Source organism: Diceros bicornis, chromosome 27 (genome assembly GCF_020826845.1).
Source record: "Diceros bicornis minor isolate mBicDic1 chromosome 27, mDicBic1.mat.cur, whole genome shotgun sequence".
Lineage (NCBI taxonomy): Eukaryota > Metazoa > Chordata > Mammalia > Perissodactyla > Rhinocerotidae > Diceros > Diceros bicornis.
This window is the reverse complement of record NC_080766.1, coordinates 42033570-42163158: the sequence shown is the minus strand read 5'-3', so window position 1 is coordinate 42163158 and position 129589 is coordinate 42033570. Positions and strand designations below refer to the sequence as shown.

Here is a 129589-nt window from a genome sequence, read left to right as displayed (position 1 = left end):
ACGAAGCAGGGTCCCTCATCATCTCTCTGTGCCCTCTCTGATTTCTTCTTCTTCATCTCCTTGTGCACGTGACACTATATATTTACTTCCAGGCAAACGGCCCTTCTCCGCGTTCACGTGGACGCAAACCCTCTGGGGACTGTACTAAAATGCAGCTTCTGACCCAGCAGGTCGGGGAGGGGCCTGAGACTCTGCATTTCTAACAAGCTCCCAGGAGATGCCCATCGGGCCACATGTTTGAGAAGCAAGATGGTAAATGACTTATTCAGGTTCCTTGCCTTTCCTCAATGGTTGGTTATGTTTCTCCAGACAATAAGCTCTGGGTTCCCCCAGTTTTTGACAATGTTGCAGTGAACCAGGGCGCAGAGTCAGCCCTTTCTACCAGGACCCAGAGCAAGGGGAAGAAAATGGTTCAATGGATGACTGAGGGCAAATAAAACCTGTAATTTTCCAGAAATCAATCACTGAAATAAACTGTGCTGCCTTTCTGGGAGGCGTTTGTGGGGAGGGTCCACCTGCTGCCAGCTCATTCACAGGCATTCTCCTCTGGGATTCACGTTGCTTTTGTGCTGTAGTTTCTTTGAAAAATACTTTGGCTTATTGCGTTAGCAGATTTTCATCTCATTATGAATGGGACACGAAGGATAATGAGTTAATAGTGGAAAGAAATATACTTTCTGAGAGAGAAGGAGAAATCTGACATGTCCAGATCATTTATTTTTTGAATAGCATCTTGGAGACCCTCTTTGCCTGCAGACTTCCCTAAGAAGATTGTGCGTGTGTGTGTGGCTGATTCTTAGTTTATTTTTGTGGGCTCCAGGCCTAGGATCAAATGGTACTCAACAGCTTGGAGTGGCATTTGCTTGGAACCAAACAGGGATGAAAAGCTAATGATTCTGGAAATTTTCTGTGGCAACTTGCAAAGACCTTTCAGCACAGCTGGATTCCTACTCCACTTTGTGATGGAGCATCCTGTAAAATCCATTAAGTCTCTAAAGATCAAGTTCAACTTGGTACTTTGCCCCCCTCCCCAAACATTACTCTCAGAGTGTAGAGTGTGCTGGCTTTGTCTTGCTTGGAGGAAGTGTATGGCTTCCTAGTGTGGCTGAGGCAATGGGGCTGGGAAAGGGCAGAAGGGGAGGCATCCAGTTGAACAGGGAGGCTGGGTAGAGCAAGGAGTGGGGCTCCCTCCAGGCATAGTCTAGGCACCAGAGTCACTGGGTGGACTGGGAACCCAGAGGAGACACAATCTTGGAGGGATCTGAGGACCCAACTGTCTGTCCAGTGCCCAGCTGGGCAGCACACAGCATTTTACGCAATACTCACTGGCTCAGCTCTTCTTCCAAGTCTTCCCTCCCAGCTTCTGACCCAGCCCAAGCACAGATCTCAGCCCCTCCACCTCCTCTCCCCTCTTTGTTGGAGACACTGTTGTTTTCTTTGGCAGGAAGTGGACACCAGCCTGGAGTGCATGGCTGTGATGATCCCCAATGGGCCTATTGACACATCTTCTCACTAGAGCTGACCTCTGCCCGCTAAGCAGTGTTCATGCCCACTGCCAGTAGTGGGCTGAAGCTAGCTCATACCAGCTTATCTTAAAGTTTATTTTTAAACTTTCATTTTGTAAATCATTGTTAAAACATTGGTGACTCAGAATCAGCCATGATGGGATCATTTACACCACGGAAATTGGCAAACCCCACAAACACTCTAGATCAACCCACCACTGGTCACCGTGAAGAAGGTAACACTTTAGAATAGAGGGGTAGGATGCCACAACGGACTCGCCCTGCTGACAGTCTGCACCATGTTACAGAGGTGAAGCCAAGATACACAGAGGTCCTTTCTGAGGTCAACTCAAGGCACTGTAACAAGGTCAAAATTGAGGCTCAAACTCAGGTCTCCTGAATCTTAACTTAATTCTTTTGAACAATGCTGTTGTTGTTGTTCATATATGTTGAATAATTAACGTCTCCTTCATTACTGGGAACTATTTCCTGGAATCCCATGAATTTGTGTGCACCCACTGTCTGCTGGTTCTTGGGAACATGGGCAGGGGGAAGTGTGGGATGGGGATTGAAGAGAAGATTCCTCTGCTGTAGTATTATATGGTCCTGGGATCATGCACTGGGTCCAAGGACTCTACAGTGTTCACAGCACACGTTCACATTCTAGAACTTGGGCGAGGGGCTCAGTCAAATGGACTAAAAGACCAGAAACGAGGCTTGATGGTCCTCAGGACCCAGCCCCCATGCCACAATGGCCTCCTTCACAGAGCCTGTCAGAGCTGCCCTTGTCGCTTTGCATGCAGCTCCCCCATCCGGGCTCACACGTCTTCACAGGCATGTTCCCACAAGTTCCGGCTCATTCCTGGACTCCCTCTGTCCTCTCACTCACAGAACCTGCCCTTCAGCATCACAGCCTGCTCAGCTCCAGATAGGGACAGACTGTCTTCTGACATTCGTCTGCATAGTAGTATGTGTCCTCAGCAGGGGTGTGAAATAGTTACTCAAGGTTCACGGGCACACCTGTGCCAGTCGTGGTGTGCGGAGTGCCCCGACATGTCACCTGGGGCCAGGGCTCTCGGCATCTCTACGACGGGAATACACCAGTGGTTCTCAACTGGGGGCGATTTTGCCCGCCCTGAGCACACTGGCAGTGTCTGGAGGCATCTTTGGTTATCGTTACTGTCGAGGAGAGGAGCTGCTGGCGTCTCATTGAGTCCAGGCCAGGGATGCTGCTGAGCGTCCCACAGTGCACAGAACAGCCCCACAACAAAGTGTTATTCATCCCCAAATGTCAGCAGTGCGAGGCTGAGAAACCTGGACCACACGAATGGAGCAGGTGTGCAGGTGAATCACTACCATCGATCTTACTGGTCCCGGGGCTCCCAGTGAACATGGCACACAGTCATTATCACAACCCATTGAAAGAAGTGACAGCAAACAGCAGAACAAGGCAGAACGTGGCTAATGGCACCGGGGTCCTGCAGACGCCTGCCCTGGGGGCTCAGAAGAGACGGCTCCATGGGCTGGACAGCCGGCCAGGAGAGCTTCCCGGAGGAGGCAGGCTGGACTGGGTGGAGGAGTGGCACAGAGCTTTTCCAGCTCACGTTTACTTTTTAATTTTGTTTATGGTGCTTTTTAAAAAGTGACAAAATTTTTTTTAGTTGAATTTATCTATTTTTCCATTTATAGTTCTGAATTTTTTTCATGCTTACAAAAGCCTTACCCCTACTCTAAGATAATTTTTTGAAATTCTCACATCGTGTCTTCTAGTAGTTTCACAATTTCATTTTTCACATTTAAATCTTTGATTTTTTTTTTTTTGTGAGAAAGATTGGCCCTGAGCTAACATCTGTGCCAATCTTCCTCTATTTTTTTTGTATGTGGGACACCGCCACAGGATGGCTTGATGAGCAGTGCTTAGGTACGTGCCTGGGATCTGAACCCATGAACCCCAGGTGCGTGAACTTAACCACTACACCACTGGGCTGGCCCCTGATGTTTGTGTGTGTGTGTGCGCGTGTGCATGCACACACAATGATTCCAGTCTTCTTTTCCCCAGACGGTGTCCCAACATTGTTGACATAATCTTCCAACTGCCCCAGTCATTCCATCACCCGCTTTCCCATATGTAAGCACCCAGACTTTTTAGGGCTGATTCCTAGTCTTACCATTTACACTTTCAATCTCTGTCTAAAATCCCGTGCTGCCACCTCTCTGTTTTCGTGATGGTAGCTCTCTAATAGGTTACAATCCCATTACTCTTTTTGGATTTTGTTAGTTATTCCTGAATGTTTGTTTTTTCTCATGAATTTTAGAATTCACTCACCTTTTCCTAAACAAGCCTTTTCATGATTTTAATGAGACTGTGATCACTTTGTGGATTAATTTAGGGGGGTTGGCATCTTCCCGACATTGACTCTTTCCACACAAGGATATGGCTCACCTTTCCACCCCTTCCAGCCTCCTTCAGTGCCCCTCGACGGTGTGGTCAAGTTCTCGTGAGTGAACTCCGGGGCGTTTTATGTTTTGTCCTCATTGCCTTGGAAATGGGACGTTTCCTGTCACCATAGCTCAGTGATGTTGGCAAAAACGAAAGCAACTGATGGCTGAACTTTGTCCTTGAGCTCAGCCACTTTGCTGAATCCCGTTCTTGTGGTACTAGGCTTTCGACTGAGCTTCTTGGGGTTCCAGGTTTGTGGTCCTGACATCTGCAAATACTGATGACAGGCTTTCGGTGTTGGGCTTGAGGCAGAGGAGTGAGTGTGGGTGCGAAGGGATGCCTCTATGCCCCACCTCTGTCTTCCACAGCTCCTTGGGCTGATTTGGGGACCTGAAGGAGGAGGAGTGAGCAGTTAGGGCTGTTTGTCGGACTTTGTGAGCCCCCAAGACCAGGTGACAGAGTGGCTCAGAGTGCAGAAGACCCCCCAGCCTGGCTCTGCGTTGGGAGCACTAGAGGCTCTTGGAGCACTGCTCAGTGACCCCAGGTGGGTGCCTGGCCTTCCTCCTGATGGCAGATTGGCAAAGCCACCAATCTGTGGGTGTGAAGGGCAGTGGCTCTGCGAGGAAGCTCGGTGGCTTTGCCGAGAGACTCCTTCTGGAGCACCTGGAGCTCCCCCGGGACTCCCCGAATACCGGGAGGAGGGGAGAGAGGAGGTCGGCAGTCCAGCAGTGGACGTCAGTGGACCTCGCTCCTCACTGGGGCGGGGAGCCACCTGTGTTCTTCCCTCCACTCCTCACACAAACCTGCATGCAGGGAGTCGGAGTTTCACGTTTAACATTTGAAAGTAAGCAGAAAAAACCTCAGGAGAGGTAGTGGGGAGATGTGGGCCCTTTTTACAGCCTCAGTTGATGGTGACACTTATTGAGAGTCTTGTACTGAGCTGCACGACCTCACCAATATTCAGCCTTGCAGAGGGATGCATTTCTTGGTGTTTGTATCAATGTTTTTTATGCACTGCCTTAGTGTCCTGTGGCTGCTGTGACAAAGTACCACACACACAGTGGTGTAAACAACAGAAATCGATTCTCTCACTGTCTGGAGGCTGGGAGTCCATGATCCAGGTGTCAGCAGGTTTGGTTCCTCTGAAGCCCCTCTCCTTGGCTTGTAGACGCAGTCTTCTCCCTGTGTCCTCACCTGGCCATCCCTCTGTGTCTGTGTCCCAATCTCTTCTTATAAGGACATCAGTCCTTATAAGGGCTGGAGATTGGAGTAGGACCCACTCATATGACCTCATTTTACCTCAATCATCTCTTTAAAGACTCTGTCTCCAAATAGGGCCGCATTCTGAGGTGCTGGGCGTTAGGACTTCAACACATGAATTTTGGGGAGACACAATTCAGCCCATAAAATTCGTCAACATGACTCATACCTAAAATATATCAAATTTGGTTCTAAAATAAGATTTGCTTCAGTGGACAATTACGATGGCTCCTTCTTCTCAGATAAACACAGCAGAGTGTATACCGGGGATTGGTGGCCCCAGACCTGTTGCTAAGCACTGCCCCATCAGAGGCTGCCAGCTGAGACCAAGCGCCACTCAGACTCCTCAATTCCCTTGCTGCCCAGCCCAGAGACCAGCTCCCCTTCCCCGTTGTCACCACCTTCCATCTTCAGAAAGAGCCAAGGACAGGGAGGGAAGAATGCCAGCCCATCATTGTGCCACAGGATCACGGACAACTTTGACTTCTGCCATGTCAGGGGGTTGCAAGCAGAACACGGTGGAGAGTTCCTTTCCAGGTTTCTTTTTTCCAGCCCACAGGTGAGGAAAGCAAACAGACGATGTAGGTGGAGTGGAAGTCCATGGAACAGGACGTCCATTTCCAGATGACATCAGCAGGGGTCAGCCTAGGCTCATAAACGCCCAGGGACTCGCACGGGGACAGGAAAGAAGAGAGAGGAGCGTGCTCAGGAATCTTTCTTTCTTTCTTTTTCGGTTTCTTATTAGTTCGTAGAGCTGAAAACTTACACCAAATAATGATAAACTTCCAGAAGGCGTTTCCATCTCTGCCCTTCTCCAGCACAATTCTGTTCCCCACGACTCAGTCCTTATAATGAGGTTCATTCTGGAAGCTAAAAATGACAGAACTGGACTTTTCTGCCATTGCAGCAGGATGGGGGTCTAGTCAGAACCAGAATTATAGAATATAAAGAAGATGGTGTTTCTTGCACACTTGACCTTGAGATCTGAGAGTCAAACCCATCTCAGTGTCCCTTGCAGACCTCCATCAGCAGCCTAGTAAGGAGGAAGGTCATTATCTGCCCCCTCATCACCCAGGGGCATCAGACCCAGAAGCCTCACCCCCGAGAGGGTGAATCCAGACTTCTTGTGGACCACCCTAAAAAGGTGACCACTCTTTAAATTCCATTTGATTTGCAAAGTTTTTATTCATCACTGTGGTTAATAAGGTCATTGTGGCGCCGGGGTATCCAGGAGAGAAAACAGAGGGAAGACCTCTGTCCAACCAGGTACTTGCTGAAGAGAAAGAAAAAGTCATCCAAGTGCTCAGGGGTAGGGCACGGTCACCGTTGGAGGTGCTGCCTGCCCCCTAATCCCAATGGATCCATTTGTTTTCTAGTCAGTAACTGTCAGGATGCAGGTAGGATTATTTCCCTAAAGATTTCATCGTGATGCAGACCAGATATAGGAACAGGCTGAGAGTGGGCTGTGCTCTCTGCTCTGTTGCTGTGTCAACTTTAAACTTCTTTATTTTGGAGAGAGGAAAGTCATGTCATGAATACAATAAAACAAGGGACAAACGTATTATCTTTCTCTCAGGAGAAAGAGTTGGACTAAAAAAGAGAGGAGCCTTCTGTCAGGTATGGCCTTTTTGCTTGTTTTCCATGATGTGGCTGGTCCTTTCTCGAGGTTCCGGGTGTACCATCTCTGTTCCACAGGAGCACCCTTTATTGTCTGCTCCCAGGAGACAACAGAGGAAGTGCTGGTACTGCCCTCCAGCCTCCGTGTTTCCCCTCTAAAAGGCCACTTACTGGTCAGCCACAGTCCCCAGCTGTGATAGTGAGATAATATCAGAACTGGAACGGGGGTGGGAAAGAAGAAAGGTCAATCAAGTTTTACCGCGCCATCATGGGGTGCAGTTTAATGCATTGACTGTGGGAACGGGTGTGACCTGTAGGAGCATGGGGTGAGAGGACACCATTGGGGAACCCCCCTTCCACTGCCTGGACCAACTTCTTAAAGTTAGAGGCACCACTGGATTTACACCATCTCAGACAGACTTCACTGAGCTGGTGGGTTCCTCTGTCATTTACTCTTTCCTGCTAGTCAGGGCAGGACCCGCTCCCTGCATTTGCAAAGCTCACCTCCCCTCTCCACTTGACCAAAAGGAAGAAAAGGAGAAGCTAAAACGGACTTGTACCAAGGGGGATGTCTTAAATCCTTCCCCCTGGGCTCCTGTATAAGCAGCTCCAATGTGTGGGGATGTGGTGGGCCGAAGAGTGGCCCCAAAGATGTCCACATCCTAGTCTCTAGACCTGAGAATATGTCCCCTTACATGACAAGGGGGACTTTGCAGATGGGATTAAGTTAAGGATTTTGAGATGGGGAGGTTATCCTGGATTATCAGGTGGGCCCAATGTCATCACGGGGCCTTCACAGAAGGGAGACAGGAGGGTGGGATGCAGAAGGCAATGTGACGGTGGAAGCACAGGGACGCAGAGAGATTTGAAGACTTGACACCGCTGTGTTTGAAGATGGAGGAAGGTGCTGTGAGTCAGGAATGTGGGCGCCTCTAAAAGCTGGAGAAGGCAAGGGAACAGATTCTCTCCTAGAGCTTCTGGAAGCGATGTAGCCTGCTGACCCATTCTAGAACTTCTGACCTCCAGAACTGCAACAGAATAAATCTGTGTGTGTGTGTTTACATTTTGTGTTGTTTTTAATGAGCACGCTGTTTGTGGTCATTTGTGACAGCAGCAACAGGAGACTAACACCTGGGCTGCGGACACCAAGCAGCAGTTCCCTGGTTTCCATCTGGTAGATGGTTTTCTGTTTCCGTTTTATTGAATATTCCACCTCTTTCGGCCTGTGTAGACATAGCCAAAGAGTGACTGAAACAGAAAAAGGAAAAAAGGTTGGGGACTTGACAAATAAGAACGTATAAAATAAAGTGGAGATATCCTTTTGGTGCACGTGTGGTGGGTCTTTAATTCCCGGAAGTTAGAGTCACAGTTCCTCAGTCCCCTGCAAGCCACACGGCAGAGACACACGTTTCAAGGTGGCATCCTCGCAGCCGAGCTCGCAGGACGAGAATCCACAGTTACAAAGAGGAAATCGGTGGCAAACATTCTGAAATCTAAAAGTGCATTTTGTGCTTCTACAAATGATATTAGGCGAAGCGAAGATACCTTCAAAATAACAGTATCTTAACGCCTCTGCGGAGAGTTTTGCTTCTTCATTATGAAGTTACGAAAACGTACAGGGGGTTCTCAGTTACCCAGGATCCAGTTCCTCCAATTAAATGCTGAGTTCGAGCCGTGGGTCAGAGTCTTCACGGGAGGGTTCACCAACTCCCATTTTCCTTCCTCTTTATTTTCTTCGCAGAAGCACATACCCAGAGAAGGGATCTAGAACAGAGTTACATCACTCATTAATATTTTATATCAGGTCAATCAGACTTGAGACTTGTTCTAAAGCCAACTGAGAGGTATTCACGTGCCTTGGAGGTGGACATGATGTGCCCACACTGGCATTGCTGCCCTAACACCGAACCCAGCAGTTCTCAGTGCGGGACGGCTCCCTCGCCATGGGACAATGGGACATGTCTGCAGATGTTATTGTTTGTCACAACAGGATGCTATTTCCAATGGGTAGAGGCCAGGGATGCTGCTAAACATCCTGCAGAAAGAATTACCCTGCCGGAATGTCAGCAGTGCTGAGGCTGAGAACCCCAGTCGACCCTGCTGCCTGAAGAGTGGCTCGCATTCTCGAACTCAGCATCACAAAAGAAATACAGGTATTGAGTTTTCAGCCCCAAGAAAAAAGTACAGAGTGAAACTTTAGACCCCAATTCCTTCATCTGTTAAATGAATGTGTTAGAGTAGATCTTGATTTTTAAGGTTTTTTTTGTTTACATGTTCTGCTTTCCCTTTTTCCTCTCTCTTTTTAATGCCTAGCAATTCCTTGGTTCAAGGAAGTTCAAAGAAATTCAAGGCTGGAATCCCAAGAGAGGAGGCAAAGGGTCAGGGGAGGGGTGGCGATTTGGCTACAAAGACTAATGAGTTTCTGGAACAGCATCGACATGCAGTTCTCAGTCAGCATCTGGCGTGAGCAGCACTGCTGTCTGAGTGGATGATGAGGAACCCCAGGGGAGCCCGGGGCTGTGGGAAGGGGCACAGGAACGGGACATATGGTAACATTTGCAGGAGCAAGAGAACTCTTAGGGAGCACTTGGCGCTGCGGCCGACCAGGAGAGTGCCCCCCCAAAATCTGTATGGACGTTTCACAGTGTGACCTGGGGGGCTCGAGCTGTGTATTTGGACGATGGTCAACCAGTGGCCTAGGAATTCCAGAGTGCTCAGGAATATCTGGGTCAAAATTGGGAAACATCACCTTGGAGACACTTTGGAGGGGACACTTGTTTCTAACCCTAACCCCCTAGATCCCCAGAGCCAGCTAGCCCAGCACATGTCCTTTCTCTTCTTATCTAAATTGCTTACTCTTTCCTGGACCATTTATTCAACTATTGGAGTTGCAAGGAATCATGTGAGCTGACTGTAAAGAAAGTCCTGTGTCTTGTTTTTTGTTGTCTTGGCAGCAATTGGCCAAAGTTGCCATAATGATGATGAAGAAGACAAACCTCTTCTGTCAGCCCCCTGCCCAAGGCTGCCCTTTGCACGTGAACAGGTGGCACGTTCTCAGGGGACAGGTGGGTCCCTGCTGCCCTACGTTGGCTGGACACTTGTTTTCTTTCTGAGAAGGGCGTGTGATGACCCTGCATCCTCGGGGTGCTTGACTTTGTGGTCCAAAGAGAAAAGAACCGGCACGTACCTTTCTCACCAGCTGGGCGAAGTCTCCGCAGTCCCGGGGCGGCAGCCCGAGGAGCGGGCGTGTGCAGGAGTCCAGCGCCGAGCCGTGGCCCACGATCAGGATGACACCCACTGCAGAAAAAAGAACACCTCACGGTCAAAGCAGGTACAGAGAGTGCCTTTTATTAGTCCCCAAAGTTGTCGGGTGAAACTACCCCGTGGTGCCCCAAAGCCTGGAGAGACCCCGGGGTGGGAAGCAGGTGTGACTGGTGATAGCTTAGTAGGACTCGCTGGTCTGCTCTCATTTGTATATAGTTCTCAGAGCGCATCACATCCTCATGCAGGGTCTGGGGGTGGCAGCACCTGCCTGCCAGCTTCAGGGATGGGGCAGTGCATGATCTGAGCTGCCAGCTGTGATGAGAGCCACTGCTCCACTGTGGGATGTAGTGGTGGCTGCCGCCCAGGCCTGATCCATGAGCTTATCAGCCAGTTGATCACAATGAGCCTGCTGATGACTCTCACTTTAGATAAGACATCCAGAGTCCGGCTGAGTGAGTCTCCCTCAGGTGACACGACTAGGGAGCCAAGGCTAGGACAAAGCAGAGCTGCGGAGAGTTAGACCAGCTGGCGAGTCAGGCAGGTGCCTGTGGCTGGACCCACCAGCTCTACCTGGAGGAGGGAATCAGAACGGAGAGCTTCCTTTGAAAGCTATGGCTGACATAGAGCATCCATTCATATTGCCTCCTAACGTGACAATACTTTCTCCAATGTGACACCTAGACCAAAGCCCCGATCCACTTTTCCTGTTAATTTCACTCTTATATTTTAGGCCTCCAAAATCATGGCGCAGTTGCCAGGATGCTGCTCTAGGCTGACCCTTGGCCTGTGCTCTCCGGCGGGGTGACCTGGACACGCAGACTCTGAGCCTCTCTGAGCTTCAAAGTCACTCGATGTAAATGGAGATGATCGCTCAGACCACACAGGAAGGTGAGGAGTTCACAGAGAATGTGTGTGAAGGGCCCACCCAGGTCTAGGGAGCGGGAGGTGTTAGCTTTTACCCTCCAGCCTGGCGGGATTATTCGTTGCTCTGTCACACCTCTGGCCTTCCTGCCTTACTCACGGTCTCCTCTTGGGGCGTCCTTTGCCTTCCAAATCCTCCTCATTCTACAGCTCAAGTGCTGCATCCTGAGAGCCTCCACCACATGCGCCACAACCACGGAGGGACGAGTGTGGTCCCTGCAGTGGGCAGCACAAGATGGTGTTCAGTAGACACCAGCATCAAGGACGCAATGGTCTGCACCGCATTCTGGAAGACCTCAGGACTGTAGGGAGGTCCTTGGAAGGGAGGGTCATCCATGGACACTGACATTCAGCCCGAGGTGGAGGCTTGAAATGGGACATCCGGAGAGGGGCGGGCTGAGGTGGTGCCCGGAAAACGCAGTGAAGGCTCTAATTTCACTTTCTGTCCTCTAATGTCCTGAGGCAATGACTGTGAGTAAGGTCAGGTTGGTGATTAATCAGATGCCACCGAGGCGTGGTTTCCAAAAGTACCTTCCCCAGGGCACCCATCAGTTAAAACCAGCCATGTAAACCAGCCTGGTGGCCGAGTGTGTTGGGAGTGCTGGATACAGCGAGGTTTGCAGTCTCTTCCTGAAGGATGTCAAGGATCGCATGCCCTCTGGTGCTCAGCTCCTGCCCGAATCCTCCTCTGCAGAGTTCTCTATTCCCGAGCCTCTCTGGGACCAGAGATGGAAAGAACACAGGTGGGGGCAGTGGGCCTGGGGGTCTTTTATTGATTCTTTGAGATTCTTCTTTGTCTTATTTAATATTCCTAATATTCCAGATGTCTGTGCCCCTTCCCCAACAATATTCAAACTCCTTGAAGGTAGAGCTTGTGCCTTCTTCACTTCAGTTTTCCCATGATGTTTTATTTGGTGCCTGACACATCGCTGATGTTCACTACATACTTGCCAACTTAAATTTTTATACCATTGATTTTAACTTTTTACTAGGACATTTTCAAATATACCCCAGGAAGGGTCTGGTGATCCCTGTGGACCCATCTTGAGTTCTGACAGTTATCGACATTTGCCTGTCAGGCAGCAACCCTCCTCTGCCCCAGCACCCGCTCCCTGCAGTATTATTGTAAAGTATATCTCAACATCACGCCCGGTCACAGACTATCCCTCAGTTTGCATCTCCAAATGAGAAGGACTTTTCATTCTTACATAACCACCATGCCGTTATCACACCTAACAAAGTTAACAAAGTTTTTAAACTATTTCCATATTCAGATTTCTCAAATGGTCTCAATCTTCTACTTATATAGATGTTTTCTTCCCACTTTCATTCAAACATGACCCGACATTTGGTTCTTCTGTTCTTATTCTCTCTCTTTTTTTTTTTTTAGTTTTTGCAACTTTTATTTTATTAGCTAATAACATTGTGTAAATTTCAGGTGTACATTATTACATTTTGGCTTCTGTAGACTGCATCATGCTCACCACGTCTAGTGTGAACACCTAGTTTTACATGTCGTCATACATATGTGCCCCTTTATCCCTTCCCTTCTGGTAACCACTAATCTATTCTCCATATCTATATGTTTGTTTGCTTGTTTATCTTCCACATATGAGTGAAATCGTACGGTGTTTGTCTTTCCCTGTCTGACTTTGTTCAGCATGACACCCTCAAGGTCCATCCATGTTGTCGCAAAGGGCACAATTTGGTCTTTTTTTTTTTTATGGTGGAGTAGTATTCTATTGTATATATATATATACCATGTCTTCTTTATCCATTCATCTGTTGATGGGCACTTGAGTTGCTTCCACATCTTGGCTATTGTGAATAATGTTGCAATGAACACAGGGGTGCATATGTCTTTTTGAATTGTTGATTTCATGTTCTTTGGATAAATATCCAGTAGTAGAATAGCTAGATCATATGTTATTTCTATTTTTAATTTTTTGAGAAATCTCCATATGTTTTCCATAACTGCTACATTCCCACCAGGCTTCCCTTTCCTCCAAATCCTCTCTAACACTTGTTACTTCTTGTCTTGTTAATTATAGCCATCCTGACAGGTGTGAGATGATATCTCATTGTAGTTTTGATTTGCATTTCCCTAATAATTAGTGATGCTGAACGTCTTGTCATGTGCCTGTTAGCCATCCGTATATCTTCTTTGGAAAAATGTCTGTTCACGTGTCTATCAGACTAAAAAGCTTCTGCATGGTAAAGGAAATGATCAACAAAACTAAAAGACAACCCACCAACTGGGAGAAAATATTTGCAAATCATATATCTGATAAGGGGTTAATTTCCAAAATATATAAAGAACTCACGCAACTCAACAACAACAAAATGAATAACTTGATCAAAAAATGGGCAGAATATATGGACAGACACTCTTATTTTTTTTTAGGAAGCAGCTCGGGCAGTTTGTGTTGACCCTGCTGTCCTGGATCCTATCGGCTCTCAGTCCCAGGATTGGGGGCCCACGGCCTGTGAGTTGGGGAGTATGTGACTATGCTCCCTGTTACCATAGAGACAGCACTAAAACACTCTGCTGGCTGGGGAGTGGGGGTGGGGGAGGTTGAAGCATTAAGAGGTTCGAAAGATTGGCCAGTTTTCATCCTGGAGGTAGGACCCCAGCCCCGGGGGCTGCTCACACCCGAGGACGGTGGAGGCACTCACCATCCTCTGGGCAGGCGCTGACGATCCGCTCCACGCTCACCGCACACCTGTCAACGTACTCGTTGTAGCTCTCAGCGGGCATGAGGGAGGCGAGGGGGAACGCAGGCCTAAAAGAAGAGAGAGGGGAAGATTTGGCTGCCACTCTGGCTGCTTGCCTGTGGTCAGCTGGAGAAGGGAACCTTCTCCAAGATGGCTCTGCCTCGAGGCCTCGACAGTGAGGCTCCAGTTTTGTGCTCAGAACTGGCAGAGGGCTGGCGTTCAGTCTCCAGCCTGCATTCTTACCGAACACCAGACGAGTTTGTGATGGCCAAGAGTCTGCCACGGAGAGAGAATGGCAAAGATTCTCTCCTTGACCAAACTCTAGGCTCCTCTGAACCCTCTTCTCAACTAGCCTGACCTTTGGGCTTCAGTGTCTGCCCTTGGAGAGTCAGTTTTCGCAAGAATCCTGCCAAGTCAGTGTAGCCAGAATTCCCCACTCTCAATATCTGAGCAAACATCTCCCACTACTGCCCCAGTAGAGTCTGACCACTCTGGCCTGCCTTCAGCAAGAATCTTGTTAGGTCAGTTAAGCAAGAATTACCCTTCCTTCTTAGTAATTTTCCATCCACCCACCCCTACCCTGCTCCTCAGCTAAAAATCCCCACTTGTCCTTATTATATCCAGAATTGAGTCCAATCTCTTTCCCCTACTGCAAACGCCCACTGCAGTGGTCCCTCCTCAATAAAGTCTTCCCTACCGTCTCTTACAAGTGTCGTGAATAGCTTTTCCTTAATGAGAACTAGATAAACCCCAGCAGGAGACAACGTGAGAGGGCATACCTATAATCCATGCTGACGTTGAAATTCGCCTCTTTCAGCTCCTCCAGGCTCATGAGGGTCGGGGGGGTTTTGCCGGCCTCCCATTTTGTCCATTCAAAGATTCCGGGTTCCACTCTTATTTTAATTTTTTTCTCCAGTTTGAGCTCTGGATTCAACAGAATACAAATGTTTGTCATCTTCAGTGTCCCTTTCGGCTTTATGTAAATAAGTCTCCTCCTAAGTCTAAATAATAACTTTCAAACAATGTGATCTCTTTTTTTTCTTGGCAAATATTGTTCTGTGATTAAGCACAGTCGTGCTATTTCTGAGACAAAAACCACCAGATAGTTGGAAGGTATCAGAGGAGGATGACCCTCCGTCCATCAGGAAGGGTTAGGGTCTCCCAGGAGCCACCACCAGCAGCAGGCCCACCCTGTGCTCATCCTGATCACCCAATAATGCAACTCTACAGCCAGACGACACTGGGGCCTCGGCTTTGGATCGAGAAGGAGAGTGCACCTAAAGAACTTGGCCAATTCAACGATCTGTGGAAAAGATGAGGCCAGTCCCAGAGCATATTAGTTGCACTGAAGCGCCATCCTGATAAACACTTAGACCAGACTGAGCAAAAGGTGAAGGGTGGAAGGGAGCCATCTTCTGGAACATTCTGACTTCTCACAACTCACCCTTCCTAAGCATTTTATACCTGACTAAAAGACCTATAATCTAAGACCATCTCTTTTTGAGTGGGGGAAAAAAATCTTAATGTTTTTGTATGAAATGGAGCAAGTGTCATTAAAGTCAGATGCTGGAAATAAAACCAGTTTCCCAAATGTATTCCAGGTCCATGGAGTGGGTTCCTTTGTCAAACACATTTAGAAAACAGAGTTAAACTGGGCTAACCAGGTTCCTGAGCTCTCCCCGGAGCCTGTGAAGGGCTCATGTCCATTGTGAATAGATCATACAAAGGGACAGTTGGAGAGTTTCCCAAATGAGGTTGGCCACTCTTCCTTTGAGGACATTGTGTAGCCACTGTTGTGTGGGTCACACTTTGGGAAACGGTCCATCTGGACATTCATTGACATGGCATTGAAATAAAGTTTAGCCTATCAGCGTCTCAGATGTCAGCCTGAAAAGTAGGTGGGTCATGTTTGAGGACCTATGAAGAAGGCTGGGTATCCTTGTTTTTCTGGATTAGCACAGGATTTATAAATGTGTGCTCTTTAAACAGCCTTCATCATCATCATTATCATCATCATCTGCATACAGAGTAAAAGCCAAGGAGAGATCATGTTAAAGACGTTGACATTATCATCGTCAGAAAACATTTTTGAGAACTTTTTATTTTTTATGCAAGAGAGACAAACAATAGAGGTCAAAAATATTTACAAAAAATTGGAACAAATACGTTAATAACGAGGAAACATGAACAATGACAAAAAAGGGATAAAGTTATGAAAAATGTTTTTGAAGCTCTCAGTCATATTCTTTTATTAGGAAAGCTGGCCAAAAGAATATTCTTTATCTTCTTATTCGTATGTTGTTACCATCGTGAGACAGGTTGGGCAGGAAAGGAAGATTAAGATCATCCTTAGAAAAGAACCTTCGACTTGGGAGGAAATCATTATCACTGATGTTCAAGTGCTGGTCTGGCTGGACACAGGTGGTCTGCAAGGTTTCACACCAGCTCGTCAGTGGGCTGCCAGCCAAAGATGGAAACTGGTGGTTTTGAAAGTTAGTTGAAAAGGAGCAGCCTCTTGGATGGGTTAGAACACAGTAAGCTCATTAAATGGCCCATATAAAGGGCTGGGACGAGGGGAGATGGGAGATTCAGGGACCAGTCCGTCACTTTTATCATGTATTTGCATGTGTTTCTTGCTTTGTTCACATCTGATTATTATAGTTGTTGGATTAATAGAGATATTCATCCTAAACAATCCAGGGATGAGATTACTTCGTATCTATTTAGCTTTATTCCATCATATTTAAGAATTATTCTCAAATTGAAAAGCTTAGAACAAATACAGCCAGAAAGGGATTACCCAGCTATTAGGGGAACCTCATGCCTTTGCGTTGCCATTTCTGCTCTCCCCCATTCTCCTCTGGAAAAGGCAGTACTGGAGGAACCGCTTCTCATTTCTTATTCCTTCCTGAATGGAGGGAGTGGGGTGGGGCAATCTACGGATCTGAACACAGAAATAGGGAGCCTGACATCATGGGGTCCATGTTTCCTGGGTGGGAGTCACTGCTCTGAAAAAGCAGCAGGGTGACCATCTCCTTCTCCCAATCTCTGTCCCCCCAACACTGGAGTCTATGATTCTGTAGCTGAATGAAACCTCAAGGTATGTGTGTGCATGCGTGTGTGTGTGTGAGTGTGTGTGTGTTGGCAGGGAGGGGATGAGTTGTGTTAGGAAGCTTCGTTTTAGCCTCAGGGCCAGGCCACATCTCTCAAAGTGCCACAGTAGAAGTCACATGTTTGGGGGGTCCTGCCCTCACCCGGTTTGTTTAGAAACCTGACATCGTTCTTTAACCTGCATCTGGCTCAACTAGTTGAGAGCCCAGAAGGGCAGAGGAGCAACACAATTAACATGGAGCCCTCCACAGTAAGGCAAAACAAATTGGCATTCTAAATCTTAGTGACTTGAAATACCAAGCAGGGGAGCTTGGGGGTCCGCTGTCATGCTCGGGTGAGAAACAACAAATGAGGGATGGCTGCAGGCTACAGATATACAGATGCTGCCTCTGAGTTTTAAATATGTGGAAGGTGGACTGTGGACACTCCCTGCTGATAAAACGGATTTTTGTCCCTCAGGAATTAGAGACTAGATTATGAAACAGCAAGTTTATGAGAACATAGGAAAGGAATGGATTGTGCCAAGTGCCTGCACAGGTCCAGCTCACAGATCAGTTCCACTCCTGGGAGGGATTCTGACTGGGCTTCCAGACTTGGGATGGCACCTGTCAGAGCTTCTCTGATGTAAGTATAGGAGAAGGGAGAAGACTCGGGAGCCAGTGGTGGTGCACGTGCTGTGTTGATCCACCATCATTTCAACAGCTCCTCCCATGAACATTTCAGCCCTGGCTAGCTGCCCTCTCTCTGACGCTACTCCAGGTACAAGGCTTGGTGATACCATTACCTGCAAGATGGCTCACCCAGCATTAGCCTCTTGGCTCCGTGTCCCCCTCCTCCAGTTATGTGCCTTCCTCCTTGCCTGAGCAGCCCACTCCCTTCACCTTGATCTTGTCGTTACCAACAACTGCAACCCTTCCCTAAGCTCAGAGTCTGACTTTTCTCTGTCTCCAACCAGTGCTCCTTTCTTTGCAGCCTCCTTTCTCTCATCCTCTAACTCCAACCATTCAGCCATCCACCCAGGGTTTTACTCCACTGAGCTCACCACTTTTTCTCTACCATTCACCTCCCTAAAGCTCTAACTTCCCATATGACCCAGCTTAAAATCTACTGTCAGTAGTCATTGCCCCTGGGGTGCACCCTCAGTTCCTCATGCCCTCTCTTGCTTCCTCGTACTCACTTCTCAAACCCGCCCATGGTTTGATCCAGCGCTCCATCTGCTGCCCCATGTCCACGCCTGGAGGAAAGCCCCACTCCCAGTTGGTGGTCTCAATGTAAAGTTGTGCTCACCGACCTCAGATGGGCTTTTCGTGAGGCCCAGTGGCCATCCTATATTTTCCTATGACCGGGCCCCTCTCCCTCAGAAGCGTTTCAGACCTTCGGCGCTCCTCAAACATCAGCAGGCCCTCCCCTTTCTCACTCTCAGCTGGTGACCTGACTTCCTACGTCTCTGAGAAAGTTGAGGCAAGCCCCTTCTCCACATTTACACACCTGCTGCACCTGTGTCCATGCACTCTGCCCTCCGTCCTATCCCTGTGGGGGACCGGCCTGTGCCCTGCACTGTGAATTACATCACGTGCCCTCTTCCCCACTCAGGGTGGGCACAGCAGGGATCCAGAGGGAGAAGCAGCACCGAAGCCTCCTGAACAGGCTGCCCTTTTCCTGCAGGTGGAGGCTGCAGGCCTGCCCGTGGCTTCCTAACACACCTCAGCCTTTGACGGTGCCGGACAGCTCCCAGCAGCCCATCCTCTTGCCCCTGGAAGAGTCATGCATTTTGGACTTAAAAGGGACCACAGCAGTTCCCAGCTCTCTGGGTTTCTGAATGCCTCTCCCCAGATTTTTTTTTTTTTTAAACACACGACAGAAGCAGGCCAATCTTGGCTTTCCAGAAACGTTAATGGGTTCAGTGCCTGCTCACAGTTCTTGGAGGGCTGGTTCCTAACTGTCTTATGACTTAGGTGGCCATTCACTACCACTCATCCAATTCTCCCCTCCGCTCACTTCTCTCCCTGCTTGGAGAATAACCATGAGATTAAGGCAACATGAGAAGCTCCCTCCAGTTCTCACCGACCTTCCAGGATGTGTTTGGCTGTCTGCACACAGCGGAGGGCTGGGGAGGTGAAGACGGAGGTGATTCTGATGCCACTGTCCAGTAGTGCTTCCCCTGGAAAACAGCAGGAGGAAAACGCCTCTTCGTAACTGTAGCCTCCCATGGCGGCCTCTCTGATGGGTGCCTTACTACCTGTGGTAGGCGGAACCTCAAGTAGCCCCAAGATTTCCACTCCCGGGTATACACATCCTGTATCCCCTTGAGTGCGGGTGGAAGCTGTGACTATGGTGAGATAGCACTCCGTGACTACGTTATGTCATATGGCAGAAGGGACCTTATTGCAGGTGGGCCTGATCCATTCAGCTGAGCCCATTAAAAGCAGAGATTTTCTGGGCTGGCCTGGTGGTGTGGTGGTTGGGTCCGCAAACTCCACTTTGGCGGCCCAGATTTCGAGAGTTTGGATCCTGGGCACGGACCCTCGCACCGCTCGTCGGCCCATGCTGTGGCGGCATTCCACATGCAAAATAGAGGAAGATGGGCATGGATGTTGGCTCTGGGCTAATCTTCCTCAGCAAAAAGAGGAAGATTGGCAATGGATGTTAGCTGAAGGCCAATCTTCCTCGCACACACACACACAGAAAGCAGAGATATCCTTTGGCTGATCACAGAAAAGAAGTCAGAAAGATTCAAAGGCAGAGGGATTTGACATGCAAGAAATACTCTATTGCTGCCTTCAAAGATGGAGGCAGCCATGTGGCAAGGGATGTGGGTGGTCTCTAGGAACTGAGACCAGCCCTTTGCTGACAGCCAGCAAGGAAAGGAAGACTTCAGTCCTACAACTACAACGAACTGAATTCTCCCAACAGCCTTGGGGAGAAACTGAAACTGCTTCCAAGATGCTCCAGGTGGGAAACAGACTGTTTCAGGCTTTGAGACCTGAGCAGAGAACCCAGCCATGCTGTGCCTGCATTTCTAACCTACAGAGCTGTGAGCCGACAAGTGGGTGCTGTTTGCAGTTCACAGTAATTTGTTCTGCAGTGATGGGAAACTCAAGACTACCCGAGGCTCATGGAAGGACAAGTCTGTAAACCACACTTTCTCTTGCAAAATTAGAGGACCTGATCTTTGGGAAAGCAGGGGATCTCTTCAGTACAAAGTCTACACAGTACCAAAGCCAGTGAGGTTGTAGTGGGTGCTGCCATGGGCTGAATTGTGTCCCCCAAATTCATATGTTGGAGTCCCAACTCCCATTACCTCAGAGGGTGACCTTCTTTTGACATAGGGTCTTTACAGTGGTGATCAAGCTAAGATGGGGTCATTAGGGTGGGCACTACTCCAATCTGACTGGTGTCCTTATGAAAAGGGGAAATTTGGACACAGAGACAGCATAGAGGGAAGATGATGTGAGGACACAGGGAGAAGATGGCCATCTACGAGCCAAGGAGAGGCGGCTGGAACAATCCTTCCCTCACAGCCCTCCAAAGAAACAACCCTGCTGGCTCCTTGATCTCAGACTTCTGGCTTCTAGAACTGCGAGATAATAAATCTCTGTCCGTTTAGTGACTCCGTCTGTGGGACTTTGTTATGGCAGCCACAGGAAACGAATACAGAGGCCAGCGATTGCCCAGGCAGATACCCATTCACAGATACTCCCAAACACACACATGGCACACGGAGAGCTGTGCAAACATCTAGGGGAGGATTTACCCATGAGACACAGAGCTGCAGAGGTACGTTACAGAGGGGGCACATGTACCAGCACACACGCGCGCGCACACACACACACACAGGCCACAGTGCACTGCAGAAGAAGGAGCCCAGAAGGGCCATGTGAGGCAGGTCACATCTAATCGTGGGAGGGCTGACTGTGTCACCTCTCCCAACTCCACGTTCAGGGACCTTAGATCAGTAGCTTGAAACCAGCCGTGGCACGAACACAGTATTTAAACCACGGAAATCAGCAAACGCTAGAAATCAGGGCTTCCCCGCCCTGCCCAGAGAGCCGGGGACCCAGCGTTTACCGCACACCACTGAGCGAGGAGCCAGCAGCACCGGCTCCCAGCACGTCCCTTCAGTTAACCCACTGTGCGACTTGGGAAGCCCACGCAGCTTCCCGGTTCTTGATTCGAGTTTCTTAAGTCATAAAATGAGCTCCAGATAAACTCAACATCTAAAAAGTCAATCACGTGGAACCAGAACCCCAGACATAAAGCAAGATCCCCAAAGGGACAGACTTTGAAATAAAATCAAAGAGAAGATGTGGTTTTTTATATTTAAATGCCATCCTTGATTTTTCCTCCCCTCTCTGATTCTTTCCATGCCTGTCTTTCATTCCTCCCGACTTCCGCAACCAGCCATTCCTGAGTGAAATCTCTGCACTTCCATTTACTAGCTGTGTGACCTTGGGCAACTTGCTTAACCTCCCTGTGCCCCAGCTTCCTCGTCAGCCAAGTGGGGATAATGCTGACACTGACCTCACTGGGCATGTAGCAAGGGCTCAATGTACATTAGCTGTAATCATTGCTATGATTATTGCTACTATTCCTACTAGAATGACACTCAAACATACCTGTCATTCGGGACTGGAAAATTCCACAAGACGATAACGGTGGATCGTTTTCAAAGTCTTTGATACCATTGCTCCGTCTGGGCAGACTGCAAGGGAAGTTCAGGTCTGGCCGGTAGTATTTCCCTAGAGCATAAATAAGCACCGGATGTTCAGATCCACCAAGTTAGTGTGTATTCGTCCCGCAAAACTCTCGAGATCAAGACCCACGTTAGAAGCATGATTATTATTTAAATTGTTGTCAACCGTGTTTTTTCCTCCAATGTGCTCTGTGATGTGGATTCAACCTGTGGTGAAACTGCTGCTCTACAGTGCGCACACTTCCTCAAATATGGAAAACTCAGCTTTCAGCCCCGGGAATCACGCGACCCGCTTTGCCCTCTTGTAATCCGTCGTGAGGATTCACATATACAATTTTCCTGATTAAGAACCAAGTGTCTCCATTACCGATTTAGTTTAACTTGGTAAGGATCTCAAGTTGGTGTTAATTACTTATGTGAAATTGGAGCCATTCCTATAGCTTTAAGTGTGTCATATGGCCCATGGAGACAGAATACTTACAGCCAGAGATGCTCCTGTATTGTGCATTATTCAGTCAATTGCTTGAGGCCGGACTGGAAATCAGGTGGATTCATTGGGATCCCCCACCCACCCATCCAGAGGCTCAAAGCACCCGCCCATTCAGAGGCTGTCAAAGCTCTAAGATCTGACAGTCTGGTGCAAATCCTGGCACTACCTTTACCAGTTGTGTGATTAGAGGCAACTGACTTAATCTCCCTTATCAGTAAAAAGGGGGAAACGATAGAGATGTTGCAATGAATCAGTGAGATAAAGCCCCCAGCTCAGAGCCTGGCTCAGAGTAAGTGGCCAAGAAGTGGTGGGTCCGATCTCACTATCAAATTATCGATTACCCCTGCAGAGGACACTACGCCACTCCAAGCCCTCACATCCTCCCAAGTGACCCCCAGATCTCCTGGCTGCCAACAGGTTCTAGCAGCCAAGCCGCCTTTCCTGAGACCTGCTACACCTCACATGGCAGGCCCTGTCTTTTGCACCTGCCTAAATGCTCTATGCCAGCCCTCCTCCCAGCATTTCACAAACGCAGAGGGAGACAGCTGGTTATTTTGCTTGCTTTACTTTTTAGGTTCCATGCAGGATTTTTCTGAAAGCTCCTTTCCTGGAATTTCCATTGGCAGAGACTTTATTTGAACTATCAGTTTTAAAGGCCTCTATTAAATGCTAAAGTATATGCTGTGTTTGCTGGGAAAGGTGGTATTTGTTTCTTTTTCAGAAAAAAGGTCCCTCAACTGTGTCGTATTCTCAAAGGCATCTGTGATCCCCCAAATTTTACTACTCCATTTAGGACTTTTGCCCTCATTGGCGCTTTATCTGTGGTCACCGTGAGAGGCAGAGAGCAGAGCTCAGAAGAAGACGAGGGTATAGGGTAGGGTTAGGTTCTGACGGGAGTAGAATCAGTACAGAATAGGGGGTGCCCTGGGCCAGCACCGCTGGGAAGTGAGGGGCCATGTGAGGGTGTGAAGGCTCGGGCCAGAAGAGAGCAGAAATGAGGAGGAAAACTGGAATCAGAGGAGAGGATAGCAGAATCCCCAAATACCCCATTATCGTGGATGAAACAGTGCAATACGCAAAATTCAGACAAATTAGACTGTCAGTATTCCCTTTATCAAGGGCTTCTTTACTTTGTAAAAAGATCCACCAGGAGTTTCCTTTAAGCTGGGAATTTCCAGTGCCTTTAAAATATTTTCCCTTATAGGTGTCTTGATCTTTTGTCTACATGACCAATGTTCTTCCTCTTTCCGTGAAGTGCAATAATTGTTTTTGGTGTTGGTTGTTTTGTATTGGTTCTCGCACCACCATCACCACGCACACACTGGCGTGGTGTGCCATGTCCTCTGTAGTTTCGATAATTGTTTTCTTACAAGAAAGTTTCTTATAATTCTATGTTTGAATGTCAATTCATCCCCACGTCCACCTATCGTCCTATTGTTTCTTTCCTGAGCCTTTGTGTCTCTACTTGATTTTGTTTGGTAGAGACAACCACTTCTGTGCATTCTTGGAGATACGTTTGGTCATGATGGGATTTGCTCAGAATTTTCTAGTGTGTGCTGGTCATCTGCCAATGATTTCCCTATTCATTTCCCCCTTTCTTGGTTTGCTGGGCTCCTGGAGGGATCCCAAAGGGCGCAGCTAGTCCAGTTACTGTGAATGAATTTTATCACTATGTTCTTTCAATATCTTCATTTATGTGATTATCCATGGCGTGAAAATTGTGGCAAGCTGGGCTTTCCATTTGGGGATGTGCATTGATACAGACGTGGATCATCAGTACAGAGACTGGCCTGTGGGTAGGCTGTGTTTACAAGCACTGTCGTTAGTTCTTGGCATCCAGAGGGGTAAAATTGGGGTAAGCAAGATACACGTTCAAAAATACGTCTACCAGTAGAGCAGCAGAGCCAAGCATTGCAGAGAAATGACCACTGCACTGAAGATTAGCTTGGAGAGATAGAGCGATGAGACTGCGAGATAGGGAATGTGCCAGTAGCCAAGGGTTCAGAGACCACAGGTCAAGGTGACTTGCTCTCAAGTCACTGCTGCCTTCACTAACCAAAGACCATATGTGTGCTGCTAGAGTCAACAGGACCATCCATGTGTCACACCAGCAGACTGGATTACTGTCGACAACCATTCCTCCACCTTCTACAAAGCGTTTGAGGTAAGATCCTTGTAGACCACATACACACCCCAATGCACACATATAATGCTTGTGGGGAAAGATGTAGCAAGTATCCATCTCAGATATACAATCTGTACATAGTCATTCTAAAGAACGGTGCCATAGGGGGTCTGGCTAACACTAAGAAAATCAAGAAGCTGATCTCATTTGTTAGATCTATCTCATGTCTGTGTTTAGATTCTTTCAGCACTTTACCTACCATCAGGAGTGGAACACTGCTGCAGCCACGACTTCCCGAATATTTGATCCACTCTTTCCCCGTGGCGCACCACCAAAACGCTTTTCCTCACTATCGTGGCCTGAGATGGTGGAGAGAAAGGCACGTGCAGTTGAACATCCACATTATTAGACTTGTTCAAACAGCATTTCTCCTAGTCACCCAACAGCTGGCCCAGAAATGGACTTCCTTCCTCATGCGGTAGCTACAGCCCACTTTACCAAAGTCATTGCAAGGAAAGAAGACTAGGAATTGCGAGCGGAAGTCTCTTTAATTTCTTGCATTGTAACACTATACAGGAAATGAAAAGCAACAGGAATAGCCCCACCACAGCACAGCAACTTTCCTGCATTTCTGTCTATTCCAAGTCTGTGTCCCTTGTCTTTATCCCCTCGGGCTGCTATAACAGAGTGCTCAGACTGTGGGCTTATAAACAACAGACAGTTATTTCTCATGGTTCGGGAGGCTGGACACCTCGGGTGCCAGAGATCAGGGTGCCAGCTCGGTCAGGTGAGGGCCCTCTACTAGGCTGACTTCTCACTGTGTTCTCACGTGGCAGGGTGGGCCAGGGAGCTCTGGGGTCTCTTTGATAAGGGCACTAATCCCATCATGGGGGTTCCACCCTCATGACCTAAGCACCTCCCAAAGGCCCCATCTCCAAAAACCATCACATTGGGCATTAGGATTTCAACATACGAATTTGGGAGAACACAGATATTCAGTCCATAGTTTCCCTCCATAGTGACTTCTTAGGGCATTATCTGTATCTATACATATATATATTATAATATATACAGCTATTAAGATATAATAGATATTATATATTATATGTATGTAATACATATATATAGATTTTACATCTATCTATCTATCTATCTATCTATCTATCTATCTATCTATCTATCATCTATCAAGTCTCCTCTGTTGTTGGCACTCCTCCTCTTCCAAGAGGCCCTCCAGGACCACCTTGGTGTTGGCATGGTACAGGTGGTTCTCTGCTTGGTAAAGGTGGTAAAGGTGTTCAGCCTCTGAGCTCCCAGTGGAGAAGCCCCTCACCCATCCCTCTTGCTTATTCCCCATACTGGCCATTCTCCGCTTGGCTGAGCGTTGGAGGGAAAGAGAAGTTTATTTTCCTTTCTTTATTTTTGGCGAAAGAAAGGCATCAACAGGCGGTGAGCAGCTTCCAGCTGTGGAAACAGCAGATGTCTCTGGAGCACTCTCCTCTGCTTTGGCCAGGGGCTCAGATGTCCTTTGACCCCACGTTTGCAGGGCGCATGTCCACCTCTGTTCTTGGGGGGGCCAGTGCTTCGGTGAAGTAACCCAAGTGCCCCATTCCAGGCAGTCATGTGGGGAGTCTTTTAGGAGGGGCCCCCGTGTGTAGGGTGGTGTGGGGACTTGGTCCTCAGGGGAGCTGGGGCTGCCCTTTCTCTTCTCCATCCGTGGAGGAAGTGTAGGAGGGAGGGGTGGGCCTTGAGGGGAAGGCTGAGCACACCTTCTGTGAAAGGGCTGCAGAGAGTGAGCGAGAGCCGAGGATGCCAGAGAGGTGGGGAGCGACACACAGAGTGCTAAGGACTGAGCCAACGTGAGGCCACCAGGACAGCTGTGTGGAGCACAGCCCTCCTCCAGGAACCCCAGAAATAGCAGGGAACCCCTTGAGAGACGCACTGACTCTGGGCTGTACCCTGGAGGGCACTATGGAGCCAGCTGACGCTTACCTCCCCAGTTCCAGAGGGGTGCCGCCCAGCGCCAAACCAAGGCTGTTCTAGAGCAGGATGGGGAACCTCTGCATCAACACAGACCCAGTGGTGCTGCCTGCTGGTTACTGGGACTCTTGCCATCAGTATCCCTGGGGCTGGCGTTTTGGGAGCATGCATGCCAAATGCTGGGACACAAGCTGCAGCCCACAGGTTCCCCACTTAGGGGGCTTCAGATCACACTGGGACTGAGGGACAAACATGAAAAGATGAGTCATAGATGGAAGAGGATCAGGGGCAGAGTGACAGTGCCTGTCACAGGAGGTGGGCTGGGGGGACGTCAGGGAGGACACAGGACTTGGTGGTGCCTGGAACCATGGTCACCAGGGATGGATGGGCTAAGATCCCCAGGGATGAATGGGCCAGGGTCTCCAGGCACGGACAGGCCAAAGTCACCAGGATGGACAGGCCAAGGTCACCAAGATGGATGGGCCAAGTTCAGAGAACTCCAGGGATGGAGAGATCTAAGTCACCAGGATGGAGAGCCAAGGTCACCAGGATGGACAGGCCAAGTCTCCGGGGATGGCCAGAATGGGGAGGAAATCCGAGCAGGAGGCAGCTCTAGCTGGTGGTCTGCTTTGCCCTGCCCAGCTCCTTTTCCTCAGGTGGACCCTTTGCTCCCCCTCCTGATCTTGGCCTCACAGCTGTCTGAGGTCGGGCTTCGGGGTGAAAATGAGAGAGCTGATATTTTGTGTGTTTTTGCTACTGAGCGGGGTAAGGAAGGGAAGTGACTAGAAGTGGCCCTCTTCAGTGTAAACCCCCATGCACTAGCTCCAGGATCACTCTGATTTCCCCCAAATCCTAGGGAGGAAATGCAGATACCTTAACACGCAACCCCCCTGGAGGGGCAGCGCTCAGCTGAAACGTAACTGGTGCTACTGACCATTCCCTTTCCAATTTGATTCTGCAAACAGGGTGGGGCCTGGAGGTCTGCGCATCTGACTGCTTCCTCCCGCACTTCTTTGAGTTCATCGGGGAGGAGAAAGAGTGCCTCCCAGCGGTGTCCCTGCTTGCTGGGAAGTGGTTAGGAACTGCTGAGAAGGAGGGGACACCAGAAAGTAGGGTCTCACCCGCGTCCCAGACGTTCTCGGTGCCAGCACCACGGGCAGCTCCTCTAGACCCTCACAACCCCTCACCAAGTCCACACCCATCTGGGTGACGCAGAACCTCCAGGTGCTTAACGCACCGGGCTGTTCTCGGTGGATCCGACTGCATTCTGCTGAGTGCATGAATTGTGGTATTTGTGAGCCAATGGAACGAGGAACGTTCGAAGTCTCCATACATGCAGTTTCTCAGACTCGGGGCTGAGTCTTCAAATGGACATACGGTCAAGGCAAAGCAGATATGACAACTCTCTCTTGATGGAGTGTGCAGACATCTGCTTTGGGTGCAAACATCCACCTAGGGCAGAGCTCAGAGGGGAAGGTTGTCTTGTTGTCTTGCAATTTTGAAGTATGGTTGTGCAGGCATTGCCTCTACTGACACCGGGATGCCCTTTCCCCATGACAATGAATATTACGACAATGACAATATTATGACAATGAATATATTCCCAATAACAATTAAATAGCCCATCCTACTCCCCTGTCAAGGGCTGATCTGCAAGTATGTTGCAAGACACACACGTGCTCCCCAGCCTTGGTCAGCTTACTGACAATCCAAAAGTATGACAATGCATTGGGTTGAGGTTGTGGATTTGGAGCATTTTCTTCCCTGGAAGAGCTCAGGGCATTTGGACTTTGAAATGCAGGGCTCTGCAGCAGGAATATGATAAAGTGAAGGGTCCATTGGGGGTGGAATGGACTAACCCCTGGAGTCTACAGAACACCAGGGCTGCATTGCATCTTTAGACATAAGGTACTGCATGTGTTTCCTGTGGCTGCCGTAACAAAGTACCACCCACTAGGCGGCTTCAAACAAAAGAAAATTATTCTCTCACAGTTCTGAAGGCTGGAAGTCTGAAATCAAGGTGTCCGCAAGGCCATGCCCCCTTGGAGGCTCTAGGGGAGGATCCTTCCTCACCTTGTCCAGCTCCTGGTGGCCCCAGCAATCCTTGGCTTGTGGCCCCATTGCTCTAATCTCTGCCCCCGTGGTCGCCCAGCCTCCTCCTTGTGTGTCTCTGTCTTCTCCTCTTCTGTGGTATCAAACCCCGCTCTGTTTCCCTCTCAGAAGGAGAGTTGTGATTAGATTTAGGGTCCATCGGATAATCCAGGATAATCTCCCCATCTAGATCCTTAACTCAGTCCCATACGCAAAGACCCTTTTTCCTTGTAACATTCACAGCTTCCAGAGATTAGGATCTCATATCCTTAGGGGCCATTATTCAGCCTACTACACGTCCATTTTACCAAACCCGATGCCACAGTTTTCTTTTCTTACTGTCTGGAAGGGGCGAACTCAGACCAGGCAAGGAGCGTTCTGTTCACAGGGAGGCACATGCTAGGTTTTCATCCATTTAAGGTACCAGCGAGTTTAGACACAGGCTGAGCTACGGCCTGAGCCTTTCATTCCCGCTTCTCCCCCTCATTCAATCTGAAAAGGGGACACAGCCTTCCCTCCCCCCACTCAGTCCATGTGGGGAGCCCCGTTTTTGTCTGTTTGGTGCTGGCAGGTCTCTGGCTCCCAGTCAGTGGCTCCTCTGCCCGGGCCATTCTCTCTGACTGAAGACCTGGTGAAAAGGGGATGGCCCGCGGCCTTCCCAGTGGGGGCCCAGCACCCTGTGCTCAGCTCTTGTCTGGATGGAGCCCACCCAGCCTGGAGGCAGCCTCTGTGGGGCTGATGGATTCTTCAGGAAGGAGGGTGAACTTTGGATTTAGGGCCATCCAATCCCGAGTCCTGATCAGGGCCTTCATTAGGTTACTCCGTGGTTCATCCAGTGAGATTTACAGGCCAGGCCCCAAGCAAGTTCTGGGGACACAGGAATGAGCCAGACAGCCACGGCCCTGCCCGCTGGGCAATAACAGTCTCTGGGCACCGAACCTAGCCTGCAGTGGGCACTGGACACCCCGTCTCATGTAATCCTCATGACAACCCAATGCAGGGGGGGCACTTAGGTGTCTGTGTGCTCCCCACCAAGCTTCCCAGCCTCCGTTAGCTTCAGTCTTCAGATCTGTGAAATGGGGACAGGGAGCGACTAACATCTCCTCTGCCGTGTGGGGGTGGCTGGGATGAAATACTAATGTAACTTGTATGGTACAGGTATAGGGACTGTTTTGGAAACCACACAGGCCAGAGAGGCATTTCCATGGACGTGGGAACCAGCCAAGGGTAGGCTGTAGGTACTGCCCTGCCCCCTGGGGTTTCCTCTGTAAGAAAGGGCTTCAGAGCAGAGGGCCAGCCTGCCCACCCCAAGATAGCATCAGGGGATGCTTGTTGGCCTTCGGGGAGGGGCTGCCTGCTCCTTGGGACCCCTGCTGGCAGCCTTCACTCCTGGACGTGCCTTATGTGGTGGCAGGGCTCAGGTGCCCCTGCTGTGCCCCAGACCCTGGTCCTGAGGCTGCCGTCCCTCCAGGTTACTGAGCATGAGCCTCCTCATCTGTCCAGCCCTGACTCGAAAGATTAGAAGCTCCATCTTTGGAGGCCCAAGGGGGAGGCCATGCCTACTGTGGAGTTAATATAAAGTGTGGTTTCACTTAGTTCACTTAAAAAAAAAAAGGATTGTGTTACCTGCAAAGCCTGCATGCTGCTCAGGTTCCTTGCTGTCTGTGGAGGATGAAGTTCCCCGTTTCGTCTGCTGCTGGCTTCACCATCCTTTTTGGAGTTCAGGTCCATGGCTAGACTGAAGGTGTACGTCCTGGGGAAGAGACGAGATGCCATGTCATGAGACATTGGGAATTTCTGTTTGCATCTGGTCATTCATGTGCTTGAGAATGTGCACAAGATGGCCAGGTAAGGTCATCGTGGGGACGAAACAACACCATGTGTTCAAAGGGCTCAGCCCTCATATCAGAAATCCTGAGGACATGGCAGTTGTTCATTATCACCATCACCACCTGTTATGGGCTGAACTGAATCCCCTCAAAGTTTATAGTTCTAACCCCACCACCTCAGAGTGTGACGTTTTTGGAGATGAGGGTCTTGAAAGAGGTGATTAAGGTAAACTTAAGTCGCTAGGGTAGGCCCTAATCTAATCTGACTTGCACCCCTATAGGAAGAGGAGATCAGGACACAGACACACAGAGGGATGACCGGGTGAGGACACAGGAGAAGGAGCCGTCTATAAGCCAAGGAGGGAGGCCTCAGGAGGAACCAGCCCTGCCCATACCACGATCTTGGACTTCTAGGCTCCAGGACTGTGAGAGAATAAATCTCTGTTGTTTAGGTGGCCCCGTTTGTGGCATCTTATTGTGGCAGCCCTAGTAAACTAGTACACCATCCTCTTAGATTCACCTTCTAAAATAGCCAAAGGTGTGAAGACAGACGTGTTGGGGTGCAGGAACGAACAAGCAGTGAGCAGACACATTAAGCACCGTGGAGACACATAGGAAAAGGCAGGTGCGTGTAGCAGGAGAGTGGGTAACAAGAGCACCCAGCGAGTTGCAGGCAATGAGGAAATTGCTGCCTGTCCAGTAAGTCAAGAAAGGTGCCAGGGGGTGGGCAGGCGCTCAGAGCTCTGGGGATGACTGAGGGGAAAGATCACAGCAAATCAAGTAGGGAGCACTCCAGAACACGACGGGGTGACTGTGGGGCGCCATAAGAGTGTGTCTGGAAGGAATGGGGAGGTGCCAGAGGAGAGTGAGCGAGGGATGAAGAGCGAAGGTCCCATACGTCCCCCAAGAGCAGGCAAGTGGACAGGTTCCCAGGGGGAAATCATTTTATAAAAGGAAAGGTCATCTTTATAGACTCCATTTGAAAATAATCTACGGTCAAAGCAGAGAAATGGGGCAGTCGCTGGAGAGGGAAATGGGAAAAAAGAAATTGTGTTTGAATTTGTTGTTAAGATGACAGCACGTTTCTTTGCTGGTAAGAATGATGGAGAGGGCCCCGGGAACAGTAGATGATGCTGGCGAGATGCTGAGGAAGGATGGGATGCCCAGGAGGGATGGGATGCAAGGTGCCATGGGTGGGTGCACTTGGCGAGGAGTTTGGACTGAGCATCACTGTCTGATGGAGAGAGAAGGGCACATGGGCACACAGGCTGCAGGTGGGAGGCACGAGCTGGTGGCGAGAGCTGATGGACACTCTTCTGATTGTTCACATGTCACGGTGGATAGGGATGAAGAGTATAGTAGATGTGCTCTCGGTTAAATGAAAAAGTCAGACATAAATCACCTGGCGGGTAGAAGTGCCCAAGGGCTGAGTGTCACGGGCGCCCGGGCCCCGGTTGGGGTGAATTACAGAGGAAGAGAAGCAGGCAGGTACTCCGCTCACCTGGGTGACTGGTGGGGGAGCATCGTCTTTATTATGGTTTTCTGAAAACTGTTGATCTCATCTTGCATTTTGGATTACAGCATTCTTTATGATTTTTAACACATAGAAACCTTAAATTTTAAGCATTTAATAACCATTATTAAAGACAGATTTGTTAAGTCTCACTTTAAGATCCCTTCCACTCCTTCTATGCTTTCAAAGCTCTCCCCAGTCCAGAAATCAGAAATACATTCCTTTAAACTGCCTTCTATTTTTTCTTTTTCTGTTTTATTCTAGGCTTTGTCAGGAATTGATTTCAGTCTATGATGTGAGGTCATATAAAATACTACTTATCTTATACCCACTTCTTTCCCTATTGCTGATGCATCCATCAGATGTGAATTTCCCAATACGTCAGGTCTCCTGCTCTGTTGTCTATTCTGTTCCCCTGATCTGTTCTTTCTCTTTCCCTTGAGCCAGTACCATTTACAGATTTACAATATGTTTTTAACATCTGGAAGGGTAACTATCTCCTCTCATCATTTTTATTTTTCTAAGTTTTCTCAGCTCTTCTCTCCTGTTTACTCTTCCAGATAAACTTTTCAATCATAAGTTCCAACAAATGACCCCACTGAGATTTTTCCTGGGATTTCTTTAAACCTGGAAATGATTCCGAGAGGAATTGGTATATTCACATGATTCATTTTTCTCAATCACGAATGTGGTGTGTTTCTATTTATTCAGTCCATTTGTAAACGTTTGTATTTCTCTCATAGAGGCTTAAGTCCCCAAATTCTCCTAAAACCAGCAATAGCTCCCTAACTCTCCATCCTGAGACCCTACTGAGGTCCAGAGCCAGGAGCAGCATCATTTCTCCTGCATCTCAGCTGCCCACAGCCTCAGGTCACCTGCCTTTCGCCATCACAGCCAAACGCCCTGGACCATTCGCTGCTCACATGGTGTGTGATTTAGTTAATGTATTTCTTAAAATGTCTACAAGTTGCACCTTCTCTTTTCACGTTGTTACTTCTCCTGTCTTGAGCTGTAAACTCCTATCAGCGGGATCCAGGTCAAATAGATTTGCTTTGTTCGTATATTCTCACATGTCAGATGCCAACACATACGAAATGCGGGCTTTTGTTGATTGTAAGTAGACCCAGAACATCGATATTCATATTTGAACATTGACATTTCCCTCTTCAAACGAACACGCTCACAGGAGTGGAGGCACTTTTCAGAGTCTCATATTGACACAGGAAGCGGTGGTTGGTTTTCTCTTCCTGAAGACGAGGCGGGGGCACCCGCACCCTGCTTGTGGCTCACGGTGCAGATAGCAATGCCTCGTTATCTATAAATAACATCTGTGAAGTCTACAGTTGGAGAGAAAAATTGAATTTTTTTTGATGATCTTTCAAATGAAATACAGTCTAGATTATGACAGGACCTTGGTGATGAGAGGAGAAAGGAAAGAACGTGGCATTTCAATATTTCTGTTTTCCTCTTGAACTTAAGAGAACCATTTAGGTTAACTTACAGCATAGAAAAAGATGTGTTTACCTTCTCCTTGGCTTTTAAAAGGGGCATAGCTGCAGTCTGTGGGGTTGTATGGATGACGTCCCAGTGTTAGCCTGCTCAGGCTGCCATAACAAGGAACCTCAGGCAGGGCGGCTTGAACAACAGACGTTTATTCTCTCACAGTCTGGAGGCTGGGAGTCCAAGATCCAGGTATGGACAGCGTTGATTTCTCCTGAGGCCTCTCTCCTTGGTGTGTAGACTCTGCCTTCTCCTTGTGTCTTCACATGGCCGGCCCTCTGTGTGTGTCTGTGTCCTCATCTCCTCTTCTCATAAGGACACCAGTCAGATTGGATTAGGACCCACACCAATGACCTCGTTTTACCTTAATCACCCCTTTAAAGACCCTATCTCCAAATATAGTCACGTTCTGAGGTTCTGGGGGTCAGGGCTTCAATGTATGAGTTTTGGGGGGACACAACTCAGCCCATAACGATTTCTTTATTACATCTGAGCTACTTGCCATCAACTTGCTCTGTGGTTTTGGAAACTTACTAGGCACGTATGGCTTCAGCGTGGAAAACTCCTCTTGGCTAGAAGATGACAAAACGTTCTCTAAGCTCTAACATTCATGGCCCCTCTGCTCTTTGTTCTACGATTTTGTTCCATACATTCTTCTGTGTGGAGAGCTGAAAGCTGCTGTGATTCACGAATACTCTCCTCCGTCACTATCACTCTGACCACCTCTGATCTCTGTCTTCACAGTAATGGACAAATATTGTAGCATGATCTTGTTGTCGAGTCAGTCCAAAGACTCCCGGAACCATCAGCGTAAAGGCTGACGTTGTTGTATTGGGAATGAGTGACTGATGGATTAATTGCCAAATAATGAGCATCACAGTTGCAAGCTCATTCCTACGGCAGGTTGGGGACTCCTCCCGGTGTATTTCCCCGTCCTTCCTCGGGCACTGGAAGGCCAGCAATTCTTGCTGCGTGGGTTGCATATGCCAAGCGTGAGGCCTGCGGCTGATGCTGTAGGAGGTATTTATCTGTCTGTCCATGGCTAAGGTAGCCTTTGGACAGTCAGATGGCACATCTCCCACTGCCCAATAGATTAGTGATGTGTGGGGACATCCAAGGACCATTTTCTGATTTAAAAGGCTTTCCATGTTTCATAAAGTACACTTTAGGCAGTTTTATGAGACTCAGCCAGGACCACTGAGTGGGATGACAATGCTGGGTATAGCCATTCTTGCCACAGCTGCATGTCACCGTTTGTCTTGCTGGTCCTCCAGTGAGGATGGGGGTGCTTCCAAAACATGGCCAGTAGATACCTGACAGCCTAGCCCAGTGCTTATTTTTCTCTCCTTTTGTTGCAATTCTTGTTAATATTTATTATCTCCAAGGGAAACTTGTTTTTAGGAAGAATAGTCCCAGGAATGCCAGGCTGGAAGGCTGGAGTGGTGATGCTGGTGACAGGTGACTGACAGATTAATTGTGAGGCGAAAAATGTGATAGCCACAAACTCATCTTCTACAGAGGCTTCGCTGCATGGTTCTAGAAACATCCGTGTTTGCCGATTCCCTGGTGACAGTGAAGCTCTTCCGTCCTGTGCAGGGAGTGGAGGACTTGCTACAGGACAGGGGGCCGTAGGCGACCTCCACGCCTCCTGAAACAGACGGTCACTTAGGGTGGAGCTGGCATCTCCTCTCTTGCTATTCCTCAAACGGTTTATTGGGCCTGGTGATGGACTGAGTTGGTTCTAAAGGAAACAATTATGTGACATCATCCAGCCTCTCCACCTCCCTGGGCCGGAGTGTTCTCAGCTCTCAAGGAGGAAGCAAGTATGTGATTATCTCTTCAGTCCCTGTGGCACCAACATCCTTTGATTTTGTTGTGGCCCATGGGACCCATGGCCATGTCTACACCCGCAAAATTGTCCTTCTCCTGAACGACTGGTCTACCTGCATCTGGGGTGGCCGTGATCATTTGGTAGAAGCCGTGGCCCGTTTGCATTGGGTGTGGGAAAGCTTGGAGCTGGGGACCTTGCAGTCTGCCCTGTGTGTGCAAACCTCAGCCCTGGGTTTGTCTGACTTCTCTCCCTTTACTCTCCCTTTGACCCCCAATTTCCTTACATTCTTTTCTTTACGTTTGAAAATTGATTAACTTATTAATTTTGAATAAATAATGCATTCCTATGGTTCAAAAATTTTTAAATGATGGAATGGTAGAGAGTGAAAAATCTCCCTCCCATTCCTGTTCCATTCTCTCAGCTCCCACCCCCAACCCCCACAGGCGACCACTGTTAGAAGTTTCTAGAGATTCTCCCTTCCGGGGAACTTTTAGGCACAGACGTGAATATAAATAATATCATGCATATATACGTTCAGTTACATTTTTCTTCATCCTTTCCCCACAAATAGTACTATACTGCACATACTGTTCTGCAACTCATCTTGGATATTTTTCATATCAGTACACAAAATGCATCCTCATGATCATTTTTAAGAACTGCAAGTATTCTATTGTATGGATGCATCGTAATTTATTTCACTGACTTATTTTTAGTTTAATTATCTCTTCTATAGGCAATTTAGGTAACAGTTGAAAGCCCGAGCTTGGGATCAGGATGGGTTAGAATTCTGCTTCCTCTACTCACTAGCTGTGTGAACTTGGGAAAGTCGTTTGATCTCTCTCTGCCTCAGTTTCGTCAACTATAAAATGGAGCAATAACAGTGCCCACCTCAGGGCTTTTGGGGGGATTAAAGGAGTTAATAAAGGTAAACTTATGGAACAGAGCCTGGCACAGGGCAAGTGTGACGTTAGTGTTAAAAGCTATCATGCATTACCTAAGCTGCCTTAAAATTGTTTGAATTAAGTGGATTATGACTTAATACAGCAATAAATAAAACCATGTGACCACTGCTACATTTTCTTTCCTAATTTATATTTGATGGGCTTCAGGGTTTATCAATTAGGGTAAGAAGTTAAATGGCCTCAAGTTAAGATAAGGTGGAACATCACGCTGTTTGCTGAGCTGCCAGACCCTGGCTGGAATCCACTTTTATTGAGTGTCGAGTTGCCATTATGTTGGTGGAGAAGTTCAGGGACACAAATGCTGTCCCTGGCTTGTGATACACACCTCAGTGTATGAACAATTAGCGGGAAGGATCGTAATATCTAGAGAAACCAGCCGTAGTCACCCGATCTCTCATTAATATTTTCAGAAAACACTTCCAATTTTTGGCTACTATTTCTTGCAGAATCTAGTCATCTTCTCCAAGAACTTCTATTAGGCACTGTTAAACCACTTTTTTTTTTTTTTTTTGGTTTGGGTGAAAATGATCAACCAACAATCATTAATTTCAGCTCTTCAAAATACATTGTTTCTTAATTTACTCAAAACGCTAATTCCTGTGGTTATGCATAAATTCTATGACAATTTTTAAGTAGCTTCCAATGGCAACTCAAATAAAATGGCATGATTTTCATAGCTTTGCCTTGTGTATGAACACTGACAGGAAAAAGTTCCCTGGATATATAGGTCCTGGAAAGTATTTGTCCTCAGCAAATGTCTAGCACCAATCTGAAAATTTGTAGATGGAGCAGATTGCTAATACATCTGTGCTCAACATAACGATTTGTCCATTTGTAGGGGAAAACCATCTAGGGGAGGCTGTGGAGATTTTTAGAAGAGAATAAGCATGTGAGTGAAATAGTGAGATAGTTTTAATGCATCTGTCCTGAAGACAGAGGGACAGCCATGTCGCTGCTTTTCCAGCTCTCTTCCCCAGCCTCTGAAGGCACCAGGAAGCCCTGGACTACAACACAGGGGTTTTCTGTGTCTTTTTCCTTGCTCTTCGCACTCTCATCATTTAGTTGTTCCAACCATCGGTCTCATCAAAACCTTCTGCCGTGAGCCCCACTCCAACATGTGCACCCGGAGACGGTGCAGCCTCAGCCTCTCCTGACCCTGTGTTCCCTCGCCTCTGCGTGTTACCGTGCACATGTGAGAGGAGCGAGTGAAAGAGATCTCGAGAGGGCTACTTTAACGCCTTGCCATGTCTTCAGGGCGAGGCAACTCGGCTAGACTGAATGACGGCCCCAGATTCCCTTTCTAGGAGGTGTCTGGTCGGGGCGGCTACCAGGGATGTTCTCAGTAGAGCTAGAGGAGGGCCGGAGGCAGCAGTCACTTTGAGCATACACACACCTTTTCCCAGTTTTCCAATCAAATGCTAATCTAAAGTGCCTAATCAGTTGACTTTAAGTTAATCAAAAGGGAGATTATCCTGGGCAGGTCTGGTTTATTCAGTTGGAAGTTCTTTAAAAAAGGCTTGGTCTCCCCTGAGTTCAGAGCTTCCAAATAGCAGCTGCGTCTGCAATTGCTCTCCCACCTGCTTGGGTGGTCCTTCCCGATTGTCACCTGTAGACGACGAGCTTCAGCTCACCCACAGGCTCCAGCCTGCTGTGGTCCCCTTCCCTTCTGTCTTGCCTGCCCTTGCTTAGGTATCCCCCACAATCACATAAGGCAATTCGCTGTAACAAATCCATATATGCATACACGGTGTGTAAGGTAAGTATATATTATAATAATATAAATAATATAAAATAAAATATCCAAATTATTATATTATTAATAAATAATTATATCAAATATGAAACAATATAAATTACATATTTTATATATGTATTTGCATTTTGTATATATATAATATAAAAATTATTGGTTCTGCTTCTCTGGTTAAACCTTTTCTGACACTAAATTTTGTATCAGGAGTGGAGTGCTACTGGAACAAATACCTAAAATTCGGGAGCGGCTTTGGGACCGAGCAGCGGGTGGAGCCTGGAAGGATTTTGAGAAGCACGATAAGAAAGTCTAAATAACCTTGCACAGACTGTTAATTGAAGTATGTACATTAAAGGCATCACTGGTGAGGACTTAGAGGGAGTGAGATTCATGTTGTAGGAAATTGGGGGAGGGGGATCCTTATTATGTAGTGGCAAGAGGTTTAGTGCAGTTGTCCACAGAAAACAAAACTTACAAGCAATGAAGTTGGTTACATAGCTAGGGACATTTCCAAGCAAAGTGTTAAAGGTATCGTCCGGTTTCTTCTTGTGGCTTATAGTAAAATGTGTGAAGAGAGAGATGAATTGAAGGAAAACACATTAAACAAAAGGAACCGGTACCTGATGATTGTGAAAATCCTCAGCCTCTCCAGAGGATGCTAAAGATACTAAAATGAAGAGATTCTTCATCTGAATATGAAGAAGCAAGCCACCAGGAGTCCTACAGTTCAAGGAAATGAATTCTGCCGACATCCATGTGAGCTTGGGGGAGGACCACCAGCCTCAGATAAGACCCCAGCCCCAGCTGAAGCCCAATCACAGCCTTCAGAGACCCCGAGCAGATGACCCAGCTAGGACATGCCCAGACTCCTGACCCATGAAAACTTCGAGATAATAAATGTCTACTGTTTTAACTGTTAAGTTCGTGGTCATCTGTTATATAGCAATAGTAAACTAATAATGCACCTTAGGACTCAACAGTTTACACACTGAGCAGAAGGATAAATAAGCCCAAGCTTAGGATATCTGACTATAATTTATTACGGTCATACTAAGGAAGTGGTATTCTGCAATTGTTTTGGGATTACTATGTCAGAAAAGTCATATGGAGTAATTCATGTTTTCTGAATGTTATCAGCAGAAAAGCACAAATCAACCAAGATATTCACTGTATACCTGCAGAGATAATGTTGCCAGCACAGAGAAGGCAATTTTTACCAATGGTGGAATGTTCTAGAAGCATACGAACACTGCGACCACTGTTTTCAGACGCACGCTGTCAAACGCTAACTCAGAGAGAGATGTTTGGGCTGCCGCCGGAGGCTAGAGGGGCCACTCACCTGTGCTTCACCCAGGTGTCACACTCACTGGCTCGCTCCGTGTAGTTTTCCGGCAGGAAGCCCCGGCAGCCCGTCCGATGGGAGATGCCGATCACCCAGCCCTCGCTGGCTTCCTCCTGCTGAGTGGGGTCCACAAAGATGTAGTCGTCGGGCCTTAGCGTCAGCTCGTCCACATTCTGGGGTTTGTACTGGAATAGGGCCCTCAGGGTCTAGAAAAGAGGCAAGTGTTGTCACGCCCCAAGCAAGGACTTGTGCTGGGAAAGATGGCAATAGGAGGCCTATTACTTCAGCCTCTTGCTTTGAAGCTCCCTGATGGTTTCTACACCTCCAAGACACTATCCAAGGCTTTGTCTAATGACAGATAATGTAGAATATAACGAAATACAGCACACAATTCTTTGGATAGATTTAGAAATGAATTTTGGTATCTATGTATCTATCTATATCTATCTATCTATCTATCTTTTTTTTTTTTTTTGTGAGGAAGATCAGCCCTGAGCTAACATCCGTGCTAATCCTCCTCTTTTTGCTGAGGAAGACCGGCTCTGAGCTAACATCTATTGCCAATCCTCCTCCTTTTTTTTTTTCCCCCCCAAAGCCCCAGTAGATGGTTGTGTGTCATAGTTGCACATCCTTCTAGTTGCTGTATGTGGGATGCGGCCTCAGCATGGCAGGCAAAGCGGTGCGTCGGTGCACACCCGGGATCCGAACCCGGGCCGCCAGTAGTGGAGCATGCGCACTTAACTGCTAAGCCATGGGGCCGGCCCTATATCTATCTATCTATCATTTATCTATCATCTCTATCTATTGATCTATCTATCTATCATCTATATCTATTTATATCGATCTATCAATCTATCATATCTATCCATTTATCCATCCATCTATCATCAATCTATCTATCTATATCAATCTATCGATCTATCGATCTATCATATCTATCGATCTATCGAGCTATCATCTATCATAACTATCTATTGATCTATTGATCTGTCGATCATTTGTCCGTCTGTCTCTCTACCTATCTCTATTTACTTATTTCTTATATAAAGATCTTAAAGCATAACCACACTTTTGCACCTACTTTCCTTGGCATGAGGTTGTTTATAGCTTCTCCTACAACACGAAACATGGTGAATTCACCCACACTTATTCCTTGGGTCTGAAAGGAGCTCTGCCGGCTTTCTATCTAAACCAATCAATTCAGGGGGGAGGAAGTCCTGGAATGAGGCTTCACCTAAATCATTATTTAAACAAATTAATAAGCAACACAATGTATTCATTAGTCTTTGCAACAGTCTACTTTTTAATACCAGCAGTGCTTCCATTTTTTTTAAATTTCTGTATGTCTGCACCTCATATATAAACGTTAGTTCCAAATTGTACAAAAAAGGCAATGATTTTAGAGAAGGAATAGAAATTCTCCCTTCTACTGAAATACCTCCAGCAGAGTGCTCCTGGGGGTAAGTGCTCTGTCATTCATTCATTCGTTTCCTACGGGGAGGATCAGTCCAACCGCCCAACTCGGGCCGCTCGGGCTGAGGCCCCGGGCCTGGCTTGCTCACCTGGTAGTGCACGAAGCGCATGTCTCGAGAGTAGAGGGCTGCAGTCCACTGGCAGCTGGGGCTCGGGTGGATGGCTCTGGCCAGCTGCTCCAGTGTTCTCTGGTGGTGGGGGTAGAACTTGTGGGCCAGGGTCATATGCAGCTGCTTGGTGCAAGGCCTCACGGTGCAGTCTACGAAATCGGGTGAACACAGGCACACGGGGCACCTTTACCCAAACCGTCAGCACTACCACCCAGGGTGCTACACGCCCAGGACCGGTGGTGCAAACTCCGTTATTTACTTATTTATTTATTTATATAATTTTATTTATTTTTTTCCCCCAAAGCCCCAGTAGATAGTTGTATGTCATAGTTGCACATCCTTCTAGTTGCTGTATGTGGGATGTGACCTCAGCATGGCCGGAGAAGTGGTGCGTCGGTGCGCGCCCGGGATCCGAACCCGGGCCGCCAGCAGCCCAGCGCACGCACTTAACCGCTAAGCCACGGGGCCGGCCAGCAAACTCCATTATATGTGGCACGTCCTGCCGCTGCTGGCTCCTCCCCACTCTGTACTGGGGCTTCCCTGACAAGGCAAGGACGCTGCCAGACTGTGCCATCTAGCAGTTCACCATATAAAGGAGATGGTTGACTATCTGCAGATTTTACCAGGAAGTAGGAAAGAGGAGGGTGTAGAGATGCGGGTTTTGAGGGGTGTTTGGGGCCTAAATTTGCAAGCTAGGTGCCCAAACAGTTGATTAGAATGTCCAAAGTGGACAGCTTCTCCTCATTCCCTGGGGTGTGCACGTTACTCAGCGGCCTGGCCTGGTTGGCTCAAATTCCAGGTCAATGGCTTTTATTCAATTGCGGAGTTTTGGGAAGAAAACACCATAAGCAGTGGAACTCTGTCAAACATGACAGCATCTCTCACATCTGGCCCACTTTGACGAAGCAGGAAGCCCAGGGAGCGGCCAGCCCCCGGTCTTTTTGGGTGGCATCTGCCCTCGGGGCCCAGTCCTTCTGGTTCTCAGGCCAGTGCGCTCAGGTCAGCCGGGATCTGCTTTCAGCCGCGCCACAGAGCAGTTTACGTTCCAGGGAGGCGGCGATGGACGAGAGCAGCGCAGACTTTGGTATCAGATAAACCTGGCTTTAGACTCCGTTCTGTCCCTTTTGGCAGGGTGACCTTGAGGAGCATCTGGGCCCAACGCAGCTTCCGTTTCAACAGCAGCAACTTGAGGGTGGTGACGGCTGACTGCTGGGGCTGCTGTGGAATCCAGTCTCTTAACTCACAGTCTCTTTCAGTAAATATTGGTTACCTGCCACCTCTCCCATGGGCAGCACATCCAACAAACAGGATCTGCTCTCCCCCTGAACATTGTCGAGGACGATGCACGTGCTTCCTGGGGCCCAGACTTGGAGGCCCCATCGATGCCTTCCAGCCTCTACCTGAGCCTTTAGTAGCAAAGGAGGAGCCGTCAAGATCATGCCCTGAGCTGCGGGGGTGAGAAGCCTAAAGTGAGAGTGTGTGGGTGGCCGGGAAATTCCTTTTCTTAGGTGTTTCAGCACTGGGGGGAGGACGGCCTTGCCACATGAGTCAGCGAGGCCAGGGAAAGACCCACGGCTGGCTGTCACTGGAGTGATCACTGAGTCACGCCTGACTTCTGAATGGGCCCTTGTCTTTCTTCTCCCCCTGGCCCGATGCCCCTGAGGATATATATATATATTTTTTGTGTGTGTGTGTGTGTGAGGAAGATCAGCCTTGAGCTAACACCCATTGCCAATCCTCCTCTTTTTGCTGAGGAAGAGTGGCCCTGGGCTAACATCTGTGTCCACCTTGCTTTACTTTATATGTGGGACGCCGCCACAGCATGGCTTGATAAGCATGCATATCTGATCTGAACCTGCAAACCCCAGGCTGCCGAAGCTGAGTGCACGACCTTAACCACTATGCCACTGGGAGGGCCCACCCCTGAGGATATTTTACTGCCAGGGACACACTTGCCCTGAGAGGGACCCAGGACATGCCACAGCTGTGACTGGCCTCTCCTAACCCCTCAGGTCGACCCCAGGGCACAGGTGTGGAGGAGCTGGGTGGAGCCTACTCAGGGTTGGGTGATGGACAGTAGGGCAAAGGTGATCTCTCAGGAGGCAGAGCCAGTCAGTATGAAATGCGGGCGGTGTGGAGCAAAACTGGGCTTGACGCAAGTTCCAGTTTCAACCCCAACTGGTTAGGGGACTCTGTTGGTTTCCCGGGGCTGTCGTCACAAATTGCCACAAACTGGGTGAAAACAACAGAAATTTGTTCTCTCACAGTTCTGGAGAATAGAAGTCTAAAACCAAGGTGTCAGCAGGGCCGTGCTCTCTCTGAAGCTCTGGGGGAGGATCCTTCTCTGCTTCTTCCAGCGTCTGGTGGCTCCTAACGTTCCTTGGCTTGTGGCTGCATGGGTTCAGTCTCCGCCTCGATCTTCACGTGGCTTCTCTCTGAGTCTCTGTGTGTCCTCTCCTCTTCTTATAAGGACACCAGTCCTTGGATTTAGAGCCCGATCTACTCCAATATGACCTCATTTTAACTACTTACATCTGCAAAGACCCTATTTCCGAATAGGGTCCTTTTCCGAGGTCCTGGGTGGAATTGAATTTTAGGGGACAGCATTCAACCCACGACAGTGAACTCGGGCAAGCACTTTACACTTCACAGCCCTCAGTTGCTCCATTTTTGAGATGAGGCAATTAGATCCACTTTTTTCAGAGACGTGAAGAGTAAGTGAGGTGCCGTGCCTGCTCTGAGGCAAGAGGCTGACGCATCAATACAACAAGAACCTCATTGTCCTTTTAGAGGCAAGGAGATTGAAGAGCCGTCCTCTGAGCTCACGTTTACAGCAAGGAGACTAATCCACAAAGACACGGGGGAGGTTTATAATTATTCGGCAAATACGGTCCCCAGACAAGCCAGGCTCCACATGGAAATCCGGGATTCATGGACTTCCTTATGTGGCCGGGATCTGCGTTCACACACGTCTGAGGACAGATGCCTGTGCAGGGGCAGGGAGGGTCTTCCCGCCAGGGCACTGCCACCTCTTTGAGTTTCAGACTCAGCAAATCACAACAATATTGAGCAGCTCCTGTGTGCCAGGAACTATGGTAGAATTTCCGCGAAAACAGGCTGAATTGTTTGAAGAGCGAGAGCCCTCGTCATTTGGCAGAGAAAGAATGACTCAGGGAGTTGAGATGACTTGATTAAGGTCACCCCACTAACCAGAGACTTGGGAGAAATTCATATCTTCTGAGGTCAAGTCCAGAATTCCTCCCACTAACCCTAGCTGGAGCCCCAGTCTCCAGACCAGAGCTGGCATTTGGAGCAAAGGGAATTTTGCTGATTCTCACAGTTAGTCTAGATAATCTTTCCCCCAAGAGGCCACGGAGAGAAGACTAGGCTCACACCTAAAAAATTAAAATAAATCAACTAGGACTTGTGTTTTATATACAGCACTGACTGGGGAGGCCCCAATCCCCGTGCATGCGCACCAGCCTACAATTCCCTGTCAACACGGAGCCACATAACGTCCCCTCCTGGGGCAATCTCCTAGGCAGCTGGAATACGGCAAGCATTTTGAAAAACCACATCAATGCAAACAATGCTATTCCCACTTAGAGAAAAAACTAGTGCTGTTTCTCGGAATCTTTTTGCTTACCTTTTAAGAGCATCCTGGCTCATTAGGGAGGCTCTAGTTAAATCATCCAGCCTCAGGTTAAGGCCATGTCAGAGTAGCTGACTGAAGAGGGGGAAATGGGAATGGACATGGCCTGGGTAGGGGTGCCTGCACCCTTGAGCCCAGACCAGCCTGACCAGCCAGCGTCTGATCACTGCTGCATCAGGGAACAGTCTACATTGTGCTCCCCTGGGACCCACCCATCGCATCCAAGTGTGGCAACCACAGCCCCAGACACAAAGCGGTCCCTTTCCATTAAGCGGGCCCTGCGTGTGCATCCGGCGGGCTGCCTACCTGCTAAGACAGACGCTTCCGTGGCGAAGGTCGCGGCGAATTCCCGGATGACGTCTGCAGGGCCGTTGTCCAGGAAGAAGCCCAGGTAGCTGACGGAAGAATGGAGAACCAGAGGGACAACCGAGGGGAAGGAACCCAGCATCCTGTCCCCGGCTCTCTTTAGAGCCTCGTACAGACATTCCACCTTCTGGTCTTCACACTACAGGAAAAGAGACAGAGGTCATCTGTTAATTTAATTAATAAAGATTACGCAGCCAAATGAACCTCTTTCCTGTTTACATTGCTGTAACATAATTTATCTAGTCCACGTGCTTGGGGCTATTGGTTTGTTCTTTTCCTGGTCCTCAGTTTCTTAGAGATTTCAGGTAAAATTCTTTTTGGAATGGAATGTCCTTTAAATGCCAGGTTGGAAATCCCTTGTCACTTAAACTACAACCTGTCCCCCCGGCTCACGTTGGCTTGACACCTGCCTTTCGTCCTGAGCCAGTCTCCCCTCCGTAGCTGTGCTCACAGTGCCTTAGTCAGCCATTAGATGTTACCCGTAGACTCTGAGGCAGCCACGCGGTCGGGGGGCACTGCTCAGAACCTACAGCGAGGAGGGTAGTGGCCTACGCGTGGGTCTGCTGACCTTCAGAGACGCCCCGCTCTTGCGATGACGGAGCCAGTCATTGCCCCCACGGGGTCTCCTCTGGGGCAGTCTTGGCTCTCAGGCTCCCTGGCCGCCCCGCCGTCTTTCTTGGGCTGCGCTGGGCGGGAGCTCTGCCGTCCGGTCCTCCTCCCCTCTCCCTCACAGCCGTCAGACGTACACGCCGTCTGAAGGCTCGCGCTGCCCACTGCTTTTTTCTCCTCTACCTTTCACAGGTGTTTCTCCCAAATAAATCTCTTGCATATCTAACTCTGCCTCGGGGTCTGCTTCTTGGAGGACCCTGAACCAACACAGACTCTGACCTGGTCCCTCTCTGCCCCCCAGTTTGCTGCACACAGTCTGACCATCTTCCTAATGCCACACCTCTGCCATGCCACTGTCCACCCCGAAGCGGCAGGTGCTCCCCCGTCACCTGGAGAGTTCCATCTAAACTGCTCAGCCAGACCGCCAAGGCTCGTGGGGCTGGCTAGCACCCTTGCTCCACTTTGACACTCACACACCGCCCTCTGGCCGGCCGAGCACCTCCTGGCTCCCGGGCTTAGCACTGCCCAAGCCACGTCTGGGCTTGAAGATGTTTCTCCATGTGGAAGACTCCACGTGGCCATGTGGGACCACAGTGAAACCCAGACACACGTCCGCCGGCAGGAAATAAACCCACTCCCTTTTCTTCCTGGCAGTTGGCTCCCTCTGAATTTCCCACAGTATTTGTTATTCTCTGAAGTATGAACCACATTATCATCTTAAATGTGCATTTCAGCTCCCCTTCTAGTCCAGGTGCCCCGAAATTCATCCCTGTCTGTTTTATCTTTGAAGTCTTTGCAGGGCCTAGGAAAGGGCACTATGCGTGGAGGTCACTCAACACATAACGCTGAATGAATATCTGTCCACAGATGTGTGGACAGATGTGTGATCTCAGATGTGTGGTCTCAGATGAGTGATCTGGAAGCAGAGTCATTATAAACAGCTGGAATCAACATCACATTTAGTGGCTGAATGTTTTCATTTGACAGTATCAAAGGGGAAGTGTGAATCTCTATTACACTCTTCTGCCTGAAAGGGGCGCTCAGCCAACTAAGGCAGGGTCAGATGTGGGGTGCGGGAGAGAGGGAGGCTAATGAAAGAGAAGGGAGCTGTGTGTGTCTGGTGCGTTCGTACCTATGTGTGTCTGTGTGTGTCCATATGTTTGTTTATCTCTGTTTATCTCTGTGGTGTGTGTCTGTGTGGTGTGTGTGTGATGTGGTGTGTGTGTGATGTGTGTCTCTGTGTATAGTGTGTGTGTACATATCCGTGTGCATATAGCTGTGTGTAGTGTGTGTGTACGTACCTGTGTGTGGTGTGTGTGCCGGGTTGGGGGTAGGACCTGAGGCCCGGGTCTGCTCTCTCTGCCATCACCCAGGGTGTCATTTCTAAGGTCACTGCTGGCTTTGGCTCCTTTCCTTTCCCTGATGAGCCCCAAGGACAAGCCGGACAGGAGCCTGACTGTGACAAACGCCATTGCTGGCAAAGTGGGGTGACCAATCAGCTTTCCCTGGTTTGCCTGGGACTTTCCTGGTTTTAGCCCAAGTCCTGTGTCCCAGGAAACCCCCCGATGCCCTGGCACATTGGGATGACTGTCAAAGGCTCTGGAAGGCGCTGCTTCCCCTGGGGTATCTTCTGGAAACCTTCCCCATGGAAGTTTGCTTCTCCTCCCCACACCGTGCCGTGGAGCCTGGAATGGAGAGTTCCTTGGGCCCTAGTGGGACCCGAGAAATGGGTGGAACCCTTTGAGTTTGCTGACAGCAGAGGCGGGCCGGGCCTGGGTCCCTTTTCCAGATTCCTCTGGTGGGGAGCTCGGAGGAAGCCACATCTGCCCCTCCCTCCCCCATTCCCATGCCTCCTTGTCTTTTGCGCAGCCTCCGTCCCTCTCACCTTCCCAGGGCCCCAGGGAGCTGCCCATCTGACCAGTTTCTAAGTCAGAGGGCTGGTACCCGAGGCAGGGAAAAGTCTTGCATTTGTGACTGGCCCACAATCCCCCATTCTCCAGTTGATCCATCACATGTTTCTAAAGCACCTTCTCTGTTTTAGGCACTGTGCTGGCCTCTGGGGTTACAAAGATGAGGGAGGCATCCACCCTCCCTTGAGGGATTCAGTCCAGTGAGGGATACAAAGCTATACTAGACACATTGTCGCTGTCATCCAACACGGAAAGTGACACTAAAGATACAAATGAAAAGCTGACGGGAGCACAAAGGGCAGCAACCCCTTCTCCTTGGGGAGCTGAGGAAGACTTAAAAAAGGGAGTGGACAAATGAGTTGGGTTCTGAAGAATGAATAGGAGTTGACCAGATGAAGGTGAGGATGAAAGTAAAGGATATCTTACAAAGAGAGGCCAGGTAACAATACAGTTGTGGACCACCCCATGAAAACAAATCATGTGGCTTGGCTGCCCTCAATTGTGTCCCATCACTGCCTAGTTCTCACAGAAAATGACCTCAGCTTCCATGTTAATGAGCATTAAAGGTACCTTGGGGCCAACTCACCGTGAAGAAGTCACAGAGCGTTATGTGAGGGAAGACCTCGTGGGCTCTGTTCTTTGCGCACTGACGCTTGCTCTCTCTCCAGAACTCTTGAAGCTTTTCCAGCAGGGACCCCATGGGACAGAGGAAAAGGGCATACTCCTGGGGGATGGGGTCATCCAGAGAAGGGTCATTGCAATGACAGTGTAGCCTGCAATGGAGAACAGGCCACATTCACCTGGCGTCATGACAAAGATTCTTTCCCCGTGGAGGACATACAATAACAACAACAGAATAACTGGCCAAAATCACTGGGAGAGACACACCCAGAAAGGGGCTTTGTGTGGCCACAGAGAAGGCTGGTGTCTACCCAGCTCTCAGACTCAGGTCAGTGTGATCCCCAAGCCAAAGACCAAGAAAATGAGAGACAGGCGACAGTAAAACTCAAGACTGGTCTTCACGTAATCTTTGTGGTCCAGCCATCTGCTTAGCGTTGAAAAGTTTGTCGAAAAAATTAACATTTTTATTTTATCTCAAACTTCAAATTAAACGTTAAAATCAAAACCACAAAAAACTAGACAAAATTTAGGTAGCTATTATATTTTCTTTTGATTCAGAATGTTATTTTAGAACACAAGGAAAAATGATATACAACCCAAAATACAAGTTCATTTCTCTAATAATAAAAATGAAAATTGAGACAACTGTGAGACACCGTTTTTCTCATCTGTCAGATTAACAAAATGTCTTTCAAAGGATAACTGTTATCTCAATTGTGTCAAAGGTGCAGCGAGACTTAAGGATGAATTTGTGCAAACTTTATATAAAGCAATTTGCCAAAATGTATCAAGAGCCTTAAAACACCCATTCCATCTGAACTAATAATTCTACTTCCAGAAATTTATCCAAAGGAAAAAGTAAAAAGTATAGGTAAAACTGCATATACAGAGTATTTATTGTAGTGTTATTTATAACCGGAAAGAAGGAAAAACTAGATAAATGATAGTAAATTTATTTATCATCTGTTCATTGGAAGTTATGAGTTTAAATAATTGCTGGTGACTCAGGAACGTGCTCGTGGTGTAATTTTAGGAGCATACAACCACTTGGGAAAACATCAGGTTTATGCAAATACATTCTCCTTAATAATGAAAAAATACCAGTGGAGGAAGCTATCCCCTGTTCATCCTGGCTCTCTTCCCCTTTTCTAGAAGCAACTCCAGTTGTTACTCTGCTTTGTTTTCTTCTAGACATTTAAGTAACAAATCTGTAGATAGCACTTGTGTGTGTTTTATACACATCATAAACTACTATTCAAATTATTCTGCAAGTCACATTTTTTTACTCAGCAATATGTTTCGCAATTTCTCCATGTTGATACATATACATCTAGTTAAGTTTGTCACAGTGAACTTTCCACCATCTGCATATGTAATATTTCATTCATCCATTCAATTCATGCACATTTAAATTGTTTCCTTTTTAAAAATTTCGTAACACTGTAATCAAGATCTTTGTACATTTTTTTAGACCCTCTGTATTTCTCCAGGAAATGTGCTTAGACGTGGAACTGCTGGGCAGGTGGCTACGCACATTTTCAATGTTGACAGTCATCCCAGATTGTAGCCAGAAAAGTAAGAGAGCACACCTCCCCTCCCCCCACCAGCATTTGAAGCTGCCCTTTGTTTTCAGTGGCATCTTAATTTGCACCTTCCTGGTTGGTAGAGAGGTTGGGCTCCTTCTTGGCTGAGCCTGAGGTCTCACTGTTCCTTGGTGGGTCTGCTAGTCTTACTGGCTGAGTGGTAACTAGCAAGGACCAACCCTGCCCACACAGCAGTGCGGTTTTGGTTTTCAATTCAAATTTGGCAACTGGCTTTAGAGTTTGCTTAGCCCAGAGGGTCCCAGGTGTCTCCTTCGTCCTGTAGACAGGTTACTTATTTTACCCTCAGCCTAGGGTTTCTGGAGGAGGAAGGGGGTTCCCACTGAGGACGTGCTGGACACCCGGAGACCCACGGGCAGCATTTCCACCCGCTCTGGGGAGGGCACCCCAGCCTGGCGGGACCCGGTTTTTTTGTTTGATTTTCACTGCGGCTTTTCAGGGGCAGAGTGTTAGGGGACTTCCCACCTGAGGACAGAACGATGGCATCATGGCACATTCAGGCGGGACTGGGTTTTAGAAAAGGGGGTGCCCTCTCTTTGATTTCCAGAGCAGAAAGCCGCAGTCCATAGCAGTGGGCGGCTTGTAGAGTCGAGTAGCTGGTGGATGGAGGGGCCACCCTGAGCTCAGAGCCCCTTACCCCGTCCCCCCAACCACCCGGCACCCGCTCCGGTGCACCATGCCGATGCCTTTGGGGGCATTCACAACCACCGGTAAATTCTCTTCCTGTCAGACATAACCTGAGAGTGGTGACCTCTCTTTCACATCAGCAAAAAATGGCTCTGCCCTCTGTACTCAACAAATCACATGCATTTTTTTCTTCTTTGACAGTCACATTTGAATTAAATCAGATTTTTAAGTGAAGAAAGCCTTGTGCACGGTTGTCTCTTTTTCATTTTACATTTTAAATGTGAGCTCTTTATTCCCTTCCCTTGGTGCTGGGTGGGTAGGCGTGGAGGTGGCCCCTGCCCCGCCCAGAGCGCACTGGGCACTTCCCAGTGTCCATCCCGCAGAGTCCTCAAAGCACGGGCACCTCAATCCAAACGCTCCACGTCTGCAAAGCCAGCCCCACTCACCAGTCCGATGCCTCTTCCACTGTCTTTCTTCCGGTCGCTGCCAATGCCTTTAGCCTGTAGGGAAGCAGAAGGCAAGGAGCATTCAGAAGCCTGCCTTGCATTCTCAGGGAAGGGATGAGAGAAGCAGGGGCAGCCCTACAACTTGTCGGACCTTCGTATCGGACATATCAGGACCTGGAGGGGCTGGACTGCTAGACTCTGCAGCTGGCAGCTTGAGTGTCCAGGCCTCTGTCCTCCGAGAGGCATCACTGTGGTTTTTGAAAATGCAGACCTGCTCACACCACCCCTGCTCATTTTCCTTCTGGGGATCCCTCCCTGCAGTCCTTGGCACCGAGACCAAGGGCTCATGCCCTGAGGTCCACCCATGCCTGCAACCCCATCTGCTCCACCCTCCCCCATGCACCCTGCACCCAAGCCAGGTGGACCCACTGGCTATGATGGGTCATATCCTCGGCTTGCACACGTGCCTCCCTGCCAAAATGCGGCCCTGTGCTGACATGCCCTCAAAGACATGGCCCTGGGTCTTCTATGATTGTTTACACGTCCCTCCACCAGGAAGTCCTCCCCGAACCGCCCAAGCAGGGTGGACGTGCAGCCCCTCCTGTGTTTCCCCACCACACGTGTGGTCACCTTGCTTCTCATCTCATTGAACTCGTGTCCGTTTGCCTCCCCTACCAGACCATGATGTCCCTAGGCCTAACGATGTCTTACTTATCATTGTAACTGGATGTAAATATATTGAATTGAATTGAACTGAACCTCCAAATTGTACAGAGTGAAACCCGGCTAAGGTAATGCATTCAGGGAGTCGGCCCGGAAGTGGCTGGAATTGTTGAGGAACCCAGTACGGTGCCGCCCAATACCGACGGGATGTGGCCACCTGGATGGGTTTTAACAGGGAGGCCTTGGCTCCAGGCTTCCCTGGGGTGCTCCAGCCTAAGGGAGAAGTTTAAACATGTTTCTCTACCCCCAGCATACGGCTAAGGTTTAAACTAGAAGGAATTTTGGGTATGCGTCCACACTACAGCTTCATTGATGTAATAAAGCCTGGGCTCTAGAGGCACCGAGAATAGGGTTCCTGTCCTGCTCTCTCTGGCCTCAGTGTCCCCATCTGCACCTGTTGGACGATGCCCAGGACGGTGCCCAGCACACGGCAGGCACTCTGCTCGTGCTTGCTTCCATTCCCACTGCACAGACCCCCGGATTATTATGAACATAGTGGTGACGACCGAGTCCTGAATTGGATTGGAGGTGCAAGGGGTCTAGCTTCAAAGTTATTTCATCCACTTGGGTCAGGATTTTTGTTACAATGTTTAAGGAAGGTTTGCCCCGCTCTCAAATCCAAGGTTACCTAAGGGGACTTCTGATGTATTTTCCCATATGAATAAGCATGTGAAAAGGACCAGAACTAAGCAATCAATTTCCCGTGGAAGCTGTAACCCAGGGTCAGGATCATAGTCATTGATTTTGGGGATTTCTCCACTCTCTGAGAGGGGTAACTCCTAAGGTTAAAATCTTCCGTGTGGACGTTTTTCCTGGGTGAGTAGGATTGTGCTGACACTCTTCCGGTAGTTTCTTCATCATTTTGTTTCGTTTTCAGACATTCAAGAGATTTTCCCTAAGCACTAATGGTTTTCCTGCACTGTTTAGAAACACAGTCCCATCTCAACAGGTCCCAGCAATAGAGACTCACTGGGCTCTGGGATCTTTCAAATTAGAGTTTGAAATGTCGTCTCAGAGTCGCCGAGCTGCTCACAGAGACGGTACAACCAGGCCCCAAGCTCCTCCAAACTCTGAAAAATGGGGCTGCCATGGTAATACTTGGTTTCTAATTTTCACAAATTTCAGTGTCCCCCCCATCAACCAGCTGAGTTTGTCTTTAAAAAGAAAGATCAAGTTATTTATAAAAAGCAGAAAAGGGTCTTATTTTGAGACAGTGTCTCATCCTGCGTGGTGTACCCCTTCGACAGGAAGCTGGTGCTCGGAGCTGCCTGCAGTTTCACAGAGGAGCCACGGAAGGGTCAGGCTCGGGGGTCGCAGGCTCCCCTAGCCAGGGCAGTACTCACGCGGTGTGTGCCGGGAAGCCCATCCCCAGGAGGGAGTCCAGGAGGGCGGGGGTGCTGCGGCCCTTGAGCTTGTTGGAGATCTTGGCGTAGAGCTGAGTCTCCCCGGCTGCCATGTCTTCCTGCCTGCAGGCTGAAATGAGTAGATAAAGCCAGAGAGGGAGAGGCAAGAGAGTCTGAAGCTGTGAAGAAAAACCTCAAGCCTTTTTTGATCTTTCTAACAAAAGCTAATATCCTGTTTGCATGAGATACTGGTTTTCAAAAATCTCTTTGTGGGGTGCTGGGGTGCAATATCCACCAAGCCTCTTTCCACAGCGCGGTTTGGGATCCGGAGGTCCAACCAAGCCTTTGCACTGACGTGGGCTGCATTGGGGAGCAAGTCTGCAAGAGAGGGAGAGCGAGGGGGCAGGACGAGGGAGTGGAACCAGGGGCAAGTGTTCTCTACCAGGTCCCACTGACTGTAGAACCCCAAGCGACCCTGGATCTAGTCTCCTTATCTGCAAGCAAGACATTAAACTACGCTGTATCTATTTTCCCTGCTAGCTCTGAAATTTTGGGTTTCTTTAGTTATTCATTGACGTTTTTTTTGATTTTAAAAACTTTTAAAGTTTAATATGCGTGCAGAAAAGTTGACAAATCATATGTGTACAGCTCAATGAATCTTCATAAAGTGAGCACACACACCTAACCTTCCCAGGACCAGCAATTAAACAGTGGTCCTCAACCAGAGGATATTGGCCTCCATCCCCGGGGACCGCTGGCAGTGTCTGGAGACATTTTTGGTTGTCACAACTGGAGGGGATGCTTGCTACTGGCATCTAGCAGATTGAACCCAGGAATGTTGCAGTGCACACGAGAGCAAAGAAGGATCCAGCCCAAAATGTCAATAGCATCAGGGTTGAGAAACTCTGCTTGAGAACATTACCAGAACCTCAGAAGCACCCCTGCTCTCAGCCCCCACCCAGCTTCCTAGTTGTCTCCTCTCTCACCCCAAAAGGTAACCGCTGTACACACTTGCACATTAATTTTGCGTATTTTTGAAACTTATATAAATAGAACCGTACAGCATGTACTCTTTCGTGTCTGGTTTCTTTTGCCTAAAATCACGTGTGTGAAATTTATCCACATTGTTGCTTGTAGCTGTAGTTAGTTCCCTGTATTGCTGTGTAACATTCTATCAGATAAATGCACCATACTTTATTTCTCCATTTCTCTGTTGATGTACATTTGGGTGTGTTTCAGTTATTTTGCTGCTGTGGATGTTCTTGTATACATCTTTTAATGCCCAATGTATGCATTTCTGCTGGGTACACACCTCGGAGTGGGATTTGGGGGTCATAGGATATGTGCAGACTTCATTAAAAACTGCCAAGCAGTTTTACAAAGCAGTCGTTCCAATTTGCCCTCTCGCCAGCAGTGGATGCGAGTTTCACCTGCTCTGCATCCTTATCCATACTTGATACTGTCAGTCTTTTTAGTTTTAGCCAATCTAGGTGTGTGTAGTGGTATCTCACTGTGGTTCTAATTTGCGTTTCCCTGAATGGCAATGACATTGAGCACCACGAGACAGCCTATTGGCCATTTGAAGAACCTCTTTGGGGAAGGGCCTGTTCAAAGCATCTGCCTTTTAAAAAATTGGGTTGTTTGCTTTTTCTTATCAATTTGTGGGAACTCTGGAGATAAGTCTTTTGTTGGATGCATTTAATGGTAATAACTTCTTCCAGGCTGTGGTTTGCTTTTTTAATCTCTTAATAATGTCTTTGAGTGAAACGAAATTTCTTAATTTGAATGAAAACTAATTTATCAATCTTTTCTTTTATGGTTTGAACTTTCTGCATCTTGTTCAAGAAATCATTGTTAACCCAACATTGATGAAGATTGTCTCCTACATTTTCTTTTTGAGGCTTTACTACTTTTACTGTTCATATTTAGCTCTATGGTCCATTTGAATTAATTCTTTGTATGGGGTGAGGTAGGGGTTTATGTTCATTTCTTTCCCCATACCTGTGTTCAATGAAAAGACCATTCTTTGCCCAGTGAATACAGTAGAATGTTCATTATAAATCAGGTGACTGTATATGTATTAGTCTGTTTCTGACTCCATTATGTTCTCTTATTGGATTTGTCCATTTTTGTGCCCATACTACACTGTTTTAATTACTATAGCGTTAAGTCCTCTGATTTTGTCTTCTTCTTCAAGATTGTCTTGGCTCCTCTATGCTCTTTGCTTTTTCATATAAATTTAAAAATCAGGTTGCCATAGTGTGCCATTGGAGAGCACAGAAAGACCCCCATATGTGGTCATTTGATTCCCAACAAAGGGACCAATGTAACTTAATAGAGGAAAGGATAATATTTTCAACAAACGGTGCTGGAAAACTGCATATCGTTATGGGAAAAATATAAATTTCAACCCTTACTTCACATCATGCACAAAAACTAACTCAAATTTATGATGGACCTAAATGTAAAAGCTAAAACTATAAAACTTCCAACAAAAATGTAGGAGAAAATTTTTTGCTACGCTGGAGTTTGAAAGCTTTGTTATGACACAAAAAAATATGAATCATAAAAGAAGAAAATTAAGATGGACTTCATCAAAATTGAAAACTTCTGCTCTTTGACAGACACCATAAAGAAAATAAAAATGTAAGCCACAGACTGGGAGAAAATATCACCGTAGATACCTGACAAAGGACTTGTATCCAGAATATACAGAATATAACATAATGTATTTCTGCATCTATTATATATGTATATTCTCATAATCAATAATAAGAAAAGGAGCAATCTGGTTAAAAAATGGGTTAAGTGGTTAAAGATATGCAAATGGCTAATGAAGACGTGAAAAGATATTCAACATCATTAGTCATCAGGGAAATGTAAATTAAAACCACAATGTGATACCACAACACAGTTAGTAGAAGAGCTAAAATTGAAAAGACTGACAATATCAAGTTTTGACCAACCGTGGAATAATTGGAACTTTCACACATTGTCCAACCACTTCCAGAAAACATAGTCTTATAAAGTTAAACATATTCTTACTATACGACCAATCCACTCTTAGCTATCTCCCTAGGAGAAATGAAAATGCATGACCACACAAAGACTTGTATGTGAAATGTCTGTAGTGGGTTCATTCACAGTAGACCCAAATTGAAAAGAATCCAAAAACATACAACTGTTATAGACTGGTGAATGGATACAAAAATTATGGTACAGTCATGTGTTGCTCAGTGTTGGGTATACGTTCTGAGAAATGCATCGTTAGGCAATTTCAGCATTGTGCAAACATCATAAATCGTACTTACACAAACCTAGATGGTATAGCTTACTACACACTTAGGCTATATGGTGCTAATCTTATGGGACCACCATCGTAAACGTGGTCTGTCATTGACTGAAATGTCGTTATGCAGTGCATGACTGTGTATTCAATCAGTGGGATAACATATATCAATAAAAAGGAAGACATCACTGATTCATAGAAGAACATGGATGAATTTAAAAGAACATTGTTGACTGAAGGAAGCCAAACACAAGATATAGATACTGTACGATTTTATTTAAATGAAATTCTAAAAAAGGTAAAACTGACCTATGAAGACAGAAAGCAGATGAGTGGTTGTCAGGCCAGGGTCAGAGGGAGTTTTTGGGGGTGATGGAAACGTTCCACATCCTGATTTGGTGGTGACCAAATGGATGCATAGATCTTCAAGACTGACTGAATTGAGCACTTAGAATGGGTACAGTTGATAGTGTGTAAATTAAACCTCAATAAAATTGATTTTAAAAAAGGAAAGGGAAGGGGCCAGCCCTGGTGGCCTAGTGGTTAAGTTCCATGCGCTCTGCTTTGGCGGCCGGGGTTTGGTTCCCAGGTGTGAACCTACACCACTCGCCTGTCAGTGGCCATGCTATGGGGGTGGCTGACATACAAAAAAGGGCAAAAAGAGAAGGGTTGGAAGCAGATGTTAGCTCAGGGCTAATCTTCCACAGCAACAACAACAACAAAAAAGTAGATTTTGGGTCTGAAGTGACGGCCTCTACTCAAATATATTTATCTCTTCTAAATAGTAAACTACCTTTTCAGCAATTGTGCTTATAACATATTAAAATGTAAATTTCTCTTTAAAAAAAATCTTACTTGTGTAAGCCAGGAAACGCCCTATCTAGCTTAATCCCTTTTTCTTAGCTTGAAAAGTTATCTTCCAAGGCCAACAGCAAAAAGACTAAAGCTTCCTGACGCAGAATTTCCCCTGTGGCTGACCCCCAAGCCTCCCATCACTCGCTAAAGAGATCAAGGTGGAGACTGAGACTGTGCCTAGAACGAAGCTGTGTGCAAGTGCTTATGAAAGCTTCACAGGTCCTAGGGGAGCCCTCAGGGTAGGATGCCCCTTCTCATACCTCCAAACCAAGACTACTTAAGACTCCGGCTTGGTGAACATCAGATGCCAGCCCTAGGTGTGCTGATTTCTTTTTCCTTAAAATTGTATACTGAGCTTGATGGAACTGATCTGTAGGTTTTTCTGAGAAGCTACTTTATAGTGGTGGAAGTTCAGCCACCCTCATGGGTCTTTTCCCTACTATCCCTTGGTAAACTGGCTCGACTTATGACCTCATCTGACTCACATGCCAGCATGTTAACACATGTTAATATGACCTCGTGTTGCTTTCAGTTTTCTGCATGTCTACTCAGTATTGTTTGTCCACCTTGGTTTACAGTCAGCTCATCGATGTACAAGGATCCCCATCACACACTCATCACTGTGCTGGGCACCATGAGAGTACATTCTAGACTCTGTCCTCCAAGAGTTGTACTCCAGTTGAGAGCACCACCTACCACTCAGGTAGAAGCAAAGGAATAATCAAATTCTAAGTTTCCTATCACTATCTTTAAGGGCAAATGTTGGTTCAGGGACTGGTGAGAGTAGTTAGGAAGATGGAAAGGAGGGATGTACGAGCTCGACGAATACCTGGTGTTATATCCAAAAGACATTGGTAGGTGCGTGGGCAGGTGCTGGGAGGCAGGGAGACAAGACTGAATTAAACACGATTGGCCAAATATCTCTCTTTGGCTACTGTTGCCATCGGCAAATCTTGCCAACTCCACCTTCAAAATAAATCCCTAATCTAGCCTTGATCTGCATCTGCACCACCAGCGCCCTGGTCCAAGCCGCGGCCATGGTGGCCTGGGTTTTCAGCAGCCTCCTCTCAGCTCTCTGTGCCTCCACCCTGCCCCTACACTCTGTGCACACGTGTAGATCCCGACTTTGCTCAGCTCAGCTCCTCGGTGGTTTTCCCTCACGTGGAAACCAAACCAGAGTCCTCCCAATGGCCCGGGCCCTCCATGATCTGCCCATTGGCCTCTCCAGGTGCACAGGCTTTCTTGGAGTCCTCAAACACCCCCAGCTCATCTCCTCCTCCGGGCTTTTGGTGCTGATGGTACCATGCTTGGAACAACCTCTCCTCTTAGCTCATGAGACCCACTTTAGCTCATCATCGAGGTCTCAACTAAAATGTCACTTCTTCCTGGAGGCCTTCCTCCACCACCCTGTCCCATCATTCTCCAAGCCTCTCCCAGCCTCATCTTTTCCTAGCCTTTGTCGTCACCTGAGACAACAGGTGAGTGTTTCGTCCCCTCTGCCGTCTGCTCTGAGTCTAGATGCTTGGCTCATGGCAGATGGCCCGTAAATATTTGCTGAATAAACGAATGCAGGATTCACATCTAGCTCTGCTCCACCGGCCTTCCAAAGGGCCTCTTAGCCCCTGTGCCCACAGCAGCAGAGATGTTCTCTCCTGATTAAACATCTTTAGGCTGCATTGTGTGCAGAAACCTCTTGGGATGCAGAGGCCCCTGCAGCACGGAGTGTGACGTGTCTCTCTCCAGCGCTCTCTGTGAGAACACGTCAGGTTCTCTGTCTTTTGTCCGCAGAGCAGCTGCAAGTGTAAACGTGGGCTCAGTCACATGGAGGGCTAGAAACCCCCAGCAAAGCGTTTCACCTGCCCCTCTTGGTGCTCTTGCTCAGCACTGGGCAGGACCTCTCTGTTCTTTTAAATGAAAGGAACGCCTGTGTTTCAAAGACTCTCTTCTGTGAAGTTTCTGAAAAGGTTTGCTTACCTTACTTACTAATTAAAGGCAAGCCACATTTTTTCCCTCCCTGGTCTCTGTAGTCATACTGCCAAGGCCACTTGATAGCCACAACCAGATTCGGTTACATGGATGCCTGCGATAATGCCATTTGCTGCGATGATTGAGTGGACAAGGCTGAGTGACTTGGTGGAAATATTTCCCGATTGGACTAACCTGTTGGCGGCCTGCTCACCACCACACTGGCTTTTATAATGAAAAAGGAAATTATTTCTGCTTTATATGATGGCGGCTCCAGAAACGGTGAGTAAAGTGGGTGGGGGAAGAGAAGACGCTTCTAAAAGACAACTTCTCAGCATTTCTCTATGTTGTGAAACCTACCAACCACGGCCTGTTTGGGAAAGGGGCTTCCTTATCGAGGTTCAATGTTTCAGAAAGCATTTTACCATGTCTTCTTATTCTTGTTATAAAGTTAAGCTGCGTAATTTGCCACATGCTGATAGTAAGCAGCAAGTATCGGCAAGAATCGAAGTCAAAAATGCTGAATGTGAATTTATTAGTTTTCTAAGATATTCTTCAAAACTACTCTTGTGATGGAAATGAAATAAACATTTTTAGTGCGTAACTCTTGCTTAGATTTTCCACGTGAAACAGCATGAGGACAAAGTTTGTTTTAAGCGACTTAATAGTTCCCTTTTGAATTTCAAACATTGCAACAAGCAAACAGAGAGAAAATAAAAATGAGGGATCTAAGTATCTATGTTTCTATGCCTGTGGGAACCTCTAGATTTTAGCGCTTTGCAGCAGCAGGTTCCTAGAGAACTCATGCCTGATCCCTGGGAGAGTGAAGTGGAATATAGTAGGGAACGTTCAGCCGTTTCTTGCTCCCTCCGCCCCTCCTAGAGTGACAGGGAATGACTTCGAAAGGCTTCAGACCTCTTTGGTGTCGCGATAGTGGAATTCTCTTGGAGGAAACAGAGCGTCAGTGTAGCTTTGGTGCAAGCCAGCAGCTCCCAACCACCTCTCCCTTTGCCTTCTAGTGGGGGCTGGGCACCCAGAGGGCGCGGATACTTTCATCCTTAATTAGGTCATGCCTGTGTGAGCCAGGAAAGGGTTGTGTTTATGGGAGGCTACAAATACTGTGGGCAAGAGTCCGGGCGCTGGCGCCATCTACATTTTTGGGGCACCGACATTATGTGAGTATTAAAACTTCTTGTGTGTATGGTAGGGGTACCACATGCGTGGGCAAAGGGTCGAGTTTACATGGGAAAAAGAACAATGACAGAAAAGAGAAGGAAAATGCTTTAAAAGCAATTTATCTTCCAAAAATTAAGGATACAGTAACTTCTCAACGGTCAAAGGGCATATCTCTAAAGACATGCTATTTGACTGATTTTAAGATTGATCAAACAACAATGGGAAAGTCATTATTTTAGCAGAATTAAGTTCACGTTTTTTCGCTAACTCTAGAAGTTTCTCTGTTATCTGTTGTGGCTCAGAAAAAAACGCGTTCCCACTGGACAGATAGTTTTGATTAATCGGTACTGAATGCGCTTTACGTGGATTGTCGAATTTCAAAGATTTAACGTGATAAAGATGCGTTTGATGCTGTAACTATAAACCGAGAAGCAAACACCTTCTGTTCTCCCTGGCGAAGGAAGTGGAGGTAGAGGTGGGGCCGCATCTCAGAGGTCCTGAAATAGTCACCATGGGGGAGAACGACCCGCCTGCAGCTGAAGCCCCCTTCTCCTTCAGATCGCTTTTTGGCCTGGACGATTTGAAAATCAGTCCTGTTGCGCCAGGTAAGTGGAACCAGGTGTGATTTCTGTCCCCCCCGACCCCGCCCCAATCTAGATGACAAACGTGGCTGAGTGTCCCTCCGAGGAAGTATCTCCCCAGGAGTCCTTGCACACACAGCCGGACACATGTGCTTCCTCGGGGTTACAGAATCCCAGAAAGAAGGAGCATTCGAGAGGGCATCACTTGCCAGCTCCCTAGAGACAGGCCTTTGCATTCTCTGGATGGAGGTTTTCAAAATTGAGGCTCCAACTGCCCCCGGGAGTTGGGGGTCAGATCCTGGCCAGGAAATCTCTGAGCTTTCCGGGAAGTCCTGAGAGTCAGTGCTCACCGGCCCTTCCAGAAAAGTTAAAATAAGTTGGACATCACTGAAGATATTGGAAGCCTAGATTAAAATCCGACAGGGAGTGTCAGAGTTGCTCCTAGCCATAAAGGAAGGCAAGCTGATTTTGTAAATGGGTTACAGACGCTTGGAGAAGCAGTGGACTCCATAATGCCTTTCCAGCTGGGATCTTTCAGGCAAGACCCTATCAGGACTCGTCCTGATGAGCTGTGGCTTGTTGGTCCCGGATGCAGTCAGGAAGACTGACCTCTGGGGCTGGGAAGGGGAACACCTGGGGGCTCTGGCTGAGGTTCCAGAAAGCATGGAGGGGGGGGCTCCCCAAACTATTCCTTTTAAACTGCCTGGAGGATTGATGTGGGAGGGGTGGTAGAGAGGATGGGAGAGGGGAGGAGAGGTTTCAAGTAAGGGAAAAGATACCCAATTTAAAAATACAGCTCAAAAAATTAGCATAAATGTAAATTTAAACAATACTCCATAATCACCTGATCCCCAAAACTTACCTGGATTTTATGTCTGCATTCATTCTCTTCTGGTCCTTGCCCATAGGTACACACTCTTGCACAGTGCAGATAGAGACAGATGTTTTTCCATGTGCTATTTGGTTTTTATAAATGCCTTTGTTTTTTTGGTGAGGAAGATTAGCCCTGAGCTAACATCTGTTGCCAATCCTCCTCTTTTTGCTGAGGAAGATTGGCCCTGGGCTGACATCCGTGCCCATCTTCCTCTACTTTATATGTGAGATGCCTGCCACAGCATGGCTTGATAAGATGTGCATAGGTCTGCGCTGGGGATCTGAACCTTCGAACCCCGGGCTGCCGAATCAGAGCATGCCAACTCAACCACTACGCCACTGGACTGGCCTCATAAATGCCCTTTTTTTTTTAATAGCATCACAACATTCCATCAAATAGATGTAGTAATTTACATAGTCATTTTATCATCATTTGACATACAGTTGTTTCTAATTTTTTTTTTTATCAGGAGGACTAGCCCTGAGCTAACATCCGATACCAATCTTCTCCTTTTTTCTTGAGGAAGATTGGGCCTGGGCTGACATCTGTGCCCATCTTCCTCTACTTTATGTGGGATGCTGCCACAGCAGGGCTTGACAAGCGGTGCGTTGGTGTGCGCCTGAGATCCCAACCTGCGAACCCCGGGCCACCACAGCAGAGGGCGAGCACTTAACCACTGTGCCACCAGGCCGGCCCCTGTTTCTAATATTTTTATAAGATAAATAATATGAATGTGAATAGCGCTATATATATTCCTCTCTGCTAATTTTTTATTATTTCATCATGATTAACTCCTTTAGTGGGAAAGAAAAAAACTTTTTTAAACTTTTCTTTTTAAATAAAGCAATGTATTGTTCATTATAAAATTTAGAAAATACAGTTAATACAAAACGATTTTTTAAAGTTACCCACAATTTTACCATTACTCACAGATAACCCTATTAGCACTTCATCGTTGGATTTCTTGCCTTTTTCCTATCAATATATTGCTATTTCCCTTTGGAAATGACATATACTATTTGTACCATTTTGAAGTTTTTTTTTTAACTCAACAATCTCACATTCATTTTTCCATGATGTTAAATAATTAAATATTCTTCAGGGGTTGGCAAAACTATGGCCCAGGGGCCAAATCTGGCCCACTGCCTGTTTTTATAAATAAAGTTTTATTGGAACATAGACACATCCATTTAGTCACATATTGTCTGTGGCTGCTTTCACACCATAGTAGAGTTGAGTAGTAGTGATGGAGACCACGGGGCCCATAAAGTTTAAAATATTTACTATCTGGTCCTTTACAGAAAAGTTTTGCCAACTCCCTTTCTCTGTCATTTAAGTATCTCTATACCATTTGTTATTTCACCGGTTCCTTCCGTCCGTCATTAAGCTGCATGCATGCAGTATTATAACATGCATCAATGTTATAAATACCACTCCTCTAAGTGTCCTCGTAGGCAGAAATTTGTGTACATCTATGATGACATCTTAGGATAAATTCTTAGAAGTGGAATTACTAGGTCAAGAATTCCATCCATTTTTAAGCTTTTTGGTACTATGTCCAATTTGACTCTCAAAAAGTTTATACAATGTATACTCCTATTGGCTGTAAGTGGAGGTCCATTTCCCTTTGCTTTGAACTGCATTGGGTATAATAATAATAATAATAATAATAATAATAATATTATAGCCAAGTTGACATGTAGTTATGTCTAATTTGCATTTTTTTCATTTCCAGAGAGGTCGAAGTTTCCTTGTGTTTGTTTACTGTTTGCCTTCCTTCTTTGGAGAGATGCTATGCATTTGGCTTTTTATTCCAGAACAAGGAGAGGGTGGGGCCCCAGGAGGGCCCACAGGGCCCCGTGGAGGAGGAGCTGTAAAGGGTCAAAGGTGAACTGATACAAAGGTTCTGACTGGACAACAATTGAATCAACAATTTGGACTCATTTCCTCAATCTAACTCTTAGATACAGAACAACTGGAACGATAAGAGGTCATTCTTGGGGTCATTTGAAGTGTAAATGGAGAGTAGGCGTCTCAGTGGGGTGAGGTATTAGTTTGGTGCAGCCTTCTGGGGGTGGGGAGGGTGGAGAAGAGAAGTCTGCTCTGCTAACTCAAGACCACGAGTTGGTTGCCCTGAAAGGATTGGTCCTTGACCCTGAGATGAGACAGCCTTCATCATCACGCTGTCATTCATTCATTCACTCATCCATTCACTTGACTAACATTTATCGAGGAATACCGCATGCTGGGTGCTGTTAGGTGCTGAGAACACAGCCACCACAAACACTTGCTCATCCAACCAAAGCAGAGACTTGCCCTTTGTCTCTCTTTGTTTCTGTATCCACGTTGTCACTGGGTGTGCGATGCGTCGTCTTATTTCCCTGCGCTCTTTCCCTTTTCTCTCTACCCTTTTCCTTCCATTACGCCTTTCTCCTTTTCCTCACACTACACCTCTTTTTTTCCATTTTTATCTTCAAATTCTCTTCCTTTTTAGGAGGCCTCAAACTATATTGACCATTTTGTAATCACGCTATTGCCAGAGGGTGGAGTTGTGGGTCTCCACAGACAGGCAGGGAGAGGTCTTTTTGGCTCTTCCGTGGGAGGCCTCTGGGCTCAACGTCTCCAAGACCAGGAGAGGAGAGGCAGGGGCTGTCTCTGTCCTGCGTGATCGTGTGACGCCTGGAAGCCTTTCTCCCCTTCCTGCATTCCAACCTTTCTAATTTGAAGTGGAGACAACTTTGGCATAGGTGTGTTTTCAGGATGGGTGAGATAATTTGCATGAAATGGCCTATTCTCCCTAAAAGTAAAGGGTGCGAATGGAAATTCTCCTGGTTGCCCAGAAAGTCTTGTACTTGTGGGTATCTTAATGCTCTGTGCATCTTCTTTGCTGCCCAGTCGGATGGGTTCTTTAGGCAAGAACTGGGAAGGGTCTGGAGTTTTACCTTACCTGCAAGCTAACAAGTCAGCCTGCCACAGTGCCCTGGATGCTGGCAGAAGACATGAGACTCCAGGGTCAGACACAAAGGACTGTGTTAGTTACAGCACAAGTAGCACACGCATCCTGTTTGAGTTGGCTATCCTTGCCCCCAAGTCCCATGGAGGCAATATGGAGGAGACCAGGTGTATGTTGCACAGACAGTGGGTCTGCATCATAGTTAAGGAACTCAGAGCTATGGGAACCCAAATCTTTTATAATGCGCTGCAAGCAGACCTACGCAAACTTTCGCCCTAAGGAAGACCTTATATTTAATAAGCTGGACTGTTCTGGAGAGAGACACTCTCTGTATCTTCTAAGGCTGTTTGCTCTGCCAACATTCTTGAAGAGTTGGTCTGGAACAAAGACCATTAGTGTCCTTGTGCACAAGACTCATGGAGAATGGTCTACTGCATCATCTGGTGACCTTCTCAGAGGTCCCAGCTCTCCCTCTCCTGAAAGTGCCCTGTTTCGGTTTTGCTTGTCACCCTCCTCTGTAGGGAAATGTCCTTGGGAGTTGAGGCTCTATATCCCCTCTGTTAGTTTCCTAGGGCCGCTGAAACAAAGCACCACAAACCAGGTAGCTTAAAACAACAGAAATCTTGTCTCACCACTCTGGAGGTTAGAAGTCTGAAATCAAGGTGTTGACAGGGCCATGTTCCCTCTGAAAGCTGCAGGGGAAGACTTCCTTGCCTCTTTCTAGCTTCTGGTGGTTTGCTGATAATCTTTGGTGTTCCTTGGCTTGTAGATGCATCACCACAATCTCTGCCTTCATCTTCACACAGTCTGTCTGTGTCTCTTCATACTGTCTTCCCTTTGTGGCTGTCTGTCTTTGTGTCCGAATTTCCCCTTTGTATAAGGACACCAGTCCTATTAGATTAGGGCCCACCCTAATGACCTCATTTTAACTGGATTACCTCTACAAAGACTCTATTTCCAAATAAGATGCTATTCTGAAGTACTAGGGGTTTGAACTTCAACATGTCTTTTTTGGGGGCCACAACTCAACCCCCAACACCATCCCCTAACCCGGGACAGACAGAACTGGGTCAGATTCGGAGAGCGTGGGGCCGAACTTCTAGAGAGTGTTCCCCCTGGAAGGTGGCACTTTTTCTAATTAAGGCTACTTTCTTTGGGCTGGAACATTCTCTGCATTGAGGGCAGTGGGAATGAATAGCTAAATTTTAAGTTTTATTTTATTCAAATGCGCTGTTCAGCGGCTTTTTGCCCTTTCATCTGCCCTTGGTTTACAGATGCAGATGCGGTTGCTGCACAGATTTTGTCGCTGCTGCCACTGAAGTTCTTTCCCATCATCGTCATTGGGATAATTGCGTTGATATTAGCACTGGCCATTGGTCTGGGCAGTGAGTACGATTCATTATTTAGTAGGTTCTCAGATGCCTACTAGGCATTAAACTTTCATGAGCTCCCCCCTCACAGCAGCGCAGCGCTCCCACCCAGCCTTAATTACTGGAGGCTAGCGTCCTCGGGGTTTGCTGACTTTGGGTTTTCTGTGCCTGCATGAGTGTAAAGCCAACCTGGGGCCCAGCAGGGGCTGTTGGCCATGCTCGGGGCTTTGTCACCAAGGAAGCTGCCCAGTTAGAAGTGTCCAAAGGCAGCTGATGAAACAGAATCCCGAGGGCGGGGGGCTGGTGCGGAGCTGAGTGGAGGAGACAAGGAGGTCGTTCATGCAAGGCCGCGCACGCCTGCCGTTCTTAAAATAAGATGTTTGTGGCTTTTGAGAAACGGAGTCATTTGAACGGCATCTCATAGCGAACAATTTGTCATTTTCTCTTTCAAGTGACTCGATCACAGATCAGTTTAATTCTCCACCTGCTTACCTGCGTCGTCGTCCACAGTTCCTTCACTTCTGGCCCCGAGTCAGAGAGAACAGGAGGTGGATTGGGGGGGCGAGTCCTCACTCAGAGCTCCTTGCTCAGCCGGCTCAGCCGGTCAGTCCGCAGCCGCCGTGCGCTTTCTCTCTTGACCTTGAGCCCTCCGGAGTCTAAATTCGCCTCAAGCCGTGGCTCCAGGCCACTTAGTGAGACCCCCGGGAATTTGGAACAGGAACTGGGCTGAGGGAAACCGGCTGCTGACAGAGGCGTAATTTCAACGCAGGTTTCATTATTAACGCGCAAGCTCAAGGCCATGTGGCAGGTGGGCAGTTGTTAGTGCTGTACACTGAAGGAGCCCTTCCTTAACACTCCCTTCTGCCCCTTCCCTCAGTCCACTTCGACTGCTCCGGAAAGTACAGGTGCCGGTCGTCTTTTAAGTGTATTGAACTGACAGCTCGCTGCAACGGGGTCTCAGACTGCAAAGACGCGGAGGATGAGTACCGATGTGGTGAGGGCATCCCTTTTCACTGCAAAAGCAGGAGGAAGTCAGCACAGCCCTACCCTGACTTTCCCATCTGTGAAATGGGTCCAAGTCGGTGCCATTGTCAAGTCATGTCCTCAACTGGGATCCATTCGCCCCAGGAGATACTGGGCTGGGTGTAAAGGGAAGGCCGGAGCTTAAATTCAGTTCAGGAGACTACACAAGCAATAAGAAGAGACCTCTAAGAGAGCTCAGGGGGTCCAGACAGTAAGAACTGCCACTGTCCTGAGAGGGTGGGGGGCGCTGTGGGTGAGGAGCAGGTCAGGTTCAGCAGAGCAGGGATCTGAGCTGGCTGCAGAGAAATCTCTGCCTGTGGTCTCAGGGCCCTGCCGGCCACTAATGGACTGTTCTTCCTGCGCATCGGCCAGTCCGCGTGAGCGGGCGGAACGCCGTGCTCCAGGTCTTCACAGCTGCTGCCTGGAGGACCGTGTGCTCTGACGACTGGAAAGGTCACCATGCTAATGTCGCCTGTGCCCAGCTGGGGTTTCCAAGGTAATTTAAGGAGTCTTTCCAGCTCATGGGTAAAACATTAATAGGGATAATGTGATCAAGAGAGAGACACCCATCGTTTAGTGGGGCACTTACAGGTGCTTGTTATCATACTGCGTCATCATGGCAACCCTATAATGCTGACATCATCCTCGCTCTACAGGTGTGCAAACCGGGGCCCAGACGCGATAAGTGACCTGCTCAAGGTAGCTCAGGAAATGGCACATTTAGGGGTGTCTCAGGGCCAGGACAGGACCCTCCATACAAACATACAAGAAAGAGCTTTGGAGCTGAAAACTAACCCCCTAGTTCCCAGGCTGCAGCTGTAGGGCAGCTTCCCGGGCACCCCCACCTGGTAGTGGGCAACATGTGGCCGTTCATACACACTTCCCAAGGACCCCTAAAAATCCAAGTCTGAAAAGTCGGCAATTTAGTGAAAGCACAATCATTCAAAACAGTTGTTTAGCAACATGTAGAGGAAAGGACTGTGGTAGCGGATTCTTCACTTTCAGCGTTTGGCCTGTACTGGGATCAACTGGATTGCCTCTGTAAAGGCTCTATTTCCAAATAAGGCGGTATTCTGAAGTACTAGGGGTTTGGACTTCAGGATGTCTTTTCTGTCTACGTGACATTTTGCACTGAGGCGACACACTTTCGCCCTGACATGGGCCCCCTCCCTCTCCGGCCCCTTCCTCTGACTCCGACAACGGCTGTCTTCCATGGCGCCCACAACTTCACTTCTGCTCCTCTTTGCTCTCCGTTCTCAGAGTTCAGAGCAGGCAGGCTGAGGTCCCATGCTCCTCTCAGGAGGTCAGCATCCCTCTCTGCGCCCAAGGGAGCCGCGCGCTCAGAATCCACGGAGTCTCCCTCTCCAGTGCGATGCTTCATATTCTCAGCCCCTTTCTCCATAACCAGTGAAGCCCCAAATGTCCTCCAGCCCACATCCCTGGACCTGCCTCCTTCTCACTTCGCAACAACCCGGATCCAGAAATCAGCTAGATTTCCACACACCACACCACGCCACTTACACATACATCACATCACACACATACCCCCCACCCTACCTACACACACACACATCACACAGACACACACACTGCATCATGCACACACACGTCACGTCATGCACAAACACACACGTGCACACGCATCACACACATGCACCCCCCCCCCATCACTCAAAGAGCTGAAAGCTTCCCCATTCGGTGTTCCTGTTCCCTGCATAGGCCCTTCCTTGGACTTACAGGGGGGCGTCCTTTCCTCTTCCTGTCTCTCCTCCTCCTCCCTGCTGGGGCATCACTCCTTCCTCGAATCCCAGGCCTCCTCTCTATTATATGCAGAAGGACCCAGCTGACCCCTTTCCCTCTCCACCCCACTCTTCTGGGCAGCCCGCTCTGTCCACCCCAGCCACTTGGTGAGATAGCCCTTCCTGCCCTAGTGTTCCCTCCAAGGGCAGGTCTGGAGAGCGCAATTTTTCCAGTCTGTCTCCTCCACATTGTCCGTTTCCTTTACTCTAAACTTGTTCTTTTCTTTCCTGTCTTTGCTTCAACTCTAAAATTTTCTTCTGTATTCTTATTTGTTTATTCTTCCTACTTCTCTCTTTAAAGCCCTTCTTTGATCTTCTCTGCTCTACTATATCCTATGTCAGACATCTATGATTAAAAAAATGATAGACCGTCAAGTCAGATCGCCTGGGTTCAAGTCCCAGTGCATGCTCAGCCCTGTTACATAACTCGTGCCTCAAAAATAGGGATCGTAATAGATGGGCTCCAAAGGGTCATCATGAGAGTCAAAGGACCTGAAGTGATTGGAAGTGAGCCCGCGCATAGGGACGCCCTGTGAGTTTGTGGTTGTGGTTGTTACTACCACTTGAAGGCTTTGGCAATTTAGAGGGCTCCAGTTTCAGCATTTGGGGTCCCCTTGCATTTCACACTTCCCCCTCCTTGCAGCCCAGCCCACCTGTCTTGGGGTCTCCATCCCAGCAGCAATCCGATCTTTCACCCAGCGCCCACACTATCAGCAGGTTGAGCAATGCCTGGGAGGGCTGGGAAGGTCCTTGCTGCTGCCTTGATTATATTTTACTCAGAACTCAACTTGTCTGAACTTTGCATTCCACATGCGCTCCTCTCCACAGCACACACAGTAATCTGATGAAGGCCTGTTTCATAGGCTGGTGTCTGAGTGCGTGAAGCAAGCCAGCTGTGTTTTGTTTTGTTCATTCCACGAAGAAAGGGGAAAATGGCCATTCATTCGCCACGGCCCATCTCATAACTCTTCAAACACTTGATTTTTTAAAAAAGGGTGCCTTCTTTACCATTGTTCTCCAGAAGACCTGTTTCCTGAAACTTTAAACATTGACTTGCTTCTGGTGTCCCCTGATTCCCTTCCTTCTACGTGTTCATCTCTCTCCAACGGGAGCCCACGCCCACTCTGGGCAGACTGGGAAAGTCCTTCATCCTCCCCCATCTGTTGTTCTTGGGGCGCTCGGTACCCACTTTGGTGCCCACCTGAAAAGGCCCCTCCTAGTTCTGTGTTCTGTTCCCTTGGGGGCTTGCTTCAGGCCACGCAAAGCCCAGTTCAGTGGAATGTGTCAAGGGGGCCCACCAGCTACACCAGGAAGAGGTCTTCCCTCCTATGTGCCTGGAGCCCATGGAGGGTGGGTGGGGCTGTGGGGTGGGGGCCAGAAGGTCCACCATCCCAGACTATGCCAGGTCTGCAATGCCTTGCTAAATTGGTGAAAGGAAGCCCTTGACAGTTTGGGGGGACAAAATGACATCCCTCCAGTGTGATCCTTGTGCTGTTGTGACTCAAGCACAGGTTGATTTGAAGCATAGAGTCAATTTCACACATCGAGTCTGCGTTTCTAATGTGTTTGCAGTTATGTAAGTTCAGATGCCCTCCGAGTGGACTCGCTTGAGGAGCAGTTCCGAGAGGACTTTGCTTCCATCAATCACCTCTTGCCGGATGACAAAGTGACCGCGTTGCACCACTCGGTGTACGTGAGGTAAGTGGCTGGGCAGTGCTGCTGTCCGCACTGGGGTCAAGCATCTGCTAGGTTTGCAAAGCTGTGTGCAGCTCCACAAGGACTCAAGAGGTGTGAGGGTGTTTTCTCCAAGAGCACGGTGGGGGTTTGGCCACCTTGGTTAGACTGGGTTCACGCACCAGGCTGGGGTGCAAGAACTTAACCCCAAACTGGGCAAATAAGGACCGACAGAGAAAGGGAGGAAGGATGGTAAAGGAGAAATAGCGATGTGTACGTCATAAATGCGCCTCTCACACAGTGGGCGCTCTGGATATGTTTGGGGGAAGGAAGGAAGGGAAGGAGGGAAGGAGGGAGATGGGGAGAAAAGAAAGGAGGGAGAGAGGGAGGAAGAGAAAAAGAAATTAAGAAAGAAATGTTTCCTTCTTTGTTCACCATTTATATTCCCTGCTTCCCTCAACACCTCATGGGGGAGGTAAAATGAGGTGTCCTTAAATGACAGTCAGGTACCTGAGGCTCAGAGGGGTCACCTGCCAGGTGAGTGGAGATACAGTCAAATATTCTGAACCCAAGTTCCATATGCTTTTCTGACACCTTGGACCAAACCCCAAGAGGAGGGTATTCTCTGCTCTGGGAGACAGCAGCCTGTCAGCCTGTCCATCACATCATTAACACTCACCTCTGGACCCACAGGCGATCTGTAGGGACAGCTCATCTCTTGGGTTCTAAACCTCAGTCTGGTGACACTAGCTTTTGCTTGCATGATTGCATGACAGGACTGGGGCTCTGAAGCGGGAAAAGTTACAAAGGGATCCTGGGTGGATTGTGAGCAAGCACGCGCCCCAGATCCCAGCCCTGCAGGGGGAGCGGTGTCCTTTCCGGGGCAATCATATCTCTCCTCCAGGGAGGAGTCCTCTCTGAGGTGTGTGTGCCCCAGGCTGTGAGGACTTCATGCCAGGAGAGCTGCCACGCCGTCCAATGTGCACTCCGTCACCCCCAGGGGCCAGTGAGGAACATCGGGGTAAAACCGACGTGCAAATGACACCAGTATACGTTTATATAATATAGCTCATTGTGCATCTGTTATCATTAGCTGCACAGGGCTTAGAAACGCTCAACAGCCTCTCACATACACAATACTTGTCTGTAGTCCAGGGTTTTATAATGAATTGGGAGACCTCACTCTCCTGGTATTTTTATATACACTAAAATTGTAATCTGTATTTAAGAGCAGGGGAATAGGGTATATTTTTCTTTTACTCCAAGATTAAGTAAAAACAAAAGTGTTCATTTCACAAGCCTTGGGTATTTAACATTAAGCCCACTCTTTTCCCTCTTTAGGGAGGGGTGTGCCTCGGGCCACGTGGTCACCTTGAAGTGCACAGGTAAGTCAGAGACGCAGAGATGAGTGGAATGCAGCGCTCGCTCACAGACTCCTGTGTCCCTGTCCCCTCCTCAGACTGCTGGGAGTCCCTTCCTCCTCGGTGCCAGGTGGGAACTCTGTGGACCCCACCTGATGGAGGAGGGGAGCAGAGTCAGCCTGGTCTCACCTGTCAGGTGCGGGGAGGCAGCCCAGAGTGACTCCTCAGCAGCAGACAGGACCATGGTCCATGATGTCCTGTCACTCCGTGGTGGCCCCTGTAGCCTGACTCACCAGTCACTTTATCCTCCCCCCTCCCCCAGCAGAAAAGTGTGCACAGGCTGCTTAGTGCCCCAGGCCACCTCCTCCCGGGACAGGCGCCCCTCGTTCCTGGCAGGGCGGAGGGTTCTTGTGCAGGTTAGGGGCTGAAGAGGTCAGGCACATGCTCGCCAGCCCCTGTGTCAGTGAGGAGGGGGCTGTGGAAGGTCCCATGCTCCTGGCGTGTTGGCATCATCCTGGGGATATGGGCATCACGAGAAGGGGTGCTGCCAGCACCAGGTTCTTTGCTCTGGCAGGCTCTTCCCACTGCACCCCCACAATAGCCCACTCGTCCCACGTCTCCGGGGACCTGCCCCCACCCCTCACACTGTGCTCCCCCTACAGCGCTCTTTCCCGGGCTGCAAGCTCTGTGAGGGAGGCAGGATGTGAGGGGGGGAGAGGTCTGTGGCTGCGACACCACTTTCCCCAGAAAGGTCTGTGGGACCGACCCCCAAACCCTCGTTCTCCCTTGGCAGCCTGCGGTCTGAGACTGGGTTATAGCTCGCGCATCGTGGGTGGAAACATGTCCTCGCTGGCGCAGTGGCCCTGGCAGGCCAGCCTTCAGTTTCAGGGCTACCACTTGTGCGGGGGCTCCGTCATCACCTCCGTGTGGATTGTCACCGCTGCCCACTGTGTGTATGAGTGAGTCTCCCGACCTCCTGGGTGTGGGTCCTTGTCCTCTGCAGCCCCCTGTCCAGTCTGGGCCACGTGGGAATGGGGCTGAATTGGGTGATCAGCAGCAGGTCCACAGAGCAGGCAAACAGATCAAATTGTCATGAAGTAATGTCCACATGGAGGAACCCCTCCTCCTCACCATGGACTTGTCACCATTGGCTGGGTGTGATTGGTGACCCTGAGCTCATTTTAAAGATTTCAGGCCTGCAGCTCTTACAGAAAAGATAGAAAGAGGAGGAAAGAAGCTCTCTTGCAGGAGGAAACCCACCAACATAAAGGCCCTAGATCTCCCTGTAGTTAATTATGGTGGACCATGTTGTGGTCTGGAGATGGTGCAGGGTGTTGGTGGGTATCTAGTCTCCCCAGAGCAGTCTCTCTCAAGGGAGGTTAGCATAGAAGAAAACCACAGAAAATACTTCCAAACACGGAGGTTAATTCTCCCTGTTATTTTTACCTGCCACTATTTTGGTTGCTGTCTGATCGAGAAGAGGCCTTGATGGACCCCTCACAGTCAGCAAAGTTGAGCTCAGTCCTCCAATGTTGAGAAGATGCACTCAGAGGTGTAGGGAGCAAGATCTATCTAGGAAATGCATGGGGTGCGTCTGAGCTTCTGCAGGGGGTGGGAGCCGAGGTCAGATCCAGGCATAAGCAAGCAGGGCAGTGGGAAGTCTCTTGCCATCTCCCTGGCACTGGCTCACGGGACACCTGATGTCCGTGTGTTAAAGTGCTTGGGTTTTTCCTGTTTACCTCTCAGTCTTCTCATTGCAGCCTGTACCTCCCCAAGAAATGGACCATCCAGGTGGGCCTAGTTTCCCTACTGGACAGCCCAGCCTCCTCCCATCTGGTGGAAAAAATCATCTACCACAGCAAGTACAAGCCAAAGAGGTTGGGCAATGACATCGCCCTCATGAAGCTGGCTGGGCCACTCACCTTCAACGGTACGTCTGGCTTTCTTTGTTGTTCTGTTGTTTTCATTTGTTTCCAGAGAAATTTGTAATTGCTTGTTGAAGCACTTTTATGATGGCTGCTTTACAAGCCTTGTCAGATAATTTCAACATTTGATTCGTTTCAGTGTTGGCATCAGTTGATTGTCTTTTCTCGTTAAAGTTGTGATTTTCCTGGTTCTTGGTATGATGAGTAACTTTCAATCATAATCTGGACATTTGGGCTATTATATTAGGAGATGCTGGGTCCTACACGCATCCTCAATTTTAGCAGGTGGTCACCCTGTTCAGGTTCACTGTGCAGGTCTTGATCTACTATTGTGGGCTGTGGTTTTGGATGATAATTTGATTTCAGAGCCTTTGAGGTTCTACTTTGGTCAACTTGGTTTGTCTGATGCCCCTGGTGTTCCCATTGGTGCCACTTTCTCTCTGCTGGTGCCAGCTGGAGATGAAATGAGCTTCCCCAGGCCAGGCTACCTGGTGCCTTTAGGTGGTGGAAGGGCATCTCCGGCCCATGGGGACAAAGAGCTTTGTCCTATCTGGGGATTGTTGTGGTGTGGTCCCCCAGCCAGTGCCACCTGCTTGCCCAGTGTCTCTAGATGGAGGATGAGAGTCTCTATCTTATCTAAGAAAGAGAGCACCTCCCAGGGCAGCCAGCTGGTTGTGGGGAGATCCTTTTTGCAGCCATTTCTTTACCACCTAGAAGATCCCGGGCATCCTCAGCTCCCTAAAGTACTCAGAAACATTCTCTCCCAACCAGCTGCTGAGTTCAGCAGGCTCTGTTTCTCCACGGGAAAAGTCAAGTCCTGGCCTCTGGAGGTTATGAAAACACCACAAAAGCCACACAGGATCAAATTTTCAAACATTCTGCAGATGCAAACAAAGCATTAGGAGCCTCCTCCTAAGTAAATTAAAGCCCCCCCTTCTCCTTTCCAAGGAATACGGCAGCTTGGGCTGTGGGCAGAGTGTAAGAAATGAGGCCCCTTATCGGAGCAGAATCCTGGCGCAAGACTAGCCGCAGGTTTGACCTGGCAGAATGCTCGGCATGTTTATCACGTGGCACATGTACACTCTAAAACAAATCTTTCTAGGGAAACAAAGAGAAATTGTAATGTAGTGTTCATTTGTTAATCATTATTAATGATACTTGGTTATTCAAAATGAGGTGCCAACACTTGCACTTTGACGAAAATTAAAATGAACCCTCCCCTTATTCCTTCTGTGCCTGTCCACTAGTGTCATACCCAGGGAAGCTTAGCGCATCTCAGAGTGTATTCACGTAAAAGCCTCACGACAGCCATGACTCTGTCTTTGGTGGAGGACTATGTGACACAGCCCACAGGGACAGGCAAGCTTGTTGCCTCTAGATGTGACAGGAGGCATAGGAATATTCATGGAGTGACGTTCTGTAAGGCAACCTCCCCATGGTCTACACCAGGAGTGGGCGAACTATGGCCCACGGACCAAATCTGACCTTTTCTTGTTTTTGTAAGTAAAGTTTTATTGGAACACTGCCAAACCCATTTCTTTACTCTTGGCCATGGCTGCTTTCACACTACTGTGGCAGAGTTGAGGGGTTGTGACAGAGACCACTTGGCCTGCAAAACCTAAGAGATTTACTATTCAGCCCTTTACAGAAAGAGTTTGCTGGCCCGTGGTCTAGACTCGCTCGTGTTGCCACAGTCTAGGGCTTTTTTTAAGGCTTTAGGGCTCTGGTTGGTGGTAGGGGGTGGGGTCCCTGCTCTGAGCTTTCAAACAACCAAGGACTTGACCTTTCTTTGGGAGATCTTTGCGCTCCCCAGAGAGGTAAGCCCTGATGAGATTGTTTCCTCAGACTACTGCTTCAATTGAGTTGAGAGTGGTTGTTTCCCCTTTAAACAGAGATGATCCAGCCAGTTTGTCTGCCCAACTCCGAAGAGAACTTTCCTGATGGAAAAATGTGCTGGACGTCAGGATGGGGTGCCACAGAGGACGGAGGTCAGTGGTCTGAAATCAAGATTCTGAGTCCAGGGAGCCCAGGACTGAGATGGCTGGGGTACATGCCCACAATGACATGCTCCCTTCCAGTGCCCCAATGTACTGTTCCTGTGGGATGCCCATACGTCCCGGTCAGGGAGTGTGAGTCCACTGCGGGAAACACGCAGTTGGCCGAGTAGCTGTGGGTCATGAGTCATGGTCCCCCTTATCTTGTGACAACATGAAACTGTACTCTCTCAAGAGAGAAATAAAACACAAAGGACAACCGTGGACACTCCTTAGTGGAGACACCTTTGCCAACACAGCAGGTGGTTCTCCCTCTTCCTCCTCCCCACCGTGTTAACTAAGTACATAAGGAGCCCGGATGGAGAACTCCTCCCAAGGTTTATTCAGAAGACAGAGATTTGTAATCGGTGAGGAAATTTGTCTTGTGAGACTTCAGAAGATGTGTTATTTCATCTGACAAAGGTCAAGTAGAAAAAGCAAACAAGACCTTATTGCTGTAGTCATAATAGAAGAAGTAATGTCAATGAGAACAACCCGTGTGGAGGAAACCTAGGCCGTCCTTTCGTCAGTAGGGGCCACAAATGCGCTCACAATTCTTGGATTTCCCATCCGTTGCTTTCCTCGTTGGTAGAAAGAGTAGTAGTTTCCTGGCGCTGTCGTAACAAAGAAACAGGGTGGCTTAAAACAACAGAGATCTATTTTCTCACAGTTCAGGAGGCCAGAGGTCTGAAATCAAGATGTGGGCAGGGTTGGTTCCTTCTGGAGCTCTGAGGGAGAATCTGTTGCAGGCTTCTCCTGGTTTCTTGCAGCTCCCGCTCTCCTGGGCTTGTAGACACATCACCTTAATCTCTGCTTCTGTCTTCACACGGTCTCCTCCCTGTATCTCTGTCCCCAGCCTCCCTCTCCTTTCTCTTATAAGGACACTAGTCTTTGGATTTAAAGCCCACCCTAAATCCAGAAGGATCTCATCTTGAGATTCCTACCTTAATTACGTTTGCAAAGACTCTGTTCCAAATAAGGTCACATTCTAAGGTTGTAGGTGGACATATTTGCGGGGGGGCGGGGGTGCACATTTCAACCCGATATAGAAAGTTCAGTATTTTCCTCTTGAGACTTATCAACTGAGCACACTGCCTCTTGAATGTCCAAGGTACACAGGGGCTTACCCAGATCCAGAGGGTCTATGTGGACTTGCTTGGCCACACTCCCACCAGCACCTGCACTGGTGTCCACCTTGGCTCAGGGGAATTACAGCTATTTGTAATTTCATGCTCACCCACTTGCCCAAACCCTGCTCTGTGCCGACATGGCTGGTCGAGGGGCTTCCGGTTTTGTCAGAACCAGCGGCCCCGCGACCTCTGCTTTGTGGTGGGGAGCAGGGACACCCCTCTACCCTCCCCTTCCTCTCATGGTGAGTTCTCATTTGGACCACCAGACTACCAGAGTGGTTCTTATTGTGTGGGACTCTGAAGATGAAGCGCTGGATCACTAGGCAGATTCGCCACACGCCAGGCTCTAAGCTGAATGTCTCAACGAGGTACCTCCTGCTTCTCATGGAAACCCTGAGGGGGTGTTATTTTCATGCTCATCTTGAGGGCAAGGAGACTGGGGCTGAGGGGCTCTGAGCATCTTGCTCAGGCTCACATAGCCGCGTGGTGGAAGATCTGGGATTCTACATTCATGCTCCTCCGCCCATGTGCCTATTCGTGTTGTTATTCATGAACTTGAAGTGCCTGGGGATGATTATTCCATCGTCTTCTTCGAATCCTTATGGGATGATAGGGACAGGCACCACTCTCAGCGCAACCTCATGGCCAGGTGGTGCCCACTGCAAGGACAGTGGGTGTGTGGGTGGACTGGGGAAGCCCATGCAGAAACCATGGTGTAACCCACACTCAGAGAACACTTACAGTGTGGGTTTCGAGGCGCTCAGACCCACATGCCACCAGCTGACACACGCTGAAGGAATGGGAATAAGGGTGTGCCCTGCTGTAAGCCTATAGAGCATAAAGATAACTGGGTTTATGAGTAGGTTGAGTTAGAGGGTGTTGATCCCTTCAGGTCAGTGGTGAGGCTGATCCACCACAGGTGTGTTGCTTTCCTGTTGCTGCTGCAACAAATGACCCCAAGCTTAGTGGCTTAAAACAACACAAATGGATCATCATCTTACGGTTATAGAGATCAGAAGTCCTAAATCAGTCCCGGTGGGCTGGAATCAATATGTCAGAAGGGATGCATTCCTTCTGGAGGCTCTGAGGGAGCATCCATTTCTTGCCTTTTCCAGTTTCTAGAGTTGGCCCACTCCCCTTGACTCGTGGCCCTTCCTCCACCTTCACAGCCAGCAGCGCAGCATCCTCAATCTTTCCCCTCGAACCTCTGCTCCCTTCATCACATCTCCTTCTCGGACCCTTTTGAAAACCCTTGTGATTTCATTTAGGGTCTACCTAGATAGCCCAGGATCGTGTCCCCATCTCAAGGTCTTATCACATCTGAAAAGTCCCTTCTGCCACATGAGAATTGGGACATGGACTTCTTTGGGAGGACATTTTTCTGCCGACCACCCCAGGGTTCCACCAAGAAGCTGTGTGTGTGAGACCTTCTTGGGCCTCCATTTCCCTTCTGTAACCTGTTGTTCTGGGAACTGATTAGGCTGGTGAGGGTCACGTGCTTGGCCCAGGACGGGCCCTGGGGAGGTCCATGTTGGCCACTGTTGCCCTTATGTCCTCTTGCATTGGTCCCTTTAGGGAGGTGAGCGGCCCTGACATGAACCATCTGTAGGGAGCAAACCCTGAGGGCTCGCCGGTGCTTGCAACAGACCACGCGCCGTGCACCTGCAGGCGTGGCCTTTGCCACCATCACAGCATCTGGTGGCGTGCCCCCTGCTCCCCCCCCCCGCCCTGGATGCATGCCCTCTGAAATCCGAGTGGGGCCCCCCTCACTGCACGTACCCCCATCTCTGACACAGGCGATGCCTCCCCGGTCCTCAACCATGCAGCTGTGCCTTTAATCTCCAACAAGCTCTGCAACCACAGGGATGTGTACGGGGGCATGATCTCCCCCTCCATGCTCTGTGCCGGCTACCTGAGAGGCGGTGTGGACAGCTGCCAGGTAGGGGCCCTCGGTGACCTCTGGGAGCCACGCAGCGGGCGAGGCGAGGCTCTGGTGCCGTGACCCAGCCCGTGAGACAGGCCCCCGCCAGCATTTCCCTGTGACTGACTGAAAAGCAAATTTACAGGGCGTGGGGAAGAAGTTTGCTTAAGATATCTCTCCCTTTCCTGGCCCGGGCCTGTGTTTACCCAACGCTCCCACTCTGCCTGGGGGCTGGGTGGCCAGAGCGGTCTCGAGGATGCTTCCCTCTCCAGCCGGCTCGCAAAGTTTGCAGGGGGACAGAAGGGGTGGAAGGCAGTGGGACGGTGAATCTGGGCCTCCAAGGCCAGAGTGGGTGAGGCTCCAGCACTGCCGGGGTCCAGCTGAAGACCCCTGGCCAGGCAGACCCTCCTTCTGACAGCGCTCCCTCAGCTGCACACAGCTGCCCTGACCATCTTGGGTTCAGTGTATCTAGAATCTGGCAGGGAGACAGCTGGGGGATAAAGGAGACAGTCCCCGAGGGATAAAGGATCCCACTATTGGGAATTCGAGTCAGTTCTAGAAGGGCTGGTGTGAACGCAGAGCCATCCCCGAGAAGTATTTTGTGATATGGTGGAAGGGGGAATCCTGCCACTATGACGAGGAACACCCCTTGACAGTGCCTGTTCTGTCACTGTTAGTCTCTTTCCTTGCCATCTAGGGAGACAGCGGGGGACCCCTGGTGTGTCAAGAGAGGAGGGTATGGAAGTTGGTGGGAGCGACCAGCTTTGGCATCGGCTGTGCCGATGTGAACAAGCCCGGGGTCTATACCCGCATCACCTCCTTCCTGGACTGGATTCACGAGCAGATGGAGGTGGGTGCAGCTTCCTCCCCTGCTCACGCCGCTTCTCCTCATTCCACCACTAGCATCCGTTACGTGGGACCTCAGTCCTGCTGTACAGAGCCAGGGAGTGACCAGTGAGTTGTCTATTTGGCAAACAGGGACTTTGCGGCTCCTGGGTGTCTGACGTGAGCACAGCTAATCCCATGGGCAAGGCTCTGTGTGGGTGGGGCCCTGGTGGGGTGGGCACACAAGAGGGAGACCCTGGCTGGGACAACATGCCAAATGGGGAAAGGAAGAGGGGCAGCTGAAGGAGAGCCCTTGGGGATGGGGATGAGGCGAGTGGGCAAGGGTGTGCACAGAGGAGAGAGTGGACGAAGTGGAGAGAGGTGGAGGAAGGCTGAATACAGAGGACTCCCCAACGCCCACTGACGAGTGTGGACCTTGCTGGGAGCCAGGGATGGGATGAAGAGTCTCCAATCAGGAGGGGGCCTGGGCAGCTCTGTTCTTTGGGGGCCCTCCCTGGAGGGGGGACGTGGAGGAGGGAGACAGGTCAGTGAGGATGGCTTGGCAGGACCAGGACGGCAGGGGGCGCCCTGGAGATGGCGGGGAGGAGGAATGGGATATCCAGGGAAAGGGAGTGCCACTGCCGATTCCAGGCCCCAGCGCAGTGGTCTGATGGTCCAAAGGACGCGTGGTGACACCCAACCGGGGAGCAGGGGGAAAGGCTGCAGGGAGGTGAGGCCGCCATGCAGGAGCCTCGACAGCATGACTCCTTCCACCTTGTGGGCCCTCAGCAAATATTTGCTGACTTGATCTCTGACTCTGAGCCCCACATCATGCCTTGGACCAGTTTCAAGGACTTTTTTTTTTTTAATTGAGGCAAATTTACGTAACATAAAATTAACCATTTTAAAATGAACAACCCAGTGGCATTTAGCACATTCACAATGTTGCACAGCCACCACCTCCATCTAGTTCCAAACATTTCCGTGGCCCTGAAATGAAACCTTGTAGAGTTAGACGGGCACCCTGCCCCCCCAGCCTCTGGCCACCAGTAATCTGTTTTCTGTCCTTGTGCATCAAAGACCTTTATAAACGCTCCTTTTATCTGAAACAGCTGGCTAAGAAGGACGTCAAACTCCTAATGTGGCACGGGCATTCATTTCCACTTCTTCCTCCTTGAATTTTTGCTTTAAATGAGAAGCTACGTAGTGGCTCCCATTGTGCAAGGCTGAGACCCGGGGCTGGGCCTTAGCCTGGTTTGAATTCCAGCCCTGCTGCTGTGTAGCTGAGTGTCCTCTGCAGGTATGAATAGCTCCTACCCTCAGTGTCCTGCTCATTGCAAGGCAGCCAGTGTCAGGAGACAGGCCATCAGGAAGCACCGGTTAATAGCCGGCAGACTGGCCCAGTGCTCAGACTGAGGGGCGTGTAACGCTCTTCAGACAAAATTCAACCAAAATTGTCAACCTCTCAGAGAACAGACTCAGAAAGAGCAGCCTCCTTGCTGCAGTGGCCGAGGATGGCCTGTGAGCGGAAGCCTAGGGTGCGGATGGCCACACTGATGGCCGTGTGGGCTTGGCCATGTGGGGGATGGAGGGTGGGATAGGAGGAGCAGGCCCTCCACATTTGCCATGAAGCCACAGAGGTGCGCCTTCCAAGTGGCTGCACGCAGGGGCAGAGGGTCTGTGTGACCAGGCTGGTAATCGTGAAAGTGGAGCTTGCAAGTCGAGCAAGTTGAAGAAGCAAACTCCCAGTCTTCACGCTATCGAGAAGTGCTAGGGACTGGGTGGGGAGCAAGGTTCCATAATCACTCCTGGAACCTTCTAACCATGATGTTGCGTGATGTCTTAGCCCATTTCCCCTCAGCACCGTCCTGGGTAGCGATGCTAGGGCAGTCCCCTTATTACAGGTGAGGGGACATGCTTAAGGCCCCCCAGGCTAATAAGAGCAGAGCGTGAGTCTCACCACATCCGTGACTCCAACCCCAGCACACTCAGCAGCAGAATTGACAGCTCTCCACCCTGGGGCACATAGCACTCTCCCTGGCTGTGTGTTAACACTGAAGATCCCCAGGACCCTTCTCCAGGGGGTCTGATCAGGGAGCGTGGGATGAGGGCCCTGGCGATTTTGTACATGGGGTCTTGAGGGCACTTTGAGAAACACTGGTGTGGACCATGTGGCTCCCTGGGAGGGTTTCAGGAAGGGCTTCCACTCTTCCCCCGAGGCTGGAGGAGCAGTGTTGTCTGTGATGGCTGGCTGGCTCCCTTGATGCCTGGGAGAGCATCTTAGTCATCAGCTGCCTTGGGCCCACTGAGGGCCTGTGTGAGACCCGCCCTTTTGCGAGTCTCTCTTCAAATGTCCTGGAAGATGACCCAGAAGAGGCTTCCCTTCCCAGGAGAGGTTTTCAGGCAGGTCTGCATTTTTAGTTGTTTTTTTGAACATCGATGTGAGGGCCTTCCAAGAGCTCACACATCATGAGGAGAATTGCCCGTTCAGCTGACAAGACTGCCTGTCACATCATCTTCATTCTCATCCAGTGGTTTTCTCTATCTAGTTGGGGCCTTCAACAAAATTTTCTGACTCAAACCAGTACTTAGCAACACTGACGCTAAGAGCTGGAAACTTCACGTGGAAACTATGGAAAAAATCCCAGGTCTGCAATAAAAAACGCCGGGGCGTGGCTGGTTGGGAGGTGCATACGGGTAGGAAAGCTATTTCACGTTTATCTGAGATCCGCATGGAGCTGGCAGCCTCGTCTGGCGGAGGCGAACCTTGTCCTCAGGAATTGTGAACAGCCAATGCTTCACTCAGGCTGCAGCGCCGATGCCCAACTCAAGTTTAATGTTGGAGACATGGCTTGAAGTGCTAAGAAAGATAACACCTATGTTTTCATTTCTAGAGGGACCTGAAAACTTGAAGAGAAAGGAGAGACACCACCACCTCGAGTTCCTGCCACCGTGGAGACATTCCCGTCCATCCATGGATTCCTGTGTGGACACTTCCAACAGCAGAGCCAAAGAAGGAGCATCTTTCTGTTCCTCTGCATCCAGAACAATTCCTTGTAATGCCTCTAACAAGGCACAGGGGCATGGACTAAAATGACCTTGAAGCTCCTTTCTGACCTTCACAAAGCACAGAAGCAGGAACCCCTCCAAAGTGCTACCTTTTCCCACTTGCCCATCTGGTTTTCTGTACAGGGGTCATTCCACATCACTGAGAAGATGGGCACATCTCACGTACAAAGCGATTGACAGCCACTGCCTGGACCTGTGGGAGCACAGCCATTGTAGATGGAGCTATCTGCACGCTTTTCTCCCTAGGCACCAGAACCAGACCAAAATTTTCTACTCTAAGATCTCTTTTCGCATGTGGCAACATAATCTATGAGTGGTTAGCTTTAAGGTTTATTTCTATTATTTATTTGTAGCATTTGGTGCTTTATGTATTATTGTCCCTTGCTTCTGAAGGGTGTGTGCTCTCCTAATGCAATCATCAGTCAGAGCTTGTCTGAATGAACACTGACTGCTCGTGTAAATCGAAATCATAAGCTTGATTCGAGAGGATGGATTACTTTGATCTCTTCTGTATACATTGTGGGTTTTGCATTTTTCTGTTAGAACAGGCTTCTCAGCATATCAGCTTTATCTTGTATTATATCACAAGACTCAGAGCAGAGTAAGAAAAGAAAGCACTGAGACCACATAGGACTACCTAACCGCATGCAGCGGGTACCGAAGGCAAATAGAGTTGTTGGTCCCGTGTCATCAAGACCAAAGGCTTCCCTCCTGCTTCACATGGGCCCTTTAATCTTCCACACACCTGCAGGATTAGAGACCCACCGGTTACCCAAACACCTTCTGTAGTATAGTCCCCATAGCACACACATAACAGAGGAAGGCTACTTGGTAAGTATCATTGTCCAGTGGCACTTTATTACAAATGAGTTCATCAGAATACGAATCCATCGCTTTGCTTTGAGGCAACAGTGGGAAGATAGGTGAGTTTCAGAGAGATCCAAGGTGGGTCCAGGTGCCCCCGGAAGGGAACGGCTCTGGGGAGCCTCCCAGGATGTGGCTGAGATGGGGATGGAGGAAGAGAGGGAGAGAACACTAAAGGCAAATGGCCATTTAGTAATCATCTTTGGGTGTAATCGTATTTGGTCCTACACAGATCTCTGTATATGTCGGAAAGTGGCAAGACCATTTCTATTTTAAGCATTTTCCCAGCTCTCTCTGAAAGTAGTGGTAGCTCATGTACTGAAGATCCAAGCTGTGAAAAGATAAAAGATTTCATATGTGATCACCTCAGCTGAGAAAACTGGACCGTGGGGTCAGCAGACGTGTATTTCTAGCCTGTTATGGTTTCATTTTTCTTTGATTACTACTGAGTTTTGTTGGAAAATATTTGTCTTCTCACAGCCTTTCAAAAGGTCTTGGTAATGCTATTAGTGGGCAATTAACCAGCGTGTACCATGTGCCTGGCTCCATTCTACGAATGTTTCATGTGTTTCCTTGTTTTCTCATTACAACAACACTGTGAGAAAGGGATTATCACAGTCCCATTTCATAGACTAGGTAACGGAGGCATGAAAGTGAAGAGACGCATCGGGCCAGTGGGGCATCCAGGATTTGCGCCAGGCGTCAGATCAGCAGGAATTAAAGCAAATAACCAATTGCAAAGCTACACTCTTTGCATTTGAGTCTAAAGGCACGTTTGCACCACCAGCTTGGACCCATTTGAGACATAGTAGTCATTCAAAGTCGTGATCACCTTCTCCCTCCTCTGAAAATGTCTGGACCCAATGGAGATGTTTGCTGGCTCGAGCTGCAGGCTCATGGGTGGAGCTGTCTCTCTCTTGTTTCTTTTTTCCGTGGATACAGCTTAGCACCTACCTCACGCCTGACAGCCGGGCCAGAGTGGGAGCCAGGAGAGAAAGCCGTGGCTGGAGCACTCCTAACCTGCAACCAGAAGAACAGCTGGAAGAATGTGCTGCCAGAAGAGGTGAGGTGGGCTGCCTCCCCTGGTGGCTTGGACCTGAAGAACTGTGGGGCATCCATGTCCTGAGTTAGTGAATGAGGGGAGCCCCACCCGCACCCAGACGTCCAGGACCATACCATGGGAAGCAGCCCCTTTCTCTCTCTCTCTAGTACTTTAGTACTTGATATGGCTGTATTTAAACATTTTTAAAAAAATTAAAAATTTAGAAATTTAAAAAGACCTAACAATATTATAGAAAGTTTGGAAAAAAGAGTGTCACAAATTGGTCAACAGCTTAAATACTACAGTTGCCCCCAGAAACTGTGAACACTTGCCTCCATCTTCTGAGAGGAGAGTGTCTGGCTGGGATCCAAGGACACCTGCTCATATCCCTTTCCTCGCTTCTCACGCCGAGACACTGCCTGGAGTGGGGCAGGAGCATGCACGGAAGGTCTGGGTGTGCCGACCTGTCACCCTGTCACAGAGACCAGTGCAGGAGCCACCGGGAGTTGAAGACGTTCCAGCTGTGGGCGTGGTTGTACTGGTCTCAATGTCCTAAGGCATTGAGCTCAAGAATTGCCGATATAGCAACACTGGGTTTGGGAGGAGTAAGAACGACGCTGTATTCAAACGGGCGGATGCAACTTCCCGGTGACTAGGCCTCCAGCAACTGGGAGGCAAAGGGACCTGACCAGTGACGTAGAAATAGAGTAGTAACCAAGAAGAATAAAGTTTTTGTGGCATAATCTTAAACAACATCGGCTTCAAATCAATGAATTTAGACAAATTTACTCATTGGGCCACGTTTTCCCCCACAGTGTGAAAAAGAGCCTCCCTAAGCTGGCTGCTATCTTGGTGACTGAGGACACAGTGTTCTCTGTGTCTGCACGGCTGGGCTGGCGGGCTGAGCATGACGAACCATGGCCTGTGTGTCCACTCATGAGTGACTCCTGGAAACGTGTTGTATTCCAGGTCACTCGTCTCTCCTGGGTTGCCTAAATGGTCTGAATTTTCCCCCCAATTCATGGACCCGTGGAGAGAATTCATTCTTCAGGCTCCCAGAATACTAGTGTGTGTATGTGTACGTGTGTGTGTGCACGCTAGTTTTTGTGTGTGATTACACATACATAGTGACGCTAAGATGGCAATGAAATCATTTGTTTCTGAGCCTGTCTTCCTTTCTAAGCTGAGAGCTCCCCGAGAATGGGGTCACACTCCATTCACCTGTGCATACCCAGCACCCAGCCTGGGATCCGGGACCCAGAGCTGCTCATGAACACAGGTGGAATGAACGAATGATGACGATAACATAAACGTGTCACCTAAATGGACTTCATCTGAATCCCATTGCTTCATAAACCAGCACATATTTGGTTTGGAAATAGGTGAAAATCAACCTAAAGGTAACGTTTATAATTTAAAGCCATGATGTACAAAAAAAGTCTCCACATTTCTTTTCTTAAAATTACAAAAACAACTCCTCAGTATTGCATCCTGTTCCATCACCACGTCTACACTGGATTCTGGTCTGCCTTAGCAGCGTCAAAATCAGTAAAAAAAAAAAAAACATGACTCAAAGTCTAGTTCACAGAAAAATGGTGAAAGTGATATCACCAAAGGTGAGAAATTTCCAAAGGGAGGATTTTTTTGAGAATGAAAAGAAAACAGTAGAGATGGTCTTTAAAATCATCCACTAAGAACTGATGTCATATTTTCAGTGTTAGGGAGAAGGACTTTTAAGACGCATTTCCTCTAACAGGGTCTTTTCTGACTTTTTCTCTCTTTCTTTCCTTTTCATCTTAGGTGCAAACTCGTAGCTTCCACGCTCCCTCCACCCTTGTGAAGTGTGCACCTGCACCCTTTCCTCTTCTCTCTCATCAGCCCCGGGGGTGGCCCGGCAGAGGTGGGTCGCCTCCAGCAGGGACATTGTGCAGGAGGCGGGTACATTATAATTTGTATAATATGAACGATTCCCAACACAGTATTAAAACTTTGTGCTCATTTCCTGGAGGCACCGGAGGGCCACTGGGTTATCACACCCACCCTCAGACAGCCTTCTTCAAAGGAAACCTAGAAACTTCCTGGGCCTGGCCGCCAGGTGGAGCTCTGGGGAAGGCAGCCACTCTCATCCACCCCTCCCGGTCACTGGGAAATTCCAGATCGTTTCCCAGACCTGGGGTCATCAGCCTCCTGGGCCTGTAACCTTGGTGCCTCACCTCACCGTCCTCCTGGCTTGTTAGGGCCCTCCATGGGAAGAACAAGTGGGAACTTTGGAGGGCTATGGGCTGCCAGATGAGAGCCAGTGCTGCTTCCTGCAGCCGTAGCTGGAGGTGTCCAGTGTGAATCAGAGCAGCCACAGGAAATAGGTGAGACTGCGGGCGGGCACAGGTCCCCAGGAGGATTCTAGAGTCTGCACTCCATATCATCCCAGGCCTTTTCATCACCAGGCCTCCGGCCCTGAATTGTGAGAAGGCTTCTGCAGCCCCAGGGCTTCCCCAAGGCTCAGGCAAGAGCTCCTCAGTGGGCCCTTTGTAAGGGGAGGTTGGGGGGCTGTTACCTTCCCAGTACAGTCAGGCCCTGGAGGAGGGGCGGCAGGGCTGAGGATTCAGTTTAACCACATCCGGGGCACATTCCCATGCCCCTAGGAGGAGCCATCGCAGACCACACAGAGGGTTGTGGAGAAAAATAACCATAAGAATGGTTCTTTAAGGTTATGTTTGGTTTATGTTCTTGTAATCACAAGAACTGTGATTTCAGAAACATTCTTATTGGACTAATATTTTTTCGAATTGAAATTTTTATTGAGATAATTGTAGAGTCACATGCAGTCATAAGGAACAATACGTAGAGAGGTCTCTTGTAAACTATGCCTGGTTTTACCCAATGATAATGTTTTGCAAAACTATAGTCCAATGTCACAAGCAGGATACAGACAATGGTAAGGTCCACTGATCTCACTGAGATGTCTCCAGTTCTACCTGTACTCGTGCGTGTGTTCTTGGGTTTGTTTTTTTTTTTTTTTTGTGGGGAAGATCAGCCCTGAGCTAACATCCATGCCAATCCTCCTGTTTTTGCTGAGGAAGACCGGCCCTGAGCTAACATCTATTGCCAATCCTCCTCCTTTTTTGTTTTTTTCCTTCTTCTCCCCAAAGCCCCGGTAGATAGTTGTACATCATAGTTGCACATCCCTCTAGTTGCTGTACATGCAACACTGCCTCAGCATGGCCGGACAAACAGTGCGTAGGTGCGCGCCCGGGATCTGAACCCGGGCCACCAGTAGCAGAGCGCGAGTACTTAACCGCTAAGCCACGGGGCCGGCGCCCTTCTTTTTTTTTTTGAGGAACAAAAATGAGCTGTTTATTTATTAATGACAAGGGAAATAGCTACAATTCATAAAAAAGAAAACAGCCAAAAGATATGAATGGACATTTCACCAAGAAGATATACAGATGGCAAATAAACACATGAAAAAAATGCTCAATATCATGAATCCTCAGGGAAATGCAACTAAAACTACTGCTTGCTGATTAAAAGGGTACATTCAAAAGATTGACAACACCATTGGCAAGAATACGGAAGAACTGGGAGTATCATGCACTCCTGCTGGGTATGCAAAAGTGAGCAACTATTTTAGATCACAGTTTGGCAGTTTCTTAATAAGTTAAATATTCACCTATCCTACGACTCTCCCATGTGTGTCTGTGTGATTATGTGTGTCTGTATGTCTATGTATGTATGTGTGTCTTTGTGGGTCTGTGTGTATGTGTCTGAGTGTGTGTGTGTCTGTGTTTATGTGGTATGTGTCTGTGTTTGTGTGTATGTGCCTAAGTGTGCATGTGTGTGTGTCTCTGTGTGTGTCTGTGTGGGCCTGAGGGTATGTGTGTCTGTATGTGTAGGTGGTGTGAGTGTGTGTTTAGCCCTGTACACTATGTAAAACCTGTGTAGCTTCATGTATCCAGCACCACAGTGAAGATACTGAACAGTTGCATCCCCACAAGCAAGCCTCCTGTTGCCCTTTCTAAAACCAGCCCTAAGCCCCTCAAGAATTCACCACCCCCAAGCCCCGTCTCCACCCCCTGGCAACCACTAATCTGTTCTCCGTTGCTAAAATAGGGTCCTTTCCAAAAGGTTATATAAAGGAACCACAGCTTTCATTTCTCTCAGATAAATGCCCAGGGGTGCGATTGCTAGGTGGTATGACAGCTGCATTAGATTTTTAAGAAACTACCACACTCTTTCCAGAGTGGCTCCGCCATTTTGCCTTCCCACCAGAAATGTATGCGAGCTCCAGTTTTCCGAATCCTTGTCAGCATCTGCTGTTGTCACTGTTTGTTATTTCAACCATCTCATTACGGTTGTAATTTGTATTTCCCTAATGGCTGAGGATGTTGACCAGCCTTTCCACGTGCTCATTTGCTGTCTGTAGCTCCTCTTGGTGGAATGTCTCTTCATCTGTTTTGCCCATTTTCTAATTGGATTGTTTTCTACTGGCGAGTTTTGAGAATTCTTTATATATTCTAGATACAAGTAGGATTTGTAGTTTGTAAATATTTTCTCCCAGTCTGTAGCTTGTCTTTTCATCCTCCTTACATGGGCATTCACAGAGCCAAAGGTTTTAATTTTGGTGAGGTCCAATTTATCAATTTTCCCTTTTATGTGTCGTGTTCATGGTGTCAAGTTGAAGAACTCCTTGCCTAGTTCTAGGTCCCAAGGATTTTTCGCCTATTTTTGTTTTCTAAAAGATTTATAGTTTTATATTTTACAATTAATTCTATGATTTTGAGTTAATTTTTGTATAAGTTGTGACGGTTAGTTTGAAGTTTAACTTATTTCCTATGCTCTGGCACTATTTGTTGAAAAGGCTGTCTTTCCTCCATTGAATTGCTTTTACACTTTTGCCAAAAATCAGTTGGATGTATTTGTGTGGGTCTATTTCTGGGTCATCTGTTCTGTTCTATTGATCTACATGTCTATCCTTCTGCCAATACAGTCACGTGTAAAGACATTTCAGTCAACAACAGACCGCATACAGCACAGTGGCTCCATAAGATTAGCACCATAGAGCCTAGGTGTGTAGTAGGCTATACCATCTAGGTTTGTGTAAGTACACTTTATGATGTTCGCACAACGATGAAATCACCTAACGATACATTTCTCAGAACACATCCCTGTTATTAAGCAGCGCACGGACTATGCCACACTGTCTTGATTACTGTAGCAATACAATAAGTCTTAATATCAGGTACAGTGATTCCTCTCACTTTACTCTTCTCTTTCAAGATGGCTTTAGCTATTCTAGGGCTTGTGCCTTCCCATATATGTTTTAAAATAAGCTTGTCTACGTCTACAAAAATCCTTGCTGGAATTTTGATAGAAATTACATAGAACTGACATCTTTACTATGTTGAGTCTTTCAATCCATGAACATGGTATGTCTATTCATTTATTGGGCTCTCTTTGATTTCTTTGATCAGAGTTTTGTAATTTCCAGCATACAGATCCTCAACATGGTTTGTTAGGTGTATAGCTAAGTATTCCACTTTTTGAGTGATTTAAATGCTGTTGCGTTTTCCATTTCAGTTTCTGCAAGTTTGCTGATAGTATGTGTAAATACAATTGATTTTTGTCTGCTGCTCTTGTATCCCGTGACTTTGCTGAATTCTTTTATTATCTCTGAGTTTTTTTTTTTTGTTTGTAGATGCCTTGGAATTTTATACATAAGTGATCATGCCATCTGCAAACAGGTAGTTTTATTGCTTTCCTTTTCGCCTATATTCTTTTTATTTCTCTTTCTTCTCTCATTTCAGTGACTAGAACTCCTAGGACTATGTTGAATAAGAGTGGTGAGGGCGGATATCCTTGCCCTGTTCCCAATCTTAGGGGAAAGCATTCAGTCTTTATTAAGTATGACATTAGCTGTAGGTGTTTTGTAGATGTTCTTTTTCAAGTGGAGGTAATCCCCCACTATTACCAACTTGCTAAGAGTTTTTATCAAGAATGGGTGTTGGATTTTGTCAATATTTTTTCCATGTCAGTTGACATGATCAAATGATTTTTCTTCTTTAACTTGTTGATATGATGGATTACATTGAGTGTTTTCTAATGTTGAACCAGTCTTGCATAGCTGGAATAAACCCTACTTGGCCATGGTTTGTAATTCTTGTTGATACATTGTTGAATTAGGTTTACTAATGTTTTGTTGAGGAATTTTACATCTAAGTTCATGAGAGATATTGACCAGTAGTTTGTGTGTGTGTGTGTGTTGTCTTTATCTGGTTTTGGTATCAGATACTGAACTTATAAAATGAGTTGGGAAATGTTGATTCCTCTTCTATTTTTTGGAAGAGATTGTTTAAAATTGGTGTTAATTCTTCTTTAAGAACTAGGTGGAAATTTCTTTGGAGATTTAAAATTATGAATTCAAGAGGCCAGCCCCATGGCGCAAGCGGTTAAGTGAGCATGCTCCACTGTGGTGGCCAGGGGTTTGCCGGTTCAGATCCCGGGCACGCACCGATGCACCGCTTGTTGAGTCATGCTGTGGTGGTGTCCCATATATAGTAGGGGAAGATGGGCATGGATGTTAGCCCAAAGCCAGTCTTCCTCAGCAAAAAAAGAGGAGGATTGGCAGATGTTAGCACAGGGCTGATCTTCCTCACACACACACAAAAATTATGAACTCAAATTCTTTGATGTTTACAGGGCTATTCAGACTATCTATTCCATCTTAGTTGAGTTTGGCAGTTTGTGATTTTTGAGGAATTAGTCCATATCTTATAAATTGTCAAATTTATGACCATAACATTCTTTTTTTTTTTTTTTGTGAGGAAGATCAGCCCTGAGCTAACATCCATGCTAATCCTCCTCTTTTTGCTGAGGAAGACCGGCTCTGAGCTAACATCTATTGCCAATCCTCCTCCTTCCCCCTGCCCCAAAGCCCCAGTAGATAGTTGTACGTCATAGTTGCATGTCCTTCTAGTTGCTGTATGTGGGACACGGCCTCAGCATGGCCTGAGAAGCGGTGCCTCGGTGCACGCCTGGGATCCGAACCCGGGCCGCCAGCAGTGGAGCGCGCGCACTTAACCGTGAAGCCACGGAGCCGGCCCAATGACCATAACATTCTTCATAGTATTCCCTTATTATCATTTAGGTGTCTGCAGGGACTGTAGTGATATTCCCTGTTTCATTTCTGATATTATTTGTGCCTTCTCCCTTTTTATTTTTGTCCGTTTTGCTATAGATTTGTCAATTTTATTGATTTTTCCCAAGAACTAGCCTTTTCTTTTCAATGATTTTTTCCTATTGTTTTCATATTTTCAATTTCATTGATTTCTCCTCTTATCTTTATTATTTCCTTCCTTCTCATTGCTTTGGCTTTACTTGGCTCTTATTTTTCTAATTTTTTGAGGTAAGAACTTAAGTTTTTGATTTGAGAACCGTCCTAGTGTAAGTTAATGCAATTATTTAGAAGTGTGTTATTTAATTTCATTATGTTTAGAGATTTTCCTGTTGTCTGTTATTGATTTCTCATTTGATTCCACTTTGGTCAGAGAACATGCTCTGTATGATTTTGATTCTCTTAGATTTGTTGTGATTTACTTTATAGCCCAGCGTATGGTTGATGTTGGTGACTTTACATGGGCACTTAGGAAGAAAGGCATATTCCACTATTGTTGGGGGGAATGTCCTATAAATACCAGTTAGATCCCATTGGTTGGAGTGTAGTTCAGATCTTCTATATCCTTGCTGATTTTCTGTCTAGTAGTTCTATCGGTTGCTGGGGGAGTGGGGTCTTGATGTCTCCAACTATAATTGTGAGCTTATCTATTTCTCCTTCCAGCTCTATCAGTTTTTGTTTCATGTATTTTGAGCCTTCATTGTTTGGTGAGGAGTAATACTTTTGAAATTTTTAAATGCAAAATAATTTTTTTGAAAGCCATGCAACTGTTATAAAAATTTGAGAATACGCACACCACCTTTTTTACTCTGAGCCACGTTCAGCTTCCTCATCACACTGTCCTCAGTGTAGACTGTGGTAGGAAAGGCCAGGTCCACGGAGGTCTGGGGCTCAGAAACTAACTTTCCCCATCAACTTTTTTTTTGAAATCTTTTTTTTAATGTGGAAAAATGAAAAAGATTGGGGGTAGACCTGCAAAGCAACATTCTAAACATTCCATTAAAACACTTAAGAACCATGATGTCCCTTTTTTAAAGCAGGGATTTAAAAAGAGAATGTGACAGACTGAGGAGTGGACCTGACGCTGTTCCCTGCCACGTGCATTGAGGATGGATTTCACACGAGGATCCTGGACGGTGCGACCCTGAGCTTGATAATTTCACAGCCCCCTCTTTCTCCCCCACTGAAGAAAGCACGTGAGAATGCAAGGGAGAGAGAATAATTTTATAGGGAGAACCTTGAATCTCTTCTAATTTATATGCTAACAGTGAAGTCACTCATTTTAACATGGCTGGTGACACGATGGAGAAGGCTGCTGAATGGCGCAAGCTGGCTCTTGTTTTATGTGGCTACATCTTGGGTGTGTGCTTAGCACCTATGACATTAGGATGGATGCTTTCGTGAGATGCCTAAGTGGTTTTCACCCAGAAGTGAGGCAACGCCGTCCTGGAATAAGCGAGGAATGAGGAGAGGGGTCGGGGAAATTGGATTGCAGGCCTTACCCCCCGCTGAGTAACCAAGGGCTCAGGAATTTTTCTTAACCTCACCCCCGCCCCCCCCAGAGCCCTCCCTTATAACCTGCCTCAGTTAAATTTTAGAGTTGTTAGGAAGAGAAAACAGGATCTTTGTTAGGGGGGATGACTTCTGCCATTTGTTTCTGCATAAAACTTCCAGGAGCAACTTTCATGATAAAAGTGGTACAAACGTTGTTGCTTTTGTCTCCAGCAGGAGTGAAGTTTACATAGAAGCTGGAACGATGACAACAATTAACTCAGAGAGGTGGCCCACTCCACACCCCTCTGACAGTGCCCTACCTGTTGTCAGGGCCTCTGTCCTCCAGAAGGAACTGCACAGCAGGGCCACAAAGACCAGATAAGGGCACAACCAGCGACATAGGACTTGGCCCAAGAATCACAATCCTTTATACATCGTAATCCCACTGGTGGACATGCAATCAGGTTTGCCCGAGTTCCAGAGCCCAGCCCTCAGGAACTACATTTAGAAGAAGTAAATTAAAAAGGGAAGATGTGAATAAAAGGTATAAAATAGAAATAAACTTAGTGAGGATCTTTAAAGATGATCAAATCCAGGGCCTTTGTCCAGTAAATGGAAGTCTCCCTATTGGTCAATCACAACTGATCACCAAACATTTGGATACCCTGGTCTCTTCTTCACCATGCCTTTATCTCTGGCATTTATGAAATATATAGCAGAAGCAGGCCTTAGAACAGTGCAGAGACTTGTAACTGCCATCCTTGGGAAGCTCTACTTGTGAGTAATTTACATGTAATTCTCCTTGTCCTTTTCTCAGCAGGAGTGGGGACTGTTCGCCATCAGTCCAGGCCAGATGGAAAATCCTCATGCCTGAAATAAAAAATTTACCCACACCCCTATGTCTGGGGTAGATGTGGATTAAAATTGACCAAAGGGCCACATCCAAGGGCTCCACCAGTGGGTGTTGGGTGGATGCAGGAGGGAACATGGCGGATCACAGGAGCAGGAGTATTGGGCCGGACCAACCACAACTCATGGTCAGGAGAGATGAAGCACTGAGGCCCAGGGAGGCAAGACTCCAGCCAGGGCCTGCAGGAGGGAGGAAGGGACACAGTCAGCATCACAGGAAGGGCTGGCCAGTCAACCCACCACTGGGACTGAGATGCAGATTAATGGGGAATGTACAGTGCCCACACTTACCCCAGGTTCCCTGGAACCTAGGCATGGAATCAGCAGATGAAGTCCAGACTCACCTGCTGGGAGGAACATGGCTTTGTTCAGACCTGGTTGGTGCCCAGCTGAGCATCGGAGGTTTAAGTAACTGCAGCTTGCCAGAGTCAGGAGAGGCTGGAAGGGAGGGCTTGGAAGTGAGGAATTAGGTATCAGTTTCCCCATTTCTCTCTCCTAGTTTTAAATTGCTCGAAGGCCACGATTAGGACTTAATATTGTTTTGGAGCCTTGATCAATGGAAGGGACTACTGTGCCTTGGCACTGCCACGCTGGAGGAGAAGGGTGGTGAGAGCTATTGCTGGGGTGAGTTGGGGGAGGAGAGTGAGCAGAGGCATGGGCAAGTCTGCACCTCACTGGCATGCACTGAATGAGCCTCTGGGATTTGTTGGGTGGGACGACGACTCAATGGGCAGGAATGGGCGGCTTCTCTGAGCTGGGTTGCTGAAATCTAAGAGATAACAGACAGCTCACACCAACCCCAGATCTGTGTTTAACTTCAGGGAAGGTATGAGGAAGCAGGTCATGGGGCAAGCATGCCAGTGGGGTGCGGCACGTGGAGAACGGCTCCAAGGTCAAATACCCTCCTCCACGACTGAATCACTGGTTCCCTGACTCACAGGCTGGGGGAGGCAGGGGAACTCTCCTCTTTCCTCCTTTTTGGAGAGAGCAAAGTCACTAGATTTTATTTTTAAAAATGCAGAATTTTTTTAATTATAAAAGTTAATTATGCTCACTGTAGGAATATTTCCATGACTTGGAAAGCAGAATTCAAGGAAAAAGACATAACTCATACTTTCATTACTCAATAATACCCACTGGTGTATCTTCTTTTTCCTCCTTTTTTGACTAAGTTGTTTGTGAACTTCTGTTATCTTGTTCTGTTTGATTTCACACCGTAGCATGAAAATTCTTCAAGTTATAACAAATTCCATAGAACTACACTAGCGTTGGTTGCATAATATTTCATCATGCAGCTATAACCAACATTTATTAATGATTTCTCTATTATTGTTAATTTGAGTTGTTTACAATTTTTCACTATTGCTAAGATTTCTTTTGATAAACATCTTCATGCAAAATGATTTTTCTGTGTTTAGGAGTCTTTCTTTAGGGCATCACCGAAAGCAGATTTACTGGGTCAGAGAGTATGCTTTTTCTAAGACTCTTGATACAAAGTACCATGTTGATTTCCGTAAAGATGATGCGCATTTCCACTTACTATGAACGTAGGTGTCCATTTCACGTGACCTTCATTCAGCAACATTGAATCTTATAATTAAAAAAACGAATCTGACAATTTGATTGGCTTGAATATTATTGTTGTTATTTTAAATTATTTCTTTGATTACTAATAATTTTTCATCTTTCCTATAATTTTTAGGCATTTGTATATTGCCTTCTAAGAATTTTGCGTTCCTTCTCTTTGCCTCTTTATCAATTGGAGTTCAAGGGTTTTAAAAATCAACTGGTATGAGATCTTTATGATCCATATAAACCTTTGTCCGTCATATACACTACAAACTTTTTATAGCTTTTAAATTGTTTTATATACAAAGTTTAAAATAGTTTACATAGTCAAATTTGCTCTCTACCTACATATGTTATATACAGTTAGATAATTTCTCTTCTTGTTATAAGGCTTAGAAACTTAAATCTTCCAGAAATTAGTTAAGTATTTTCTTTAACTTACCTAAAAGGCAGCTGCTACAGTAACTGCTTTGGTTGTTGGTCAAGAGGTCACACTTGGCTGTCATAGCTTCCTTCCCATTTCATGTCCCTTTATGTCATCTGCTGTCACTTCAGCTGGATGTGGTTATTTATCCTGTAGGGTGACCCAAATCTTGACATCTATGGAATATGAGTCCATAAGTGGTCTTATATTTATTGAGTTGCTCCAGTTTTCCATGGACCAGGACTAAAGGGTGAGATGCCACTAACAGAAGCCCCAGTGACTCCCCTGTGCCACCAGCATCATCCTCCTGGTCCCCTTTGTGTAGCAGTAACACAGTTTCCCTTGGTATTAGGAACAATCCCTCTAGTTGATCCTCCTCCTCTGCCTGCTGGTTCAGTGGCAGGAAGAGGCTAAAAGGGTAGTCTCCTCTGACAGTTCAAGGGAACCAAGAATGTGTTTCCCAGTGGAAGCCAGCCTCTCTTGGGCAACAGCACTCTAACTCACTCAGGCCATGATCCTGGGGATGGGAAGCAAAATTTCTTCCAGCAGTTACAACCTTTAATCATAAGAAAAGCCACTCCCACTTCTACTGCTGGACATGTGCACTTTGGTTGAGATGGGACCATATATTACTCTGGTTTAAGGCATACAGGATGCTGAATTGCAGTCCACCAGCTGGCTACTGAGTAGACGATTCCATCATTCTCTGAAGCTAGCTGCTCCTGGGTGATGGAGCATGTAAAAAGACCGGTGAATTGCTTGGACATTGTTATACTTCTTTGCCCTAAAATGGATTGTGATGTGTCCTCTGCACTGGATTATGCATTCTGTATATTCACAAGTGGTGCTGCCAGTAGCTGCAGGCTCAGAGGAATGGCGTGTCCAGATCCAGACTATGACTCCCTGCCCCTCCGTAATGGAAGGAACCCCATGGAGTCAGTTTGCTACCAGGTTGCCAGCCACTGCTCCTGGGGAGCAATGCCATCCATATCCACGCTCATGCAACAGCCTCTGCCATTGGCAGGGTGGGAACTCAGACGTAGTATATCTCAGATCAGTCACAACGAGGGGCTCAGATCAGCCACAACGAGGAGAAATTCATAGTACTGATCCTATTCCATTACCGCCACTTTGTACATAGGCCAGTCGTAAATGGTCAGGGAAAAGAAATTTGATGTATTCACATTCATGAGATTTTACTTCAGTCCTGGCTGACACCTTGATTGCAGCCTGAGCCAAAAGACTCTGCTAAGCTGTGACCAAATATCTGACCCACAGAAACTGTGAGAAAATAAATGTTTGTGGTTTTAAACTGCTAAATTTTGGGTCATTCGTCACATGGCAACAGAGAATTAATACAGAATGTGCTGTGTTTCTCTTATTAGGACTTTCCAAAGACACCATACATATCTATGTCTGCCGTAAATACTTCACAAGCCATTGAAACTTCTGGGCCCAAGTGACAGGGAATCTTGTATTACAGCCTGGACCAACTTCTGCAGAGCCATTTATTATTCTGAACTCCACTCAAAATTGCAAATTTTTTTGGTAGCCTGGTAAAAGAGCCAGAATAAATATGGTTCAAATGTAGTATATATTACCTCCAAAATCCAAAGAGGCCCATGTGTATTTACTGGGGTGAGTGGTACATGGTGCGTAAATTTATCTTTCCCGTTGGGGAGGATATTTTCCCTGCCCCAGGTTGTCTAAACATCTCACTAATAGGCCAGGTCCCTGAACGTTTGCAGTTCCAATCTCTGACACGTGTGTTTTACTAAGGCATCTTACTTGCTGTTTTCCAAATCCGATTAGTGTAACATCATGTCATCAATGTAATGGGCCAGGAGGATGTTGAGCAGAATGTTCAAGGTCTCCACTGAGTGTGTTATGACAGAGATCAGGAGAGTGGTGTAACCCCAGGTCCACACAGTAGAGGTATATTGCTGCCCCTGCCATACAAAGGCAAACTACTGCTGATTACCTTTTCTGAAAGGAATGGGGGGAAACTAAACATTTTCTAGGTCAGTAGCTGCATATCGGGTGCCAGGGAATTTGCTCCAGGAACAACATCACATCCTGAACCCAGACGTACTTGGCATCACCACCTGATTAAATTTATGGTACTCTATACACAGAGCTTGACAGATGACATTCTGTGGGCCAAATCTTGCCTGTGGCTTGTTTTTTGTACAACCTGCAAAATAAGAATAGTTTCTACATTTTTTAAGGGTTGCAAAAATAAAGAATATGTGACAGAGACCTAATGTGGCCCACAAAGCCTGAAATATTTACTATCTGGCCCTTTACAGAGAAAGTGGGGCCACCCTGCTCTATAATCACCTAGCTTGAGCACTGACCAAACATGAGGTCAATGGGCATGTGGAATGACCACTCCCTCATCTTGAAAGATGAGGACTTGAAAGTCCTTGATGGTGGCATTGATTTCTGCAGTTCCTTCTTGGACTATGATAATGGTTTAGGTTCACTGTCTTGGTGAGAGGGACTTCCACCATAATATCCATCTCCAAGGATCAGAGAAGCAGTGTAGCTACTACATGTATCTATTCTGGGCCTGGGGAGATCCCCAAGGGACGGGTGTGAGACCTCACTGGACCCATGATGAGACGAACTTGGACCAAGACTCCATCTTGCACCCGAAATCCACAGGCTCCCTCTTTGGTGAACCACATGGGGTTTGGGTCTCTGGGGATTAGTGTTAGTTCAGAGCTAATGTTTAATGACTTTTGGAAAGTCTAGATATTTTCCTTTCTCTACTGCACTGTCACCCTGGTTGTAACAGTTTCCTAGGATTGCTGTAAATAAAGTACCACAAACTGAATTTGCAACGGAAAAGTATTGTCTCTCAGCTCTGGGGGCTAGAAGTCCGAGATCAAGGTATCACCAGAATTGGTTCCTTCTGAGGGTGAATCTGTTCCATGCCTCTCCTAGCTTCTGGCAGGCTCAGATGTTCCTTTGGCTGTAGGCGGCATTCTCCCTGTATCTTTATGTCATCTTCCCTCTGTGCCTGTCTGTGTCCAAAGGTCCCCTTTTTATTTTATTTATTTTTTTATTTTTTGTGAGGAAGATCAGCCCTGAGCTAACATCCATGCTAATCCTCCTCTTTTTGCTGAGGAAGACCGGCTCTGAGCTAACATCTATTGCCAACCCTCCTCCTTCCCCCCACCCCCCAAAGCCCCAGTAGATAGTTGTATGTCATAGTTGCACATCGTTCTAGTTGCTGTATGTCGGACGCGGCCTCAGCATGGCCAGAGAAGCGGTGCGTCGGTGCGCGCCCGGGATCCGAACCCGGGCCACCAGTAGCAGAGCACGAACACTTAAACGCTAAGCCACGGGGCCGGCCCCAAAGGTCCCCTTTTTATAAGGACACCAGTTATATTGGATTAGGGCCCACTCTAATGACCTCATCTTAACTTGATCATCTGTAAATATCCTATTTCCAAATAAGATCATATTTATAGATACTGGGGGTTAGGATTTCAACATGTTTTTGGGGTATGCTATTCAACCTATAGCACTGGTAAATGGCTCATTCTGGGGAATCATTCTGGGGAAGGCTCATCATATGCATTCATGGCCTTGCTGTAAGACCCTTCCTCAAAGGGACCTGGCCTCCATTCTTGTTTAGGGACTCTGAGTCCTACATCAGCTGGACTACAAAGGCTGGAGGAGCCACAGGACTTGTGAAGGATGCTGGTGGCCCCTCACTTGAGTGATGGGGAGCATCCTTCGGGCATTCCTGGGGTGGCTGAGAAGGGTGCACGTGATAGACTCACTCCAACATTGAAGCCTCCCTGAGCCCGGGACCCCCTCCTCTGCTGCAGCACCGGGCTTTCCATGTCTAATGTGCATGTGAATCATCTGGGAAATTTCTAGAATGCAGATTTTACTTCATGAAGTCTGGGAGGGAGCATGTCTATCAAGATCCCAGGGGTGGGATGCTGCTAGCCGTCAGACCACCTTGAGCAGAGAGGCTGCCACGTGTCAGGGGGGTTCTGGCATTTCGACTGCATGAACTGTTGGCCACCACCCAGCCCAGGGCTCTGTTACCCACCTGCAAGATGGTGATCCTCTGTGTGCCTGTGCTACCACATCCATCCTGAATGTGCAGTGATGTCCTCGGAGCGTGGACTTCATTCTCCAGGGTCCAACAGCCCTCACCTCTGCTCTCAAACATCCCCCCCAACTCCTGCCAATGTAGCTCCGAAACTATTTTGGGGCACACTATCCTCCCTAGCAGCCTCTACCTCTGTCCGGGCCATGAGGGATCTAACCCTCATGTACCTGGAAGCGACGCTGGAATGTGGAAATGGCCCTGAGATCAGCCCTGTCCTGTCTGCATCGGTCTGAGCCTTGGAGTGGTCAATGGTCAATGGAAGCTTTTATGCCAGGCTGTTCTGTCTCAGACCGGGGTTGTGGGATCCCCTCTGCTGGAGGAGAAGGCTCAGGGCTGCTTGGGGTTCAAAATTCTCAGCCTCATGTTTCTGCCCAAACATCCCAATCCTGTGTCTCAGAGTTTCACTCTTCCTTCCCCACTGCCAGGGTCTTGGCAAATCGAGGAATCGGGCCCTGGCCTGCTCACTTGCGCTCACTGCCCTGCAACTCTGGGAGCTTAGTGGCTCCTTCAGTGCTGCCAGGGAAGCCCCTCCAATGGTCCTGTTCTCAGGTGGGCCTCCTCAGTCCGCGATTTCTTCTTTCCTTTTTGAATGTTGTGTAGAAACCAGCTGACCCCAAATCTCTGTCACGTGATTGTCACCACAGACAGGAAACGCCTTAGCACTCGCCCTCCTGCGCCTCGCCTCACACCACACTTTGTGTCATGTCCCCTCCTCTGTTACATTAAGAAGCTGTGGCACCACCCAGGCTGTGGGTCACCAGTGCCCCAGGTCCCCGACCAGGAGACAACACCAGGAGCTCAGGCTCAGGGGCTCATTTCCAGGGTCTATAACGGGGTCACTGCGGCAGCAATTCCTGTGTCAGTCAGGAAACAGGCCTGTCACTCCCAATCTGTGTAATTCGAGGAAAATTTAGGGAAGAGAGTGTTGACCTCTCTTTGGGGCCAGTGGACCCCTTAGCCTGGAGGAGCGAGGAGAGGTGTCCATTATGCGGACCCAGAGAAGATCGCCATGTAGAGAAGGCTGCCCACCTGAGCTGTGGCTGGACACAGGGATGTGGCTGGTCCAAGGTGACCCTGTAGGGAGCAACCCAGGAGATAAAACCCTCAGCTCACTTCCTCCCCAGTCCCCAGGTCCTGCTGTGTCACCCACAGCAGCCAGAAGCCACAGAACACAAGGGCTGTGGACACGGCCCACACAGCTCCACTTCCCGCGGCTCAGAGAGCTGATCAGGAGGGGCAGACAGAGGAAACCCAGCTCCCCATTTCAGATGCTCATTCCTGAACTGAACCAGTGTGGCTCTGGGGAGGGGACACGCATCAGGCCAGGCCAAACCACATGAGTGAGAGTAGGGCAGAGGGCCCCAACTGGAAAAAAGCAGGAAGAGCTGCTGGGCATGCAGCACGAGCAACACCCACCCACCACGGAGCCCTAGCTTGAGAGCGTTGTCAGTTAGCTTAGGGCTTATCTGTCTGGGGTCCAACCACATTATTTTCCAGATAAGAAAACTAACACCTAGAGGAGTTAAAATGCTTGTACAAGGTGACCAACTCATTCGCGGACCAGCACTCAACTCGGTGCATTTTCTCCTTTGCCAAACTGTCGTTTAAAAAAAAAGAGGGTGTATAAGGTTATTGCATGAAGGTCATGGCTTGATCCTGTGGGACCATTGTCCCCGGGAGTCTTGGAGTTGCCACCGGATATCTGACAGCCCCTGCGGGCTCCTTAGCCACCCCACCCAGACCTGGGAGGGCGGTCAGACACTCATCATTCTCTCTCAACTTCCCCCCAAGGAGAGAGGAACTGGGCTTTAAAAAGAGATAACTGCAAATGCATAAGGGAATGATACAACAAACATCCATCAATCTGCATCTCCCTCCTTTAGTTAATAGATGCTAACCTCCTTACTATAGTTCCTTCAGACTTTCTTCCACCCAAGGCAACATTACAGACACGTTGACAGCCCCTCTGAACTCCCCCCATCCCTCTTCCCTTCTTCCCTTCTTCCCTCCGTTCCAGATGTGCCCACTATGTAGGGGTCAGCAAGCCTCCTTCTTGTCTACGTGGCTATAATCTGATTTCGTCTGTGTGCATTGCTAACGGTACACTGTATTGTTTGCCATATTTTGGAAATCTACATCATAAATGATATCATACTGATGGTGCTCAGGGCAAGCTACCCCAGGAAGCACCACTCTGGTATGCGGATTATTTCGAGCTAAAGACAATAAGGACTCAGAGAACTCAGGAAGAATATTTGAGTTTCCCCTCCCAAACTGCCTAAAGAATTTAAAACAAAGATCTGTTTCAGGAAGGAGTTATTATCATGACTGTTATAAAGATAATGTAGGATAGAGGTTACAATAGAAAAGGCACCAACAAGCCCATCTTATTGGAAGATCTGTCTCTCTGGCCACATGCTCTGGATGGCCCTGCGAGGAGTTGCCAGACAATCATTTACAAGGGAAGTCTCCATTTGTAAAGGTATCTCCCTCTCTGTATTGGGAAGAGGGGGGATGGCCTAATTTCTAGAAACTTATCAATGTGGAAGGTGAGGCCTTAAAACTGCATAATAAACCTTACTCTTGTTTACAGTGCTTTAGTGATAATCTCCTGTGACTGACACCCCCACCCCCAACATCCTCCTTGTCTTTGGTTGGACATGGTATTTAAGACGAGAATTTCTGCTATTGTGTTGAGAAATGCAGTGTCCCTGCTTTCTCCCATGTATACATGTTATTAAACTTGGTATTATTTTCTCCTGTTAACCTGTCTTGTTAATTATTTGGCCAGCCATAAGAACTTTAAGGAAAAGGGCAGAGGGAGATTCTCCCTCTTCCCCCGACAATTTTGGCGTAGTTGCCAGGAGCCGCACTGGCTGGCAAGTTGCCTTCTCTGGCTGGAAGACCTGCCTTCTCCCTGGACTACTGCAGATGATGAGATACGGGAACGCCTGACCAAAGCCGGCAAAAGGTAAGACTTCTTACCACATCAGCCTCCCGGAATCTCCATCTGCGGAGTCTGGTGGAAGGAAGTGGTGAGAATTTTTTCTCTTTCTAAATTTAGATTGGCAGGAGAAAATATTTGGGAAACTAGTTTCTTGTGTTTTTAGTAACTCTTGGTTTAAATTTGGTAGAGTACTCTTGGTTTTGATCTTGATCCCTTTTCCTCCCAGAGATAGTCTCTGTTTTTCTCTTTTGTCTGTGTCTTTTGTCATAAGAAGGAAATACCATAGGGTAGGACGCAGGCATAGGCCCTATAAGCCTGCTGTCCGGGCCGGCCCCACAGACTGGTGAGTGTGCGGGTCTCACCAGACCGGCGTCTACAAACTTTGCTGTGGGTTAATATGCACATGAAGTGAAGGTCATTGCCAAGGGCATCTTGGAAGCCAAAAAGGCCGCAAATTTGGTGGGCACGGGTCGAGCAGTTAAGAGCCATTAGGGCGCTCGCCACTTTCAGAAGACTCCCGTGTCAGGATAAGTTGGGTCACGGAACGGGGTAGATGACACAGGTCCCCCGCCAACTGCAAGAAAATGTCCGTGCAACGACGAGGTACTCTGTAAAGCACACAGTCCTCAACCCCGTGGCACCTCCCCCCCTAGGTATTATTCTGGTTCCAAGAGACCTAAGGTGTGGCTAAAGCTGTCATTGTGCACATAAGAAAAAAAAACCGGATAAGGTTTTTCCTTCTGTCTTGTTCTGTGTCCTGAGAAAACTTGGCTTTGTGACCAGTGAGAATATTCTCCTTGCTCTCCACCATACGGAAGGTACATTTACCAGAGTGCACCTTGGTGGCCAGTCGAATAGACTGGGGTTCCGAACTGTCTTTGTCCGGCTGTGCCAAGCTCTCAGGGGAGTTTGTCATAAAGGGCCCAGTCCATAATGGCTTTTGTCGTCTTAACCTTCTTTGCTTGTTAGTGCTGGAAAAATCCCATTCCAGTATCGCCTGCCCGGTGTCACAGATTAGCGGGTCTGTGACTGGAGGCGTCCCACACTATTGTGGGAGACCGGAGACACCGTTTTCACTACACCATCCTTACCGCCTGTGCAACGAAGGCCTTTACTTTCTCTGAATATCTTTGGGAGTGAATTAGGTGGATCATGGGGGCTACATCATCTGCGCCCTCACCAGGGATGCCTCTTGCTTCCATGGGAAATATTTATTCTAAGCGTGGAAAGTTACCTCCGGGTCTTTCCTTAAAAAGGCTAATTGGATCGAGTCACTATTGGAATAAATATACAAATGAAGATCCTACTCGTCAGTGGCCAGACGACGGATGCTTTGAATTGGAAAAACTTCTAAATTGGGGAAAAAAAATGTTTTGAGAGCTCTCACATAATTGCTTAATTGGTACCTAAGAATTAAGGCCAGAAAAAGGAAGGGAAAAATTTGACTAGTCTTAAGACCTTGACTCAGGTTACAATTGAATTGAGAACATGTAAAAGTGTAAGTGTTGATAATATTATAAAGGTTGGAATGTTTGAGCTAATTTTATATAGAGGTTACATCAACTTTGCCTGAGTATGTTTTAAAATGTCTGACTGGGAATGCTTCCCTTGTCCAAAATTAGAAGACCAAGACCTATTGATAAAAGTCTTAATGAAAACTATGTCTAAAAGTATAAGAGGTGATGAAATTTACATGAAATTTTGTAGGAAAAAACTGATGTTATTTCTATTACAGAACTGGTTAACAAAAATAGTAATTTAAATGATGGCTAATTTTATCTAATGTCTTATGAAGTCTTATAGGCAATCTAAATAATTATTGGGAATAAGTAACTAAATAGTTGTGAAAAAGATGAATGTTGGATGAACTTTAAACAATAATTATGTTATGGTGGTTACAGCTTCCAAACTCTTTTTGGCGACTTAAAACTTTAGAGTTTTGCTAAATTTTATGATAAAAATTCAATTGAGTATCTAGATCATTTCCAAATAACATAAGATATTAGACATTGATTGCTAAATGTACGTTTGTCTACTTTTGGCTTTTCATTACAGGAAAACTAAAAGGTGTTTTGGGTCTATTGGTAAACATGTGTTTTATTAAAAGATTGTACTATAAGGTAACATATTTCTAGAAGTTATAAAGTGTTCATAAATTTTCCAAGCCACAAGATACTAAGGTAATTAATTGTTTACTTAGTTTTTACTTACAAATTAAGGTTTCTAAGGGTTAAAATTCCTAATTAGTATATATGATTGAAGCTACTAAAAAAATTAAGAAAAACATGTCTGTGTAAAAGAAAAGTTATAGGTTTGTGGAAGAGGAATTCTGGAAAAGGAGTTTTTGCATGGTCAAGTTGGCTAAGATTAAAATGAATTTAATTAAGTAAATGAGTTTTAATATCAGAAGTAAGCTGGTACAAAATTATAATTTGGTCTTATTTCTCTTAAAAAGATAATTTTCTTGAAATTGATAAAGAGGTTATAAAAGATTTTTCTTTACCTTTGAGTAAGTCTACCTAAAAAAAAAACTGTTAAAATAATTTCCTGTGTTCAAAAGACTGAGGTCTCTCTATTAAGGCTTTTTAGACTGTTAATGCCCTGTTTGCTTTGCCCTTTTATATTTTTGACAAGCTCCCCAAAGTTCATATCTTAAATAAAGTCTTTTTTTTACTTTTTTCTTTGAGAATTTTCAAAGGGCCCTGAAACTTCTCAAAGAAATTGCTCTTTTCCTATAAGGAAAAAGATACTAAACTTATTAGGCTTATTCAGTATGTTAAATTACATGGAAAGCATTGTCAGACAAGTGATAAGCCTGCTTACGTGAAAATTGTATAACATTACTGAAATTCTGATCTGTCCTGGTTATCAGTCATAATTCTGGTTATTATTATTTTAAAGTGTTGTATGTCACAAAATTAACCAAATTTCTCTGTCAATTGCCATTTTGAGGTCTTGTTTACAGACTTATTTCTTTGCTCTAATGCTTTTGCAAAATGTTTCAACTTCAGAAAAATTCATGGAAAGGACTCGGACATTTATACTGGAGTACAGGTTTCTGACAAACTTTCTGATCATAAAACTGAACTTGGTAAGAAATTACAGAAATCTGATGGAGAGACTGATAACTTCATGAAGCTGCTAACAAAAAGATTGGGATCAAGAATGGATTACACAGGACTGAATGAACTGATAAAGATGATTATAATTTTTATGATTTTTCATTTGAAGTATTGCTGAATTTTTAATGTTTTGTTTTTTCAGATTTAAAGAAAACTTATTCTCTTTTCTCCTGAGCTAGCTATGACTTATAGCAATTTGGTAAATGATACTTTTGTAAGTAAAATTGAAATATTTATCTTTTTCTTTCTACCTGATCCCTCGAATTTGGAAACTCTTAGTGAGTGAGTATTGTTGTTTTCATGGCAATATAGTTATTTGCATAAGTTCAATAAGAATCTGTTCTCCTTATAACAGGACACAGTTGGAAACACTGGTTATATTACCAAGGTTGTGACTAGGACATCATATTTGCGATATAACCATGCAGCTTTTGAGGAATGAAGATTGGACTTTATGGAATAAAGCCACGTGGAAATATTGGCCTGGTACCTTGTGTTCCAAGCAGCACTCACCAGGATAAGTAAAGAATGTCACTTATCTGGCAGGTACAAGGAACCTCGAAATATTTTGGGGGAACCTCGGAAGAGAGGAATTCACCCAAATCTGTAGGTATTACAGGCGAAGTCTGATGACAAAATCCTTGGCGTGGCTTTCCGGGCCTCAAGAGGCCTTTGAAGTTCAATCTGAGATTCTTTATAAAAAGTTCCAGCAAAGCAGATTTAAAAGAGCTTATATGATTAATTGCTATTCTTGCTGTACTTATGTAAATAATTGTGCCAACTCTATTGGAACTAGACTTATTTTGCAAACTAGTTAGTTTTAATTTGGCTATCTTAATAAAAATGAGGGTGATTTTAGAGAGAAAAATTATATTTCAGTAAAAACTATAGTATACATTTGCAGATATTAGATCCTAGTTTTGTTAATTGTCTTTTGAGTTTTTTGTTTTATGTGTATTTACTGGACTGGATCCTGATTTCTTCTAGTCTCCTAAAATATCTGGCTACAGATGTCCAAACTAATGTTTTTTGATTTTTTCCATCATTTTCATTTGAATTCACTGAAAACTGAACCTGCCTTTATCCCTGACTGATGTTATTAACTATCAGGCAAATGCCCCACAATCTGAAAAAGACAATTGGATACAAAAGGGTGCCAAACAATTATCAGATAGATTATACATTAGACCAAATGGACTTCCAGTAGCTCCTTTTCTTCTGACTTTTTGGCTTGCACTTATCTCCCACCAAATGGGACATAGGTGCAAACGGGGGAGAGTTAAGGAACTAAAAGACAATTGGTTTTGCCCTGGCATCCATAAAATTTCTGACCAAATCACCTCCCAGTGCACAACTTGCACATCTTACCAAGTTTCTGGGAGAAATCGGTGTGCTCCAGGAAGTCCTCCCAGGCCCACGCTGCCCTTTGCGGCACTCCAAATGGATTTTATAGACTTGCCCTCAGCTTTAGGTTACTCTCACTGTTTGGTTATTGTCTGCATGTTTAGTGGATGGACTGAATGCTATCCGACCAGACATGCAGATGCCACAACAGTGGTAAAGAAATTAATAACTGAAGTTATTCCTTGCTTTGGCGTTCCTTTATGGATTGAATCAGACCAAGGAACTCATTTTACAGCAGAGATAAACCACTTGCTTGCAAAAACTCTAGGGTATTCATTAAAATTTCATACCCCATATCACCCTCAGTCATCAGGGCAAGTGGAACGTAAAAATCTAGATATAAAAAGAACTCTAGGAAAAGTCTGTCAAGAAACTGGACTTAAATGGCCAGAAGCTCTGCCCTTGGTCCTTATGAAGATTCAAAATACTCCAAATAGAAGGCATGGACTGACTCCTTTTGAAATAGTTTTTGGACATCCGATGCCTACTGGTGTCTCTAAACCTTCAATTCCTGGATTAAATGAATATTATGGGAACTTAAGTGAACAATTTGATGCTATGACTAGTTATATACAAAAATTAACTAGTATACTTGAAGCATATCGTCAACAGGTAAAAGAGGCGTGGCCCCCACCTTCTGACAAGCCTTGCCATCCCTTTCGACCAGGAGACCGGGTGTACATCAAGGTCTTTAAAAGAAAACACGCACTGTCACCTCGCTAGAAAGGACCTTATGAAGTCTTACTGACGACCTGCACTGCCATCAAAATAAAGGAAAAATCTTCATGGACCCATGCAAGCCACGCCAAAATAGACCCAGAACATCGCTCTCAAGACAACTGGGAGATAATCCCCACAGGTGACCTTAAACTAAGGATTTCGAGGGCCAAAACCCAGGCCCCAGAAGCAGCCGACATCACGAAGTAGACAGCTTTTCCCAAGATCACGGATCAAGAAAACCTACTTTGACCCATTTCCTCCCCGTTGCTTTAAAACTCAGGATATGTATACACACTCACACACACACAAACTATTAGTGGAGATATATATATATATATATTTTTTTTTTTTTAATCATTTACTAGAAAGCTGACTGGAGAGTGCTGGTCTCTATCTGTCCCTCTTCCCCTCTCTAAATCTCCACTATGGGCTCTTTTCCGATCTGTGTCTTGCTTTTACTAACGCTCTCCTTTTCAACAGGTCGGGCACAGACCAAACACCCCCTTATGCCAGTTTACCAAGCCCTAGCCACGCTAACTAATCAATCTGACTGTTGGTTATGTCAACAGCTAGATAGTGCAAAAGAACCTGAACTAGTCTTTGTTCCTGCTGATGTGAACACCTGGTGGACTAAGTACGGAAAATGGATGAATAACAGAGTATGGTATCCGCAACAAGGGAAACTTCACTCTGCTTCTTCTCCTGGTGAGTCACTTGGGCTCCAGAAAGACTACTTAGAAGGTCAAGGACTGTCCCTTGCCCAAGTACAAGCAACAGGTGAAAGTTTTTCCCTCTGCATTGAAAGTAAACATGGCTCTGGACCTTTCCTGGGTGACATACCGAGACACTATTGCAGTCAAACTCTGTGGTTTGATTCTGCAGGTGGCATCTTCAGAACTCTCAAGGGAATTATAAGTGACTCTATCACTACTCCCTCTGGCACAAACATTTGCCAAATCACCAAGTGCTCTGGATGGCTTACGAGCCACCCGTGTGCAACTTGGGGTATCGCAGCTATCCATAGTTAAGCTGCCCAATGCCACAGACTATATATGGGTGGATCAAAAATCTGGACTCACCTGGTCAGGTGACAAAACCAGGCTTTATAGCTGCCAAAATCAGACTGCAGGCCTCCTGTACCAGCTATTCCACAATCTGTTCTGTTCTCGCAGACTGACAGGAGCTCATGGGAAATGGAGATGTTTAGGTAGTAACAGTGCAAGTGGCACAGATCATGAAATAGCCCAGATCCTGGGAACTACAGACTCAATTCTAACCTTGTCTTTAAACTACACTGGTCTTTTCATTTTATGCGGCAACAAAGTGTATAAAGGATTCCCACCTAATTGGTCAGGACGATGCGGACTTGGATACCTGGCTCCTTCTGTCACCAAACACTCCACCTTAAATGCCAGCCAAATTACAAACTTGGGTTCGTTTGTCCATAAGATTGTGCCACATAAACGTGCCAGTCGAGAAATCGTGGAAACTCCACTTGTGTATCACAACTCCAAGTTCTTTTCAGCCTTGACAGTACTATTCCCCAGCTTTGAAGATTATGAGTTGGAAAAGGCAATCTTAAATCTCTCTATGGTAATGGAGCAAGAGTTCAACACCACCATGCAAACCTTGAACATACTCCAGTCAGAGATTAACAGCCTAGCCTCTGTGCTGCTCCAAAATCGACGTGCTCTGGATGTACTTGCTGCCCAGCAAGGAGGAGCATGTGCAATCATTGCAGAAAAATGTTGCTTTTATGTAAATCAAACAGGTCAAGTAATATCTAACTTAAATCTATTAAAAGAGAAGATTGACATTTTTCATCAGATAAACGAAGCTCACACATTTTATTGGACTGACTTATTTCCAGGATTGGGGGACTGGTTTAATGGGGTGTGGGGAAATGTGCTCTGACTTGTTCTTTTCTGCTTGTTCATCCTCATTCTAATCTACGTTCTTTTCTCTCTTTGCAGACTTCTTATCACTCGGATACTAACTCGATTTCTCTCTCCACAGTCACCAGCTCAGCTTTTAATATGTGAAACTTCTAGGGAAGTTTCAGAGGAGGGAACTGATGGTGCTCAGGGCAAGCTACCCCAGGAAGCACCACTCTGGTATGCGGATTATTTCGAGCTGAAGACAATAAGGACTCAGAGAACTAAGGAAGAATATTTGAGTTTCCCCTCCCAAACTGCCTAAAGAATTTAAAACAAAAGATCTGTTTCAGGAAGAAGTTATTATCATGACTGCTATAAAGATAATGTAGGATAGAGGTTACAATAGCAAAGGCACCAACAAGCCCATCTTATTGGAAGTTCTGTCTCTCTGGCCACATGCTCTGGATGGCCCTGCGAGGAGTTAGCAGACAATCATTTACAAGGGAAGTCTCCATTTGTAAAGGTATCTCCCTCTCTGTATTGGAAAGAGGGGGGATGGCCTCATTTCTAGAGACTTATCAATGTGGAAGGTGAGGCCTTAAAACTGCATAATAAACCTTACTCTTGTTTACAGTGCTTTAGTGATAATCTCCTGTGACTGACACCCCCACCCCCAACATCCTCCTTGTCTTTGGTTGGACATGGTATTTAGGACGAGAATTTCTGCTATTGTGTTGAGAAATGCAGTGTCCCTGCTTTCTCTCATGTATACATGTTATTAAACTTGGTATTATTTTCTCCTGTTAATCTGTCTTGTTAATTATTTGGCCAGCCATAAGAACCTTAAGGAAAAGGGCAGAGGGAGATTCTCCCTCTTCCCCCGACAATACCTTAAGAACCATTCTTAACTTACCTTTTGTTTTTGTTTTTTTGTGTGTGAGGAAGATCGGCCCTGTGCTAACATCTGCCAATCCTCCTCTTTTTTTGCTGAGGAAGACTGGCCCTGGGCTAACCTCTGTGGCCATCTTCCTCCACTTTACATGGGACGCCGCCACAGCATGGCTTGCCAAGCGGTGCTTCGGTGCACGCCCGGGATCCGAACCTGCGAACCCTGGGCCCCCGCAGCGGAGCTCGCGCACTTAACCACTTGCGCCATCGGGCCAGCCCCTTAACTTACCCTTTTCATTTAATATTATTTTCAATATTTATCCATTTTTATTATTATTTATTCAATAATTTTCATCTTCTATAAGGTAGCTGATACGTATATACAATATACTTTAGGTTATTTTTCCCTTTCCCTTGTTAATGAATATTTATGAATATTTATATTGCTTCCTCTTCCTCTTTCCTTCCTTCCTTCCTTCCTTCCTTTTTTTTTTTAAAGGTATTACAAACAATGCTGGGAAGATTATCTGTGTTTGCTTCTGCCCACGTGTGAGGATTTATCTGCGGTACGCATCAGGTCTGGAACCAGTGGAATTGCTGAGCTGTAAAGTCTGTGTGGCTTCAACCTCACTCAGCATCGTCCATTTTTTCTCCTGATTGTTCCATAACTTGCATTTCTGTTTCTGAGAGCTCCCATTTTGAGCTGAGCAATCAGAGTGGTGGTTTTCCATCATCAAGAACCATCACCCCGGTCCAGCAGCCCCAGTCAGTCTCTGGTAAACCTCACCATCCCCACAGAGGACTCCCTGTGCCTGGCCCCTCCCCAGGTCTTGCCCATCAGTTCTCTTCTGGAGGCGCTGGCTCAGGATTGGCAGCCCCCAAGGGAGGGGCCTGGGCTCGAGGTAAGGAATAATGAAGAATGTGGCGGCCCCCTGCTCACCCAGGCTCCCCTCCCAGAATGGCTGCCAGGACTTATCAGGTCACCTAAGCAAACCTCTCTGAGGCTAGATTCATTTTCCCCAGAGCCTGATCTTTTACTGAAGAAAAAATATTCCTCCTATCGTTCATTCATTCGTTCATTCATGATTCAACAGATATCTATTGAGTAAGGCGGTACTGCAGGTGCTGGGCCCACCTGAATGCACAAAGTAGACAAAGACCCTGTGTCACAGACCTTTTGTTCTCCTGGGGGAGGGGCAATAAATAATAAGCACAATGCACACGCGATCACTCCGTGCACGAGAAGAGGGTAAGAGCTATGGAAAAGGAAGGACGAGAGCAGGGTAGGGGGACCAGGGAGCTGGAGTTGGAGGTTGCCCTTCACGTTCAGTGTCAAGGGAGACCTCATTGGGAGGACGTGAGAGAGTCAGCCCCGCACAGACGTGGGAGAGGGATCCCACCGGAGGGAGGAGAGCCTCTGCTTTGTCGGTTTCGATGTCGCTCTTGTATACACAGCTTCGATTTTAAAAGGCCTCCACTGTAAAAGGAAAAAGAAAAGCAAAAAATTTAATTTAGATACATAAGTAAAAATGCTCACACACTTCATTTGATCAGGATGTTGAACGTCTGTGTGTTTTCAATGTCAGTGCCAACTGGAACGTGAGCCCCCCTGGACAACTGTGCCCTTTGTGGGCCGTCTCTCGCTGCGAAGCACTTTGATTCCAGTGAGTGCAATGTTGACATTAGCAGGAGGGCCTCTCCCATAAGGTTAGGACCCGGGGCACAGTCACACGGCATTTTCCTCTATCAGCAGGCTCGTGGATTTGGCTTGCTTACGTTGAGGAAACACCTTTTACTCAGCGGAGATTGCTTAGAACGGAGGATGGCAGGACCTCCTTAGGCAAATGTCATCTACCACTCTTTAAGCAAACAGAGCTTGTGATATAAAATCGAGGGCTCGGACAGATTCTCATCCTGGACTTGTAGTCTCCTTTGGAGCAGAGAGGAGGAGGTCCCAGCCGCCATGGAGCCCAAGGCCATCTGCATCCTGGTCACGGTCTTCTCGCTGGCCCTCAGCACCCTCGCGCAGGACCAGGACGGTAAGTCAGCCCTCTTCCTGCTTCACGGCGGGCAACTGGGCAGAGGTTAGCCTCCCTGGGAGGCTTGTTTCACAATACATGTTTTTGAGCCAAGCAGTGTTTTGTGCCAGACACTCTTCTTGGCTCTTGAAAGTTTTTGGAAGGCAAAAACAGATGGAGAATAGCATCGGGGCAAAAGGCCAATGAGACCTATGAGAATCGCTGTGGGAAAGTAGATTCCTGGGTCGGCTGCTGTCCTCCAGTATTGACTGCCCTTAAGTTTCATATTTCAAAGAGCAATTTGATGTGGAGTATGAGATTAGCTCTTCCAAATGTCCAAGCCAAACTCTACCCCAGGGTGTGGACCCACTCAGCACCCACACAGACGTCCAGATGCCTATACTGTGGATGGGTGTCCTCTGAGAACAGCTCCAGTAGGTTCCATGGGTTCTCCTGACCTCCATGCTCTGTGGAGCCCAAACCACCTGTCCCATTATGCATGTCCATCAACACCTAGTCCATGGGTGTCACCAAAGGGGAGAATTAAGGAGGGACAGCAGTACTGCTGCCTTTGAATTGTTCATGTCTCCTTCATCTGCAGAGTGGGATCAGTCATCTGCCTTAGAGGGTTGTCAAGAGACAATGTTTGTGAAAAGTGCTTTGCTGGCTACGAAGTGCTAAATAAATGTTATTTATTTTTGTTAGATACAGTTTTAAAGGGAGAGGGATGGGAAAAGGATTTTTCAAAGTTTTCAAAACAAGAATTTCCATAAAGATTTGAGGAGAAGGGAGATAAAAAGGTGGTTTCCATGTATCTTTGGACACCTTCCAAGGACCTCATGATGAAGGAACAAAAAATGAGGTGTGCAGGGGAGGGAGGGGAGGAGGAAGGCCTCAGGAAGCGGCTCGGAAGGCCCCCACAGCCTAAGGCAAGGAGGAGGGAGATGGGCTTCAAAACTTGGAAGAAGACACGGCTCTGCTGTGGGGATGAAGGGAGCGTGGTCCGCGTGTGGCTGCCCCCAGGCCTGTCGCGTCCTCCGTTCCACCCTTGTTCTGCTCCCCAGCTCTGCCCACTGCACTGTCTGGCTCCGTGAGGCTATGCATCCTGGCCCCTTGGAGCCTGGCACTGGGCCCCCTCACACCAGTCCAGGACAGCCCACTCACACAGTCGGCCGCTGGCCCCTGCCCTCTGGCCCAAGGCTCAACCCTTCTCTAAGGATCTCGCAGGGTCAGTGATCTTGTCACAACAGACATCTAGAAAGCTCTCATTACGAGTATAGCTCCCAAATAGAAACACTTTCCATTTAGTTCCATCATGTGACAGTAAATGGATGGGCAAGATGAACCCTGTCGTGGACAGAATCCTGGGAAATCTTTAATTCCTGCTCAGGAACACCAGCTGGGAGGGGGTGGGGTTACCCAGCAAGCGCCCCCATCTCCCTCAGGGAGGGAAGGACACGAGAACTATTGTCCAAGCACTACACACGCAGCTCCTCTTGACCTGCACACTCACCCTTCAGCGTGGGCAATGATCACCTTTGCTCTACAGTGGGGGGGCCACACCCTGGGAGGCTGTTGTCCCCGCAGAGGCCACCCAGCCAGCGGGAGATGGATCCGGATCTTTCCTGCAAAGCCATGGAACCCTTTCTTCAAACAAAGCTAGAGGCAATCCTCAGATGTGAAAACAGACACCACAGAGAGCAGCTCATGCCATGAGCTCAGCATTAGAACGCTTTGCTGGGTTTCACGAAGGAACAAAAGTGGGCATCCTGCCCTCTCGGTCTAGGAAAAGAGTGTCCCACATCTATCTGTCTTTGGATGGACTATGTATTTCAGAGAGGCCAATGCCCAGGTCAAGGCCTGCCCGCGACCACCTCTGGCCTGAATCTCAGTCCTCCTGCCTCTCTGACTCGCCTGCCTCTTCTGTTCAGGCTCCTTCCCTCTTTGTCCCTTTACTATCGATGCTCCCAAGGCCTCGCTCCTCGTCCCTCTTCTCTTCCTGCTCTGTACGCAGGGACAGACTCTGATCCGGAAGAGGACGGAGCTCCTGCACAGCCAGGCATGTCTCCTGAGCCCCAGCTGACGGCATACGTTCCTGAGCATCTCCGAGTCCATGTGGTCGAACAGCGCTCCTCACCCTCCTGTATCCCCCATCCCACGTTGGAGACAGGAAGGGGTTCCAGACTCTTCTATTACCTGCCTCAACCTGTCCACCACCAGTTTGCCTTCTCAGAGCCCTAGACTCTGAGCCCGCTTCTAGATGGTGTGGGAGCCTGCTAACTGGCCCCATCTCCTCAGCGTGTTCTCCACTTTGGGTCGATTTCATCACTCCCCTGGTTTAAGCTGTTGAGTGGCAGCCTTTGCTCTCAGGCTGAAATCGTCCGCCCTAGCCCTCAGCCTGGCTCTCCCCATACCACGCCCACACCAATCTCTCCCTCTTACCTGCAAATGGACTTATGCCTCCTTGAATGCATCTTGCTCTCTCTCTCCACTGCCTTTGAACACGCTGCTCCCTCTGCTTAGAAGACCCACGGCCTCATTCTCACCTGGTCAACCCCCTCCTACAGGAGGCCCTCCTTGCTTTGTCCAGCCTTGTTGTCGCTTGTCTCTTCTGTGCTTGCCCTCAGCGCACTCAGATGGTCCCACGGTGCTGTTTTGTACATTTACTTGGCTTTCTCCTCCAGCAGACTGTTAGCTTCTTACCAACAAACTCTCTAGTTTTAATTTCTGGGTTCCCATCAGCCGGCCCAGGACCTGGAGTGAACTTGACCCCTGAGGGAACTTCACTGTCTCTTTCTGCTGTGCTCACTCCTGTTTCTAGCACACACAAAAGATACTCAATATTTATTGATTGAGTGAATAAAGTTTATTAATTGTTTGTTGAAATTGATGAGTGAATAAATAAATTATCTAGGCAAGCGCAAAGTTTACAAATCCCAGGTAACTTGCATAGTCCCCGAACTTAAGAGTTTTCGCATCAGGAAATGAGCACAGGGTCTCCGTCTTGTGCCCTGAGCCCTGGGGCTACATCAGTGGTGCCAGCTGGTTGCTGATTTAATTGGAGCCGGAAGTGGCACTGGACTGTGGATAATAACCGTGAGGAATTCAGCTCTCGACTCCCCTTCACCTCTTGCCCCATACGCTTTCAGAGACGTGTATAGTGGCCGACCACGCAAGAGTAAACTGTGGTTTTTCCGGTATCACGGCTGCAGAGTGTAAAAGTAAAGGCTGCTGTTTCAACAGCACGACCCGTGGAGTCCCGTGGTGCTTCTATCCCGTGGCCGTCGATGACTCCGCAGAAGGTACGGCCACGGCAACACTGTGGGGTTTGGAGACATAGAATCAGTGAGGAAAAACTGCACGGGACCCCAGGATCCTGCTCTGCTTTGCCAGCTATGTTTGCACCCAGAATAACGGCCACGGGGTGGCTGTGAAGAGTGGTGTAGCCTAAATGGGGCTGCATTCAGGTCTGGATTTGGAAAGGCAGGGCTGATGACCGTTTGGCGAGGAACCCTATTTGTTCCTGGCTTTTCTGCACTAATGCTCAGTCACTCGCTTGGGGCGGGAGTGGAGGAAGGGCAATTAAAATACGAAGATAGTCCACGTTTTCTAAAGAATTTTTTTCCTTGATACTTTTGAGTCAAATTCTCTGTAATTATTTAAAAGTGAAAGAAAATACTCTCACTAACCCATCTCTTCTCCCCCACACCTCACCCTTGTAGATGAGTGCCAATTTTAGATGCTCTTCTGCTGGAAATCGCATCTCAAGGTAGAACGGCCCTCCGCCCAGCGGCCGGGAGCTCAGCCGGGTCCCTGGCCAGACACTTCAGGATCCCTCTGTGTCTGCGCCTCAGCTCACTACATGGATTGGCTGCTCTGATTCCTTGTACTCAGAATTGACATAAAAATTAAAAGAGATGAATGTTACTCTGTGCTCTTAGTTCTTTTTAAAAATACAAACGATTTTCCTTCCTTGGAAAGAGAAATGCTGTATTTTCACCTCTGGTTCCTTGTTGTGGATTATACATTAACTCACACTATCTCAGGGGAGATGTGAGGGGTAGGTGAGAGAATGAAGGGGCAACAGCGTTGACTAAGCTGACGTGGTGGATGTTAGCAGTCATGTGGATGCATGAGGCCATTAGATCGTAAAGTCTTCCAGAAGCAACTCAAAGCCACGCTCTTGCCAAACCATGCAAATAGGCACCAAACTCTGCCGATGATCTTTAAATATTCCTTGTGGATGCCCCAGCTGCCGTGTAATAAAAACTACCTTTCAATTTCTTTAGTTTCCCCAAATGGAGACTGGCTTAGGAGATAAAACCCACAGCAAAATGTCTGAAAGTGTTCATATAAAAACAGTGCAGAGCAGGGCACGAGTTGACACCTTGAGGCAGCCTGCCCGGCTCCCCACCTGAGCTCTGAACTGGAAAACAGAACAAAAGGGAGGGGGGATACAGAGGCCACAGTCTCACTTTATTACTGACACAGGCAAGATAGAAGAACAGGGAGCCAATTGGACCTGACAACTACACCCCGGAGTTGAACGGAGTCCCACCCCAGCCAGTGGTGCTGGACTGAGCAGACTTAGGTGACTCTGGCCCCCACAGCGCTGCTGAGAATGAGGAAGGGGCGCCCCCATCCGGGCAGGGCAGTCACCCTTACTCCAGGGAGCTCAGCTAAGCGAGCCCATCGCTCCCGACATTCCTCCTCCCAGGTGTGCTGATTTGTCGAATCCACGGATGCGAAACCAGTGGCTAGGAGAGCTGACCGTAATCGCACGCCGAAGTGAGCAGACACACGGATCAGACTGGCAAAGATCCTCCAGAATCGAGGTTTATGAATAATTTCAAGGATGCATTCTAGAGAAGGCCAAGAGGGGTCTGGGGCACAAGGGTAAGCCCCCATATTGTTCCTGCCGGTGTCACACGTGCCCTGTGGCTCTAAAACACAGATGAGGTCCCTAGTGGGGCTCACACAGCAGGAGAGTTTAATTGTGAGACAGCTCCATCTTCTCACCCAGGGAGCTGTGTGGGTGAAGTGACACTTTCCAGGGAACCAAGACGCATAGACTGGGGCTCCTCGACTCTGAGACCTCCTGTGGCCAGGGAGCATCCAGCAGTGAGGTGCCTACCTCCTGGCAAATGCATCAGGCTGTGGCCCCGAGGCCAGGTGACAAGGAGGCTGATTAGGTGGGTCCCCTGCCCTCCTTTCGTTTCTCTGGATACCTGCCCAGTGAAGGGAGTGAATGGATTGAGGGCTAGTGGCTTCAGCTCCTCCCTCCTGTCATGTTACACAGAAAGGAGTCCGAGATCCACGGTCCACAATTGATGGTCCACCTCCTCCCGTGTCCACCTCCAGGGTGCGTGGATGCGTGATCTTGTGGCTCCACCATCTGGACACCCGGCCTCTGGGCTCACCAGGATGGGGAAGAGAGACTGGGGACTTGTGCAGGAGCGTTCCTGCCTCAGCCTGGAAGAGACGCGTGTCCTTCTGCACCCTGCACGGAACCAGGAGGTGGGGTGTGAAAGAGGATTTGGCCTGGTCTCTGCCACACTGTCCTTCCAGAAAATTGCAGAAATCTGTAAGAATCCCAGCAGTGAAATGCAACAGATGGGAGAGGAGAGAAAACGCCTGAGGTTGAGTGCCGTGTGGGGGAAACCTGACAGAGAATAAAGGCTGGTGGAAGCCTGGCCGGAGGGCTCTGGAAAACCAAAATGCCTCAGCAGGACTTGGGACCAGGCCCTGCACTGTCTCTCCTTGGGCTGCCCCAGAACATCTCCAGGGGCCCTACAGTGCTCACTTGGGGGGTAGGGGGAGCTGCTGAGTTCTGTGTGCGATGAGACCTGGGGCACATGTGGATGCGGGAGCCGGGGCTGAGGGGACAGAGGGCACTGGGTGACGTGCCACCTCCTTCTCATGTTCAGAGCCAGTGTGGGGGTGAGATGTGAGAGGAGGAGGGTTGGGGACAGAATAGAGAAAGGCCCCAGTGAGAGAACCATTTCCTCCTCACCGCCCGGATATACTGACATGATCACCACCTGCCCAGGGCCGACCTCCACTTCCAGCAACCCCTCCTTGTGGGTCCCCCGCCCACGCCCCACAGGGTGATTGCAGCTGCCCCTGGGGAGGGACTCGGGGCTTCCCGGGAACCTGGACCGGGCATTTCGTCTCCCACCCCACCCACCCCGAGCCTCTCTACAGCCATGAACCCATGGGCGAGGGCAGTGGGGGACGGGGGAGCAGAATTGACGGTATGTCTTAAGAGAGCCGTGGACCACATCTTGGGGCCACTGCGGAGTCCTTGAAGCATCTAGGAGGGTGGTGGGGGAAAGGTGAGCTGTGGCGATGAAGGGCCTTAACAAGAACAGCTCCGCTGCTAAGACATGAGGAGCATTTAACAGTTTGGGGAATGTGTCCCACACAAGAGCACACACACAGACACACACACACACACACACACACACACACACAGAGCTCTTAAAGGGCCCGAGCATGTCCCCTCCCTCCAATCTTGGGGAAACCAGGCTGGGGGTACCCGTGGCAGAGTTCATTTGGGGGCAAGCGCCCTCATGCACCTCAAAACCACTGGATTTCTGCCGGGGCAGGGAAAGCCACACTTATCACTTTAGGATTTGAATCTATTGTTTGGTAGTGGAAATTTTTATGTTTTCTATTTTTATTTTTAGAAATAGGCGTTCTACCTCAGAACAAGGCAATGGAGTGATATGGCAGTTTAAAGTTTTCTTGGTTTTACCAGACGTGAAACAAATGCTAATCTGGCCCGTTCAATACCAGACACTGGCAAAACTGTCTGTAACATCCTACATGCTGCCCTTTTCCCACCTGCCTAGAAACCACCAACTCAGAGAACTTTCCATGTCTTTGAAGAGCTTCAGATGAAAGTTCAGGAAGGCTCTCATGGGGAGAGATTCACGGTTTGGGGGGGACACCAGGGGTTTTCTAGGTAGATGACTGGTGTGGGAGAGAGTTGTGTCTGCATCAGCCCTGGAATGGACTTGGGATGTGTGTAATGGAGGAGCCGTGAGTGAGCACAGCTGTCTACACAGCCTGAGGAGCAGGGAGGTGAATGGGCAGATGTGCAGAGAGGGGCCCAGGGGAAGGTGGGAGCAAGTCCTGACCCCTGAGGCTGGCTGTGCTGCTGCCCTAGGGTTCCAGTGACATCCTAAGGCCATTATAATCACCTCCTCCCCCGTTTCTTCTTCAGCTGGGGTTGGTGTCTTAGTCAGCTTGGGCTGCCACAGCAAGATACCACAGACTAAGGGGACTTAAACAACAGTCTTTTATTCTCTCACAGTTCTGGAGGCTGGAAGTCTGGGATCAAGGTGTCTACAGGGTTAGCTCCTCTGAGGCCTCTCTCCTTGGCTTGTAGACGGCCATCTTCTCCCTGTGTCCTCACATGGTCGTCCCTCTGTGTGTGTCTGTGTCCTAGTCTCTTCTTCTCATAAGGACACCGACAGATTGGATTAAGGCCAGCCCTCTTGACTTCATTTTAACTTAATTACCTTTCTAAAGACCTTATCTCCAAATAAGGTCACATTTGGACCTTAGGTACTAGGGGTACTAGGGGTTAGAACTTCAATGTATGAATTTGAAGGAGACACAATTCAGCCCAAAAGAGTTGGTGTCTGTTACTTTCAATCAAGGAGCCCTAATTGATGAAAATTACCGCAGGGCGGGCATCAGGATTGTTTGCTATTATTTGAGACTAGTCAGTTGTGCTATAGTTGGTAAGAAAACATGTGGAACTGAAAATGAGTCAATTACAGATAGTGGGCAAACTTGCAGCCTGTGAGATGTGGGTGACATTCGTAAGCTGTGTTAAAAGTAGACGGCGAATTGGTAACCTGTAGGATGTGTTATGTGATAAAGAGGATGGAATAAGGAGAAATGTTATTAGAGATAGGGGACGATGGAAAGGTCAAGCCATAAGAAGCAGACCGTGCATGCCCAGGCTGACAGCTCTGTCATCTCTATATCAGGCACCCATCCGTGACCCCTGTCATGCCCAGTTCGGGCCCCATGTGTCAGCCTGGAAACACAGACTAACAGCATGGCTGCTCTGTGGGTCACTGTGGGCTACAGCTGGGCCAGCAGTGCATGCCCTGAGTCTCTCCAATGAAGCCTGAGTGGCTGGTGGTCCCAGACACCATCCATGTCCTGGCCTCTTGCTCAAACCCCAATTCTGGTCCTTGTTACCTGGCATTGATGGGAAAGGCCGAGAGCAGGACAGGACATATGACTATCTCATGACCCAGGATCCAGGTGTGTGGTCCTTCCACCCATCTGCACCCCATGTGAAGTGTTAACCTACTGCTTCTCCTGCCCCTCAATTTTCACCACGTGTCGTAGATTGACTTAAACTCTGTGGCTCGAGCACCTTAATTTGATCCATGAACCTTTCTGCTCTGTGGCTGGTAGTGCACCTGGAGATTACCATTGCTTCAGGGGAACTTCCTGCACAACAACAGGATTCTGTTCAGAAAATGTTGAACTAAGGACCAGACCAGGAACCAATTCTTGAAGCCAAGTTGTGGCTTAAGATCCTATTTGTAGGGTCATTGGGAAGGATGTTGTTAGCTTAAGAAAACTCCCTCGCCTTTCTTTGCAAGTGTGGGGAGGGACGGTTTGTGGAAATATTCAAGTCTTGTGAGGCTGATAGAAAACATCAATGGCTGTTAGGAAATAGTTGGATATTTGATCCAAATGTCAATGGCTATTAGGAAACAGTCACCCATGTAAAGGTCGCAGCCGAGAGAAGATTATAGTTAGTAACAGAAGGATAAATAGTATTATTTTAAAGCTATTTCTTAATTGTTCCTCTCAATCTTTATATTGCCCTGAGCTGGACATTTTGGGGGTAGCAAACATTAAATTAGGCAAAACCACACGTACCTCTATATGTACTTGGGATAATGAGGTTGAGTGAACCTAATAAGTAGGGATCATCTATTCTAAAGGCAAAATCGAAGGGATTTTCTATATTTAATCTGATCTAGTTCATCAGTGTCAAAAATTCGGAAGGGCTGAGAGTTAACCCTACTTTCAAGCTAATAGTTTTGTGGACGCTAGCAGGAGACAGGAGACTCCTGGGTCAGATATAAAGGACTTTATTACTCATGGTACAGCAGGCAGCATGAGCATCAGCACATTTGCGTTGATTCCTTTTGCCCCCAAGTCCTCCTGGGGTGGCACGGATGGGCTCAGATGGATGCCAGCACGCAGAGTGGGTTGCATTACAGGAGAGGAACCCTGACCTCTTAAGGAACTCCAATCTTTTAAAAGGAAGTAAGCTTGCCTACCCTCTGCTCCAGAGGGAGACACCATGTCTATCTTCCATGGTTGTTTGCTGCACAAACATCCTTGACAAGATAGCCGGGGAGAAAGGACTGTTTTGATGGCCTCCTGTTCCTCACATTGGTGAGGGAGGGATTTCCAGCCAGGGTTATGAAGATGGCTAAACACGTACGGCCCATCACTGGACAGCTGAGCTCAACAGCAGTCTGTGAGTCTCATATACTTACAGCCTGGACAGGAGGACACCACAGGCCACGCAGGGCCACATGGGGGCTGTACTCTGGGACAGAGGGAACAAGCAGGGGCTGTGGGCTGTAGCATCAAGAGGATGGGGTGCTCCCTGGTTCCTGTAGGAGGATGTAATTGGCTTGTTTGAATAATTCTGTGGGCCAGCAGGGAACTGAAATTCGCTACTCAGGGATAAGCCTGGTCCTTTGTGCCTTGTCCCTTGATAAAGAGGATTGTTTGGTGGGGGGTGCTCCTCTGTGGGAGCAGAGTGGGGAGGGGAGCTTGTGATTGGGCCATTCGAGGCCCTCTCAACTTCACAGATGTCAAGGCAGCACTCAACACTGAGTCTTAATTATGGTCCCATACCATAGGAACAGTTAGTGCCTCTTTCACAAGACATGCAGAAATGTGAGAGACTCACAGAGAATTGTCTCCCGACAGTCAGTGTACTAAATATATCATTTTCTAGACCAGATTACAGAAGGGGGAAAAAAGCATTGAGGCTTATTTCTATAACATTTCATTTATAAATAAAATAAAATGCAAATATTTTCTTCTACCTTTATTTTTTTGAATTTATTTTTAGAGAGTTTTAACACTATAATACAGGGATATGAAGATTTTTTTCTTTTTTTTTTTGGTGAGGAAGATCAGCCCTGAGCTAACATCTATTGCTAATCTTCCTCCCTTTTTTTTCCCCCCTTTTTCTCCAAAGCCCCAGTAGATAGTTGTATGTCATAGTTGCACATCCTGCTAGTTGCTGTATGTGGGACGCGGCCTCAGCATGGCCGGGGAAGCAGTGCGTCGGTGCGCGCCCGGGATCCACACCCGGGCCACCAGTAGTGGAGCGCGCGCACTTAACCGCTAAGCCACGGGGCTGGTCCCAGATTTTTTTCTTAAAGGGCCAGATAGCAAATATTTTAGATTTTGTGGACCATACAGTCTCTGTCACCACTAATCAACTCTGCCGTCATAGCTTGACAGTAGGTGTAGACAATATGCAAACAAATGGGCATGGCTGTGTTTTAATAAAGTTTTATTTAAGAAACAGGCAATGAGCCCACGGGATCTTGTTTGCCAACTCCTACTGTGATATGTCATTTTTCCTTGACATGTGGTAACCTAAATGGCTTAAATATTTTTGAGTCTGAAGATTGGCCAGCACCCACTCAGATACAAAAGAAACATCTTTAAACAATTTAAATCTTGACTCAAGTCTCTCAAAGAAGTGCAAGGAGGAATTACATTGCACAACACATTGAAAAATGCTAAAATTTATGTCCGTTCAATTATATCCCCCAAATATAACTCATCAAGACATCTCTAATTTCATTCCCTCCCAAACTCTGTGTCAAAATTCTCATCAGCGTTGGATCATTGTTTATTTCTTCCCTTAGCTTTGGCCCTGTTCTTTATTATGTAGGTAAATCTAGTCCTGAGCTTTACAAAAGATTCTATCATCTACCCACTCTGTTGATCAGCACAGTCAAACTCCAGGAACCTGGAAAGCTGGGGAGGGAAACTGAATTCGTATGTGGTTCAGCACCCCCTGCTACATCTAGGGACACCAGATGTGGAAATGTTGGAAATAAAAATACTTTTTCCCCTGATGATAGTGTAAAAATGAGATAGCAACCTACTAAGATTTTAGGGGGCATGCGAGAGCTTGGAGAGCATTTAAAAGCCCTCGTTCCACCTCTCCTTTTACAGATGAGGAAACTGTGATTAGGAGACATAAAGAGGCTTGCTTTACTTATTTGCATATATCCATGTCTAGATATTACTTAATGAATTCCCAAAGGTAATTTGGGTAATGGGCAAGACTCAGTGGCAAATTCCTATTCCCCAGATCCTGGAGTACAGGTAATCCATGTCTCCACTCCACCGCCCTCATTAAGTGAGTTCACTTTGTGCAGACGCTGGGTTAGGTTCTGGGGATACAAAATGAATGAAGCATAGGTCCAGCTCTGGATCTCACCCTATGCTTACTTGCTGTGTTATTTGGGCCAACTATTATACCCATACAGACTATACAATGAGGGTGATAATTTTAGCCCTTCTTTTGGATTGTTGTAAGGATTAGATCAGATGTAGCCAGTAAAATCCTCAGAAGATTGCCTGGTGCAAGGTTAGCCTGCATAAGTGTTAGCTGTCATCTTTGGTACAATTAATAAAGGAACCAGAAAAGTAAAAATTCACTTAAAATGTAGGTGTGGCTACATTTTTTGAATGTGTTTGAATCAGGTGAACAAAGGGTGCTTGGGGGAGGGTGAAGGGCACCTGTCTTCACTCTGAGAGCAGTAAAGGAAGCCTTCCTGGAAGAAGCGACTCCTGAGTTAAGAGGTGATGGATGGACAGGAGTTAACAAGGCAAAGAACGGAGGAAGAGCATTGCAGAGAGAAGGGGGACACAGGGACAAAGATGAGGTTGTGTTTAGAGAAGTGCAAGATGCTTACAGTAGGAGGGAGACCGAGCAATAGAAGAGGACGGAGGGGTGAGTGGGATCCAGCTCATCAAGGGTCTTCCTTTTCCTACTCAGGAGTCTGGTCTCTACCCTACAGGCCATGAGGAGTGAGGGAGCGTCAGGGGAGCGACCTATATAGATTTTCATTTTGTAAAGATAGCTAAGGCACTAGAATTTTGTCTGGATGGGAACAAAACTGTTTGTGGCTAAGCAACTAGTTAGGAGACAGTCGTAGCTAACCAAATGAGAAATCACGAGGACCAGACTGGGTTGTAAACACAAATGCTTACAGAGGCCAAGCATAAGTGAATAAAGCCCACCGGGTGGGAACAGGCTGTAGCCACCTGGAGAACACATACCCCGCAGCCCAGGACTGCTACAAATTCAGCCTGAAGAATTTCCTCTAAAATTCTTTGGAGAACAGGTTTGTAAGTGACAGACTCTCTCCATTTTGGTTTGCCAAAGAAAAAAAAAAGAATTTTGAAATCTCTGTACCTTCTGCTCAATTTTGCTGTGAACCTAGAACTGCTATAAAAAATTAAACCTGTTTTTTAAAATAAGTTTGCACTTATTTTTGAAGTTTGTTTTCACTGAGTATAGAATTCTGACTTGACAAGGTTTTCTTTTCCTTTTAGCTCTTTAAAATCATCATTCTATTGCCTTCTGGCTTGCAGAGTTTCAGATGAGAAGTCACACATAATTCTTATTATGCTCTCTGTATACACTGTGGCTTTTCTTCAGCAGCTATAAGAATATTTTTAATCAGTTACATTCAACAATTTGCTCATGCTGTGCCTTGACATGGTTTTCTTTGTATTTATCTTGCTTGGAGTTTGTTGAGCTTCTAGGATATGTGAGTTTATATTTCTCAAGCTTGCAAAAAAATTGTCTGTGATTTCTTCAAATACGTTTTCTCTCCTCTCCTCCTGCTGCACCACTCACATGTACCTTAGACTACTTGACACCGTCTCACGGGTCATTGAGGTTCTTTTCATTTTTCGCAGGCTCTTTTCTCTCTATGCTTCACTTTAGAGAGTTTATACTGCATTGGCTTCAAATAAACCAGACATTTCTTCTCCAGTATCTAATCCAAAGCCCATATAGTGACTTTTTCATTTCAGGTATTGTATTTTTCGTGTCTAGAATTTCCACTTGGTTCATTTTTAGTTTCCATTTCTCTATTCAGATTTTTTTTTTTTGGTTCTCTCATTATAGTTTTATATTTTTCTTTAAATATATGAACATGTTACACAGCTTCTGGGTCTTTTTATTCACCAGTTTTTCTAATGATTATGGGTCACGTTTTTCTGCTTCTTCTCATGTCTAGTAACTGTTAATTTTGTGTTGAACATCATGAATGCTACGTTATATGTCTGTATTTTGTTGTCTTCCTTAACAAAATGATGAGTTTTGTTCTGTTAGGCAGTCAACTTACTTGCAAATTAACTTGATCCCCTCAAGATTTGTTTTAAAGTTTTGCTAGAATGGGTACAAAGTGCCTTTATTCCAGAACTAGATCAAGCCTACTCTTAAAGCGTATTATGGACTGTTTGTGCCCCTCTAAAATTCATATGTTGAAACCCTAACCCCCAATGTGGTGGTATTTGGAGGTGGGGCCTTTGGGAGGTGATTAGGGTTAGATGAGGTCATGAAAGTGGGGCCCTCAGGGTGGGATCCACTTGCTTATAAGAAGAGACACAAGAGCTCTCTTTCTCCACCATGTGGAGACACAGTGAGAAGGTCGCCATCTGCAGGCCGGGAAGAGAGCTCTCAAGAGAAACAAACCATTCTATGCCCTGATCTTGGACTTCCAGCCTCCAGAACTGTGAGAAAATAAATTTCTATTGGTTAAGCACCCCAGTCTGTGGTATTTTGTGTTGGCAGCCCAAGCTGACTTAGACAAGGCATGGCCTCTGTGTTCCTACTGAATGCTTGAGTGGCCAACAAGTCTTCTCCCCTCTGGCTGATCAGGACTCAACTTACTCCAGCCCTGTGACAGCCCCCACAGTTGTTCCGTTCAGTCTCCTCAGCAGCTGTTTTAACTCAGTAGCTGTTTCTGCCTTGTGAGCACAGGCAGCTTAGTATTTGACTAAAACCCAAGGGAGACCCCCATTCATATTTCTGAGCTCCCTCTTCTCTGGTCCTGTACCCTGAAAACCCACTGCCTCAGTGGCTTCCAATTCCAGCCCCCGTCTCCTCAGCCCAGGGAGCCTGCCATGCTCTGTGCAGCCTCTCTTTGTGTGCTGTCACCCCAACAGTATCCCCAGGCAGAAAACAAGGGCGATCGGGGGACTCCCCACAGTGCTTCCCTCTCCGTCCGGCACTGCCTGTTGCTCAACATCTGCAAATAGTTATTTCATATAGTTTTAGAGTGACTTATGGTGGGAGGGGTCGTCTGGTACCAGTTACTCCATAACAGAAGCACCGTCCACGTGGGTGATGTTTGAGGTAGTTGCCCCTGTTGACTTCTGTTGATAGCATCACGCCTGAAGGGTGCAGAATGGAAGTGAGAAGGGGGTGGAGAGGGATAGCCACAAAGAATTGCAATACCACTGGGGACCGGGATGGACCTGAGACCATGCTTGTGCCGCGGCAGCCATCGATGGCATGCCTCAGACACGCTCAGCAGGTGGGTGGGCCTGGAGACGGTAGACAAATGCGTGCACCTGATGAACACAGAAGTGGGAAGAGTGGACGGACTGGGAACCATGGAAACCAGGCTGCAGAAGGAGGGAAGGAGGGAAGGGTAGAGACGATGGTGCTCACGGAGGGAAAGCAGAAGGCTTAAGGGGTTAGAGAGCTCCAGGAGTTAGAGAGCAGTGTGGTGGGAGTAGCAGAGGATGTTAGAAGCTTAGGACATCCTGAACAGAAGACACATCTGCAGGTCCTCTTTCTGAGGTGGGGCATGAGTTCTGAGTGCAGTCAGGGGAGGAAGTGGCACAAGAGGGGTAGGAATGGAAGTTTCTAGAGATAAGGAGGAATAAAAACCTGAGCAACTACGAATTTCAATGAGACTTCCACCGGAGGGCTGAATGTTGCTAAGTCTCGGTGTGACGGGGAATACAGTGAACTCAGCGCTAAAACCCTTAACAAAGGAGACAGGCCGAAGGACAGTAGGCGACAGCAGGGCAGGGGCATCGAGAGTGGGACAATTCAAAGCCTGCGTCTCCAAGGAGCATGGTTTTTGCATGAGAGTGAAGACACTGGGGCGCAAGGTCAATGTCCCGCCCCCGGCCTGAGCTCATGTTATGGGAGCGTGGCCGCCCAGTACCGCTGTAGCGGCTGTGCTGCGTGCGTGGCTCCATATTCGGGTAGGGTGCCAATCACACTGTAGACCTCTATTATAAGGATTTCCCCACAGGTGGAAGTTACTTGTCTTAAAGGCAATGAGCCTCTTTCTAATTAGCACAAAAGCACTGTGTAGGCGGTTGGTGCCCCGGGTGGGGGCCTGAGCATTCCACCTGAGGTGGATGCAAGGGAAGCCTCTCAGGGAAGATGCAGGCTTCCGTTAGGGCCAGCAGAGGTGGGAGAATTAGGGGTGAAGGATGACGAGCAGTCTCTTTGGCATGGATCCGGTGGTTTCAGTGGGAACCCTGGCAGGGCCAGGACGGGGGCAGGGGAAAGTCGGGTCAAGGTGGAGGAAGCGGAGAGGAGAGTATGGATGAGAATTTGGGAGAGAACGGGTGATGCAGGGTCCTTATGTCTTGGTGGTGATTAAGGGACAGGGACATGGAATGGGGAAAGTTGACTTTTCAAGGTTTTTAAAGGATGGCGTCCCTGTGGTTGCTCAGTGGGTAGATAGTCAGGGATCCAGTCTGCAGGGGCTAGAGCTGGATCTGGCAGAAGCCCTGGAGCATGGAGCCCTACTCTCTAGATCCTGAGGACTCAGGGTTTTAGGTTCCATGCATCTTTGCGTCCCTGGCTGCTCAACCCACGATTTACAGATTGGCGATCTCTTGTTAAGTCCTCTGACGGTGGAGAATTTACGATCTCCTCTCTGCTGCCTGCCACATCTTCCTTTTTCCTCCATTGCAGGGAGGTGGGGGTCTTCCCTCTGGCTTCTCTCCTTTCCTTCTGCCCCATCCACCGACTCCCTTCCTTGGAGCATCTTACCTCTGGGCATAGGTGGGTTTACAGGTGCCATCTTTTAGGGAATGCAGACAGTTTCCATGGAAGAAAAAAAATAAGGAATTTCAGGGGTTTGCTGAAATGACCTTGTTAATTTACACTCACCCCAGGCTGCTCCTGTCACCGAGTTAGCCTCATCTCCATGGAAAGCAGCCTCCTTCCCAAGATGGAGACAAGGAGATGCAGACAAGGGGCTAAGAGAGGTGTCTGTGCAGCCCTGGAGGAGGGGTCCTTTCTATACCTCCAGCTGGCAGGGCCATATTCCCCAGTAGCCTTCAGCCCAATATTTTACAAAATTCCTGTGGTAGGCATGCACTTTATCAGGAGAAATACATGACTTATCCCTTCCTGGGTGTGACCCTGTGAGTGCCCAGCGTCAGAGGTGCATGTGGCCAGTTTTCCACGTCGGCATTCTGGCACAACCATTCCCTGCCCTGGGCAGGGGGAGGCCACGCTGGCATGCAGGGAGCGCGGCACCCCTGGCCCGGAAGCTTCACCTGCACATCATGGCCACTTGGTCTGTGCTTGGCCTCCTGGCGAGCTATCTCAGCTCCTTTCCTAACAAAGGATCAAAAGGGTTGTGTCATGGGGGAGAAAGATTACCTGTGATTGCTGAGCAAA

At 47.6% G+C, this 129589-nt stretch overlaps 2 protein-coding genes across 3 annotated transcripts; one reads left to right on the top strand and one right to left on the bottom strand.

Annotated features, from left to right (window-relative positions):
* Positions 1-8078: 8078 nt before the first annotated feature.
* UBASH3A (ubiquitin associated and SH3 domain containing A) lies at positions 8079-52544 on the bottom strand. 2 transcript variants are annotated; one of them, XM_058523410.1, is made up of 14 exons: positions 52424-52544; positions 50358-50411; positions 47649-47835; positions 44484-44682; positions 40505-40674; positions 38940-39148; positions 29839-29965; positions 24401-24500; positions 21450-21572; positions 18902-18994; positions 14502-14646; positions 13684-13790; positions 10010-10119; positions 8079-8586 (listed from the first exon to the last, which is right to left on the bottom strand). In XM_058523410.1, exons 1-14 carry the CDS (start codon positions 52534-52536, stop codon positions 8449-8451), a joined length of 1875 nt encoding a protein of 624 aa, XP_058379393.1. In that variant the 5' UTR covers positions 52537-52544; the 3' UTR covers positions 8079-8448. The 2 variants fall into 2 exon arrangements, with proteins under 2 accessions (XP_058379393.1, XP_058379394.1); XM_058523411.1 differs by lacking the exons at positions 10010-10119; positions 13684-13790 and having other exon boundaries at positions 8435-8586.
* A 5890-nt stretch (positions 52545-58434) lies between these two features.
* Positions 58435-82999, top strand: TMPRSS3 (transmembrane serine protease 3). Its single transcript, XM_058523158.1, has 13 exons — positions 58435-58814; positions 60169-60313; positions 65391-65501; positions 66364-66480; positions 66882-67005; positions 69881-70006; positions 71324-71367; positions 72137-72302; positions 73104-73273; positions 75161-75256; positions 78228-78370; positions 79050-79202; positions 82072-82999. Exons 1-13 carry the CDS (start codon positions 58794-58796, stop codon positions 82087-82089), a joined length of 1434 nt encoding a protein of 477 aa, XP_058379141.1. The 5' UTR covers positions 58435-58793; the 3' UTR covers positions 82090-82999.
* The last annotated feature ends 46590 nt before the right edge of the window (positions 83000-129589 follow it).

Bases quoted from the DNA above. Each gene is read 5' to 3' on its own strand.
- UBASH3A (XM_058523410.1), bottom strand. From the start codon at position 52,536: ATGGCAGCCGGGGAGACTCAGCTCTACGCCAAGATCTCCAACAAGCTC. The intron at 50,412-52,423 runs GTGAGTACTGCC...GCTTCCCTACAG, and splicing joins GGCTTCCCGGCACACACCGC to GCTAAAGGCATTGGCAGCGA. The intron at 44,683-47,648 runs GTGAGTTGGCCC...CTTTTCCTGTAG, and splicing joins CGCTCTGTGACTTCTTCACG to TGTGAAGACCAGAAGGTGGA.
- TMPRSS3 (XM_058523158.1), top strand. From the start codon at position 58,794: ATGATGGCGGCTCCAGAAACG. The intron at 72,303-73,103 runs GTGAGTCTCCCG...TTCTCATTGCAG, and splicing joins GCTGCCCACTGTGTGTATGA to CCTGTACCTCCCCAAGAAAT. The intron at 78,371-79,049 runs GTAGGGGCCCTC...CTTGCCATCTAG, and splicing joins GCGGTGTGGACAGCTGCCAG to GGAGACAGCGGGGGACCCCT.